Source organism: Phaenicophaeus curvirostris, chromosome 1 (assembly GCF_032191515.1).
Source record: "Phaenicophaeus curvirostris isolate KB17595 chromosome 1, BPBGC_Pcur_1.0, whole genome shotgun sequence".
In the NCBI taxonomy this organism is placed as follows: domain Eukaryota; kingdom Metazoa; phylum Chordata; class Aves; order Cuculiformes; family Cuculidae; genus Phaenicophaeus; species Phaenicophaeus curvirostris.
The window spans coordinates 61022519-61157871 of NC_091392.1; the positions used below are offsets into that span (position 1 = coordinate 61022519).

General features: G+C 40.9%; 2 protein-coding genes across 2 annotated transcripts; one reads left to right on the forward strand and one right to left on the reverse strand.

Annotated features, from left to right (window-relative positions):
- Positions 1–8192: 8192 nt before the first annotated feature.
- On the forward strand, positions 8193–92978 carry STAB2 (stabilin 2). The gene is given in 69 exon segments (XM_069859875.1): positions 8193–8651; positions 12888–13021; positions 14059–14174; positions 18322–18407; positions 19227–19296; positions 21722–21817; positions 22119–22244; positions 24246–24442; positions 25474–25607; positions 30558–30691; positions 32503–32585; positions 33183–33332; positions 34620–34763; positions 35549–35611; positions 35704–35823; positions 36314–36367; positions 37560–37640; positions 38297–38449; positions 41441–41503; positions 42357–42440; positions 43633–43719; positions 44293–44404; positions 45665–45845; positions 46861–46954; positions 47174–47332; positions 47709–47804; positions 48572–48667; positions 49645–49692; positions 52099–52235; positions 52593–52707; positions 53662–53739; positions 53916–54008; positions 54119–54226; positions 55582–55713; positions 57168–57293; positions 58632–58688; positions 59909–60004; positions 60503–60698; positions 61218–61313; positions 62311–62356; positions 63856–63932; positions 65388–65513; positions 66029–66102; positions 67817–67888; positions 70562–70681; positions 71105–71152; positions 72236–72319; positions 72421–72567; positions 72951–73076; positions 73374–73433; positions 73920–74096; positions 74179–74268; positions 75043–75189; positions 76381–76437; positions 76909–77032; positions 78009–78158; positions 79926–80030; positions 80414–80521; positions 81054–81247; positions 82292–82433; positions 82780–82913; positions 84048–84213; positions 84660–84766; positions 85410–85529; positions 86292–86450; positions 88634–88741; positions 90817–90945; positions 92004–92123; positions 92710–92978. Coding segments are annotated over 69 exon segments (7680 nt in total). The 5' UTR covers positions 8193–8534; the 3' UTR covers positions 92761–92978.
- A 3970-nt stretch (positions 92979–96948) lies between these two features.
- On the reverse strand, positions 96949–117936 carry NT5DC3 (5'-nucleotidase domain containing 3). The gene is made up of 14 exons (XM_069859485.1): positions 117753–117936; positions 112671–112855; positions 109052–109126; positions 108509–108564; positions 105746–105836; positions 103861–103998; positions 102358–102418; positions 102018–102120; positions 101775–101876; positions 100561–100642; positions 100111–100197; positions 98790–98930; positions 98359–98423; positions 96949–97234 (listed from the first exon to the last, which is right to left on the reverse strand). Exons 1-14 carry the CDS (start codon positions 117901–117903, stop codon positions 96973–96975), a joined length of 1599 nt encoding a protein of 532 aa, XP_069715586.1. The 5' UTR covers positions 117904–117936; the 3' UTR covers positions 96949–96972.
- Positions 117937–135353: the final 17417 nt, after the last annotated feature.

Below are 135353 nucleotides of genomic sequence, written 5' to 3' on the forward strand. Positions count from 1 at the left end.
GCTTTTTTGATATATTTTGAACATAACCAAAACTATCTACGTTTGTAGATGAGGTCTTCGCACAGTACTTCACAAGTACCTCCCTATTTCCATACAGAGCTTCACTACATGCATGTGAGCCCTTGAGGGGGGTTTCCTGAATATACATGCTCATCCTAATCTTATTGCCAGTAACACTGACTTTACGTTTTTATGCTTATTTACACTTTCCAGTGTGTTTAACATAAACCGTAGTTATTTTTCCACATCTTTGTATAATTGAAAAAGATCTCTGTATGTTTATTTCATTACAACAAGGAAACAGTAAACTTTCTAATGGTATTTCGTCTTCAGCATACAAGGAACAAAGCAGATTCTTTAAGATTGAATTTCAATAGGTGCTCATGTGTTTTTAAAATCACACAGATTTTTTTAATTGTAGTGTATATACAACACTTGGTACCGGATGGGAGACAGAGGAAAGGGAAGAGTTCCCTGGATGCTTAGGTTTTGAGATGCAGCGTATTTTTGCAGGTATCTGGATGTACCCTCTCCCCTCTACCTCATGTCCTATGTACTTTCTGCAACTAGATGATTGCTTCCAAACTTCTCCTTCATATAAAAACCATGCATTATGGAATCCTCAGCGTAAGAAGGATATGGAGCTGTTGGAACTGGTCCAGAGGAGGGCTACCAAGATGACCAGAGGGCTGGAGCACCTCCCATGGAAGGACTGGCTGAGAGAGTTAGGGTTGTTCAGCCTGGAGAAGAGAAGGCTCCAAGGAAACCTTATAGCGACCTTCCAGTACCTGAAGGGGCTACAGGAAAGCTGGGGAGGGGCTGTTCACAAAGGCTTGTGGTGATAGGATGAGGGGCAACGGGTATAAATTGGAGAGGGGCAGATTTAGACTAGACATGAGGAGGAATTTCTTCACTCTGAGAGTGGTGAGGCACTGGCACAGGTTGCCCAGGGAAGCTGTGGCTGCCCCATCCCTGCAGGTGTTCAAGGCCAGGTTGGATGGGGCCTTGGGCAGCCTGGGCTGGTGGGAGGTGTCCCTGCCCTTGGCAAGGGGGTTGGAACTGGGTGGGCTTTGAGATCCCTTCTAACCCAAACTATTGTATGATTCTATGATTATTTTAATATTGCCATGATTGCATTTCTACATATTTGTTTTATATACATTAATAGACTTAATTAATATATTTTTATATTTTATTTTCTACATTGGGGATTTTAATAGATTTTATATATATATATATATACACTCTCATGTGCTCAAACTAATTTTGGGAAACGAGGACACCTCAGTGTTCTCACACGTGTGCTCACACTTTCACACCCTGGCGTGTCTCTGCTGCGTTACCCACGCAGGGAGCCGGCTCTCTCAGGGCACCGTGGGGACCCAGGAACCCCTTTCCCTGCGGGTTGAGGGGGGATCGAAGCCGTGGCTTGGGCTCTGCTGCCCTCCGGTGGTCCAGCGGGGCGGGATCGGCGCCTGGAGCCAGGCGGGTGTCCCGGGAGGAAGCATCTGCCTGGTGCCCTGTCTCCGAGCTGGCTGCAAAACCAAGAGATGGAGATGCCAGGTAGAAAGCCCGCTCTTGTCACTAGTCTCCCCAGCAGGCTGCAGTAGGAAGATTTAAGAAAAAAAAAATCAGTGCACTTAGCTGAAGAGGGATGGAGGATGCAGGTGGAGAAACTGCATTTTATTCTTGCATTGGAGCCATCCTCGCCCTCGGTGTCACTTTTGGAGGTGCTGACACACACCCATAGTGGAAAAAGACAAACTATAGAAAGGAGAGAAGATGTAGCCAAGGCAAAACAGAGGGTGGCTTGTCCACATCTTTAAGCAATGGAGTCAAAAAGGCAGTCTGGGATTCCTTATCCCAAGTCCAGCTCTGTTTCTTAGGGCAGTGGCTTGCAACCTTTGCTGGCCTGCAGCCAGCTAACATGCATCTGGCAACACCACACTTGGCTCTCCCCAGCAATATCAGATATCCTCATAGGCAACTAGTTGCCCTTGGGTCATAGCTTAGGGATTACCACACACCGTTACCCATCTAGTACAGCACATAACAGATCCCTGTAGTCTGGTCTAAACCAAGGCAAGTTTATATATCGTAAGGATGAAGACAATGGAAGAATACATCGTGTTGTTCTATTTGTGGAAAGTATGCTAGCTTGTCTTCTCCATTATTTTCTTTCTCAAACAAATATTGAGACGGCTTCTCCTAGACAAGATAATTGGCTGAAACCAATTCACTATAGCCATAAACATGCACATTCAGATAATGTTATAAAGGCTGCATTTAAAAGAAAGAAAAAAAATAAATGAGCAAAGGTTATGTACAATTCAGTTCTACTACTAGTAAATTATTAACTATATTAAGGTAACTTTGTTTAAGTCTGACTAGTCAAAACAAAGGTATTACTATGAAAGCATACAAGCTCTATGTAGGCCAAAATTACAGCAAACTGTGTTATACAAAGCAAGGAAGGAAGTCAGCAAGTAATAACACCGCACTACTAACATAGCCTCTGCTGCTTCCCTCAGCTCCACAAACTCCCTTACCTTAGGGTGACTGGGGTTTCCAGGTGTCCCCCAGTTCTACTACGGCCAGTTGCTAAGATCTGTAATGTATATTCTGCCCTCTGCCCTGCTTCTCTATGATGAGGCTGAAGAAACCAATGTAACATTTACAGCACCAGAAATCCATGCTCCGTCCAACCCAAATAATGGAATCTCAGGGGTTTCCTGGTATTTCGGTCTTACATTCTGCCATCTTAACAGAAATGCGTAAGTACAAGATATATGTACAAATGACTTTAGCCTCCTTCCTGCCTAGATGTTTATAAACTCCAAAATATGTTTGCTTGGGAATTGCCTTCAAGATCCACTTTCAGGCCCCTTCTCATCTTTTGTAAGCCCATTATTCATCCCTATTTTTCAGTATCTTTTTATTGCATCTTAAAGCTGAAGATTCTTAATGTCAACATTACACAAGCAAGCAGATGTGAAATCAAACTACATGTTTATTTTAGTGTATTTATCCAGCAGTTTATAACTGTGAATCATTTTATCCCAAATCTGTGCAGGGAATATGTGTTACATTTTTATTCCATTAAATATTAGATGTAGTGATTCTGAAGAGTGTTATAACAATCGCCAGGAAGAGCCACGGCATGCAAAAAAAGTCAAGAATTGGTACCGGGGCAGTACCTTCTGCATTTACCATGCCATTATCTGCCAGCACCGTGGGACCAGAGTCTATGCATTATCTATAAAGAACTGCAATGCAAGAGAGAGAGAGTAGACACAAGGACACAAAGGTGACTTTCATATTTCTCTACACCATCAGCACTTCCAGGTCCAAGTTACTAAGTCCTTCCCTTTACCTCCATGCTATTGCCATCCAACAGTCCTGTAGCTTCATCCTCCTGTACATCTTGGCCTGAATGTCACATAGCTGAACATTGGGAAAGCTTCCAACAAGTCAGGGACTTACTTGTTAGTCCTGTATCCTGCTGGACCTGCAGAGGATGGGGCCTTACCTATGCCTAGAGCTTAACTCTCATTTGTTTTAAGCAACATGTTATGTTGCGTGCATGAAAAGCGCGGTAGAGGTACCCATGAGCACACCCTGGTTTTGTGGTCATTCCCTTTAGAGCATGGTGCTGATTATAAGCTCAGTCTTACAGCTTCTCTGCCTAACACCCCCTTAAAATTTGTAGTAAATAACATTGTCCAAGTTAGCATCGCATACGCTACTCTCCTCATGTCTCCCTAGCAAAGCCCTCTCTGCCATGACCTCAGCTCGAATGGCTTTTGTTTACAATTTCACCAGCTGAAAGACTCCTTTGAGAACAAAAAAAAAAAAAAAAAAGAGGGGAAAGAAAGAAAGCTGAAGAGGCCACTATGAGGATCTAATCTATGGCTAAGACCACCCCTTGACTGGCAGTCTGCATTGCCATCAGCTGTATGCATCATGAACGCATTCGAGTTTAGATCAGCTGTCTGTGCCTTCTCCCTCATTAACATTGATAAAAGCGATGGCCTCTGCCGGGCGCACAGCATTCCTCAGCATACCAGCTGCAGCTCTATCTTAATGCATCCTAAGGGCTTGGAGAATTAATTAGTTCTGATAGTCACCATGTTTCAAAATGATGGCTGTCATAACCCCACAGATAAAATTACACACCCCTAGAATTTTCCACATTGCCCATTCAGACTCTCCATAGGCCACCGTTGGCTTCCTCAGATGTATGGCACTGGAAAGACTTAACTTGCCAAACCTTTTTTTTTAACCTCTTTGTTACGTTCCAATTAAGTCTGTGTTAATCAAAGGCAGTATTTCCCAAATATTCCCCCCTCCTCTTTCCCCAAGCCTCCTCCTAGGCAACTTGATGGTTTGAGCCCCCCTTCCTTCCACCTACAATTAGCATTCAGACATTTCTCTTGGCAGAGCTAAAGCCTCTCTCTCCCTAGGAAGCTTTCTTCTTCTAAACACATTTTATCTTTTCCTACTCCTCTGCAAGGTGCTTTAGCCAGTTTCCAAACAAAGAGCTAAGTGACTTTCCTCAGACATGTGGAGCCTCCAACAGTATTCAAAAACCCCTGGGACAGATATCCTGCTGTGACCGGCTCTAAAACAGAAGCCACATACAGTAAAAAACAGTAATTCATTTATTTGCTGCTGCTTACTTTCAAATTACTAAGTAAGAATATTAAATTTAGCTCAAGACTGCCCTCACTCTTGGCATCCTCTGAGACCTCACTAACAAGGCTGCTCCGCTGGGGGAGGACCTGAGCTGCAAGTAAGGTGGGACATTCCAGAAAAGAAATACCACCTTTCAGTACGCAGAGCTAATGCATGTTAAGGCGGAAATGAGTACTCTGCTTCAAAATGATCATATTTCTGTTTTATTTCTTCCACTAAAATGGTGCTTTTGTCATTTAACTGTTTATGAAATGGCTGAGATGTGTTCTCTGAGAGCCCATCATACGCTGCTCAGCTATCTCTGGTTGAGGGCATTTCATCTTCAGAAAGTTCAAGGGAATGATACAAAATGCAAATCAGGTAGGCAAAAATCAATTTTTTTATTCTCTTGCTCATTGACATTTTCAGCACAGAAATAGGAGGAGTAACTTCGAGAGATGTAGTAAGTGGATGAAGAAAGTAAAGAGAGAACCAACAAGAATCTACTTAAAGCAGGAGCATCTAGTCCAGGAATGCAACAGCAGAGCAGCAGGATGCTGTGATACACACAAGTTTATGCCACAGCACATGGTATCTGTACTCATATTGACTCTTGTTAATATTTTTCACTGGGGTACCTGCAACCTGAAAGTTTTCAGAGGTACAAAGGTGTCTAGTAGCTGAGACAGGGAGCATCTGAGTAGCTAGTATATCCCCAAAGAGGCTTAGCTGGGCCCTTCCATGTCAAACTGATCCCAGCCACCAGTCGTGTCCCTGCCCACGGCCACTGTCACATAGGCATTCCTCACTCTCACTTCCCTCGCCTGCATCAATATTAATTAATTAAAATAATCCAAGGGGACCAACTCCACAGACACATTTGTATTTTGGTATTTGGCATCTAAGGCTTCCAAGATTTTGAGTTTCTTGTAGGAACTAAAGAGATTCAAGACCTTACCACCACTACAGCTGGACACAGAAAGAGGCAAACAGAAAGCTAAAATAAAAGGTCCTGCTAAAGCCAGGAAAAAGTAAGAGTAGGAAATGCAAGAGAACAAAAGTTGCAGCTGAGCTGTGTAAGCAGCAGGATAATGGGAATGTGATATCTTGCCATCACAAACCTGGAAGAGGACAGCACCAGAAATAAACAGGCTGGACAGCCAGGACAGGCACTGGAGGACAGCCAAGACAAAAGTCAGTACAGGCAGAGACAGGTCAAGGCAGCACATTGGCAGGTGAAATCCTAACTTGGGGATCCCAGAGGTGTGCAGACCCCTCAGCACTCTGTGGCCCTAGCACCAGCAGGGAAAGGGGAGGAAGGATGCAGATCCCAGTCTGCAGAGATCATGACCACGATGTTTCTAGAAGGAAAGGGTAAATCCTGGCAGAAAGGGCTTCCTGCCCATGCCAGCAGCGTGCCAGCACTCAGTACAAGCACAGACAACAGTGCTGGAGCTGGTTGCTGCCCAGTACTTCAGGCACTGGCCAGACCACTAAGGCAGTTTCATCCCAAGAAAGACAGTAGCCAGTTCCCTGGCTGGCTAGTGCGGATGCTGCCATCAACAGCGGTGCCACAGTGCACAGGCTGCTTTGAGCATCAGGGTGCTGCCTTCCCACCCTGTAAGTCCCCAGGAGCATCATCCTGTGTGCCAGGTGATGTATTAGCCTGTATTTTTGCCCAGAGCAGGGCAGGAGCAAGCCAGGCAGCATGGGAGCACAGCACAGTCTGTCTTTAACCCTCAAAAAAGAAAATCCCTATTACCAACACAAGGAAAGGGTGGCTTGTCCCTCCAGGATAGGGAAAGCAGTCTCCATGGCAGTTAGCAGGGAGGCCATGCTGGGACACAAAGGGAAAGGAAGGAAAGGGAAGAAGGGTTTAATTCACACAAATGCCTATACAGGAGGTAAGAGCAGATAACAAGAGAGCTGATGTGTGTTCCTTTTTATCTCAATCTACAGGACAGGAAAGGGACGTGCTTTATTTACAGCTCCTTTCATCACTGTGCTATCTGAAGTGGCAACAAGCAAAAAAATCAGCTGACCTCAAGCTGCTGCAGAAGCTGTCAGCTCCTGCCATCACACTCATGGGGACCAGTTAAATATGTTTTGCTGAGGTAGCACAGACCCTGCCCAGATAGCCACCCTGCCCACACTCCAACAAGGCTCCAACCCTTTTCACGGAAAGAGTCATTGGGCACTGGAACAGGCTGCCCAGGGAGGTGGTTGAGTCACCTTCCCTGGAGGTGTTTAAGGCACGGGTGGACGAGGCACTGAGGGGCATGGTTTAGTGTTTGATAGGAATGGTTGGACTTGACGATCCGGTGGATCTTTTCCAACCTGGTGATTCTACGATTCTATGATTCTAAGGCAAAGCTGCAGAAGGTGGAGGGAAAGTTTTATTCCCAAACATTTCACTGAGGAAGGGATGTAGCCACAGCCTATCATCACATGGGAGAAAAGATCCTCCAGGTCTCTGCTCTTTTGGAGAAAAACCTTCCACCAGGCCAGACTGTACATTGTACGCAAAACCAAAGTCACATGAAAGGCCTTGACCTCAGAAAAGAGAAATGGCACTTCTCAGGGACATATGTACCATCAGCACGTACAACACAACCCCTAGCTGTTATCTTGTCTGCATAAACAAGAAATTATGTACTTTCCTCATTGTATAGCAGAAAGGAACAGAATCTGATGAGTGTGCAGGAAACAACTTGCCCTGCCATCTCCTGCCAGTAATTTTGAAGTGTTCAGTTAAAGTATGTAACAAAAGTAGATGAAGTTGTGTATTATTTGTGCATCACCACTGGGTCCTTTGGGAAAACAGTACAGAATTCAAGATAACAGGTTACAACTGCATTTGTCATCAGAAGGTGAATACAGCATCTAACCATGACTACAAACATGAATTTGTGAGAAAGCATTATGCTTGCAGCTACTGTGGATTTTTTAAAACTTAAGTGAGCTTCAAAGCACAAGTTATTAAGGCATCCTTATAGAGTGCCTTCAAATAACTGAAAAATTATAATTTGAGGGGCACAAAGCACAACTGGCAGACTGAAGGCAGCCAAATTATTAGGTATTTAACATGAAAGATTGCCCTAACAAGGCTGACCAGAATAGCAGCAAAGAGCAACGTTACAAAAGAGCTAAGAAAGCAGAGGAGCAGTCTTGCCTTCAGCAAATCAAAATGTCTGTCTACTCATCCCTCCTATTCATATGAATGTAACATAGCTGAGTTATTACAATTTTCCTCTGCTTAGCTCCAGGAAATCAGTCAAAATAATTTAACAAAAACAAAAAAAAAAAGAAAAAGAAAATCCTCCTTTTTATCTGGCTAACCAGAGCTGGAAGATGTTCTTTTGTCCTCCTGAGATTAAGTCAGCAGTATTTCTCCCAGAACCACATTTAGAAGACCCACCTTCACATTATTAAGGCTGATAAGCCAACTTCCAGAGATCCTTTGCTCTGCATTATTTCAGTTGAACAAATGTAGTGATAACAAATGCAGCAGTTGCTCCCATCTCCTGTCCATACCCATCTAAATGAATAACATATCTTCTGTTGTAACAGCTCAATGTGCTTGGGTTTGTGCTGTCAACAGCTTCAGAGAGAGGGATAAATGAACCCGTCAGGATATCCTGTCATTCAGTTAGGAAGGGTTTATTCAGCTCTGCAGTGAAAACTTTCAGCAAATACCTCGTGTTTTGGAATTTTTACTGACTGCAAGCAAGCTTCACGTGCTGTGTCCTTCACTTATTTTCCTTCAAGAAGACAAGAGTCTTGTTAAACTATTTGCCAACAAATGCAGAAGAAATATCACTTCTAATAAGCAATCACTTCATACTAGAATTTTAGTTCCCATGTCTGGAGGGCTCTGAAGGAGGAAAATCAAATTCTTCACAATGGAAAAATATCTAATTGTTTTATTCTTTTTGGCTGCAGTGAAATCATGTTTGACCTCACAAGTCCCCGATGAGGTAAGAAACAGCATTTTATTGAAGTAATGAATTGTAATATGTCTGTATTACACTATAGGGATGAAGATTGTTCCACTGTTATAGACAAAATATTTATCAGATACTGTATTTTATAGAGGAAAAATGGACTTTAACAGTCATTGATGTACGCGACACTGAACTATAAACTAAGAATTCCGTAATTCAGTCCTCTGAAATAACAGAAATTCATGTTTATTTCATACGAGAATTTTGCTTAAAGGATATGTCATGAGCACACTGAAAAAATGTCTAAAAAATGGCAAATCTGGCAAAAGACTAGCTGACACATTTGTCAAAAGCGGCGAAAGACTAGCTGACGCTTTTATCAAAAGCAACAAAAGAAAAGCTTTAGAATTTCTGATAAGTCAGAACATAAAAGCAGAAGTTTTGCCATAGCGAAAATTATACACTCTACTACAACAAGGAGGAAAAGCTATTTCAGACAGACAGGTGGGGGAAAAAATGTAAGGAATTAAGCTATTGTAAGTAATTGTACAAAGTTATAAATGTAAGCTTTGTAGACTTGTGGGGAATTGGTGCATTTGTCATGTACAAATCCTAGAGAACCGTGGAATTTGACAAAATCTCTTTTCAACACCCCTGTAGAGAGGCAGAAAGTGTTGGGTTACAAATCTGAAACAGGAGTTCAACAGCAAGATATTCACTAAATGGTCTCACAACACGAAGCTTTAAATTACTGCGTTCTAGAGAAAAAAAAATCTTACAGAAGAGGAAACAAAATGACAGGGGAAATTTGGGGGATGAGGAAGGAAGCCAATCAGGGTTTTTTGCTCGTGGTTGGATTTTTTTAATGGAAAAGTATTATGAAAAGTATAAACAAGTACTAGGAAATGTGTCAAACTTGTTCTGTCTCTAAAAAAAAAAGCTACTAACAAAACAACTTTCTTCCATTTTCCCTAACAGTCAAAAGGGAAAAATAGGAAATGGGAGAAAGCGGTAGTAGCCTCACCATTCCAAAACAAATATTGGTATATAGCTGATGGCAGGAAAAGGCTATAACTTATTTTTATTTAGCATTTACATTTTCAAAACCTCTTTGAATTTTCTTCTTCCAAAAATGAAATTTTTTATTGTGTCTTTTTGATGACAACTTTTGCAACGAGACAATTTCAGCCTCTCCTACCAACATCTTTTTCCCTTCTGAACCTGAATATCCTACAAGCTACCACTTTGTCCTTCCTCAGACTCTTAATGACTTACACAAAGCACCCATGATGAGCAGGGCGTCAGTAGCATCCTTGGTTAAACAGTCAGAAAAAATCAGCCAACACTCAGCGTTTATGATTCTTCAACACTAACAATACTGATTTAACTCAGTGGAAACGTTCATAGGAGTTAAGCTGCCCAGACTGCGCATTTGTGCTGTAGTGGTTCTCGCTCTGATGCATGAGTCATATTTCATTAAGGATGGGCTGTTAAGGTGGGTGCGCTGTTGCTGAGCACTATAGTTACTAAAGGCTTGAAGCATTCAATCCCCCTTGTGTTGGTGCCTCATGAGGTGGTTTTGGATGGGAAGCAAGGTGCAGAGACGCTCTGGTTTAGGTTGTAGGAAACACCTCAGACCTGAAGCCCAAAGAGCCAGGTAAGTCCAGGGTCCCACCACCACCAGGGTCTGCCAAGAGTGTAGGGAGGCTGCTCAGTCCTCCCAGCACAGCACTTCTCGCTGCTGCTTTGCCAAGTGGATGATTAAGCTGTATCCACATTTTACTCACATCCAGAAAAAAGGTCTAATTTTTATTTGAAAGGTGCCTGAAATGCATTTAGGCAACAGTAAGAGGTTTCGCTAACCAAATACTTGAACACTATCCAAATCAGATTTCAACAGTATATTTATAAAGACTAGAATTTGACAACTAAATAGATATTTAAATGTACTTACAGCTGACTGATAACTACCAAGTGGAGTCCCTCAGAGCTCATGAAACTTTATCTCCTTATCAGTGTCTGTGACATATCCTCCCAAACTTCAGTACTGAAATGTGCTGCTATCACAAACATTAAAGGAAAGATAACTAACAAGGGGAGAAACTGCTGGAAAGAGAGCTTCATCCAGGACTATTAGGCTATGGCACATGTAGAAATCCTGCTCAAGGTTCCAGCATACCCACCTAGGCCAGCCATGAACTTCTAGAAAGAGGTTACAGCATCCCACACGTGCCCAGAAGGTCCTGTACCTGGACAGCACAGGGTTGCATTTGCACATATATTATTTGGGAATCCCTGAACAGAAGTAGCAGAGGAACACTGAGGAACATCTAACAGCCCCCCTGTGATGGGCTTCATTCTTGGAAGTGGTGGCTTGGAATACACCCTGCACAGAAAACAATCTGAAGCTCCTGCTGAGATTTTTCTACACAAAGGGTTAATGGTTTATTTGCTAATGCAGGGGACTGAGAAGACTTTGCAGGGAGAGTGTGTAGGTCCCATTCATGCACTCAGGAAACGCCCAGACAGATGCCCGGACAGGCTGGGTCTGATGCTCCCCATCCGGGTGGGGTATTGGTAAACTGGGCAAGCTCCAAAGGAGAGCTGGGGAATTACTCAAGAGCTGGGGAACAGGTGTCATAACAAGGAATTCTAGAAATGCTGATTATCTGGGTGCACAAAGAAAATGTACCTTGATCTCACACTGTAAGTATTCACAGGAAGTGAGTAGTAAAATCTGTAACAGAACAGATTCCCACCTGTGTCTTGCACAACAGCAGAGGAATTACTAGAGACTGAAGCAAAACCGTCACAGACAAATTATGACAGAAGCTACATGCCACCATCTATTTCTCCATAGCTGACCATTTCCAAATCAAATGCATGCTTTCTAAAAGATCTTCCTGTTCAAGCTAAATTTCATGCAAGATTCTCCATTATCCTGTATAATGCTCCACTGCTATAATTATCCTGCTGGATCTGTAATCTGGGAAACTACTTAAAACGCCCACATACAACTACTAATATAGATAAGAATTTTGAAATGGATGATGGAGCTAGAACTGGTGTATTCATACATACAGACACGCACACACACATTGGGCAGGTACAGTTCTTTAAGATAAACATTAAGCATTTCCTCATGTTGCTCTGATAATGATTCAGACAGTGCCTTACTTGACTACTTGACTGCCTAATTGAAATCCCATTCAGAGAGTTAATTTCAGTTCTATTGTGTCAGATAGGAAGTCTTTCATGGTCAATATTGCTTGAGTGAGTTAAGACCACCTAAGTGAGTCCATTCTTAGAGAACAGTTTATAAATGATTATCTTGGAATAGAAAATAGAGCACTTCAAAGTACTTGCTCTCCAAAAATTATGATTTATTTTACTATTTTTTGTTTGGTTTTAAAGATCATAGTTTCCATTAGATCATTTGTCACCATTTGTGAATTATGAAGTTACTTCTACAAATACTCACCTGGAAGAAAGAAAATGAATCCAATAGTAAAGACTTTTTGCTTTAAAATAGGTTGATTGCTTTAGTAGTAGGCAACTGACAATGTTTTTGATATACAGACATTTCCAATTTCTTTTTTCTCTAGGTGAAAAAAGAGAAGGCTGTTCTTCTCAGTGTGCTCTGGTGGGGTCAGGCCCATAGCTTCTGCTTTGAATGTAAAGCTAAACAGAATTCTTACATCAATTTGATAACACCAGCCATAGTCCTTTAGTTCAATACGGTATTGCTAGTAATGTGAAATCTGCACCTGAGAGGAGTATAGGCTTGTGCTGCGCTCTCTGTGCATGGAGCCACAAGCAAATTCCTCCACACCTTATGCTTACCTTTTACATTGAATGGAGAAGACCCTTATCAATACTTGTCTTTCTCGATCCTGCTTTGGGATAGCAAGGCACCTTCAGAACTAATGCTTTGTGTGCTGATGCTGTCCCAGTAACCTGGCTTTTAACTCTGCAGAATTTAGCACTTGTTGATAAAGCATTCTTACAAGAAAGATGACACTTAGAAGTGTTTATTCATCAGTGGTTGGACATATTTTGTTCAGACAACACTACTGCAAAACCCTAATATGTGGTCTATTGCCTAGCTTAACTCCAGAGTAGGTATTGCCTGTTGACCAGGATAGAGCTTGTGGCTGTGGGTGAGAATAAAGCTGAGTCAATTTTGTGATTTTTTCAGTAATGTTACTGGGGACAGAGTTAAACTAAGAGTACTTTTTCCTTCTTTTTATTAATTTTCTCCTATTACAGATGAAGAAGCGATGTGACCAGAAGCTGCTCATTCGAATGAAAACTGAATGTGCACCTTGCTCTTTGAATCTCAAAACCGAATGCCCTGCTGGTTACACCAAAGTTAGCAATGGGACTGGGATAGCAGACTGCAGGTATCACATCTGTCAGAGCTTTTCACTGTGTATATTCATAGAATCATAGAATCATAGAATAACCAGGTTGGAAGAGACCCACCGGATCATCGAGTCCAACCATTCCTATCAAACACTAAACCATGCCCCTTAGCACCTCGTCCACCCGTGCCTTAAACACCTCCAGGGAAGGTGAATCAACCACCTCCCTGGGCAGCCTGTTCCAGTGCGCAACCTCTCAATGAATTAGAAAATATTAATTTATATTACAAATGTTCTAATAGAATGCAATTTTCTTAAAGAACATTTATCATTGGCATCACTAACTCCAAAACTCAAGCTTCACTCAGTTTGAGTACTGAGGCTAAGGCTTAAAGTACTTCACTCAGTACTTTAAGCCTTAGGTTAATCAGTAAATGATATAAGAGGAAAATAAGCATTACTATTGATAGCTTAACGCGTTTTCTTTTGAGTGATTCCATAAAATCACTTCATTGTTTATTATGCATACTTCTCTGAATTATATCTGAATATCATTTGATAAATACATATTATCATATAAACAAAATTTATATATAATTTTTATCAGATATTATCATATATGTAACAGATTTTTCAAACTGCCAGACTGGGGAGATGTTGGGAGTGAAGGGCAGGAAGAAATATCTCAAAAGAAATTTGAAAACTTGCTTTCAGTTTTAAAAAAACCCACAGTATTTTAGGGGAAATTAACTATTTTGAGCCTCCTTAGGATTTAGAAGAAACATGATAATAAATAATTGTAAATGCTATTTCAAAACAAAACTTAGAGAAAATTGATGTGTTTAGGTTGCAGAAATAAAAAAGGTAAATATACTATGCAAAAGAAACAGCTCCAAGGATCTTTTCAGACCTTGAATTGCAATGTAAATTTTAATGAAGAAAAAAAGGCAAATCAATACAATTAAGCTTAAAATGCTCTTATCTGAAAGTAAAAAAGTGAAGAGGAGGTTAAGAATTTCATTTTTCCCACAGGAGGCTTTATGTACTTTAAAATAGTTTCAACTTCTTTTCCTCAGATATTATCTCGAAATCAAAACACACACACTTTCTTTCCCGGGATGTCGCCATCATTGTATGAAGGAATTTGAACAACCTGAGTGCTGCCAGGGACACTGGGGCTCAGACTGCATGGGTAAGCTCTTTTTTTCTGTTGTGACCGAATTTGAGTAGAAACAAATCAATGACATTTTTTGTTTTCAGGAAGTATTTTCATGAGAATTTTGTTTCATAGCGTTTATTACCGGGGTAGAAATAACCAGCAGTTTTCAGCCAAAACTTAGAGGATTTGGAGAAAACATGTATTCAAAGCTTCACTTAAAAAGAAAAAATCATACGAAAAGGTCTAGAAAACTCAGGGAAACTCTTTGGGTTTGAGATTTTCAAAGCAAATAATTTCAGTCAAAGCCTGCAAATGTACTTTTCACCTGGGAATATGCCCTGAATAGATTTTAAAAATTAAAGTTTTCAAACTACAAGTTTAAAGGTTTCATTTTAGGTCAAAAATACCCTCAAATGCATCCAAAATGTTTCCAGATCTCTTTAGTTCTTACTTTTTGATGTAAGGAGGTTCTTCTCTTTCAGCTTAACTTGGAACAGTTTTTCCCTTCAAATTTATTGAACTGCCAACAAATGCTAAAGGCCATTACTGAAGTAATCATCAGTGCCTGTTCTCCTGCTCCCTCTTCATTAGGAAAAGCCTTCCAGCACCTCCACAAGTGCATTAAACCTCAGACTACTGAAATCGGGATCAAGACTCGCAGAGGAAATTTCCCTACCCAAACAGAGCATTTCCTCCTTTAGTTAGTGGGGTCAAGGTCTGGTTCGGAGTCTGTGAAGTCTTTTTGTCCACAAAATAGATAAACAAATACATTTCAGCCCAAGCAACAGTTTAAATACCAATAACTTATCTACAAAAGCAAAATAGTCAGACCCTAACTTATAAATACTTCTATTAAAAAGACAGGCAAATAGGCAAATACATAGTGTGTGGCCATGTCTTCTTCTGAAGCTAAACACTTATGTGGTGATTTACCCATTTTCCGCCAAATGCAGCCTAAGTAACTGGTAGGAGGAAGGCAAGGCTACATGTGACCATTGTCCCATACTTTAGAGTGCTCTGGGTGACCACACAAGGGGCATTGGTAGTTATAGAGAGGCACAGAGCGTGCTGCCCCTGAGCCACAGCCCTGCCTGCAAAGGCAAGGAAGCCCTCTCTTCCTTTGGACAAACTTCCCGGCCATAAAAAGGAAACAATCAAGGTCTGAGCATTGTTTCTGCTCTGCTGTCATTTGGAGGAAGAAAATAGCTCTTTGCATTATCACAATCTCTCTAAGACAATATGGCACGCCTTGAAATGTTTGGAGGAAAGCTGGTCCTTCCTGAGGCCAGAGAAAAATCCCTGACTAGGGGTTTACTTCACATTTAGCATCTGATGGCAATGACAAAATTAGGTCTTAAATAGCTCTATGACTTCCTTAAATGATAGTATATGCTGAAACCCACAATGTGGAATAAAGATGTTTTGTCCCCTTCCCTCTCCACAAAGCACCGCAAGTCAACCAGACACACACCCCACCCCTCTGTTAAAAAGAAGCAAAGCAAAAGGAAAAAGTGTGTGTAAGGATAGGTCCAGAGGAAAAGAGCACAGCCTATCAACACTGCCAATATCATCCAACCACAGATACCACACCGCCGGTGGAGCTCAGATGCTCTGCATGTGTAACTGATGGGGCTTCAGCAGGAGCTACTCCCTACACCAGCTCAGGTTCCCACTCAGGGCAAATATTTGCATGGCTCCGAAACAAAACCTGGTTACCAATTGAAAGATGCGTGGCATGAGCAACTGAGTAAAAAGCTCTATAAGAATAAAGAAAAAAGTGGGGGAAAAAAGGCCAAGAGGAAACATAATAAACCAAATCATATCCAATTATATTGTCTAAAATACATCTTTACCAGCTCTAACCACTGCCTGTGCCTGTAGGGAGTCAGGTGGAGAGAAGTAATACAAGAAGCTGCAACTGAAAATATTTTAGAAATGCTGAATCAAAATCTATGAGTTGAAAAAGCTGGTAGATCTACTCTTTTCTGGACTAGGTATAAAGCTTCACCCTTTGGTCTTTGTCAGCTGTAACAGCTAAGCAGAAATATCTCTTTCTTACAACTTTTTGAAAAACACCCTTAACGCAAAGGCCTCGTTTCTCCTAAACATGAGTGGTGGCAGGTGACTGCAACAGCACTGCTCCTGTGTCCTAGTGCTGCCTCCTGTGGCCTCTCTGGCTGGGAGAAGTAATTTATCTGCCTAACCAAATTTGTACGACAATATGGTAATTTGTTATGTTTCTGAAAGAACTGTCCCTTGGTGATAGTATCAAAACAAGAGACGAGGTAATGAAGACAAAGGGAAGAGTAATGAATATCAGCTGCAAAAAAACACTATTTGGCAGCAATTTTAAAGCATTTTTTCCTAAAATTTATACCATAAATAGAGTTTTTCATGGTTTCTGTACCTTTGCATATTCAATGCAATTATCAGTGCAGGTAAAAAAAAACAGTTTGAATCTGTGTCAATCTTAAAGTTAAGATTTAGCTGTCATATGATAGCCAGAAAAAAAAAATACTAAAAACCACTTTAAAGATTAATGTATATGTATTTATTACTTCACCTCCTTTCTGGTTGTTTCATCTCAGTTCTTAATAAATCTTTTTATTTCAGAACTCATGCAATACACTGCACTGAATTCTTTGTCCTTAAATTTATTGGGTTTTCATGAGAAACTTATTCAGATCCAACAGACTTCAAAGATTCTTTATTAAGGAATAAATTAAGAAATATTAACCTATTGGTATAAGGCCCAAGCCTTCACTAAAATTAGGTGTATATATATTCGCATCAACTTACTTGCTTGTCACTGTCCAAATCAAATTAATTTTCATGAAAACTTCCATGTTACTTAAACACTTTAAATCAGGGTTAAGTTACTTAGTGCAAGCACAAATCCAGTGCTGTCCATCTCCAGCCACACAGAACAGATTGAGGCTTTTTATAAGCAATAAACCTACCAGTACAGTATAGGAGAGAACATGTGAGGGCAGTAGGAGTTTGATACAACTAGATACCGCCTGCATTAGGATCATGGTACCTATAGGAACTCCACTTATGGGAAAGAAGGGCTTGTGGAAGGGAGTTAATAAATCATTTCCACTGAGAGAGTGTACAATTACAAAAAATAAGGATTTTCCTACAGGTGGAAAAAAACCAACAGTACGATCTGACTAAAAAATGACCATAATGTGATTTTCCTATGGTCAACCTTTCAATAAAAATTGAAGTACTGAAAAATTTCAACCAAAATTTAAATTATTTTGATTTAGAAATACCATCATTATTACTTATTCTCTCCTGCTGGCTTGGGTTTTTGCTCATACTCTCTCACCTGGTATATCACTGCCTATAATCATGGTTTTAGCACCAGAAGCTCTGAAGACCATAAGACATCTTGGGCAAACGACTTTTATTAGTGACCACAGCAAATTGGAAAGAAGTAGTTAATGAGATATGCAAATTCCAGTTTCCAAGATCATTTGAATCAAATATCCGAGTCTTATAGGATGCAGCAGGGAAAAGCAAAATATTTCACATGAAGCCAATGCAATTTGTAGGGAAAGAAAAAGGCTTACTTAAGCTCTGACTTAGCATCAAGTATAATCCTCTGACTTAGCATCAAGTTCCACTGGAACAGGCTTCTCAGCTGGGTGGTTGAGTCACCTTCCCTAGAGGTGTTTAAGGGACGGGTGGACGAGGCACCGAGGGGTATGGTTTAGTGTTTGATAGGAATGGTTGGATCTGGTGGGTCTTTTCCGACCCGGTGATTCTATGATTCTGACAGGAAATTTTCAATCATAGTTGTACTAACATACAAAAGAAGTTGTCAGGCAATCTCCACTTGTATCAAAAAAAGCTAACAGTTTAAAGCATCTGCATATAAAGATGGATCAGCAGGAGCAAAATCAATATGGTACTTAAGAAAATGAAAACTATTTTTTGTGCAATCCTTTGATTACGGTCACTACCTTAAGTTCCCATAACAGACAGGGTGATGGTTTCTGCTCAAGCTGAGATTCTAGTGAAATGATGTGGGCAGCTGCAAAACAGCAGCTGTCACTCAAGGTCCCTGCCTGGCCCAAAACCCTGCATATTCTGAGGCTGCCACCTCTCGTGGGCAAGAGGAGCATACGGGTCAGAGTGAGCTGGTTGGTGGCTTAAAGATTGTCCTTTCTAGCCTGTCCAGGAGGAGCTGCATCACCATGCAATGGGAGAGGACGCTGCTCCCAGGGTATAAATGGGGATGGAACATGCACTTGTCAGGTATGTCCTTTCCTTTAATGGGAAAAAAATACAACATCATGCAAGATCTGCTAAGAAGTAATGTGTATTACATTGTATAAATACATTAAAGGAAAGTATTTCAGAAACAGTACAGATAATCCACTTGGAGTTCAATTTTTTGTATGATTTGAACTAGTTGTCACACTATTATTTCTACAGACCTGAGCATGTTCAGATGAAATTATTACAGCTCTTGCATCTTGTCTTCCTGAAACAGGTGGCATGAGCTCCTCTGTTTTGTGAGTGTACTGTTACTTATGACTTTTTTTGCCCTAATCAGAAGGTGCTTATACTTGGGACTACTCTCAATACAATGTTCTTTTGCTGAGAGTGCAGTGTGCAGTGCTTCATAACTTCAGCAAAAATTTTTTTTACAAAAACGACTCAACTGAATCCTTTCTACCTCCCCCCCTACTGGTTAATCTTTCCATTACATCTGAAGCACATCTCGGCATAGGCAAAAAAAGAAACAGAGTGAGAAATAGTCAGAAAACACAAAATTAAAAATGTAAAAAACATTTGGACATTAGGCTTTATTACTATTCTTTACTGTTAACTTGATATTCAGAACGTCTGATTCAAAGTGTAAGAACTAAACATTTAAAATAAAAAAAGAAAGACCAAGAAAAAAAAATCATTCAAAAGACAATGTTTTCTAGATTGTAGTAGTCGTCTCTGATTTGCTGATTGAATTTTTTCTTTTGGCAGCTAAAGATGGTGTTTTCAGGCTGCTATATATCTGTCAATACAGAGATAGATGAGAGAATTAAGTTTTGATTTCCATTCTGTAATTCACAGAAAGGATTTAGTGGGACAGCCTGTGAAAAATGTGCTGAAGATAATTTATTTGGTCCTTACTGCAAATCAGGTAAGTTTGTGCCTTTTTCATTGAAGAAGGGGGAAAAAGGTGAGTGAAAGCTGTAGTCAGACACGAAGAAATCAGAGTAAAAAGGGTAGGGGTCTAAAAGTTTCCCATCAAGAGCTGCTGCCTGCTTCAGGGAACACAACAGGTAAAGAAAATAGTCATCTACTCAATTCCTCATTCACAGTGGGGCTGTATTCAGCTCAGGACTGCACAGACAACACTTATTGTAGTGCTACAAAAATATCTTAATCTTATCTTGAATATCTTTGCTATAGTCAACAGTCAAAGAAATTAGGTACTAGAGTAATCTGTGTGTTCCTGCAGACATGCCTTTCTTTTAGCCAGTTATTGTGTTATCCACTCTTCACCCTCAATTATGGATTTGCATTTATTTGATCTAAATACAGGATGGTTTTACTGGACTTAAGCTATTGTGCAAGAACATATCAAATCTATAATTTTTAGTGGCTTACAGTGTTTTTGTATGGTTTTTAAATACATCTACAAACCAGAGCATCTGTATAAAGGCCTAAAATATTCATGTGGTATTGGAATCAGTACATCTGGCTCAAAAAAATGCCATTTTTAATTAGGCCAAAAGTTCTTCTAGCCTGGTACCCCATATTGAAGGCCAGTAGTCAATATCTAGGGGAAGAGTATAGCAGCCAGGGATTGCACTCAAATCCTAGTGTTTAAAAGCTCCTGCTGGATAGACCTTCTGTAAATTACCTACCTTGCTTCCGAGTCCAATTCTGGTTTTGCTCTCTGAAATATTCTTTACCAAGGAGCTCCATATTTTATTCAAAAGTGTGAAAAAGGATGAATTTGGTTCCATTTTGGATTTTAGCCACTAGATCATTCTGTTGGTTGGCCATACTTCTCATAGGAGATGCAGGACATCAAAGGATGGATCAAAGATATGTGTACTATTTAAAACATATATGTATCACAAGTGTATATATTTTTCCAGTTTTTTGTGTTTCTTAATGATTTCTATTATTTTATTTACCTTCCTGACCCTTGCTAAGCATTAAACAGACACATCACAGAATCACAGAAACACAGAATCACAGAAAACTGCCTGAAAAGAAATACTAAGAAATGTCTCTTTCTTATGTGGTAATAGCTGTTTATCTCTATTTTGTTTCTGGAAGATCTGTATAAAGTTATTTCTAAAAAGAGTCACAAATGGCCTCACTTTAAACTCTCTCTATTGGACTTCCTACACTCATCCTACACCCCTGCTGACTCAGAGGCACCTTTTCCACCAGCTGTCCACTGGATGCCACTGTTGATACACAGAAATGTGACTGAGCCAACATTTTTCATGAAAATGTGATACTTGAGTGAATTCAATATTGAAAATGTAATTATTTTCCAAGAAGCTACTGGAGGATTCAACTACATATTAATTTAAGCAACATTTTACAAATTAGCTTTCAAATATTCAAGCTCTGCAAGTTTTCTAAGCACCTATAAATACTGTCCATTTGTGACTAATTGCTTTTCAGCAATACCTTAGGCATTCCTGTTCTTTATATTAGGACTATTAACATAGGTAGAATATTACTAATTAATTAGTGTAGGTGTTTTGCATGAACACAGGATATGTTTGTAAAGGGAAAAGGAGACATTACGTTACTGTAGGTTAAACATGAAGTCACCAATACAACTCTTAGAGTTGTACATCTTAGAGGCTTTTCTAAGTGTAACTGCACAGGGTCTTTTTAAAAAGCATCATTACCATAATTGAAACAGTTATAGCTACAAAGGTTTTTAAGTATGCATAAGGCATCAGAAACTATTTATAAAGGTTTTCATAGTTGCCTGGACTGTGCATATGGAGTTTTGTGTGCATATTTTCTCAAGATTTATAACCAGAAATGGCAGAATATAGGAACAGGACCTGAAAAAAGCCTGAGACCTACACAGCGATTCTTTTAACTAAATACATTCTGTCTGGGGCTGTGGGAGGATATCACAAAACCCATCTCTCCTGAAGGTGTTTAAGAGAGAAGCAAACAGAATTGATGCAAAAAATGAGCAATTTTTTAAGTTACAAAACTGGCATCTGTTACACATTATATCCAATTTTGGCCCAATACATGTCAAATGTAAGTTTTATGGTACTAGCAACTGGTCAGTGTGGTGTTTATAGCATGTGTCATGAAGATTTTCAGGTCCTCAGGCTATTATTAGCCTGCAAATTTAGCATGTTACGTACTGATGCATGCAACTGTGAGCATTGATCTTTTCATTAATGGAATCCTATAGATTCAGGAACTCAGGTAAGAGCTTGGTTTTGAAAAATCACGTTGAGTAATACTTAACAGTTGTTAGACAGGACACTGTTTGCTATGGCAACCACTAATGATGACTTTCCAAACATCGTTACTATACAGTAAAGCCTATCCATCTCTCCATGTAGTCTGCAACTGTGTTCATGGAGTATGCAACAGTGGAATTAGAGGGGATGGAAGATGTACTTGCTTGTCTGGATACAAAGGTCTAAACTGTGATCAGCGTAAGTAGATTGCTTCCTATATAAGATACATTCAACAGCTCTGATACAGTTAGTATTGCTGAGGATGAAAGTAAAACTGGTCCCAGATTAGTCACTCTAGAGCAACCAAACATACATCAAACCTTAAACCATGCATGTGAGCTCCCATAACCATCATCACCACTTCAGCCAGCTGACTAATGAGAGTGACGGGATCAATGGTTCCTATATCAGGTGTACTTTGAACTAATATCCTGCAGGATGCAAGATCTCATGGCACAGTTTGCAGATACAGCTTAACCTGTCACCCTCTGTCCATTAGCAATAGCTGAATGTGAGGCCTTGCAATGCCCTGCAAACTCCAGATGCGCTGCCTCAGGTGAGGATGGAAAACAACTACAATGCATGTGTCTGCCCAACTACCACGGGGATGGCACACAATGTGAACGTGAGTAATTTTCATACCCACCAAGTTCTTTAAATACAATTTCACAACATCATAAGTATTATTAGATACTGAGTGCGCTCTTGAAACAAACCTCGCTATTGTCTTGACTTAATCATACTTGAGTTCATACCACAAAGCCGTTTCAGGTGCATAAACTAGATTCCTTGTGGATGAAACTAAACCCTCAAATGTGCCCATTAAACACATCAGTCCAGCTGCTAGCAGCCTTCAGTCCATGCAACAAGACTAAAGCTAGTAAACCCCCTTGAAACGTGTAGTGAGGAAAATTCATTGCCATTGCTTTCCAATCCACTCCTATCACATCACTATACTTGCTAAAGTTCAACCCCATAGTTTCCTTCCATAAAAATCTATGACAGCAACCAAAGACTTATATTTATTAAATATCCACCATGTGGGGGCTTAGCTTCCTCATTAAACATAAACTCTACACACAAGATCATTTTAGCTTTCCTATTTTTTCTTATGAAACAAAGGTAATAGCATCTCAGCTAGTGGTAAGAGTCTATCTTAAAGTTGTCTTTATATAGTCCTCAACTTGCCATTGAATGTTCAAACTAACTGTATTATGAGAGTTTCTACTTACATTATGTCTTACAGCATCCATTCTTCCTTCTAAAATGATTGCAATGAAGAAAAATTGTTGTCTCTTTTGCTGAAAGCACTATTTAGTAAATGTTGGCTTGGATCAGGCCAGAAACGCAATACTTCTTAGCCTCTCTGGAAATGTTTACATTATATAATCTAACCTTCTTGGTCATAACCATGGAGTAATCCTCTCTGAGTAGACTTGAACAACATCCAAGAGCAAGTCATTAGAAAGTCACTCCTCAGGTAATGTGAGGTTCTTCTAGTAGGCAGCATAGACAAGTGAGAGACAAAGAAATTGCAGGCACCAGCAGAGAAGGAAGGTGGTAGTATCCCTACTTCTCTTGAGTTTTGCACTGATGCAGCCTGCACTAATGTAGCTCTTCTGTCCCAGTGCTTTTAGATATTGGGGCCAGCTGTCTTTTACACTTGACCGATTGTGAAGCAAAAAGCAAGCAGCTAAACACATAAGTGAGGATACTAGTGGCTGCACCAGACTCATCTTGGGGCGGCATTGCTTAAGGGCAATTCAAGCATGTGAATGAGTGAATGTGTGTGATTTCTCAGTGGAAGAGAAGGCTTGAAAGAGTGGATCTGAGCATTGCCAACTCTTTCAAGTTCCCACTGAGGGGGAAGAAAGGGAAGAGGTGAGGGGAAGACAATGAGCAGCACCACTGCAGCTCATTTATGTGAGCCTGGACCCTAGCACCTTCTAGCTACAATGTGTGCTTGACCATATCTTAAACTGGACACAAAGGCGTGAGAAGATCCTCTCTAAGCACTGCTGGACTATGAACAAGGACAAAACATGCCCTTGCCTCAAAAAGAAATAAAGGCTCAGAAATAACCAGTGAGCTTCCAGTCCAGTCCTGAAACTACAACAATATGGAAGATATGACTAAAGTACTTGTTGGCCAGTTTTCCATACAGCTGAATGAATGACATTATATTGTTTAATTACTGGAAAGAAAACAGTGAAAGCCTATTGTATTGTGAAGGTATTGAGAAATATTTTCCAACTGATCTAACACGTGCTTAAACCCTGTACGGACCTTGTATCACCTACCTGACCCTCTCTGGTTAGAATCTACCACAGAACAGGAAAATAGTTGTGATATTTTAATGAGTATATTATATGTTTTAATCTCTTCATAACTCCACTTGCCAAGTTAAGAGGTCATTTCTGTCCAAAAGCAAACTGTGGGTTGTTATGTTAGTATAAACACATTCCAACCTTCTGTCTTCATGTCGCCATGATGCTTCAAACTTGGCTGTTATGAGACGTTTATTCTACCCAGGTTTTGTTTGGCATGGAGGTGCTCTGGCAAATACTTGTCTTCAATTCAAGAACTGCAGGCAATAACTCATTTACTACACTTTTTATTTCAAAAGCTATCAACCCATGCTCCAAAAACGTCTGCGATCCTAATGCTGACTGCATTTACCTCGGACCAAATCGGCACAAATGTACCTGTCAAGAAGGTTACAGGGGAGATGGTCAAGTGTGCTTACCCATAGATCCTTGCCAAGCAACATATGGGAATTGCCCTGCACAGTCCACTATTTGCATATATGATGGTCCAGGAAAGGTTAGTGATGAATGAGTGCCCCAGAAGTTTCCTACATCAACTACCTAAGAAAAAATAACCCTTTCTCTCCAAAAAGCAGAGGGAGGCCTCAGGGACACCAAGTTCTACTCCTAGCTTTGGCATAAGCCCTAGTATTGACCATGAGTGAGTCCCTTTACCTCTCTTCTCCATGTCTGTACATCATGTTTCTCCTTTTGAAAATGGGAATGGCAATAATGTTATTTATCCTAGAATATTTTGGCTCAGATTTGCCTCCCCAAAATGAAGGTACTGAAATAAAGCTTCTCCCAGTTAAATTTTGTCTCTTTGACCACAGGGTCTTGTAGGACCAAAGATGATACTTACAAAAGCAACACAGACACATGACTGAATTTGCTGTATTTATGAAAGAAGTAACCTGGTCTCTGAGGACAATTGATGAAAAACAATGTATAAAGGCTGCATATTATTCATGCTGTTAGGAACTGGCTCATATTTTTGTGTGTGAAACTGCTACCCTTAAGAAAGTGAGACTTCAGAGGACCATTTCTGGACACCCTGAAGAGCCAAAAAGGGACTTGGTCATTCAGGGTCATCTTGCTGTTTACAGTCATACAAGTTGCTCCTCTCATGGGTGTCTCAATGAGCTTCATGTGGCTAGCACACACAGAACGGTGTGTACAGCAGCAGTGCTGATACGCCTCGCTCATTAATAGTATGTTTTAGCACTCATCTTTGGAAGCATAAGGCTGTAGGAATAGAAGTAAAAAAATTGACACACCCACACTGATCTTAAATGATCCTTCTTCACAGAAGTGAATCTACAGGGGTTTATCTGAAGGAAATTGATCTGAGAGTCGGTAGCTTTCTGGAGTGAATAAAACCGAGAAGGGAGTTGTATAAATTTGGATAAGCTTTACACTTGCATCTGAACTCACAAGGTGATTAACTAAGGCTCACTGTCTTTAAAGCCTGCTTCCAGAAAGTGTGCTGAAATGCACAATATATGCATGTCTCACTTTTCTTTCCATCCTCCTATCCCTCTGATTTAGTCCCACTGTGAATGCAAGAAGCATTATACAAACTTTGTACCTGGGAAAGGATGCAGCATGAAGGACATCTGTGAAACACACAACACCTGCCATAAAAAAGCTAAATGCGCAACGGTTGCACCGGGACAGATTACGTGAGTCTTTTTTCTTATTAAAGCTTTTATCTAGTTTCTCCTTCCTCCCCCTAGTAAACAGGTTGCTAAAACAAATCCAGTGGGTGAATGTCTCCTGAAGTTATCATTAATGGTTTTTTTTATCAAGGACTAAACTCAAGATTTATTGGGGTTAGGGTCAGCCAATTAGAATACTGTTTGATTTCACCAGACCAATTATTAATACCTATTAATCAGGTTTGGGTTTTTTATAGCACACAGAGGTCCTTTCTACACTAGTAAATAAAAAGGACTTATACCTCTTTCTGCTCTTCAGGGCAAGCAGCAGCATATAGCTTACAGCTAAATTCTCTCCTTCTTCCAAAGCAGAATAACTACCTCTTGGCAGCAGTCCCTGGCACACATCCCTTCAACTGTGCCCGGGCACTGCATGGGAAAATGCTGCTTGGTGTGGGCCAAAAACATGCCAGGCAGCATGCTAAAAATTAATCAGCATTAATTATCTTGGGACAGCGCTGGAACCCTGGCCCTTTTACTATACTAATACAGATACAACTAGGGAATCTGACCCCCATGCTGTGAAAGCAACACTAGCTTCAGCAGATTCCTCAAAGCCTCCAGTCAAGCACATGGGAAACTGCAAAACCTCTGGCAGAGTTTGTCGTAGCACGGAAGTTTGCTACGCAAATGTTAGGCGGAAAGTCAGTTTTAATAATAAACTTCAGAAAGATATCTTAAATCAAAGAATTTGGATTACATATTTCTGCAGCCCAGTGGTAGCTCAAGAGTTGTGCCTGTAACATTAGTTTTCAGCAGGTGAAGTTTTGAATGTGAAAGATGAGACAGGCTGTTAGGCGTAAGTTGAGAACAAATTGCATATTGTATAGATCTACAGACAGAAAGTGCTCACTCAGGAGAGTATTCTTATTGCCAGTTCTTGCTTCATCATGCAGCTTTCTCTTACAGTGTAACATCAATATCACTTTTGTGTAAGCTATTGCGCATTTCAGAAAAGTTTGTCTAGAATATCTACTAGGTCATTTTTAGAGCATAGTACACTACTCAAACTACACTCAGTAAATATCTATACCATACTTAGAATAATATACTACTGTACTGCACAACCAGAGTTGAAAATTTAAAATAAAATTCCACATCACATAAATCAGGACCTTGCTTTCCTAACTTTTTAGTTTTAGCATCGCAACTCAATTTTCTACAGCTGAGGAAATTTTGAGAATTGTAGAATGGGAAAATTTATGACTGAGGAGGGGAACAAGCAATCTAAATGCTTTGCACATAATTTGTTCAATGACCCTTAATGGCAAAATAACAAATACAGAAGAAAGGAGTGGGATTCAAATCAAACTAAAACTATCTATTTGGCAAAAAAAAATTGAAACCATACTGAATAGTTTCCAAGTAAGAAAAATTCCTTTATGAAAGAGGAGTTTTGCAAAGAAAAACATTAACTGGTAAATGCGGGCAAAGTAAATAGTTTCTGATAAGTGATAGTTTCTTACACTATTTTGCCTGCAGCTTAGATTTTAAATGTATTTGGGAGGGCTTGTTTTGGTAGGGTTTTGTACTCCTTCTAAGACACAAATCTGTGATAGAGGCTGCAAACCTGCATTCCTTCCTTTCTTCTGTTTTTGTTTGGTTTTCGTTAAACACACAGTTGTGCTGTAAGCTTCCTCTATATGGAGTCACATCTACTTTCTCCAGAATTAAATTATTTGGACATGAATAAATCTCTTATACAGACAGAGATGTAGAAAAGGCAAACATTTAGTCTGTGAACATAACACAGCAACCTGCTGGAATATGAAGATTGTCTCTGTTTTCTGTTCCCATGTACATCTTATCCTGAGTGAGTGCTGACACCTCCTATGGTGTTGCTTCAGCACAGTTAAGTAGGTTCATCATTGCCCAGAAGCTACGAAGCTTCAGCTGGTGCAGAATTATATTCAATATCAAACCATAACCTCTTCTGTTTCCAAGAAAAAACAGGCTTACCCTCAACTAAACTGAATTATTTTCTCTTTTACTTTCTTGTTTTCACTTTGACTGTGTCTTCTATGTTAGAAATTAGAAGCTTCCTAAAATCAAACACTATTATACAAGTTTCAGGTCAAATGGAGACGAAAACCTGAGCTCTCCTTTTCCAGAAAGGTACAATTCTGTTCCCCCTCCTGAGTAAGCTGAAGTATTGACAGTTCCTGTCTTTTCCAGTCCTTTCTATATTGTCTATGCAGTATGTCATGAAAATATCCAACAATTAAATTTAAATAGTCCAGCAAGGTTTGTTGTAAAGCTTTCATCTTTAGAGGTACTTGGCCCTTACAGTATACAGTGCATTCAAAGAGAAACTTATACAGCCAACAGCAGTATGAGTTGCAAACCAGACCCTCCAGACAAAGCTAAGACAAAACTGATCTAGTCAGTTCCAGATGGTCCTTCCCAAGCCCAGCCACATAGGGTAAATTACTCCATCAGAAGGGGCGAGGGGATAGACAGGTTGAGGAGTTCAATCCTATGGAAGGAGTGATAATCTTTGAGTGCTGCATGCTTTTCTTTGGCAGCAAACCTCAAACCATGTTGCTAGACACCCACTCAGTTATAAGCAATATTGTTCTAAGAAAAGAAATTTCAAACTACATAGGTATTTCTGTAGTTCACACTGTCCCTGGAAATGATAGACAAAAATATTACTCTGCTTAACCACCTGCTTCTTTATGACAATTTACTGAAAAGGGAGAGAGGTTTATTTTGAAACTTTGATCTGATTTGTGCAATATTTCAAGGGTAGTTTCTTTTCTCTTGGAAACTATTCCTCTGCTGCTTTGAAGCCTTAGTTTTCTTCTCCTCTGCTCAGAAGCAAGGGGGACTACATACATCAATTCAACAATATCTATCCCATCAGAAGGAAGAGGAAGAGGTCAGCCCCTAATAAGGAGCTGGTCCTTTCTCCCAGTCCTAAACTCTTTATCTGCCTCCACTGTTGTACCCTCTACCCAAGAGATCTGCTTAAAAAAGGAGAGGGCTCTCCATCACAGTTGCATCCTAAAAATCAAAGATGCTTTTATACTTTTATTTTTACCCAGAACCAAGAGTCAAAGCTTGATCCTCTTGGCTGAAAACCCAGCACCTCCCTGGGTCTATATGCAGCCCTCCATACTGCAGGGACTGTGGGGATTTTCAAATAAGATTGCTATGACCAGAAAAACAGCTACAGCAGGGAGTGCATGTGGGAAACAGGAGATACTCTGGCATCAGCTTGATACTGCTGTGGGGTGTGAGAAGCCGATGCATGTTTGTAACCACCAGCACAGGCAAATGATTAGGTCATTAGTTATATAAAGAACAATTTTTGCTTGCGTGGAGAAATGTTCTTTCTCTAATGATGCCTTTAGAAAAAATATCCAGCGAGAAGAATCATTATGAATAGGGCTTATACGAATACCGGACATGCTGGAGACTTAATTAGGAAAGGCACTATTAAAAGCCAATGTTTGGCAGCACGTAGTCATTTGGCCTCCTAAATATAGTTAGCATTTCTTTCAGTGCACACTACATGTTGACAAGTACCTTCTTTAATTTTAGCACTGAAGATGAGTAAATGACTGAGCTGACACCACCAGCCAGTCTCCCAGAAGCAGCCAAGTAGAGGCTGATTTTCTGAAGAGTGAAACAGAAATAGCTGAGATTGGCAAAACCAGCAGGTATTGATGGCCCCTAATGTGGAGATAGGATTAAAGATACATATATTTTAGAAAGTACTAACTACCTCTCCCGGTGAACAGTCGAGCTTACACAAGGCCAAGGTGAACACAAATCCTAGTTGTTCTTTAAAATCCACAACCATTGTACATGTCAGCACCAAATAGCAAGCATGTGTCAATTATGCTGACAACAAAAATTTTATCCCCCACATCACTTGCAGTTATGAGGTCTTTCATAGCCGTAAGATTACATTTTCATGAGGCATGTTCCCTCCCTCATACAAAAAAAAATGTCAAACAGACATTAGATTACCTTTAGATTTTACCTTAGCTGTAACATGCTGCTGCAAATGGAGCCTATCCCAAGGCAGTGAGGACACCGAGCCATCTTGGGGCATTGACTGTCACTCTCATAGGCACCACAATATGACCCTGCTTCGGATGTCGATAGGATTGGGTCAAACATTCAGCACTGACACCTGTCACGGGCTGGAGTCCCCAGGAGACAGCCAGTGTGTTATAACTGAGATGCTATTTCTAGTGCACAGGCAGCAAAAGCATAAAGTATACATCTGCAAAAAAACAAGAGATCTTGTGCTTCGGCAGCTTCAGGGGGGGAAAAATATTATAATGTTAAAGTACCGATATCATTGCCTGAAACTGTTATGTTACTTAAAGGGCAGCGTAACAACCAACTACCTTACTTTGTTGATAGGACTGCCACCCTTGCCTGCCTTTTTGTACCAGTCCCATACAGCTCTCACAAGGATTGATGAGCTGACATCACCCCCTTCATACAGAACTATCACTAATCCTGTCAAATCAAATGTAGCAAACTGGGGCTTCACACCACTGCCTTTCCATCACAAGGGTGGCACTCCACACATTTATGCTGTAGCCTTTCCTTGACCACAAGCAGGCAAGCTCAGTGGCTTTCTGGGCTTTAGCAACCACAACATTTGGGAACCAGCCTGCACCACAGACAGAGGCGTCACGTAGTGTTTAATCAAAGAGGTCCTGCAAGGCAGACACCGCTGCCTCCTAGCCTGGCTGACAGGTGGACAGTGCATTGGGCAAGCAGCCATCAGGCTGCCTCATACACTGACATACTTTACAGCATATAGAAGCAAAGATTAAGATAAAATGTATTGGTACTTCCTGAAAATGTATTCAGAGAAACACTAGGTAACAACTAGAGCAGGTTTAGTGAAAGCCTCAGTACACAACTAAAACAACAATCCTGTCACAGGTGCACATGCCAGGGTGGCTTCGTGGGCAACGGGTTTGTGTGCTACGGAAACATCATGGAGCGCCTCCAAGACCTGAATGCAGAAGTGGGAGGACGGTGGCAAGGCAAGCTGACATCTGCCTTATCCCTCATGGGTAAGTGACCACATGCAAGCAGAGTCAGCTCAGGCTGGGTGGATTGATCTTGCCCTGCCTTCCTCCAACACGCCCCACTGCAGGAACGTACTGTTAATGGCATCATGTGCAGTGAATGCTACTCACTGCAGACTCCAGCTAACCACCTGAAGCTGCATTTGCTCAGCATGCTGTGCAATCTACAAGAATCTCCAAGCTAAACAAGTTCGCTCAACTCCTTACACATCATTTGGTGTCACCAGTGGGTTTTGTCCAATAGAAGGATAAGTGAGCTTATGCTGTCTCTTCTTCCTCCCTGCTCTCATTGATTTGGATAATTGAGATTTGATCTAGATCAATGCACAGAAGTCTACCAAAAACATGAGGATTCCTAACTGGGTCCCTCTTCCCCAGTCCTCAGCCATCAGCAGTGGCATTGCTTTCACCAGAAAGAGGAGAGAGGCAAGGGGAAGATAGAGACCCACCTGTGGTCTCTACCTCCCTCAGAACACCCCACCAGAGCCACAGCTTGGGGGGTCTCCAGATTTCCAAATTGCCTGCAGAGGTGATGTGGAGCCCTTGTCAGGACTCACAGCTTCCAGACTTTCACAGTTACTGCAGCCACCTCATGAAGAAAGCAGCATAACTCTCTTCATCATCTTCTGTTGCAATGCCACAAATGCGACCTACAAACAAACACTTCTAGAACTGAGCTGGATCTTCAAATTAAGTTTGTAAATATGAAAAATTTCCTCCTGTTTAATATAATTCACTTGGTCCTTTTCACTGAGCCCAGCAATTAAAGTAAAGATCTTGAATTCCTCACCAGAACAAAGTAAGAATCCCCTATAGGGATTCTGCTAAGGACAAAGCCTAGCAGTGACCTTCACATTCAGCACTGATTCAGACTGAATCATCCATTTCCTCAGGGCCAGGAGCTCAGTAGCAGTTTCTCTGTGCATTTCTCCTTGTGTATGTGAAAAGTGACCAACGTGCTAGGCACCACTTGTTAAAAACAATCTGAGTTTTATATTCTTTGGTTGTGTTTTGGACATAAATGTGCCATTTGATTTACTAGCCATAAGCTATGAACATGCATTAACAGCACAAGTTATCACTCCATATTGATGTCTTTCAAAAGCTAAGAATATACAGCAGAATAGCTCACATTTTCTGGAAAAATATATTAATTTTCAGACATATTCTCTAGTTAGACCTACCTTTAATAACTGTAAAGATTTTTTTAGTTATGATTTTAAGCATCTGGGAAAAGAGCTGAATATTAGAAATATTTAATGCCTTCATCTGCAGAATCATAGGACTCATATTGCTGTCTGGCAAATAGAAATACCATCTGGGTAGCAAACAAACTTTAATTAACTTTCAGTGAATCAGCTTTTATTATCAGCTATGTATTTGCTGATGTTTGCACTACCAGCAGGTTGTCACCAGCACATCCCTCAGCCCATGAAAACTGAATTGATTTAAGGCAGCAGACCATCTTCCTGTAAAGATACGTGTCCAAAAAAATGCTGTTTTCACGTCCATCGCTTTGGTCTTTATGCCATAAAATCCAAGCTGCCAGAAGCATTCTGAATGTTTTGCCTCATCCTGTGTCAAAAATGCAGCACCACCTGCATTTCATATCCCCTTTGCCTCTCATCTTTTCAACAATTTAGATTTCAGAATCTTAAAATAACGTTTAATAATCACAGTGTTGCTCTTTCTCATTCTGCCCTTGCATACCTGACACGGAGCATATGCTTCCTTCCTCCAATAAGCTTTTCAATACACATTTAAACTTCTATTTTTTTTCTCTCTCTCTTTAAAAGAAAATGTCTATGAATGGCCACTGAGTACTCTGGGACCATTTACTGTACTTGTACCAACGAACAAGGGGCTCAAAGGTACAAATGTAAGTAAACAACAGAGAGGGTTTAAAATTGTAGGGGGAGGGAGAGAAAATTAGATCCTTAAGAAATTTAATCTGTGTTAGAAGTGTTTTGATTCAACAGACTCAGAAGAACTTTTTGCTCCAGTACACTTCAGGATATATTTAAATCTAGGGACGATAGATTGTCTTTTTTCTGCTTGAAAGAAAAGCAAAATAATTCGGCAAGTCAGGGACTTAGTTGAGACAGAGGCTGAACTAAGATTCAGCAAGAAGGTCCTACAGGTCACCTTTCAACTAAAGGAAAAAAAAATAAGGGTTTAGCTTTAAAGTAAAAAAAAAGAAAGTGATCTGACATGCAGGTGGCCAGCATCAATTATCTTCCACTGAAGCAGGGAAAACTCTGGAGGCACCTACTGCTCGTGCAGGGTACAATCTGACCTGAACTGAAACCAAGGGAGGCCTCCACATGGTTCAGATATATCACCTCACATCAAAAGAAAACATATACTTTCAGAATGTAACAACTGGAGTGAAATAAGCATTCATCACGAGACGTTTGGTGGGTTTTTTGGGATGAAGCCTATATTGAAATAAATCTCTGTTCTTCTGCTCTTCTAGATAGAGGATCTTCTGAATAACAAACAGAAAGCACAGTACTTTGTGAAACTCCATGTAATTGCTGGTCAACTGAATACCAGTAGCTTGAATAATACTAATGTAATATACACTTTGACTGGCAAGTCAGGAGAGATATCAAAAGGAGAAAAGGTGAGTGACCTTCCAGCCTACTTCAGCAAGAATAATACTACTCTCTGTTCACTCAACAAGGAGCAGGAAAGGTCTTTCCACAGCAAGATACCAGGTTGCAGATAGCTCCTGGGTTATGAAACACCACAGCTGTAGCTATGCATTACAAGGAGTTCAAGTGAAACTATTAAGGTTCCCATTAAAATCAGTGAAAACAAAAATTACATTTAGGAATGCATCATCACGAGGTGACACAGTGATCTAACACAGATGGCTCTAAAAATATTTGCTAAAATATAACTTGTCTTAAATCTGCAGGCACACCAAGAGAGCTGCAGGGAGGCATTAAGAGAGCCTAGGTGAAGTAAGAGGGAGTATGGGGAGGGAAAAACCTAGAGCTTGTGCTGGAAACTTCTGTGTACTGATCACACAGAGCAAGTGCCTACTGACTGCAGATTCCACCTCCCATTGAGCTTCAGCATCCTTTGAATGATGCAGCAAATAGAAGTCTACGACATAAATAAAATGCATATGGCTATTTATCATTAAAATCATGGAGTAAAGTTTATCACTAGCCCAGTGTATTTGATGTCAGTAAACATCAGGCAGTCTGATCCCACAGTTTAAAAAAATTGTTCTCTATAGCAGATATACTAGATTTTATAATGTAGAGTTATTGCTTTTGGTCCTTTAAATGTCTGTTAATGACTTCAGCTTATCTGAAGGCTGAAATCAAGTACTTCTGATGTTTTTAAGTAGATCAGGGACATCTGAGAAGAGAGATCTATTTCATTTCTTTAACAAGTATGCAATCTATTTGTAACAGGAAAATATCACTGCTGCCTGAGACCTGTTAGTTTCCTGCAGGCTTCAGTACAGTGCAGAATCAGCAACATTTTGTTGCTTTAAATATACATATAATATAAGGAAATAGGTTGTAATCCCTTAAGATTACACGAGTTGACCCTTTCAGTACAATCACATTTTAAATCATTTCCTGGCAGATTTTTATTACTGGCAGTCATCAGAGCTCTTTTAGGTACACTGCTCTCCCCATAGGCCCTGCCCCTGCTTCTCTTCTGAACTTGCTGTCCGGGAACAAAATAACACTGTCCTGATCCAAAGTCAAAGGAATTTCTTTTCCATTTCCTCAATAAGCATTGGAAGCAACCTTTAGCCTCCCTAGATTTAAATGTTACAGGTGTTGGCAATGGAAGGGAGTTTTAGACTTTATTCAACACTAATACTCTCTCTCTCTGTTTCATTCCATAATAAAGAGTTCACTATCCATTGCCTGACTTCTTTCAGGATAATCAATTAAGGATTAGAATCCAAGGAGGAAGGAAAAAAGGAAAACTGTTGCAAGGAAATATTATTGCTTCCAATGGGATTTTGCATATTATTGACAAAGCCATGGACAATATGGATCCAACCTTTGAAAGCAGCAAAGAGGTGAGCCATCAGCTATATATATGTGATGTCTGTCTGTCTATAAAATAATATATTTATTGAATGCAAATGAGAGTGACTGACAGCAGCGAGACAAACTTTACTGAGCCATTGTGTATCAATTCAGAGAAGCAACATTTCAAGTGAACGGTAATGATGCAGTTTCCACAGCGAATATCTACGCTTTTCTGCCAAGCTGGTCAATGGAAGATTTGGTTAAACTCACTGCATTCCAGAGGTTTCTTGGGACACTGGCAGTTATAATCAGTGCATCTCACTGAATTCCAGATCAACATACTAAAAGGAGGGACATCTGGACAAATACTAGGCAAGATTTGCATTCAAAGCAGCAATTCTTCACCCGTGGAAGCTAATGCTATAAAAACTGACAATTTTGGATTGGGGTTTTTTGGAGCCTGCCTTAGCATAGTTCCTTGAAAATTCCCTTCTTTATAAGATGTTTTTGCAAATATTTTATTTCTTTGCCCTTTCTCACTGGGGATGAAGAAATAATAACACTTTCCCAATACACATAATGTTTGTATGTTCTGTGACTGCACAGTATTTCATGGCAGTAACAAACGCTAACTATAAGCCAGTATAGCACCAGGACAAGAGTGCTACCATCTCAGCCATTTCCAGATATTACCAGCCACACAAACAATAATGAAACTCTACTCAATCTGTAATAACTAAGATTCTTATAGTAATTCAAGAAGTGTCTTATAAGAAATAGTATATTTTCCATATTCCAAACTAAAATAAATCTTACTTTCATCTTGCTTCAGGAAACCATAATGTCATTACTTCAAGGAAATGAAAGATATAGCAAATTTACATCTTTGATAGAGGTAAGGAACCAGAAAAGCAATGCTATGGGGATATTTTCAGTTATTCTTCATTATTAATATGTAATTTCCCTTTGATTTTTAAAACAAAACAGAAAACTGGCCTGGGAATGGATTTGCGGCAGGACAACAGACCTTACACAATCTTTGTTCCAAGTAATGAGGCTCTGAATAATATGAAAACCGAAGCTCTGGATTACCTGCTTTCTGCAGAGGTATTGTCTTTCTATAATGTAAATCTTTCTTAGGCAGAAGATATGTATGTAGTTATACAGTAGAAGCACACTTCATTTTCCTCTTTACTGTTCATCCAAACTAAGTTCCTATGATCAAGACTTAAGCCATCTCTAACACTTAAAGATCAATGTAACACCTAGAGAGGACTGGGATTTGGGATCTCCCACCCCACAAAGAGACACCAATCCCACACACAGGTCCTCACTCCCCTGCTCTTGCTCTGTCAGCACTGCCCAGACTGCCACGTGGCAAAGCCACAGACCCTTTCCTGGGAGGTGTCAGCCTTGGCAGGGACAGACTCAGGGAGCAGACACCACAGGGTAGGTTGTGTGCCATGACCTGAGTACCACTGCTGACCCAAGAGGCAACAGCCATTGACGTCATTCCCATCTCCATGCCATCTCACAGGCCAGGTTGGGTTTGTGTGACTTGATTTGGGCTAAAATGGCCTCTTTTCTGCCTTGTCAGGGTTCATGGAAGCTCCTGGAGCTGGTTCGATACCACGTGGTCTCCAATACCGAGGTGAGACACTGCACAGCACTGCTTTACTGACCTGAGGGTGTGACAGCACATTCAAACCCTTCACCACTCTGAAGGCGGAAGTTTTAGAAGAATGACCTCCACTCACTATTGCCCAGCAAGGGTGCAAAGGACAGTTATGCCTCTGCCTTTCTGAAAGTTGTCAAACCTGAGGATCACTAACAGAGAACACAAACGTTTCACCTCAGTGTCACAAATCAAAATTAAACCCTGCTAGGAGGTATGGGGTAATCCTTGAATCATGGCAAACTAAAACTGCGTCATGTCACACTTGTGTGTTACATGCAAGTAACTATTTCCACTTTAAAATATCACTTTTGATCATGGGGACTTAGCACAAGTGGGGGGGAGTGGAAAATATACATATATATAATCCTGAACTTGAGACCCACTGCCTTAGCCTGCTGCAGAGCAAGAACAACTGTCGGGGTTGGGGTAGGGTACTGTCGACTTGGCAGGGCTGCAGGAAGGAGTAGCATGAAAAATGCTTGCTGCTTTCAAAATCAAGCTCTCCCTGAGCCAATTCTGCTAAAATTAGTATTCTGTTTATCAGAAGGGTGTGGTTTTGTCATCCTTTAAACAAATCCCCTGTTTTTCACTCATTTTTCTACTTGAAACAAAAAACAGAATCCAGCAATACCACCAGTGATGAAGGCTGGAAGAGACTGAGGTTCATCCCCACCCAGTTCCTGCTTCAGGAAAGGAAGGATGTACTCGTATACTTAGCAAAAGGCCTCACTCACAGCATCCAAGGGAGAGGTCACACCTGGCACATCATGGGATTACGGGAAGCAGGGGCATGTGATTAACATGTCCCTTCACAGGACATCAGCACTGCCATTTCCACAGTGGTCTAAGGAGGCAAACAGGGCTATTTTTAGGAAGAGGTGATAATTTTCTCGGACTAGTTGCTGTAATTAAGAGAAAAATTAATTTCTTTTGGGGCAACGATCTCTTCAGATGCAGCAACCAGCAAGCTTAGTCAAAGTTTATTGACTCTAACTTCACTAAACAAGCAGGTTACTCACTGCAAGGCTGGCCATGTAGCTAGAGAAAAGCTGATTGGTCGTTCTCCCACCTTAAAGAAAAAAGTGCTCTTCCTTGTGAAATCCATCTGGATTTGGAAAAAAATAATGACATTACATTTCTGTTAATTAATTTTTATTCATTTCAGCTAGAAGTTGCCAGCCTCGTCTCAATAGAGTACATCAGAAGTATGGCAAAGCAGTTCATTTACTTTAATACGACCAGCACTGTGAGTAAAAGGGAGCTGTCACCTATGAATAGATCTCTCTGATCTAGGCAACTGTTTGCATGCAGGGGGAATAAAAGAGGGAGGAGGAGGAACATTATCAGAGGAATTTCTTGCAATAATGAAGCAGAAATTTTCAACTTGTCACTCCCATCTACTATTAGAAATTAGTATTATAAAGGATGCAGAGCAAATGACTGATATGTAAGGACAGCCTGAAGTTTCTTTTTTCTTATGATTAGCCCCAGTCCAGGAATTACCCTCAGCTGTGTTTTGCCTAGCTTAGGGGGAAAAGAATCTATTTTAAATACTTTAAATCATTCTGTTACACATTTTTGTTATTTTAAACACTTCTCAGTGCACACGGATATTCTTTCATTCCCTTTAACACTATAGTCTCTGATCCTGATGAACCTACTAAACGCTTTTAGCCATCAGTTCCACAGACTAATAGCGCATATTAAGAGGAAAATTTTAGGTACTGCTGTGGTAGACCAATATCCAAGAAAATGAGAAACATATGCATGCTTCTTGCATAAAGTAAGCAAAACAAAAAATAGATAGCAACTAAAAAGAAGTATGAGTAGTGGTTCTTGAAGTTTAATTATTAGAAATTGAGAAGCTACGAAAATTTATTAATAAAAATTATTATTTTATAGGGACAAGTCTTGGTGAGTGGAGAAGTAATGGAAGAAACGGATATTGTTGCAAAAAATGGTCGCATTTATACTCTTGCAGGAGTCCTTATCCCACCCACAATTATTCCAATTCTACCACATCGATGTGATAAGACAAGAAGTCAAATCACAATGGTAAGAGAATCACAACAAATCAATAGCTCTTAATTCTTCCATATAATGTGCTCCAGATTCCTTTTTACTTCTTTCTCTTTGTAGCGTCAATAAGAAGGGGGTTATTTTTGGAAATTAATATTTTGATGACATACAACCATCTGGCTAGTGGTACTGCACAGATACAAATAATTTGCAAACAGGGTACTCATATGAGCACATCCTATACCACTTCAACACATCTAGTTCTTGCACTAGACCTTTTAAATAAGTTGTCTGCAGTTAAATGTTTTCTTCCAATTCCTGAATCTCACATGTGCATACAAGTACATGGTAAGCACGGTCAAGCTCACAGGGAAAGTACTTCAGAGCAGTATTTTAATTTCTACCAAACATGCAGAGAAAGGAGCCAGCAAGTTAAAATATTAACATAACAATTAATTTTATATTAATATATTAGAAATATGTTCTTTTCAGAAGTCACAATTTCACCTAGCTCTGTTTTCTTGCAGTTTTCTTCATATTAGGAATTACAGAATTGTTTCATATTTCAAAGGGTAGATTTTGACATACTTTGTTCAGTTTGGTAACATGGTACAGGCCTTCACACTTCGTAGCATTTAGATACTATTTCTGGTAAGAAGAAAAATTATAAGATCAAGCTTTTAGTTTGCAGCAAGCGTGACGCCAATGAGCTGCTACTGGACCGTGTTCAAGCACGTGCCTGGGCCAGAAACTGTTCCGGTACTGTAATGCAAAATATTTACTGTCTTAACTTATGACAGTCCAGAACCACAGCCTTGAACGAGGTTCCCAACAGAGCTGGACAGTATCAAAATTTAATGGAGAAAACACAAGAGCTGGCAGTAAAGAACTATTACCTCTGGCAGTAACTAGAAAGTGCTGTATGTGCAATATAATCATAAACCAGGCAGACTGCCAAGCTGCAATGTTTAATACAAAAAGTGATCAAAACCTTACACATTCAAATTACACTCCAGTAATTTGAATTCCTTACCAGGAACCTACCTACAATCTATGTCTGACATCAGCCAGTCCTAAGGCAACACTATGAAAAATTATTTAAAGACAAAACAAATAGCATCTGTCACAAAAGTCATTCCTCAAACTGAAGTCAGGCACTTTTGTCTACTCTGAAATCTTTGTGCATAGTTTAAAATATAGGTAAATATACAAGGCTTTAAGCAGAGTAGTGTTACCAAGGAGAATACCGGAGGGAGCAGTGGTTTTGCTGTTTTCACCTTGCATCATCTTCTCTCTCAGAAAACAAGAACAATGCAGCATTGTAAATTCTGTTTCTGGCACCAGTGAAAAGTAAAAAAACAGGCAGGAACAGGCAGTTGGACATACTTAAAAGAACTGTATATCCCTAAAGATGAAACCATGATGCTAACATATACAAAACCATGTAACTGAACTCGAGTAATAACCGCAGGACTCAATACCTTGCTCCACCTTCTCCCAGAGGTCTTCACTCTGATAGCAGACTTGGTAGATGAGAATATGTATCTGTGCTTGTGACACTTCGGTGCAAAGACAATCTTAATCTACTGCTGAAAATGGCCAGATTGGACCTTGTGTGGTAGGGCAGACGGGTTTCACTGTCCTCATTCTGTGGTGTAGCAGAGAGGAGAGACAGGACTCCCTCGGGAAAAGGAGATGTCAATGGCTGAGACCATCTCAGGTGGAGAAAGATAGTAAATACTACGTGACACTACTAATTTACTGGTAGTAAATACTACTAGTAGACACTACGTGGCACTGAGCAGCATGGAGAGCAAAGCCAATGGCATGAAACACTTCCCACAGCAATAAGCCATATTTCTAAGTTCTAAAGGAGCAAGAAAGCACTTGCAATATTTTCAGAAATGCAAAGAAAGCTAAGTCTGTGAGTCAACTTCAGCCATGACTACACAGCTTATCAAAGAGCTTTTGCAATGCCAAAATATATTTCCCAAAATACTTCTGATCCACAGACATTTAGAACAGTAGTGGAATTGGTACTTCAACTATTTGATGCCCAAATTCTTTTGTAAGTCTGGTTCTTTAGTCCTTTAAGTGCTGTACAACATGAGGAACTACTAAATCCAAACCAGTATCTAATTCTTTCCCCACAGCTCCAGCAATAAATCAGCAGGGAAAATGCCATAATTCAGGTTCATGGTCACTTGTCCACTGATTATGAAACATAGTGAAGAAACACATCAGATTCTAGCTCTAGGATGTGTTCTAACTTGGTTGAAATGCAAGACATTAGCAGTCACCAGCATGACAAACACACACACTGAAAGGCTCAACCTCTCTGAAGCTATTCCATGTTGAGCCTGTCTGAGGACTCGCCTTTAAAACTGCCACAGTTGATATCTCCTCAGTGCTGTAATTGCCAGTCTCTATCACCACCACATGGTGATAAATTAGCTAGTAGGTAACAGCAACCAAAAGATGAAGACATAAAAATGGTTATACAGTGTGGGCTCATAGTGGAGTACAGGATCTATGGCATAGGAGCAAAGAATATTTTTCTCTCCACTGCCTGTACACAAGACAAATTTCTGTTCATACTGTCTATATGTAAAGTTTGATTAATTTGTGGTCTTCCTAGGAAGAAATAAAAAAAAAATCTCATAGAAGTGTACAGACTGCATCAGATCCACAAACAATTTTAGTAAATATATTATACCAAGTTAAGCAAACTTTACCAGTGCATTTATGCCCATGCTTATCTTCTTTTAGGAAGCTGCCATTTCTTTAAAAGAAGGGATGAAGGAAGGACAAAGGAAGATAAAAGGGGAAGATAGAAATTAACAACCGTTCTGAAAAAATCAGAACCAGTAGATATAGTCCTGGTGGCTGCTATTGGGCTCCAGATCTATGCTGTAACAATTAAAATCACAGAACAAACGTATTTAAAATTTATACAATCCATAAGTATGCAACTCAGTGGTTAGTATAATGCCTTTTTAACTGACTGTCCCTACTATTTTTATCTAGGGTGTTTGTGCAAGTTGTTTATCGCATGTATCAGCTACTTGTCCGCAGGATTCAAAGCCCATCGTAAGTTATGTTCCCTGACAGATTTGCCAGCTGTACAAAATGCATAGAGAGAAGGGGTCCTTGTTGGTTAATTACTGCTCTCCAAATAAAGTGGCCGAAAGATCCAGATACAAACACAGTAGACCACTTAAAAATACAAATATAGGTGGTACTTTACTCTCTTTTTGGCAATGACTGAAGCATCAGGTAGTTTCAGCATTATTTTGTTTGCTGTTGCAAGATCCCTCTTAGACTTCACAAGTTCTGACTCTCTTCTCAGGTAAAGTCTATTTTGGATAGGCTTTGGCAGAAAAGAGAAGTGAGGAATGAGAATTGCTACAATTATGCTTTCAGAGTTAGTGGGGAAAAAAATTAGAAAAGGAGTACATTTAAAATAGACCTTACAACTGCTAAAAATTTCCTTTTGATTAAGCACCTTCCCAGAAGTAATTGTCTGCAGAAGCAGCTTCAGAAAGGGTTGAAAATCTTCCTTCTGCTTTACATCTAAGAGATTAAATTACATCTAAGAGATGTAAAGCTGGCTGCATGTTTGTCCACATACAAAACTCGATTCTATCTAGCACAGGAATTTTATTCCTCATGTTAGAAAAATTCACTGGTAGTTAGTCCTATATTTCATATTGAGTAATAACCTGTATGCCATTTTTCAGCAATAATTAAAAGTTCATATTAAGAAAAAAACACATAATTTGAGAATTTTTTAAAATGCAACACTACAGAAAGTTTCTTTCTGTTCCCCAGTTAAATTATGTTGTGATAGTAATACTGTATCACAGAACTTAGAAATTGTTAGACATGTTGCTTAGAAATGCTGCTTAGAAATATTAATGCTGCCACTTTGCGAATGTTCCAGCCTTTCTCAAAACGGAGATGCATTATTGAAGGCCTAGCCTTTCCAAAAATTGGCTGTGCTAGATCCTGCAACATAACAATAAAGGTACAAATTTATGATTCCTTACAGTGAAATGTCTATAAAAGTTTTCCAAAATATTTTCTTTGGCATTATGAGATGTTTGGAGGCATCTATGTAGTTTCCATCCTCTACTACACAGGGCTGAGTGGAATTACTCTAAATCTCAGATCAAAGTACCGGGCAAATTCCAGTAAGGTTTTTATAGCAGCCGTACATTACTGACAACAACATTCTCATACTCCATAATCCAGGAGTTTTCACATAAGACTCCAAGTCCAAATGTTGTCCTTGTCCCATACAGCTTCACCAATGAAGAACAGGAAAGCTTGATTCCCCCTGATCCCAACACCTCGTGTCCCAGGCCTTAACAGAATATTGGATAACAATGAATGGGAAATGGTTCTGAGAACCACAGCCCACTCCCTCTGCTTGGCAAACCTAGTCCTCACAGAAGTCATTAGTCCCTGAGGAGTAATTTCACCTTTCTGGCTCCTGGGGGTCCTAAATAGGCTCCTGCATTTCATGATAATGATTAAATAACAAGAAGAGAAGTCTATAAATCCTAAGCTTTGAGAGCCTTTTGCTAATTTCTCTTTCTCTTGAATCACACACATAAGTGAGGATTTTTTGTTTTTCTAATACATTTTCTGTGCTCTTGATAAATAAATAGATCAAGCAGCCAATTCATGAATAAAGCAACAGATGCAGCGAGAAAAACATTTAGAGCTTTGTAGTGGCTAAATCCCACACTAGTGCAAAGGGGAAGGATGATGATCAAAGCAGCATGTCTAGTTTTCACCGTGCCTCTGCCTCCCTCGGGTAAAACATATCTTCCAATTCCTGATCTTGGATGCAAAGGAGGCTGCCTTGCCTCTGAATTGCATTTCACTCCCACAGGCAAATAGAAGAGTGCACACAATATGAGCAGTCACACACAGGCATGTTCGAAACTGGTGACCAAACAAGGATTTCTAGCACTGATGAGTCAGATAAGAACAAGGGAAGGATCTTGCGGTCTGCACATCCCCATCTTGGGATGTCAACAGGCCTCCTGGTTCTTACGAGACCATTACAGAGTCAGCGCTGCTTCAACACAAGCCTTTCAAGAGCCAGCTACAGGCCTTTGCCAGAGGGCCAAACATGACAGAGAGTTGTCTTTTGTGTACCACTTCCTTGCCAAGATGCTGGAAAAGAGGGTGTTTGCTTTATTTCACAGGAACCAAAGTGTTGCAGTGGTTTCTTTGGCCCTGACTGCAGTCCATGCCCGGGAGGTTTCTCCAAACCCTGCTCAGGAAATGGGCAGGTAAGCAGAGCACCTGACAGCATCCTGCACTCCCATGGTGGGGAAGGACAGGCTGTGTCCCAAAAGTCCCTGAAGCACTTCTGCACAACAGCAGGGACAGGAGTGGGACTCAACGATCCTTATGGGTCCCTTCCAACTCAGGATGTTCTGTGATTCTATGATAATATCAGGCTCCACAGAGCTGTACCTGCTGTCTGTGTGCAGTGATGCCTGTAAATGTCAGGTCCAGTTTTATGGAGGAGGGAGAATGAATTGTTCTTCTCTCAGATGTCCAAATTGCAGGTTTCTATGGTTTCAACACACAGGCAAGGTTTGGGTGAAGTGACTTGCACAGCACAGGGTGATGACCCAGCTCACTGTGCTCATTTTAACACTGAAAAGAAAGGTGTAATACATAAAAGTACAAGCAGTAGGAAAGATTTTGCTTTGAAACACATTTTTCATAAAAGCTGTGGTTCTTCCTGGTAATCTATCACAGTCATAAAATAGACAGTCATATAGTCTCTTCTCTGGGGGAAGGAAAAATATTTATTTCAATTTATACATAAATAGCACCTCTCTTGCATATCACAGTGCATGGATGGCCTGGATGGAAATGGGACCTGTGTTTGTGCTGAGGCTTTTCAAGGCTCACGCTGTCAGTTCTGCGCAGATCCTAATAAATATGGACCTCAATGCGACAAAGGTAAGTACAGTCATAATTTTTCAGCTCAAAAGTGTGGGATATTTCTTTTGGATCCTAGTAACAGTAAGGTAGGATTTAACTGCTAGCTAAACATTCTCTACAGTGGATGAGCAAGATGTCTCTGGGGTACTTTCACTTATTATTTCAAATGGATACACCATAAGCCCAGAGTCAGTGAAAATTTTCTCACTGACATAATTCGCCTTTACGCAGCAGCCATAGCTTGCTTTATTTAATTAATTGTTCTTTTCATTTCTATCTCCCTCACATAAGTAATTGAAAAGAAAATCTTTGCTACACCATTCCCATCTAGTATGGCCCACAAAGAACAGATTCTAAATGCAATGACAAACTTATGTAATCTAAGAACAACTAGATCTATAAACAGATTGTATTTAGGGCCGCTTAATGATCATCTTTATGAATAATTTCTGATCTACTGAATAGTTTGTAGTTCTAGCAATCATCTTCTATATACTGACAGATTCAACCCTGCTATGTCACTGTACTACATTTGAGAGTCTACAGATTACACAGCATCAAATATAGATCTATTCCCCTTGTACAAAATCATTTTCAGTCATCTTTGCTATGAAACAGCCGGTCATCCGTGAAGCACAGTTCACTCAAAGGTTCAGAGGCACACAGGAAAAAAACCTGAAAGACGAAATCCATAAGAAAGCGTAGTATTGCCTAAGCTCCAGTCCCATCAAATCGGTGCATGTTGGCTTAACTAGTCACTACCAGTACTTGCTGGGGTTGCAGAAGGCTTACCTACTACATCCTTTGGGCACATTGCTGTGCCTCCCAGAAGCACTGGGCAGCACAGTCACAGCAAAACACTGGTAGATCTGTGCTGCTTCTCCACGTACCATCCAGCACTGTGCAATTTGTAGGATGTGGAGTCAGTATTATAATATCACATATCACTGAAAGTACATCAAAAGTTGTGCAATGGAGTCACTTTAACATTAGTAGCCTCAGACAGAGTATTTTGGTTGTACTTCTCTGAAGTACTTTGAAATTCATTGATAGATTAGTATGCTATAAAGACACAACAGACTTTAAATAGTTATCCATAGAACACACCTGAAAAGACATGGATATGCTAAAGAAACAACAAGTCCCGCAACAAAGTAAGACTTTAAAAATACAAAAGTTTAGACTCTAGAAAAACAGGAGAACCCAATTCATAAGAAATGCTATGTATGTACGTCTTTTGTCACTATGGGATTGCACATTGTAATTTCTCTCTGGTAGACTGCCTCTGCATTCATGGGAAGTGTGATAACCGAATAGACAGCAATGGCATCTGTCTTCCTGGATCATGCAGGAGTGGATACACGGGGAAACTCTGTGATAAGCAGATTGTTCCCTGTGAGCCCTCCCTACAGCTCTGTCATGAACATGCAGACTGTCAGATTAATGATGGTGCTGTGAGGTAAGTCAGTAACTTGCATCTAAATAATATTAACTATGATGAAGCGCTTTCCTATTTGCTTAATCGAAACAGAGCCTTGTAACAGTACACAAGCCTCAGCCACTGAAATGCCACTATGGAGCAAATAAGCAGAAATATGCATCACATCAACCTTGAATTGCAAGATAGTACTTAAGTTCTCAATGCTTTATCCTGTACCTTATAATTAACACTGATAGGACAGATACATAAGGATCAGACCCTTGTCAGAAGGCTGCCTTCCCACTGACATCTACAAAGGCTCCTAAGAACCTCTCATTACTAACAGTCCCTTAGTGAACTAGGAGTTTGAGCCTTGCTGGAAAACAATGAAACTCTGAAGCAGTCTGGGGACAGATAGCTCACTCCAGTTTTGCACAGACACAGATTTGCACACCACAACACTGTAGACTTCAGCACAGGCTCTCCAGTCGTGACAGAACTGGTCACAAAACTTTGGTACTGCTACTGCTGCCTCACACTTGCCTCACTCACCTTCACATGCAGCAGGTTTGCTTCTTAACACAGTGAGTCACCACAGAAAGAAGTATGTGGGATGTTGCATTAACTTGAATCAAATATCCTCTAGTATGGTTTATTCTTGAGTGAAGGGTGTGAGGATAGAAGGAGGTTCCTTGTCTTTCATGCATTTCAGGGGAAAAGCTATTTTCTGTGTCACTGAAAGAAACAGTAACCTCAGCTCATAATTAATTTAGAGCTATTAGCTTACCTTTGCAATGATCCCATTAGTGCAGATTTTTTTCTAATTTCACTCCCCTTCTGATACACAAAGAATGGATCCCTGATTTTCTTTAATCAACTCTGTCACTATTTTGGGAAAAAGACATAATGTATGCACTTAAGCTATTTGCATCACGAATCCAAGGCTACCAATTTTAAGCAGCCTATAAATAGCAGGTTACAGTGGAAAACAATTGCTTCACTTTACAGCTGTCCTGCCACATTTAATGCCTCCCTGCTCCTCTTGTCTCTATAGCTGTGTTTGCAAACCTGGCTATGAGGGAGATGGCATGAGCTGCAGCAAAGTTGATCCTTGTGCTGCTTTAAACCCAGGCGGCTGTAATATCAATGTAAGTACGTGCTTTTCCCACAGAGACTGACACCATAGAAAAGTAAGTGGTAAGGAGGGTTTGGCCAGAAGCTTTTGCAGAAGGAGCCATCACAGTTTCCACTGCAGTTTCAAGCTTTTTCCCCCCAGGAGTGGCATTGCTATTGCTTAGACAAGCCTTACACCTAAAGCCAGGTACCGCGTAACTATCCTGAACAGATGCCTCTGCCACCCCTCCCAGGCTGAGTGCATTCAGATAAGCCCAGGAGAGCACACGTGCGTTTGCCAGGCAGGATGGACGGGTGATGGAAGGGACTGCTCAGCCATCAATAACTGCCTGCTGTCCTCTGCAGCAGGATGCCATGAAAATGCCACTTGCATATATGTTGGGCCAGGTCAGGTAAGTCCTCTCAACATTCATTGCCACCTTCAGCACTAGTCCTCACCCAGTTTGCTCTGCCAGTGCTTCTTACCCTGTTTCTTCCCCAAATTCTCCTCTCCCTCCCAGCCATGAGGTTATTTCCACACGGTGCACTCTACCCAAGTAGTCCTCTTCAGTTCTTATCCCAGTGTTCACTCCTTCCTATGTGGTGACATTCTGGCAGCAAATACCTTTTACTAAGTATGTTAGTAGATGTCAGGTGACATTAATCAGTGTCATTCCACTGAAGTCAGCGGAACTATGGAGAAACACTGACACACTAATCCCCCTCATCTAGAATACGCATACTATTTTAATCATTTTAATTAATTGCCGTGTTTTATTGAAACGATAGAATGACTGCAAGTGTAAGGATGGATTTCATGGTAATGGAATTGAGTGCACACCCGTAAACTCATGCCTGGAACAAAATGGAAAATGTCATCATCTGGTGAGTAATAAATCATTCTCTGAACAAAGTGTTCAGATACATATCACACCTTGCCTTCTGCGCACACCATAGAACTACCTTGCCATTTCAAGCCTGCAATTTCTGTTTGAGTCAGAACAAAACTTTCCAAGCAGTGCTACAAGCACCAAAAATGCTGTGTGAACTACATCAGTATGGTACACGTGCTGAGGACAGACTGCAAACACTGCTCCCAGTTCAAGGTGTATCTCAAGACTGAAGCAAATAAATGTTCCTTCTCTACCAGCAACTAAAATGTGGATGCTGTAGTCTGTTGAGACGTTCACCTGAGACAGGCATCTCTACACAGGCATCTATCAGCTTTATCAGTAGCTGCATGTGTTTAGCAGACCTGCAGGTTCTGCTGTGCTCTGCAGTGCCTGCAAGAGCCACACCAGACTCAGGAGAGGATGCAGGAACAGAATTAAAGGACACTGGGGAGCAAAGAATGGATCTGCTGTAGTTGGGTGGTGGGACACAACTTATTTAGGGAGGAAGTAAGAAAGGGCAGAGCAAGGATTCAGACTCCTAGACTCAGCGTATGGTGGGCAGGTGAGGGAGTTAGGACCCTCAGATGGTGGAATTTGTCCTATAGAAGAGAGAGAAAGTCCATGGAAGACGGTACAAAGACCCCTTGTTAAAGTTATATCTCTATATGAATGTGTATCAGGAGGAGGGTTTACAGACCATCCTTGCTCTTGAGTAGTTTCCTGAGTATTTGATAGTTTTTCTCTCTTTCTGTTTCAAAGGCAAACTGTTATTTTGAGTCTTCTCGTGGCTGGGAGTGTGTGTGCCCAAAAGGCTATGAAGGAGATGGTAGAATATGCTATGGAAATGCTGCAGATGTAAGTAAGATGGTCATCTTCTCTGAGCAGATGACCTGCTGCACAGTTTTCACACAGGATCTCAACCAGAAAGTTAGCAAAGCTAATATAAACAGTAAGATAAATATGATGCTCACAGTGCTATCTACAGACAGTGTTTCTGCTGGAGACTCTTCCCTGATGCAAAAATGATCTATTATGTTTTAAAACGTAGCTTGGAAAAAGTCCTAAGGGATCCAAGCATATTTCTTTAAGATAAATTAAAAACTGTCAGCCCCAGAGGCCTAAAGTGCAGAAGTGCTAAGCACTCGCCTCCCAGCTGGGAACAGTGAGCACCCAGCTCTTCTGAACTTCTGCCTTGAGGCGTCTCTCAGTGGAAATCATCAATTTATCATGTTAAAACAAATCTTGCTGCCCAGGTGGCAAATAAAACAAAAGGAAGTAAATTGGTGAATTAAATACACATTTAACAGCAGAGGAAAAATGAAAGTGTCAGCTTTCCCAGCCATTGGCAATAATCTTATATGGCTCTTAGCACTTTCTGCCATCCCTGCTCATCTCATCACCATCTATCTCTGTTCAAAGTATTGTGGCAGAATAAAGGTTCTTCACTTGCAAGATGATATGTAAGAAGCTGTACAAATGCCAAGCGAAACAATATGCCTTTTTAAAATTAATTTTGCATTGAAGATTGCATAGTTAGGGTTACATTCTCAGGAAATTAATGCTTAGCTTGATGTCAATATTTGTTACGTATCAAGGTCAAGTACACCTAATACTCCTAAGCAATAGGTAGCCTGGTTTTCAAAAGAGTTAGTAACTCACCATTCCCATTTCCAGAAAAACATGAATGTCCTCCTTTTTCACACATACTAAACACCTCCTTCTCCATGTCACATAAGCCAGGCCAGACACAACAGGTTACACCACAGTTTACTTTGGAACAGCTAATTACAACTTACACATTCATTGCTCTCTCTTTCTCTATTCTTAATCAGGAGTTATCTACTCTATCAGAAGCAGCTGCATTTAACCAATGGGTTAATGTAAGTACAGTTCAAGGCTGAATTTGGGGGTTTTTAGTATGTTCAAGTTGCATAAAAACATGAGCCTTTTAGACTTTAGAAATGGAGACCAATATTCTCAGCAATATTCTCATCACACAGCAGAGGCCCAAGGTCCGTAGAGACAGTAGAGTGCCTCTCTCACCAGTCACTGTGGGGCTGATTACCTGATTCCCTACTTTTGCCTGAAAATAAAATTCTGATCCCAAATTCAGACAAGTGAGGAAGTGCCAGAAACAAAGACCGTTTCACAAGACCATTCACTGAGGCAGGGGTCTACATAAACCATGACACACTCTGTACATAAATACACCATAGCCCAGATGACAAGCAGCAGGGTATAAGCAGAGCCTGAACGTGCCCCCAGGTGGCTTCTCCTAGCTTCTCTCATGCAATAAAACTACAAGTGGAGGGGGAAGGCAATGACTTGCATTGAACCCCATGCCAGGAAAACACAGCTGTATGGCTGGTCAGTGTGCTGCTGTCACAGCAAGCAAGAAGGAAAAACACTCGGTCTGCGTAGGCTTGACTGAGATGAATGAAAAGAAAGAACAGATTAGCTTGTTTAACTTCAAATTAAGGAAGAAACACTAATTTAGATGAAGGGGGGGAGAAAGAGTTTTAGATAGATATATTATAACTATCTACTTTTTATTTTCAAGTGCTACCACACCACAGTAACAAACAACAGTGGGGTAGGACTATAATGTTACTGCTGCCCTAGTGGTTTGCACTGTGGATAAAGATCAAAACCATTTTTTCCCCACAAATTGCTTAAAATCTTAATGTAAGAACATATAGCAAATCTGCGGGAAACAGAAAGAAGCAGGGGTACGTTAATGAATAGCATCCGAAGCAGAAGTCCCACATTAACTGCTTTTATGAGGTTTTTTTTTCTTTAGATGGCTTGGAGATCCTTATAGCTCTTGATTGCAAGAGGAACCTCAGGAAGCCCCTTAAAAGCAAGAGCACTTTGGCTAACTTAAATCAGTTCTCTGCTTGGCCCCAGGCTAAGGCTGCAGCACTGCGTGATGTAAAGAGAAAATGAAGTTAAAGAGATGAGAAGTACAGGAAAGGCTGTTCACCTGCTAAAGTGCTCTTTAGATCATAAAGCGATGTGGGGGTTGGAAATCAGGGAGCAGATTCTGTATAATCTATTGAAACAGGGATATGGAAACCTCTGCTGCGTTTCTGTGAAATGGTATCCCTTAAATTAAATAATGCTAGGTACAAATATAAGCATAATAGGAATGCATATCCATCTGTCGAGTTTTTAAATTCATACTTGAGCAGGAACATGATGTTTACCACTCTTCATACTCAAACATTTTTCTTACTGGCCAGGAAGGATGAGAAAGGGAAGTCTGTTGCTATTTCTATATTCAAATATTTGGAAGGTGGCAGTGATGATGTCTAGGAAGAAAGATGATCTTAACAGAGACAAAATTCCCGACTATTTAGGGGAGCCAATTTCCTTCTTGAATTAAAACCCAGTATGGATTATGGAAGAGTATCCAAAACAAGCCAGCTTCCAGGCAGCATACCAGCTGCAAAAACATAGAACCTAAGGTCATACTGTTCCCTGAAGTTTTGCAGTGTCAAAAAAGGCAAGTTGTGGAGCCCGTGTGTGGAGTACCACGTCTTCAGCAAGATCACATTCAAATCTTTAGTTCTCCTTTTTCTACACCCAAAAAAAAAAAAAAATCAATGTAACTGGAAAAATCCTCTCCAGTAGAGTCTTTCTCCATCCATAAAGCACATACAAACATATGGAAAACTAATCAGTCCATGCACACTACAGAGCCCACATCCCCAACCTAAAATCAGAGCTGTCAGCAGCAAGCCCCACTGCAGTGCTAGTGGGCACAGATATCCCTTGGACTTCTTGAAAAATCCCAACAATCTTAAATAGTCCTATTCCAAAAGGGAACACTGTGTCACGTGGGTTTCTTATTTCATGGTTCGTAACCCTTCTATCTATTAAATTGCATGGAGTGGTCTCTAAGAGCAGGTTACTTGAAGACATCAGTAACCAGTAGTATTTATTGCCATGATTTTTTTTAACATTCGAGTGCATTAAATAGAATCCATGAGAAAAACTTTTGTGGGAGACAACTTGTGTGTTTTGTAATAAAAAACAGTTCTGACCTAAACATTGCTTCTGCTCCTTAAATGCTGGCAATCTATTCTGTAAAAAAATAGGCACTCATTTACCATTCTTGTACAGCTCTAAGTACTTTCGTTCAAGTCATTGCTCAGTATAATAGTTTTTCCTCTCCAGGCAGGTCACAAAGTACGTCACATAGTCCACCTTGCTAAAAAGTCACCGGCTGCTCTTTATGGGTTGTCCTCAGGATGAATTATTTTACACTCTTTACTTTCTTACAGGAGGCTGAGATAAACTCGGTGTTGTCCACCACCTCAAACCTAACTGTCCTCGTGCCTTCTCTTCAAGCAATTGAAAACATGGATGAAGATGAGAAAGCCTTTTGGATGTCAAAGAGTAACATCCCAATTCTACTGAAGTAAGTTAAAGGTTTGGGGGTTGGGTTTATTTTTTTAATAAATTGTTTTCCATTCCAAACAAGATTTTCGTTTGAAGTCTCTAAAGCAAGGCAGCTCTTAGATTTTTAAGGGAGGTACATAGGATTCTCCTTCTAGTTACAGCGCTATAAATCTGTGTAGCAACTTCACTGAAAACAAAGATGTTATTTGTATTGTATCAGAAACGTTTCAAGACCAAGCTAAGATAAGAACCTAGCTGAACTAGGTATTGTACAAATAATCCCTGCTTTAATCCATAGTTTTACACATACTAAGTATGTTTTTCTGGAATAAATGAGAAAATACAAAAACCTTCACATCCAGTTAATTTCCTTTAGGTATCATGTATTGACAGGAGCTTACAGCTTCGCTGATTTCCAGAATTTATCATCCTCTGACATGCTGCCAACATCTCTGCAGAGCAACTTCCTACACTTGTCTAAAGAAAATGGGGTGAGATGACCTGCAACCCACTGTGGTATCATACACCAGACCCTGACCATCACTGCTACCAACTATCTTGTATTACAAAACCACACAGTCATTATATACCTGTACTTAAAAAGAGATCATGTCATAAAATTTAAGGAATGGATCAATTATATTGGGCCCTCTGGGAGAAACATCAACTTGATTTTCTCCACCACTCTATCTAGCTGAAATTTATACACAATACTATTTGTTACTAATATCCCAGTAGCTGCTGCAAACACTGGACAGCCTCATAGCCAAGCAGAAGTGCAGTCTCTGCCTGTAACAGCCCGTGCGAACTAATTTAAGACAAAAAGCATCAAGGAAACCTACTAACTTATTTTAGGGAACTGGGAATGTGCAAGGAAGCAGTGATACCATGCACATGCCCATATGCAAAACTCGATAGTCCCAAACCATAAAAAAGTACCTTTTAATGGCAAATAACTGACAGTCCTCCCCCCCTCATCATTTTTATTTAGTACTCCATGGTATGAGGAGGATTTTTCTGGACATACAGATGGCACATTTAAGCACTTCATCCCATTAAGGGAGGGAAAGGTTCCTTTGGCCTCCCTTCCCCAAGCCAAATACCATGAACGGGGTCCTTCAAAGCTGCACGGGCATGGGAGTGTGTTAACCAACACAGAAGCTCATCCTGCCATAGGGTGGAGGTGAGCACACATACTCCAAGTAATCACCCAGCACAAGTGCCTCCGTGGCTTTGCCAGTCTGCACATGGGGCGCAGATATCCTAGCAGCGTCCCAGAGTCACCTCTCCTGTTCCCTAAGGGCAGGTGCACACTGGCATGAGTGAAGCTGTGGGGGAGCCCCAGGCAAGCATTTGATAAAGCATGGAAATCCACAGCACAGGCCACCAGGAAAACGCTGTTACTGCAATTCAAAGGCAAACACTTTATCTTTTCCTTCTTTCAGAACCTCACCCTCGAGGGTGCTCACATCGTGGCTGGTGACATCGCATCCACGAATGGGATCATACATGTTATTGATAAGGTATGTGGCCTTATAGGGAGGTTTTGTCCCTCTGCACCATAACTAGTGGAAAATAGTTAACACCTCTTGGAAAAATGTGTTTGTGCAGGGTAACATACTCTCCTGCACCCGATCCTTGCAGATGCAACCACAGCATGTGCACATGTGTTGATGTGGGATATCTGCTCCCTTTTCAGGTTTTGACTCCCCTCCGCAGCACCACCATGCCAAGGCTGCTGGCCCGCCTGGAGCAAATGCCCGATTACTCCATTTTCAGGGGCTACGTTATTGTAAGCTCTCACACCATTTCAAGAATAGAAGTGGTTCTCTTTGTATGAATTTGAACTGGTATCAAGTTATTAGTGGTCACTCTGATTCGTTTTTCTGCGTTCCACAACAGCAATACAGCCTGGCAAATGAAATAGAAGCTGCAAACACATACACGGTCTTTGCCCCAAATAATGATGCCATAGAAAGTTACCTAAAGGATAAAAAGTCTGTTACTCTGGTACGTATTACTGACAAGACATGTCATAACTGTGCCTCATCAAGTGGATGGAATGAGAAGCCATAGAAATGGGAAGAGTGTATTTGTTTTCTAGAAAGCCAGAGTTTGATTTTGCTTTTAACACTAGAGGAGTTGAGTTGGGATGGATCCACCTATATTTTCCTGGCACACTTGAAGATCCTAGCTATTTGTTCTGGGTGTTCTCCTTCTTTCCATTAAACCCATGCTAATAATATCCAAGGCATTTCATCAGTAGACTTCCCCACCACCACCACCCCTCCAAAGATCAGTACAGGAATCACCAAGAATAACACTGAAACGTGTTTCCTAGGTGAACAAGTCCAGTCCCTTGTCATCATTAAAAATGCCACAAAACAGTCCAACTGTTTCTTTAGACTATCCAGATGTTTGGCCCCATCACTCCTGCAGGAATGCTATCCCCTAGCTGCTTTCCATTTCTAATCCCAGTTTATAAATTCTGTTGCCCAGTCCCAGGGCTCAGAAAAATTTCCTCAGACCAACCCCGTTGTTGCTGCTTTCTCCCAGGAGCCCCATGCCCAACCTGGCCACCATATCCTCCCACCGGTGGAGACGCGTCCATCTCACCTCCCCTGCTGACCTTAGTTTGTGTGCCCAGAGCCAGTTTATATAATTTTGACAGCACATCCTGGCCGTTTTATAGACCCTTATTCTTATGCCAGGAAAACGCTTTAGCTGAAACAACTTCTCTCTCTGGCATTTGTGCGCTGACATATTTACAAGACTAAGCATCCTTCTCAATCTGTTGGTAGTCTCCCCCCAAGATAAGCTATCCATTTCCTGCACCATTCCAGCACCTTTCTTCACATTTGCTCCAGATTGAAACAGCTTTACCTGACAAGAATATCAAGAGAGACACCTTGCAAAGGAAGCTTTGCCCATGACACACTCAATGACATTTATACTTCTCTGCCTCTTCCATAAATATTTACCCAGCCTCACTCTGTCCCTACATTCATGGTCTCCATTTACAGCCAAGAAGCTGAGGAACAGAGTTCAAATTACTTTTCCCAAAACATATACCACCAATAAGCAGACTCACAGCAAAAATCCTGTTTGCTGCCTCCCTGGAAGAATTCACTTATCAGTCCAGCCAGTTCAATAATCTGCAGGATCCCTATGATCAATAAAGGTTTCATTATGACAGGAATGTAGACTCTACAGTAAGAAATATGAAATAACGCGCCAGGTGGAGAAGCTTCTTCTTAAATTCAGAATTAAATCTATGTTTGGTTTATAACCTGCGGGGGAAAAAAGTATCTCAAAGAACTTTCCATGCTTCTTACATAAGTCTGAATTTTATCGTGTGTTTGCAGGATAAAGACCATATCCGCTATCACATTGTGCTGGATGAGAAGCTCCTGAAGAATGACCTGCATAATGGCATGCACAGGGACACCATGCTGGGATTCTCCTACCAAGTTGGATTCTTCCTCCACAACAACCAGGTACTCCTGTCTGCACATGCTTAGAGAAACGCGTTTTTGCTTCTTATTAATCCAGCTTCAACTTTAAACTAACAAATGGTCAAAAAGATCTGTGCACCCACATTAGCTTCTGGGACTTAACAGCACAAAAGTTGTCACAGAAATGCAGTGTCAATCCCAGACCTGCTGAATTCAAAGTCACCCGTGAAGGGATCTTTGACAGTGTTGACGGGAGCATCACGGAATCAAACGCAGAGATCAATATTATCAGCGAATGTTCATTTTATTACTGCCTGCACGAAGCTTTTATAGAAAAGGCAATAGTACACGCAACCGGTATGTAAATCTTTTCTTTAGCATTGGTTAATATCATGTGTACACGCGAATACACTGATTGTTTGATTGGTTATTATCCTCAACAAGAATAATTGCTAGCTGAACAGCTTTGCACGTACACCACTTACACACAGGCCCAAAGTTCCTCTTCGCAACATCAGGGAGTTGTTCGTTCTTGTACTCCCTTATTTCTCACAGGTACCGCTCTTCAGTTGTCCTTGGTTTGTTACTCTTTAGTCTATCGACTTGTAGGCCGGATTGTTCACATGCCTGTTCTCCATGAGAAAGTCCTTCAATATTCCAACATGACAGAATTTGATTTAGTTATGATGTTCGAATCTAGCATTGCATTTTAGAAGATATTGTGGTTGACATGCGACTCTACCAGATACAAGTCTGCGTCACAAAGCAGTCATTAACCTGACTTCCATGAGCTTTTAGAAATCTGCCTTCAACTACAGGACATTAATTCTATTTTCTGTGAATTTACTCCACTTTCAATCCTAAGAGCACAAATTACTTGGCAACAAATGTGATTTCTTCCAACACCACTCACAGGAAAATCGGGTACAGCAAGATTAAGCTACACACCTAATTCTGTGGCACAGATTGGTTCTCCTTCTCCATCCCAGCACTCCCTTTGGGCATAGGCAACGGAGGACAGAAAGCTTTTCACCAAAGTAGTTGCACTCCTGCCCTTTGCTCTACCCACAGCAGAGCCTTGGAAGAAATGACTGCTTATAAATCTGCTGCTGGTGAGGGGTAGGAGATGGGAGTGTGGAGTAGCAGTGAGATGATAAAAGTCATCTTGAATAACCAGCTACTGGGAGGTCTTCCCTAAAGCCCATCATCTCCCACAGACAGCAAACCCAGGTCTTAGCTTGCTTTAGGCTTCTCCTTCCAAACCTCTACAAGACACAGTGGAAAAATCTGCTCTGCCAAACCCTATTGCTTAGAAACTTCAATGCTCTTAAATGCAGCAACTGGGATATGAACAAGCGCTTGAAGCTAGCTACATTCTTTGGTTTTCCTGAAGTGAAGTCCGTACATTGCTCCTCCTTTCACCTGTTATGGCTCTGATTGCCATATAGCTACGAAATAACTCTGTTCCTTTTTAACTGATTGCATTTCTTTTGCAGGTGTTCATAAACGATGCACCTATAAGCTATGCAAACGTTGCAACAGACAAAGGAATTATTCATGGATTGGGAAAAGTTCTGGAAATCAAGAAGAACAGATGTGATATTAATGACACTGTAACCACCGTAAGTGGGTTTTTTCATATAGATGTTTAAAGGCCCATCAAAGACATCTATAGCCAAACACAGCTAAAATCTACAGGATACTTGACACTATTTCCTAATAAGGATTGCATGCATTTTGCACAAAGGGTATTCCTACCAGTTTTAGCGTGTATTAAGTCTGCTTTGACGCTGTGACCAGTGTACTGATGGCCTGGGTAGAATACAGTTAGAATAATACTGGAATAAGCAATTTCTGAGCTTTAATTTTCAGGAAATAATATCAATGCACTATTCTAATACATCTTCTTAGTCAGACCACTTGTTTATAAAGCAAAAAACTATTTTTAGTAAGGGAAAATTTTTCTTTCGACTCCAGGTATAGATTACCGCTGCTCATACACACTAACTCCTCATGTCCTCTGAGCAAAGCATTCTCTCCATTTTGTTCCTCTCACATATGAAATACAAGTAGGTTTACATTCTTTTAAAGAATATGATGCTGCTTCCTCAAACTGACAGCAGAATGTTCCCTTCGTGTTTTCTTTTGCATGAGTCAAACAGGACAGCAAACAGGCAGCTTACATTCCTTTATATGGAGCATGCAATGAACTAGTCAAGGAAGAAAAAGTGAGGCTTGTGCTGCAGTTAAAGCATATTTACAGGCTTGAACTTTTGTTGAGTGCAGTCCCATATTTCAGTATATTTGACTCAAGGCTTTTCCCCAGCTTTTCCTCATCAGGCCCTTTGCATGTAGTCCTTTGTTTTCCCATAGCAAACTATTTTCCCTGCTATGTTCAAATGCAGCATCATACTTTAACATTCATTTAAGCCTTGCTAAAAGTAAGGATGTAGTTAGCTGAACAAGAATAATATTAAGCATTGTGTGTTAGGTACAACATATCTAAGCATTTTGTAGAAACCAAACTTAAATGTTCAAGTGATTCACATGCACACAGGGCATAGGACATACACGCAGTATGAGTTTTCCATTTCCAAGCCAATGCCCCAAAGGCAACCTGTGTCCAAGTTCAAGATTTGCCTCTTATTGTGCTTTCAATGGAGAGGACTTTAGGAAGCACTGCTTTAGAAGAGCGAAGAGAAATATCCAAAACATCTTTCCTTCTCCTTCCCATTGGGAAAAGGCTTCCCATGGGGTGCCCCTACAGACCCACAGGTAGGGATGTTCTTCCTTGCTGGGCAGTCCAGCTACCCTTACCACCTATAGTAAAGGAGTTATTCCAATTATGCACAAAGAGGTTTAGGTTTAGAAATATAGCTGGAAATTATGCATTTTCTATTAAAAACCCTATCTGCAGGTCTTTCCAGTCTGTTAACTACCTCCCGTTTGTATTGCTTAAGGAAATGTGCAGAATTTGTTCGCAGTCATCAAGATGTCCCCCAGGAACAAAAGAGATAGTAAGTAATTTATCATTAATATTACTTTTTTTTAAATCAAAACTGAACATAGATGCATTCAATCCTGTTTTTAATGCCCCTCTTTCAACAAAAGTTATCATAGTTACTTCAGCCTGCTACATACACTACTTACAGTCAATAGACTCAATCCACCCTGCATGAGTGAGGGAGAAAGCAGAGTCAAGACCAGCTTAAACATAGTTTTATCCTGAAAGACCAGTTTCTAGTATGTATTGGGACAACTGAAGCCTCCTCTAACTGCAAATGTTACCTCCACCACACAAAACTGAGGGAGTGGAGCATGGCCTGGAATACGCTTGCTACAGGAGGAACTGTAGAAGCAGCTGTAGCCCTTCAAAGCAGGGATGTACAGAAGGGTGAACTCAATGTGGACCCAGCAATATGCTCTCATTTCTGGTCACAAGGAGACTTGGAGACTAGAGAGACTTTGGATGCCCAAGTCCAACACTTGAGACCTGCAGATATTTAGCAGATCCCTGTCAACCATGATAAGACCTAGCACTTCTTGGCATCTAAATTTCTCTAGGAAAGCTCCACTGTTGGGATTATAGAAGCACATTTTCCTTTATACCAGTTTATTTTTTCAATTAATCATGTCAGTAACAGGATTCCAAAGCAGAGGAAGTCCCATCCCCCTCTTTTAAACAGCTGGCTGGCAAAGCCCAGCCGAAGTTCTTGTGCTTAAAATTCAAAAAACGTTAACATATCCTTGACAATGAGCAGTGGGGGTGCTTACATCAATCCTCTGACAAGTGTAGAACAAAAACAACAAGTTTTCAGCAAGCAATCTTTCCCAACTACATCCAGACCTGGAAGATAATGTTTCAGCAGCTGTTTTTGCAGAACTTTGTCTCTCTGTTTTCCAGGAGGAATTAGGAAGAACAAGAAATGTGTCAGGAAAAAAAGAAATACACGTTTGCAAACTTCAGAAAAAAAATTTTGTTCAGTTCTGAGCAAAGGCAGTATTATTACACATCTTTAAAATACCACAAGACGCTAAGTAAAATTGATCACATGCTGACTAGCAAAAATCACTTAGTTAATGCTTTTTATTTCTAGATGTATTTCCTTCACTTTCATTGTGAATATGCAAGTCAATGCACAGCGTGAATAAACTTACTGTCCCATTTTAAAAAACATTTTAAACTAGTTGATCAATACTACAAGGAATTGCAGCCATTTCTCCAATTTTTCTTCAGGCAGGGGAGAGGAAACACTGCATTCTCACAGGAAACAACATGAGAATGTACACCATCCAGATCGGGTGCCGGTTAACGTGTGCTAAAACAATTATTGTGAGTACCTAATTTCTGTTGCATTAAAAGCCAGGAACCTGCATGCCTGAACTTCACCCCACTCGTAGTGCCCAATGAACACTCACAGCCCCTGACACTATATTTATAGGCCTTTTATTCTGGGTACAGCAGAGATTGGAAGGTTAAAAGCTGCTGATGGTTGCAGCATAGGAAGGGCTGAGAGACTGATAGAGTGCAGAAGGAGCACAGGTTTGGGAAAGGTAACATCACGCTGTCTCTAGCAATGCCATCCACCTTTCCCTCGGGTGGTGGTGGGCACCTGAGTCCCACCAAGGACTTGGGTTTGCAACTTGAGCCCTGGTACAGTAAGGATCATGGCCAGAGACCAGCAGAGCTGAAGTGCTGCTAAAAATCCAGATCTATAATTCACCTCCACCCAGCAACTGTCCCAAGAGACTATAACCAGCAGCCACATGCTTGCTGCCATACTTGCTATCCTGGATCATGACCCTCAGCATGGCATTTCTTGGTTTCCAGGCCAGAGATTGCTGTGCGGGTTTCTTTGGTCAGCAGTGCCAGCCCTGCCCAGGAAAAGCAGGGAACGCCTGCTTTGGAAATGGCTTCTGTGTGGATGGCATCAACGGCACAGGCGTCTGCAAGTGCGAAGACAGGTTTGTCGGTACAGCCTGTGAAAACTGCATTGAAGGCAAATACGGTCGCAACTGTGATCAAGGTACTGAGCATCCCCAACCACACTGGCACTTTCACCAGTCTCGTCAGACATGAAACCCTTCCCCTTAGATCTTCTAACAGTGTCCGTTCTAGATCCTGGAAAGGTGCATCACTTTCAGGGTAACAGGCCAATCTTAGAAATGTCATTAACCCATTTTCTTTCCCTTTTATGTTATATTCTCTCTAATCCCTTATTTGGAGTACAGTGCCTCTTACTCTGGCACATTGCAGGCTTAGAACAGCATCCAGCAAGAATAATCCTCTCTAGCTCTGCTTTTTCACCAATGCTTTCCTACTAAAATACAGTTTCAGCCTCCGAATTTGGGAATAGATAAGCATATTTTGAATTCAGAATTATTCTAGCCAATAGGCACAAGCTAGAGTATTTCTTGAAATAGGCTAAAGGAGAAGGTGCCATCATCAGAAGACATCTGGATGATCCCTCCTGCCCTTCCTTCCCCTTGCTGCACAAACTGCTAGCTGGCCCAAGGACAGTGATTTCCTCCCATCTCTCCCACAGCATGCACTTGTGTCCATGGGAAATGTAGCAGCGGGATCGATGGGGATGGCTCCTGTGAATGTGATGTTGGCTGGAAAGGGGTGAGGTGCGAGACTGGTGAGTGTCCTCTCCTTTTTTTTTTTTTTTTCTGGGACAAGAAGTGACCATTTCAGGAAATGCCAGAAATACAGAAATACAGCCATGATCAGACCCCAGTACACTACCAGATATCCAGCAGCTTCCTACATACAGTGAAATATGGGTGACACTCCTGGGCTACGGCAACTACCTCCCTTATTAATAGAGAGCCAGCTGAGAGTTCATGAGATTTAAATGCCTCACCTAGCTAATTCTCTGTAGTTAAGGTCACCCAGAATCTGTCCCAAAAGAATATCCCATTTGTCAAAGGTATATATTTCGCAAAGGAGTTACAAAACACATTCTGATCCTCAGATCAAAAGCCTCTCAAGTGCTTCAGTAAGTTGATTTAGCTACAAAACACTAGATATTAAATTATATTCTTGCTAAAACAACAAAAATTAATTAACAAATCGTTTTGTGTTGGTTCAACACAACTTGTAAAGCCAATAAAATTATATTTTGGTTAGACATAATTAAAACATATTAAATAACTATTTTGGAACTCTACATATAACAGCACAAAATGAAAAACGCGTAAGCACATTAATAACAGTATTCAATATCTGTTTTAAGATTGTTTAGGGAAAACAATATTAATTAAATTAACTCTAACTCTAGTTAGAGTTGATATAGCGGCTATGTCTGAGTAGATTTCAGTTCCTTGGGAAAACCTACACTTATATAATTAAATTAATGATGTGCAAAACTCACCAGAATAAACACAGATAAATGACAATGGGTGAAAACTTTTCCTGGTGATACGTCAAAATGCCTCCTCCTTGCAACTGAATTTAAGTGGTACCCACTGATCACTATGGACAGTCTCTCTATACAGACTGAGAAAGCAGTTGTCTGGCACAGAACTCATAATAGACTCCAGCTCTGGAAGATGGGAGCAAAAGACTGGAAAACTAGAAGGATGTTGATACAAAAGTTCTGATCCCTGTTCCTTGTTTTTTCCCCCTTCATGCAGAAATCGAAGATGATGCGTGTAACACTTCATGCCATGCCAGTGCCAAGTATGTATGACATCCACTTATTCAGAAAAGGGAGGAGAACAAGGGGATCTCTTGCAAGCAAAGGGCATAGTCAGTCTTCCTTTTAATGAAGTCTTCTCAGCAGCATAGATAACACTCATTTTTTCCTCCACAGAGATAAGGAGTGATATTAAAGTAACACAGTCAGTGACTGGGCAAAAAAGTTCAAAATATACATGTTAAAAGTGGGAACAAATGAGATTTTGTGGGGAGGAAAATAAGAATACCCGTGAAATATCCTACCATGTAGTACACAAAGAAACAGAGCCTGCAGGATTACAGAGAAAGAGAGGGCGGGGGAAGGCTAATCGCAATGGCAAGTTTCTCAGGTGGGCTTTATCTTTCCCTCATATTTCATCACCACATTTACAATTGAGAAATGCCACTGGCACCGAGCACTTCACCAAAGCAAGCAGCATTTGACAAGAAGCAGTTCTTCTCTTCATATTAAGATATAGAAAACACACTGTTGGTGATCCAGTACCAATATTGGGACACTAACCAGTTGTCAAAGGAGCACTTCACCCCCATTAAGCCATTTACTGAAGTGCACCTAGCCCCAGTCATTCACCAGACAGCAAGATTTACAATGCCCAAGACATTTTAAAAAACAAAGAATGGTGGCTGGAAAGACTCCTCATTTTCTGCAACAGCTCTTCTGTAGGAGCAGAGAAATCAGAGGGGCAAACCCCCTTTTTCCCAGACGTAGATCATTCTCTCCGCCACGTATTTGTGAACTGCAGTCCACAGCAGTGGTACTTCACCAGACTTTTGGGGCAAAATTCCACTCACAAATTTTCTCAGGAGGATCCCACGCATGCTGGGATCAAGACTGTGTTTCTTGACAGATGAACACGTCTTCTCTTGAGACATGTTCATCCACTGCTGTACCTGTGTAGGTACGAGAATAGATGCAGGCATGGCAGGAGTTGGAAGGAAAGAGGGAATTGTGCTGGCTGTGTTACGACATTGTCTCTGGGTGACAGGAGGGAGCAGTCTATGTATTATACAGAGTTCATGGGGCAGTAAACCCACACTTGCATACAGATGGCCAGACTCCAGAAAGACAAACTCGAACACAGTGGACTTGGATTCCTGGCTCCCACCCCTGCATATAATTTCTGCTGCATCCCTCGGTAAATTGCCTGCACACAAATTAAAATAATATGCACAGTTTTTGGGTGAGCAGACACACAACTTCTGGAGTTCTGCATGAACAAAATAGGATACTTGATGAACAAATTGTGCATTTTTAATACCTAAAATAATACATCTAAAAGACATTTGGAAAACTTCATCTGACTAGTTTCATTTTTATGGTTCTTACATGCATACATCATACTGTATGGTTAAATGTCTTGCCATGCAACATTACCTTCAGAACAATGCACGCAAACAAGGGCTGTGCAGAAGTCCTGACTACTTTTTTCCTTTCCTTTTTTTCTTTTTTAAATGTCATCTCTCTGCTTTTACTTATTTAGCTGCCTCTTGCTGCCAAATGGCACTGCCTATTGCCAGTGTGCAGCTGGGTTTGAGGGGAACGGGACATTCTGCACAGGCAAGTGGACTTTATTTCTTACTGAGCTCATGAGAGATGAGCACTTCCCTATGCACTAGTTCAAAAACAGGAATTGCTGCCAGTTTGCTCAAAATGAATGAGAGTCCAACAGGTGCAGATTCATAGCAAACAAAGGATTCAAAATCTCCGGGTTGCAAGGCATTGTGCTAAAGGAGACCAGAGAAAAGGGAACATGCTGTGCAGAAGCCAGGCCCCATTGTCTGCAGAGCAATGAAACCTGCATTACGACTTTTACTCCTTTTCCCAACAAAGCCAGGTCAATTCAGTGTACAATAGCACTTCCAGCTATTGGAAGCTGTATAGCCCTACCATTTCCTTAGCTTTCTGAACTTTCACGGGTTTCTGAGGTGGTAAAATAAACTTCTTTAGACCAGGGAGATTCTAGAGACCCTCAAAAAGAGGCAACAGCAGCTTATCCTAGGTGTCCCTATGAAAGTCTGGGATATCCAGACTTACAAAATAAACAGCTTCCAGCTATGTAGATTGTAATTAATTTTACAGTTGTTTTACTTAACGGATTACTAATAGTAATTCTCCTGGGAACAGAAGCATATTAGCCTATTGACAATGGCTAGCAGGTTCCTAACCCAAGATTTTAGCACTCTTACTCTGGCTGCTTTCATTTTCTCATCTGGCACAAATCAAACAAAACCATTATAGTCCGCTGGTGGGAAATGCCCCATGTTCACAAAGAGCTGAGTGACAGAGGTCACTCACTGTACATCTGCACTCACCCTTACATCCCTACACAGGGTTCCCTGGCAAAACCAGTTGGAAGACAAGTCATCTCTCCAGTTTAGCTGTTACAGCTGCTGAACAGTAATTCAGGGTCATGTGAGGCAAAAACTAAAGCAATGTTTTGGCTTATTTGAATCACACTGAAAGTCAGAAAAGGGTCCCTCCTTGCTCTCAGGGTAACCCAAGCAAACTCAATTTGTAAGCTTCTGACTCATCCAGAGTTGGAGAAACAGCACAAGTTTCCATCTGAACAACAAACAGGACTTTCATTTCAATGGAGTACTGGGTGGTATTACAATCTAGACCTCATGCAAGAGAATGTCTATGACCTGTGTGAAGAAAATGGCAAGCTAAGGGAAAGCCCAAAACAACCATTCAACCTAGGGAAGGACGCAAAGGTCCCTTTTTTGGTGCTTGGTTGGAATGGTCAGAATCAGAAGATAATAAATTACTTGAAGTCAGTCCTGGATGAATTCTTATCTTCCAGACTAGAGGCATCTTCTCAGCTTTCCCTCTTGTAATCGGTAAGATGTATAAAATATCTGGTACTAATGAAGTCTATGGCCTCTTTAATCAGAAAGGCTCTGCATTCAGAAAATGTTAGCAAATCCCTTTAATAGATAGAGACAGCTTAACCTGAAAAACAAAAAGCCATTTCAGCACATTATTTTAATTTGGGTTGTTGTCACTGTTCAGCTATCGATGCTTGCAAGACCAACAACGGTGGCTGTTCTGCCAAAGCAGAGTGCAGAAGAACAACACCTGGCAACAGAGTATGTGTCTGCAACGCCGGGTACACTGGAGATGGAATAGTCTGCATTGGTAAGTGTTCACGATGTCTCATATATTACAAGGAGGAAAATTACAGGAGTGAATTTTCCTGTAGATGGAACATCCTTCTTCCACTATGCCCCAGAAGTGCTATTTCCTGACACATGGTTGATAGTATCTGGCAAACCATGCAACTACAGCAGTGTGATGTGACACCAAAACTTATTTTAAAAGATTTACCTCTCAACAAGGATAGTCTCATCTTCAGCTGCTTGATATAATCACACCTCTCTGACCATTGCAAACTTAAAGACTTTTAGATGCTGTTTTGCCATATTTCTCCTGGTATGGTTTTACAAACGCTGATAGCAGAGTTTTAGCCTTCACTAGGACAACTAAGACCTAGACTGAGGTATTAAATAGCTCAGGGAATGAGTTTCATTGATTGACACATTGTCATAAACATGCACTGCTAGTATGCTTTTTTTAAAATTCTCCCTTCCTAGGTTTTCAGAGTCGCTTTATTATTATTGTTGTTGTTATTATACTATTTCTGTTTTCTAAAGAAATCAACCCTTGTCTGGAGAACAATGGTGGATGTGATAAGAATGCAGAATGCACACAGACTGGACCCAACCAGGTAGGTGCTTTGTCAGTGTAGAAAAATAAGACTGGCCAACTGTTTACATTTGAGTAAAGAAAGATTTCCCCATCTCAAGTTTGTTTTAAATACAAGAGTAGATTTCATAACAAAAATTCTGAAAAGTATATGCTTCCTTCAGAAAGGTATTTGAAAGGGAGTATGAAAAAACATGAAAAAAATTAATTGCTGTAGAAGAAATCCAAAACTGCAGAGGAAATCAATGTTTTACTGTTTCAAGTGGTTGGTTTTCTTCTTTGGAAGGTTTCGATGTGAAAACCTGTCAGTCTGAAGGTACTTTTCTTTTATTGTTTTAGAAATTGTCCATGGAAAAAATGCACTTAAGACTAGTCCATCTCCCAGCATAGCTCAAACGTACTTACAATGAGATAAAACAGGCTGAATCATAGGTTCTAAATAGGGATTACAGCATACTGGCATCCCCTTGCTTCTCTGCTGTTCTGCATCTCCCATGCAGAAGTATCACATTCCCCGCAAAGAAAAAGAAGTGTAAAAGGGCCAGGGAAGTAAATGAGAAAAAAAAGTCACTCAGGCAATCAAATGACACATATTAGTGTTTCTATTCTTATAACCATTTCAGAAGAAGCTGTATACCCTGATTGAAGCACTTTTTACCATCCCAACAATGCAGGAAACAGTGACCAGGAGTCAGAAGCCACCTAACCTCCAGTTGTCCAGAGATAGCAGGGTCAACAACCCCATCAGCCCTTTTTGCCAGTACCAATAAATTCATTTTTTGCCTTGACTGGTAGTGCATTTCTGATGGGAAACACAGAGCCACTCAACTCCTTCCCCATCCCTCTAGACAAAACAGGTAATGGCTATTTTCTTCCATAGACCCTCACTGGGAATAGAAGTAGTAGCTACAATATTATTATTTATACTTTCTTACCCATGAGAACATAGCTAACATCAGAGCAATAACTATTTCCATTACGAAACCCCACTGCGGCAAAGCTGAACTTATAGGACAGAAATGAGTCTGCTTTCTGTAGGGCTTTCAGTCATGCAGACACACAAAATATCACTGTTACACTACCTACCAGTTGTTTCTGCTGCAGAAATCTCCTTGAATTTTTCATCTCCTACATATTAAATGTGAATTCTAAATTGAGAACCATTAAGCAGAGAATAGGAGAGGAAGATATTCTTTTCAGCTATGTTTATTCTTCATTTTTGTGATAAATGCAAGTGCAAAACGGAGTAATTGTGACAGAAGAGTCAAACGTGTTACGGCTGCATGGAAAACAGTCAGTAACATCAGGAAACAATTCTACGTGTTTTGAAGATATGTTTCATCACTTAAAAAAATAAGGGAAGAGAAGGGAAGAGAAGAGAGGGGACTGCCAATTTATGCAAATACAATGAGTGAAAAAACTAGGGGGTTAGTATAGACGATAATCTGGAGTTGTCAAAGGGGTCATTTCAAATGGCCAGCACAGCAGAGGAGAGATGGATAGGCATGAAAAGGGCAGACAGAGCCTCTTAGAAATTATTATTTCCCAGTATCATTCTACGGTTGCTCATACTGGCTAAGAAATTTCTGCAGAAGAGATTGTGTACTTTTAGCTCAATAACTCTTACACTGCACCACTATGAAATAGTCTGGCAGAAAAGTAGATTAAATACAAGTATACTGAAAAAAATTCAAATATCTTTCCATGCATGCATGTTTTCTGATTTTGCTTTGTAGGCAGTATGTAATTGCTTGAAGGGATACTCTGGAGATGGTAAAAGATGCACATATATCAGTCTGTGTTCACAAGTAAGTATCTATTTAATGAGAGTTTTTAAGGTCTTGCTATAATCATTACAATTTTGGGGCTTGTGCATTCAAAACTAAGTGAAATAGGCCCAGAATTAACTTAACTAATTTTTAAATGTGCTTGGCTCGGTACATGTTTTAGTGCTGTCGCTGCTTTAGAAACTACGCAGTAAAGCCTTTTATGGACCACAACCTGGTCATAACACAAGCAAGGGCTTGGACTCATCACTGAGTCTTAAAAAAACACTTCAAATCACATCTAGAGAAACAGACCCCAGATTGCAGTGGTAAAATGTAGGTCGTATCCTCTCAGCAAAATTTTTGTCATTGCTAGAGCTCATTTACCACCATCTAAATTTCTGTCTGGGACACTCAGAAGGCTTACCAACATTTAAATCAACATGTATATTTCTTAAAAGCAATTTCTAGGCAAGTCAAATAAAGAGCTTGGTTCAAACTATAAGAAAGAGAAGCATGATCTACTACAGGTCACCTGTAATGACAAAAAAGTAATAAAAAAAACACAGTTCAGGTTGTTGATGCTCAGGGCCTGGTTCTAGCTGTTCTAGGAGGTAGGTGATTGGGAACCAAAGAGGATAGTCTACAGCATATCAAAATGCCTATTTATATTTAATATTTTTCTCTCATTAAGTACTCTGGTGTCATTTGGGATCAGGTCTTTGCAGCCTGAACAAAAGAAATTATTCGGTGTTAGCAGACACATCCCCTTCTCAGTCCAGAATTTTTCTAGCCTGATCAGATTAATTCCTTACATAGCTGTTTCATTACCAGTGAAGTCCATTTTGGGACAAAGAGGTGGTCAAGGACTTGGACTCCCTGGTGCAGATGTTTCCAGTAGAAGTCCCAGCCTGCAGGCTCACCTTGGGCAGAGGTCTAATGGGGCAAGTCAAAAGAGCAGAACCCCACAGCCCCTATGGCCATGCACAGGCTGCATCCTGAATGCATCCCTGTGGATGCATAGTAAAGGATAGCAACACTGTGAGCTGCAGCAGAGGCAGCTCAGTAAATAGTGAAACAAAGGAGGTAGGATGGTAGATGGAAAAAAGGAAGCCTATCTTGATGGGGAGGTCAAAAGAAAGAAAAAAAAGCGTTCACCACACCAACTGTTTCCCATCTTTCCTTCCACAACATGCAACCCAGGGCTTCCCGTGGCATTCCTTACTTCGTCCTTAACTTATCACTACAGGCTGAGAATTAGCCACATTTATTTCACACAACTGCAAGACACATTTGCAAGCAAAGTAGTTCTCTGCATGAGTCGTACTGCTCTGTTTTGTGCAAGCTGCAGCACAGATGCACGGACACATCCAAATCTCTCATGCACATTAATCCTTTGTGTTCTGAGTGCAGGGACAATAATTCTCACCCTCCCAGTCTGGTCCATCAGCAGAGTTTCTCTGACCTCAAAAGGTGGCGGAGATGAAAGCGCAAGGGCAAAACCAGAAGCTGGAGTGAGGAGAATTCCAAGTTAGGATGCACTGCTTCCTGCAATTAAGTAGGCTGTTGCCTTTTCCTATGCTTTGTTCCAGCAACTTTTCTTTCAAACAGCTAATTATGCCAGGCTAATTTTATGTATATATATATATAAAAATATATAAAAGATAAGTCTTGAGAAGTATCACTGTCAGACGAGAGGCTAAACTGGCTTCATTTTGGCAAACCCCTGTGTAGCAAAGCTTTGTGGGAAATGATGATCAACCCCAGATTGCCAACAGCCCACTCAAATCTAGCCAAATAAATAGCAAGGGCACACAAACCCACCACTTAGAGCCAGTACTCACTAGAGGCTGTCAAGTCAAGCCACACTTGTAGCTTCCAAAGGAGCTTCTGCTCCTAGTCATGGGAAAGGATCCCCAAGATGATTGGCCAAATAAAGGACACCATGAAACAAGTACACGGAAAGAAAACAGGATGGCATCTCAGTTTTTCCTGATATGTCCTCAAGTCCAGACTAGAAGCTTATTTGCACGCTGAGGTATTGACTGGGGAGCATGCCCTTGTGACTGTAAGGAGCTCTGCACGGTGTTCCTGAATGAGAAACGTCTCCCCTTAGTACAGAGATCTTCCTGGAGGCAGGTGGATGGTTGAGGTGCATCATTGCTGCTCCAAGCCTTAGGGTGCACTAGTGGGGCACTCTTAGGGCAGACAGGAGACGTTTTAGATGAGAGTGCATGCGCTAGCTCCTCATTACAGCTGGCCTGGGCCATCAGGCCAAGGAAAAACAATAGAAAGTCTTATGCTAATGCTTCTGCAGAAATACAGGCTTACAGCACCATAGAAGTGAATTACCACTGTAAATAGTTCCCTTCAGAGCAAGTCAATGCTGCCTCAGCAGAGCATCCCAAAATCCAGAATGAAACCTCACTAGAAATCTTTTGGATCCTTATAACACAATGAACTGAAGAAATAAGGAGGGGATAAGAAACTACGTCCTCTGCATAAAAGAAGGGTTAGTTCTTATGGACTTTAAATGCTCTTTATTGTTTGCAAGAAAGTACATACTGTCAGAAGTTCCAGTAAGGTCCAGTTACAAAAAGCTGTTGTGATTGTCTTTTTAAGTAACATATTGGGGGGGAAAAAAGTGATGAACTAGAATTGTTCTGTACACCTAATAATGAAGGAATTAAATATCTTAAAATTTGATCTTGCAAGAATAATGGAGGCTGCAGTGAATTTGCCATCTGCAATGACACTGAGCTGACAGAAAGAACCTGCACCTGCAAACCTAACTACATTGGGGATGGAGTTATATGCCGAGGCAACGTCTTCCAGGTAAAGCGCTGCACATATTTTACTTCAGGTAGTTATTTAATACAATGGTTGTCTCTTGAAACATCCCAGTCTTTTCCTTGAAAAAATTGGTAAATCTACCCCAGAAATTAAAGTAATCCCAATCCAAGAAACTGGGAATAGGAACAGGATGCTGTAAAATAACCTTACTTGCCTCAAAAAACCCACACAACTCGTGGGCAACTGTTATGACTGCAGTATTAAGGAGTTAGCACTGATATTTTGGGGTTTCAAAGCCTGTTCTTTGACAGAGCAAGGTAAGAAAAGAACAGGAGCAATGCGGATGAGCAGTATTTATTCCAAGCCAGAATTTCTCTTTCTTTTCCAAGTGCTACATTTGTTTGTACTCCACAGAAGCTGCCCTAGGTTTGCAGCACTGTTACAAAGCTGTCTTCTTGATTGCAGGAACTTCTCAGGGACTCCAACACATCTAGGTTTTACTCCCTTTTAGAGGTAAGGAAAGGTCAAGTACTTTTTCTTGGAGGGGTGGAAAAGGTGGGGTGTTCCTCTCTCTTCTTTTTTTACCTTAAGAAGGGGGCAAGGAGCAGGCATGAAGCTGGCATGTACCAATATCCTTCAACTTAATTGGATTTGGATCACCAGCCACTAATATTCAAGATGCTATAATTTAAAGTATTAACTGTCATTAAAACAGAGAGAACTAACAATAGAGACAGATCTCAAGGAAATGTAGGGCCCCCTCAGACCAGGAATAAAACTGAGTTTTCACCCATTCACAGTCTGAGATCTTCCAGCACAGCTCATGAATTCTGATGCGAGCAAATAAGCACTCTTCTACCCATCCTGCATTTCCAGACTGACATGCTGGTTTTGGTTCCCCCTCAGAAATGTCACAGGATGCTGCTGTGTGTTGCTAGACAGCCAGTTCTCACTGCTTTTTAGAGGTTGGCAGTAGCAATTCTCCATTTACCCCAAGGCTCAGGGCAGTACAAATCCTTATACCGGTCTGCTAGTCCAAGGACCCATATTCTAGCTTCAGCTGGGCTATCGTGATAAACTGATCCCCTCCTCTAACTTCAGCAGAGCTCTCTTATTTTTGGGTTGCCTGCAATACCCCAGGTCCATTTGTCCCTCCAACTGTAATTAACCTACTCCTAGGTACAAACAACCGCGTATAAGATAAATGCTTGTACAATCCACTCTTGACTAACTGAGGATGAAAGGGTTTAATCTTCCCTTGCCCAGGATGGAACAGCCCTTCTCCATCCTCCTTGTGCTTAGTGTTGGTTGAGAGTTTTTCCTCTTCTCCTTTTAGTTACTGCAAAGGAAACAGACTTGGTTCTAAGCCAAAATCTTGCATTTAATACCTATGGGCAGCAGTGACAGACAGGGCTGGGAAAGAAAGTCCACACTGTACAAGACCTTCTCTTGCCCTTGCATTACAGGGAAGGGAGCCAAGTGCAATAGTAATGGGGCTGTGGGTACCACTTCCCACTGATCAGTGCTGCTCCCATCACTGTGTGACACCATTTGCATTAATTACACATTACTGCTTTGTCCTCTTAAATTCTGCAGGCCTCTTCTATCAGAGATATCACAGGCCCTGGCCCGTTCACGCTCTTCGTGCCTCGCTCAGACATACTAAACAGTGACCCACAGGTAAGTAAGAAGGCCAGAAGTTTTTGGTGAGCTGGCCATGAGGTTTTTTATTCGGGTGCCTTACTCAACTGCTTCTCAACTCCTTCAACTTTTGGCTGCAGGTTAAGGATTGGACTGCCAAAGGCATGATGGCTCAAGTCCTCCGGTACCATATAGTGGGTTGTGCCAGCCTGTTGTACAATGACCTGACAAAAATCACCAACATCACCTCTCTCCATGGGGACCTGATACACATCAGCTACTCTCAGGTAACAGAGCATGAAGGCGCAGGGGATAGAATGAAGCAGTCTGCTCTCATTCAGCTTTTTGTAAAGCCTGATGCATGCAAATAAATAAATAAATAAATAGCATTAAAAGAAGGTTGTCCATTCAGATGAAGTGTTCGGCACTTATCTGCTATGCAAAGAGCGGAGTTGTACAAACCTTCCTTTGTCACAAGGTATTTTATCCTCAGCCTCTGGCTTTATGAGCATGATAAGAGTTTGAAAAAGTGAAGAGCGTTTTATTAAAACTGAAGCTACCACTTACTGCAAAGAAAGGATGGTCTGGGCTCACTGTATCAAAGAAATCTGGCACCAGCTTCACTCTCCCACAAGATTCCATAGAAAACATGTTTTTGTTGCCTTTCCAGAACTCCCTGATTTTGAACAACAAAGCTGAAATTATACTCAGTGATGCTGTTGGCACAAATGGTATGATCCATGTGATAAACCAAATTCTGGTCCCATCACGTATGCAGGATTTCCCCCTTAAAAAGGTACGTGCAGCTCACCACCTTCAACCCAGGGGCTTTTCTACAATAACAGTAATACTCAAAAGACCTTATATAAACATTGTTTGACATTGGTGAGTAAATTAAATAAATAATTAAAATTCATCCAGGAATTGAAGTTATAATAAGAACAGTATGAGAGGACTTCTGAGCAGGGCTTTTACAGTGGCTTTAATTTCATAACAAGTAGTGACTTACAGGAGAAAAAAAGGTAATACCAGCTTTTTAAATAGCCATATAGTATATTTGTTAGATCCATTACCAAAATTCCTTTCTTTGTAGGAAAGCCTCCAAATGGTTGCAGCCAAACATGGATACAACCTGTTCAGCAGTTTGTTAGAGGTAAGGAAACGAGAGGTTGCAGCCATTGGGCAATGGTTTTAAACCTTTTTTTTAAGGACAAATGCACAGATGTGGCACATGCCATCACTGGCAGGATAGTTTTCAGTGCAGCCAAGGGGTCACAACACAGTACACGACAAACCTGGCCACCACATGGTCCCTCACCCACAAAGGTGGGGGGAATGTCACACGGACCCATAGACACCTTTTCCCTCACCACCCAGCTCTGTCCTGCCATACTTCTTGACTAACTTGTGGCCAAGGTTTGACCTAAGCATGACTTAAGATCAAAGTTGATCCCTCAGTCTGGTTTTCAGTGGGCAGCTCTGGGTGAAGAAGCACTTCTGAAAAGTCAGTCATGTAACTCAATTTGTGCAGCTCAACTCAGGCATCTCGTTTTTAAAGTCATGGAGTTTGCAGCCTACAAGGTCAATGCCATTTTAGACGGAGCATTAATCCTCTATCCTGGTTTCTGGTATGTTGCAGAAAAACAATCTGCTTGGGCTGATCAACGATCCTATTCACAAACCCGTCACGCTTTTCTGGCCCACAGACATAGCTATCCGTGGGCTGCAACAGGAGCAGCAGGACTTCCTCTTCAAGAAATCCAACACGGACAAACTGGTGCAGTACCTCAAATACCACATTGTCCGTGATGCTGCGGTAGGTCTTTGCTTTCTAGGAACATCGCCAAGGCCAAGACATGAAAGCCCAGACACATGTGTCTCCTTTCTTTCCTTCCCAGGTGTTGGCCTACCAGCTCCCGAGCTCCACCTCACTGAAGACCATGCAGGGCTCCAACCTCAGCATTAGCTGTGGGGATAACACGGAGATTGTAAGTGTTTGCTCTGCCAGCACATTCACCCCTTGCCTCAACTGTAGGATTCACTCATGCAGACCATACAGTGCCTGTGCACAACCCCCAGGAAGGGTCAGTGACACCAAAACTTAATCGGTCTTCACCAGTCACAGGGAAAAGCCACAAAAATGGGGCAGCCACACAAATGGCTTAGCAGGTTAGATGGTCTGTAAGACTCTTTGGAACTGTTTTGGAGCTCTTTGTTTCTCTGTTGTATGAAACAATACGTACAAAACAGCCCTCAATTACCTGAAAAATGAACTGCCAGCACATTTTAACTACTACAATGAAATACACAACAGAAAACTATCAAGATGAACCTGGCTTTGGCAGAAGCCCCATGAATGCAGCGTCTGAATGCTAATCCTTCTTTGTGAGCACTTAGAAGCTAAGATTGCAGGCATGTACACAGCCTGTTAAATCAGAACATCAGCATGTTTTTCTTTGCAAATGTATCAGATCATACTCACATATTCCCTGGCAAGCATCTGTCTCTGAAAACACGATCTTAAACGCACATAAGGTAAACCTGAGGACATAGGGTTGGAGTACTCTGTCCCCTTCAGGTAAGGATAAAGATCTGCTCATCTGTGATGTTGTAACATTCAGCTATAGGAAGAGGTCCACAGACTGGTTTACAGCAGAGGGAGGATTATCCTTAACTCTCATTTAGGCCCTGAATTCAGCCTGGCCTCAAGGAAGACTGTCTCACAACTTGTCACACCCCACTCTCCCCATCCCATTTCTCAGGGCGCACTTTTCCTGAACGACAGACATTGCAAGATAGTGCAGCGGCAGCTGGAGTTCGACGGGGGCATCGCTTATGGCATTGACTGCCTGCTGACAGACCCCAGCCTGGGGGGCCGTTGCGACAGCTTCTTCACTGTGGATTTCATGGTCAGTCCCCTTTTTTTGTTCCCCCACCCCAGCAAAGACACAGCCCAAGAGCCAAACCCTGTCCTCGTAGAGATCAGAGTAACACTTGCAGCAGCTCTGGCACTACTGAGATCAAGTCCCACCACTTTGGGTTGACTAAATCTGACTTAATCATTGGTTAGAGCTAAGGTTAACAAGCGCAGCACAATGCCCGAAAGATACACAAGAGACAACCTGCATGCACACTAAGCAACACACAGGACAAGTCGTTTCAGTTAAGACCAGCTTAGCAAACCCTGCCCTGTTTTCAATGAGAACTGTACATTACGAAGCCAAGCATAAATTTGAGCAAGGACAGATCTTCCTATCATGCTTTCAAATACAAATACAAATGCACACTATAGATTTGGTTATATTGTAGATTGTATTTACAAAGGTCCCAATTACAAAGGGACCTGCTGTCCCAGCTGCACAGGGTAATAACACAAGACCAAAAATTGCCTGATCTGTTAGACAAGCTCTCAGTCTCTTACGTTCACAGAAATATCCTTTAGCACACCTGAATAAGCACTGTTGGCACAGAGGAAGTTTCCTCCAGGAACTTTGATGCATCCCACAAACAAGAAGTTTTAAAGCCCATTTTTAAATGGTTTCTGTGAAAATATTACCTAGAAGTAAAAGCAATTTGACCTAGTCAGTCTTTAAAAAACAATTATTGGAATTTATGTTTCAGTTATATCACCAACATTTGTGTGTATCTCATCTACTCAAGTTACCTTTTATTTCATGGCTTTGTTAAATTAAATAGACATAACTTCCTCAGATACAGTCATCTCTTCCCTAGAAGTAACCATTTACTTTACTCCAAACTTGACATCCAGATCTGATGCAGTCCACGTCAATACTTGGTTAAAGAATATCCATCATCTTTTCCCTGTTTGTTTAAATCCATAAAAACTTTCTTTTTTCAGAATTTTTATTCTGGTATCAAAACTAATTTCTTGCATTTCACGGCACTAAATTAATGCAACTATTTAGTTGTCATTCTCCTCTCTTCTTTCTCCAAAGCTCTTATAATCTGCTTCAAGCATACTAAACCTAAGCTCTTCTCTGCTCATATTTGCTGCCTTCATAAAAGAGATATTTTGTCTATCTTAAATAGCTTTCCATTGTCATTATTGTAATGCACTTTTTTTCCATTTTGTACAACAGGGGCATTGTGTTAGCTGTTTCAGTAGTTCAAAGTGCCCTCCAGGGACAAAACCAAAGGTAATACACTAAAATCTTGCATTTAAGTGGCCTAACCTGCTCTTCTCTGTACTTCACACAAGCAAACTAGAATAAGTTGCTTTGAAAAAAAAGAAAAGAAAAAAAACACCTCAACATGAAACCACACTGTTAAGAGATGCCATAAAGCCTCCGGGACAAAGCTACCCCCGGGCAAACACCCAGATGCTGTTGGTGGGGGACATTTGTTGGTCTCACACAGCACCCACTGTAGTAAGTGCTTCTGCTGACTTTGGAGCAACCCCTCCAACCTCACTCATGGTGCCTGGCAACTCAGGAATCAAAGAAAGAGTGGGGGCCTCACACCTGCAGCCTTTACATATCACATTTTGATTCAGCGTACGTCAGAAACTGCAATTTAAAAAGAAAAAAAAAAACCAACAAATTTCACATGGCACTCATCTTCCTGTCTTTTTTTCACCTTCTCTCTGTGCTGGCACACGCAATGCCCAGGAAGGGATCCACCGGTGCACGTATGATTCCTATGGGCTGCGGAGGGGTGGTTGCCGTAGGAACTGCTCCATGGTCATCCACACGGCCAAGTGCTGCAAGGGCTACTTCGGGCCAGACTGCCAAGGTAGGAGCCCTCCCTCCCTGCCACCAGGCCATGCCCTGCCCTGAACACGGCTACCTAACACCCAGCAAGCTCAGCTGTGGGAGCTGGGATAGGATGCATGAGGAGGGAACAGCTGCAAAACATGGAAACTCTGTTGCAAGAGCTGAAACAAACAAATTATTGCTTTTCCACTCCAAATACTCTCTTTTTCATATTTACAGCAAGTTTAAGCTCCAAACTAGTAGCAAACTAAGTGAATACTACAGAGTAAAGACTCATTGCTGTAACCAAACCTAATGAGTCTCAATCAGTCACCAGCTGAAAGCCCTTTCAATACAAAAACAGTTATCAGGTTTGTGGCAGCAATACCTGGATGCACCTGAGACAGGTTGGGAAGCTTTTTCTCCAGCTGTTTGGCAGCAGACACCAACGAACTACGTGCTCCTTCACCTGCCAGCCCTGTAAGGGAGTGATGCTGAGGATCTCACCAGAACCTGTAGGGTCAGGATCTGGGTTAGGATCTCTGCTGGCAAACAGGTCCTGGGACACGTAGCCCTGCTGGCTCACTCTGTCCAGATTTCCCAAACAGACACATTGGGGTCTCAAGCAATTTTGGGCAGCCCAGCCTGAGCTGCCCTTTGAGCTTATCCCAGCACCACCCAGACAGATGGAGGTGCACAAGCAAAGCTGGATTTGGGCAGGGGCTGGGCAGCGTCACTCGCTGATGGGTCTGAATGAGCAGGCAGTCAAGTAACAGCACACAGATCCAGGGCTAGAGGAGTCCACATCATGTTTCTGATGGGAGCTGTAAAACTGGAGCATGAGGCTTGCAGTTACAAGTGTCACATCTGATTTTACACAACCCAGCAGAGATCCATGTACAGGCCTTTCCCTGTTCAAGGATTTTTACAGAACAATAAATAATGAACTGTGACAATGAATAAACATATAGTTGAGCTAAAAATCCTTTTTCTTAAGAAAAAACCAAACCTTTCAGCTTGCCCAGGGGGCCCAGAGAACCCATGCAACGGCCATGGCTCCTGTGACGATGGGTATACGGGAACAGGAGAGTGCCACTGCAACAGTGGCTTCAACGGGACTTCGTGTGAGCTGTGCTTGCCAGGCAGATACGGCTACAACTGCAAGCGTATGTATAAGTTTCCTTTCTATGCTATCACCCATGTGACACCTAAACTGTTTTGTCAGTGATGGGTTAAGTAAATCAAGAAATGCATCCCCCCTTTCAATATCAACATCTTTCCCTAGTCCCTTCTCACAGGATGGACTGATGGCACCAGTTTTCAGAAGGGAGGAGGAGAAAGCAGGGGATGCAGAAGTACACAAGTAACAGGGAATGGAGACAGAGCCTTCATGAGCTGCAGCCTTCTCCCACACCCCCATAAAAGCCAAGACCACATTGTAGCAATATGGTCCGTCAAGAATTGCAGGAGAACAAGGCTACACACTACTTTTGCAGAACAGAAGAAAAAGGACACTGAGATGAATGCAGTTTGTGAAGAGGGACAGTAGCCAACAAACTGCTCACATAATCCATTTCACTGGGGTTTTAAATGTAAGAAGGTAGAACCAGGATCAATATCATCCTTTAAAAATGTTTTTCCAATACAAAGCTTTCAGAGGGGAAGCTACAACATTAACCTTTCCACCCTAACCTTGTGCACCTGTAATGCTCATGATGCACATACATTGGGGTTTATAAGCTAGATATCTTTAGAGCAGAGGCAAAACACTAGGCTTTGAATACCAAGGCTCAAGAGTATGCTTACCTGCAATTTATCGACTTTATAGCACAATATAGCATAAACTGTACGAGCTAGTAGTCTGACCCAGACTGTTGTACCTAACAGAACAATGTTTTATAGCTTCTTCTCTTTAATGCATACTTATGTCAAAAACTAGATAACCATAGGGCAAAACTCCTTCTCACCAGGACAAGACTTTCACAGAATCAGTTTCCTCAGATCAACATAATTTTCCTCTTAAAACAACAATATTTCAGGAAGAAGGATAAGGCAAGAAAGGATGCTACTTCATTACTTTATAAAACAGAAAGCCACCAATAATTCCTTAAGAAGGACTCAGTCCGTAAGTTATTGTAGGGCCCAAAAAGTGGGGAAAAAACATCAGCTATAGTTTAAATTAGTCCCTCAAGCTTCAGTTTGCAGAGCACAAGAGGTGACACCTCACATATAAAAGGAACAGAAGGAATTCAGAAGCTTTTAGTTATAAAAATACCTGAAACCTTAAAAAAATTACAGCTAATTTGCCCATGTTTTACAGCAAAGGTCACTAACCTTGTATTTGGTTTCCTCAGACAGACTTCCCAAACAGCAATTAAACACACTGACACACAGTGTCTCTCTCTTTCTCTCTGCCTGCAGCTTGCTTCCCCACAACCACCATCTGCTTCACATTAGGGAGAATCAGGCTGGGTCTTCAGCCCAGCCATTAACTCCTTCCTGTCACAGTTCTTTGTGAAGTCTGCTACTTTACCACAATGCAGATCAATACTAATTTTCATTTTTAGAGGGACAGTGAACAAATCACAGTTATGAAATCATAGGATCACAGCATAATTCAGATTGGAAGGGACCCCAGGAGATATCTAGTCCAAGCTCCTGCAGAATCAGCTTTGAGCTCACACCAGGTTGTTCTTGGACAGTCCTTTTGGGGCTTGCAAACCTCCAAGGATGCAAACTGCCCGACTGCTCTGAATACTATGGCCTGCTGTTTGAATGGCCTTGCAGTGAAAAACCATGAGCTTAAATTCATCTAAAGAGTTGCTAAATAAATTGTATCGAACCTGACAGTCTAGGTGATGTCTCTCTAGGGAAAGATTTTCCACATTCCCACAGGCAGCTCTGTAAGTGATCCCTCTGCTTTCCTTTTGCAGCCTGTGAATGCAAGAACAATGGGCAGTGTGACGAAGGATATTCAGGAACGGGACGATGTTTCTGTGAAATAGGATGGACTGGCCGGCTATGTGAAACCAAGCTAGGTCTCTGCCTTCTCTCATCAGACTCGGTCACATGGAGCCATGGGTTGAAAGCACTTACAATTCAACAGTTGGTTTGCACAGAGAAAAGATCAGCAACATCAGAAGCCCTCAAAGGAGACTAAGGGACTGCTCTAAACTGAGAAAAAGTCCCTTCACCCATTTGTCTCCTCCTTTGTGAAATGGGAACATAAGTGCCTGCCTCCTCTGTAGAGGGTCTTTGGGCTACATGAGGGAAGGGATCACCCAAGAGCTAAGCACTGAAAAAAAAGTCTTACGGGTTTTTTGAGTTAGCAAATTTGTGTGAAGGCTTTTCTTTCTGCATTAAACAAGGACATCACAATATAAGTAATATTTTCATCCCAGCCGTTCTGTCTTTCCCACAGCTCTACAGCCAGTGTGTTCCCCTAACTGCTCCACCAATGCTGTCTGCATGGAGAATAACACATGTCAGTGCAAGCCATTTTACGATGGGGACGGGCTCACATGCATAGGTAAGCTCCCTGTCCCATTCATAGCATGCTACAAGAAAACAGGCTGCCCGCTCTTGCTCATCCACTTGCATGCAGTTACCATCTGCTATGAAATGTTGGCTATCAAACATAACAACTTCCACAGTGCAGCAAGTGAAACAAATTTAAGATACATACAGATCAGGTGTTCCCCAAAGCAAGCGGCTGGCTTCACCAGGCTTTGCTAAGCAGAAGTATGAACAAGAAGCCTGCTTCGGTCAGGTTTTGAACTCACCCAGGCCAGACCAAAGTCCCCAAAAAAAAGCAGCTGTCTTGGGCAACCAAAAGGTGAAGCAGAATCTCGGGGATGAGCATGTATGTCTTAAACAGAGGACATATTGACAAGGACTTCAGAGCCCTTCACACAAGTTCAGGAATGCCTCTGGAAGCTCCAACAGGTTTTTCCCCCACACAAGTGTTCCATCTTCTTAAAAACCTGGAGGTGGTTTGTCTTTGTGAAGAATATCCTCTTTAAAAGCAAACTTTACTCATATGTTTTCTTTTCCCCGTGCAGCTGCAGACCTTTGCAAGCAAAATAATGGTGGGTGCCACAAGGCAGCTGAATGCACACAACTTGGGGTGAAAGTCTTCTGTAGCTGCCAGAAAGGATACAAAGGTGATGGCTTTACATGCCTTCCAATAAATCCTTGTGCTGATGGGTACAACGGAGGCTGCCACGAGCACGCCATTTGCAACGTCATAGGACCCGTAAGTTGAATGATTTCAGTCACAAGTAGGGAAGTCTGAGGTATTTCTTACTGATGCCAGCAGGTGTCTTTTTTCTAGCTGGATCACACCCCGTACCATCCAAAGTCTATGTTTTCCAAAACAACCTTTACATAGCTTCAGCCTGCTTTCCATATCAGTTGGGTATCCCTTCAGCTGAGGGATGAAAAAGTTTGATAACTTTTCTCTAGAGAAAGAGATACTAAAGCAGATGGGATATTTTGTATGTGTAATTTTTCTGTCCTCCTCTTAGCTCTCTCTGACTGGATATCCCTATGTGCCATAACAGTTTATTGGATTGAAACTGAATCTATTTTGGTAGCTAAGCCTAGGGACATCTGGGAGAAGAGTGACCCTTGTTAGCTGAACAGACTGAGCTTAAAAAGCTCTGTAGCCACATGATACAAATTCCTTGGCCCACACGGTCAATGTTATTGAGGAAAATTTGTGCTGGTGACATGATCTAGCTATTGTCCTGGTGCTTTCAGGATCACCTGTCCCATTTTGGTGGTTTGCCTGGTGTGTCTTCCAGGAGCTACCTAGAAAAGCCTCGCCACTATTTCATTCCAGCTGCCAACCATCACAATCGCTGGATGTCACCAGCTCCTTCTTGGCTTAGAGTTATCAATTTATTACTATCAGTGGGCTACTGAATTTCTTTCATGCTCCCATGCCCAGTCATTTAAATATCATTTTGACAGGTTTTCCATCACTTTTTGTTAATTCTGTGTCATATAATTTTCCAATGGATGTTATTAGCTTTGTGGATGGAATTATGCTTTGGTACTAATTTAACAAAGCACCCAAGTGCATGTGTAAATGTTTTGCTCAGAAGAATAAACGTCAGCATCAGAGTTTCTGGTCTGTTGAACCTTTGTTTTCAGTAGCAACTTTCCTGTTTGTCCATTCCTGGATATAATAAGTGAAATTTTTCTGACAGTTAAGAATGGTACTTGAAATACCACTTTTATTGTAAGTAAGTAACAAGTATTCGACCTGGCCTTTTTTTCTTCTTTCTCTGACCAGGACAAACGCAGATGTGAATGTAAAAATAATTACATTGGTGATGGGCTGAACTGCTCAGTAATGCAGCTTCCTCTTGACCGCTGCTTGCAAGACAATGGGCAGTGCCACCCCGATGCCGACTGTGCCGATCTACATTTCCAAGGTGAGGATGGCACACCATGCACACCACAGGACAGGGGTATCCTTGCCCCTGTGCCTCTGCACTGAAGCCAGTGGCCATGATCCTTCTGTCTGTAAGCTCATTCAGTCCCCTATGTCCCCTCCAAACAACGACAAGATCGAAGTTAGCGTGTGTGCTTACATACTTTGCAATACCAGATTTATAAAGCAACAGATGAGGGCATTTCAGGTAGGAGTGTTACCCTTAAGGAATCAACCTGTCCCAAATACAGTTCACAAAATTCATGGGTATTTGTATAGCACAGTTGAATCTGCATCCAGGCATGGAACCCCGCACAGGAAAAGCTGGTTCTTGTTTCTCTTTGTAGATACCACGGTTGGGGTTTTCCACTTGCGGTCCCCACAAGGGCAGTACAAAATGACTTATGAGAAGGCAAAGGAGGCCTGCGCCAATGAGTCAGCCACCATCGCAACATATAACCAGCTGATGTATGCTCAGAAGGTGAAGTAGACCCTCTGCGGGAGGAGATTCCTGGGGAGGACCTAGCCACAGCGTAAACAGGGAGGGAGGAGAGATGGGGGCTGCTCTGTGCTGATAAGCTTCATTTTCCTTCTTTTCCTTCCCCTGTGCACCATGGTATATTTGGTTGGGAGAGGTTTTCAGACTGCTTGTTTGTTTCACACCTGCTCATACAACACTGAAACCAGTTACCAAGTTCTTGTTTCCAGTGATACTGAGGTTAGATGGTAGAGTCAGACTTATAGTGTTTTCAAGGGGGTTTTAATTAGGACTTGTGAAATAAATGTACACTTCAGAACTGTGTTTAGATTTATATTTTTTATAGAGCAAGGCTCTTTTCCCCAAGTGCTGTTCAGTTAGCAGACCTGCTTCCACATTCATTTCCTTGAGTGTGTTATAAACAGTGCATGGCTCACGTGAGTGAGATAAGCATTACACCTCATGTTTGTAAAACTTGTTTTAGAAGACTGAGTCAGACTGTGCTTTTCTGGTTCCTTCCAGTCTGTGGAAGGAAGAAAGATGCTTGCTGTTTACAGACACCTTTAGCAAAATGTGAAGCTGGACCTCTGCCAGCACATAAACCTCCTCCTGCTGCCTCACAAGATTCATACTGCAGCCAGAGCTGCATGTTTCCTGTGGTCTATAGTCTAAATGTTACATTCAAAGCTGCAGAGTTAGCAACAGGTCTGGCTCCAGTGGCCCAGGGGATGTATTTTCTGTGTTGAGCCGGTTTGTCGGCTCTTCCCATGCTGATAAATAGTAGGCTGGTGTACAATGGGATTGCACATCCCCTTTGGCTTTCACACCTACCTCTGATCCTGCCTAGCTTTAGCCTTCGGAAAGCTTTTCCCAGGAAAGGCTCCCTTGGCCCATGCGTGGAGCCACTGTCTTTCAGAAGGTCCCGTTCTCTGCAGCCCCTTAGCATAGACCTCAACACACGGCAGGCTGCAGGAAAGACAGAGGGACAGAGCTGTCTCAGACCCTCAGAAAGAGGACTGGTGGGTCACGTAATGCCTGAGCGCCCTGGGGGGAACATCCATTGCATCCACAGCACCCCAGCCTCACCTCCCAGCTCTTTCCCTTGTGTTTTTTCCCTTACGGCTGTGCTGGCTGCAGGCAAGGTACCACCTATGTGCTGCTGGCTGGCTTGATGGCAATAGAGTTGGCTACCCAACCGCCTTCTCCTCTCCAAACTGCGGGTTAGGGTACGTCGGCATCGTGGACTATGGGAGAAGAGCCAACCTGAGTGAAACTTGGGATGTCTTCTGCTACAGGGAGAAGGGTAAGAGGGTCCTTTGCTGCATTCCTCTGCACAAAGGGAAGCAGCAGCCCACATTCTAGTTCCTTTGGTTGGCCACAGGATACTAGATAACACTGCAAAGAGACGCTGCCTCTTTCTAATTTAAACAAGAAATAAATAAATTATCTGCTGGCTGCAAGTTGGTTTTCAGGCACAGGGTGACCTAAAGCCTTCTCAAAAGGGAAAAATTTTTAACAATGAGGGTGGTGAAACACTGCAACAGGTTGCTCAGGGAGGTAGTGGAGGCCCTGTCCCTGGAAACATTCAAGGTCAGGTTGGATGGGGCTCTGAGGAACCTGATCTAATTGAAGATGTCCCTGCTTCTGCAAGGGGGTTGGACTAGATGGCTTTTAAAAGTCCTTTCGAACCCAAAGCGTTCTATGAAAAGGGTGTTTGCCCACGTGGCTATCTGCGTTTGTACCTTCCAGAGGTGAACTGCACCTGCAAGCCAGGCTACGTGGGGGACGGCTTCTTCTGCAGTGGGAACTTGCTGCAAGTGCTGACATCTTTCCCAACACTGAAAAACTTCTTATCGGTATGTCCCACAGCTGGTGTGCTGCTCAGTTCGGTGAGCAGAGCGAAGCAGGATCTGCCACTGGGTTGTATCTTAGTGTTTGCCTTACTAGAAGGTAACACCACTACACCAGCAAACCAAGGGGGAGTGGTCTAAATCTGCACTGTGAGAATCAGAACTTAGGGACTATTTTTTAATTACTTGCATCAAAGAGATTTTGGATTTTTTAAAACTTACTTGGAAATTAAATGCTGAAGCAGCTTTAGCTGAAAGAAGATTCTGTGCACAAGTGTTTCTGGCTTTCTAAGCATTACAAGGAGTGTGCTGCTTTTTTTAGTAATAAATTGTATTGAATTGTTGCTGGGGAAAGGCAAAGCATTAAAAGGGTTCTCTTCTAACTGTTACTCAGACGTATTCAAGGAGCCTTACAGACAACAAGGGCCAAATTCCTTCCCAGCTCCCTCCAAGCTTAAGATGCGCTTGGAAAATCGGCAGCTAAAACTGTGCTTTAATAGAAACTTCCTCTATAATGTCTCTCCAGATCTGCTTCATGGCTAATAACAGAAAGTTTCTTTGTTGTTATTTATACGGTCTCATCTTTTCAGCTCCCCATGCAGGAGCTCACAATTATTCTTTAGTAATGCTGGATTTTGTTTTTGCCTAGGACATCATGGTTTACTCCAACAGCTCTAGGAAGGGGAGAGAGTTCCTGCGGTACCTCACAGATCTGTCAGTGCGTGCCACCCTCTTTGCTCCAAATGATAATGGGTTAAGGGAAAATGAGGTCAGAGCTTTTTTCTTTTTTTTCCTTCTTCACTTTAATAACACTTTTTAAACAGCTATTATGGGTTTTAGTGTCATGGTGAAATTTAAGTTTAAGAAAAAAATAACCCTAGTATGACATGTCTTCTGTGTAACCCAACATAGTTTAAACTGTGCTTCTGAAAAGGTGAGTTCATCATTTCCATTTGTCTTCCACAGTTAGGAGCGTAAGGTTATTGAGTATCTGAGTCTCTACAGGGAACCAGCAGTTTCAGTTACCCAGTTATAAAGGAGTCTGCTGAGATTAAGTCTTCTCTGGCTTATTAACGTCAAGCAGTTATTTGAAGAAAACAGTGCACAGCTTTGGTATTTCCCACAAATACATGAAAGACTATCTGTTCCTAGCTTCATTTCTAAGCTTTTCCCTTTTTTACTTCCTTCTTTCAGTCAAACCTTGTCTCAAACAATTCACATGGTTTTATGCCCTAGCTCACATCTTCAGGCTGTTTAGAATTTCCCTAAGGCTCATCACTTCTGGTTATCATGCAAAAGAGTTAAATCCTTTGTCCCACCAGAATCAAGGTACAGCTTGCTGAGGGAGCTAAGAGGCCAGCAGGGACAGAATATCCCACGGTGTGCATCCAGATTTCCCAATAGCCTCTGCCTCATAATGCACTTGCTGCAGTACTAATAGCAAAAAGGTCACAGGTGCTCTAGTCTAAGGGTAAATCCAGTGGATTAATCAGATCAGTTAACGGTCCTTGTATTTTGCTCTCATTTGCAGACTCTTTCTGGGCGAGACATTGAGTATCATTTATCTAATGCCAACATAATGTTTTATGAAGACTTGACTAATGGGACCACACTTTTAACTCACCTAGGGGAAAAACTCCTGATTACAAACACCGGGGGTCAGGAACATCCAACCCCCTCCACTGAACAGGTACTTTTCTAATAAATTTCCCATCTTCACACTTTTTCCCCTCCTTGCGCTATACCCTGTAACCAGGTGATACACTGACCCAGAGAACAATTCAGTAAGATTATAGGGTCAGCAACGAGAGGCTGACTTCAGAAGGCTCTTTCCTGCCTGGAGATAGAAGCTAATAAACTGTAGCTTTACAAGTTTGTAAAGGGCCAATTTCTGACCCACAAAACTCAAAGGATGCTGTTAGCTGGCCTGCAGGAATTGCAGGATGTGGATATGAGATTGATTAAACCCTTCTCTTAGCCTGGCAGGATTATGGGAGGTGGCAGTGTGATCAGAGGAGAGATGAGAGTAGCAGTTTATCATTAAAAAAGGTGTTTGCATTTGTAAAGCTAATTTTAAAGGTAACTTTCTGGAAGAGAGGAGATCTCAGCATAGCCTTGCTCAGAGCCAAAGCAGAGTTTACCTTATTTATTACTATTTGGGATGAGGGTGTTAATTGCAAAAATGTATGTCCTTTTTGCAAACGGAAAGCATCCTCTGACATTTTAGGAAAACATACCCTTTGAAAACACATGAAATGTCTCACTTTTTATTAAGAAAACACTTGCTACGCAGGCATTTTAAATCATGTCTGTGAGAGAAGCCTCTTGAGAGCAAGGCTGGGACTCTTCTGTGAGTGATGCAGTATAGTTGAATGTGAAAATAAGAAGCCCAGCACCCATAGGCTTGCAGTTAAAACGTGCTCTAGAGGATGGCACTGGACCCACAGAAAGTTGAGTGCCCAATATGCCAACTGCAGTGGAGGATTTTCATGGACAGTAACAGGAAAGAAATAGGTGCTCCCGGAAGAGATGCATGTCCCACCTGCTGCCTATGCTCCCTTCCTCCTTTGCTTTTCAGAGAAACTCCTTGAGCATGATAATTACTATGTACTTAAAACCACCATATACTGCAAACCCAGTAATCACATTAATAAAATACACCCTCATGACAGACAGGGTGCACCAGCACAGGGCTTGCCACTTCACTCATTAGCACGCCAGAAGCTGTTTTGGATCACTTTGATCTGATATTTGAGATAGAAGAGTTTATCCTTTAAAAAAAAAAATCCTCTTGTCTTCAAAAGCTACCAAGGGGAGGCTCTGAGCCCATTAACACAAATCTTGCTCCTGCCCTTCGAAGCTGGTTGGAAATTTGTAGCTTTTCTTCCTCTCTGGAGGATTTGAGCAAGCCTCTGGCTTTCCCAGTTGCAATAATCTTCAGCAGGGTGGCCAGAGTAGGAAAGAGAGGTGGCAGCCACTTTGCACACATGCTACAGGCAACCAAACAGCCACCCGTCCCAGCACATCAGGTCAGAGTCCATGAGCTTTGCCCCAGGATCCAGCAAGGGGTGAAGGAGAGGGAGGAGGACACACGTTGTGACAACCACATTGCTCTGTGGTGCCACCAAGGCTGAATGCCTTCCTCCATGAGCAAAGAAAGTCACTGTGTGATTCAGCAGCAGCAAACAACCCTGTGCTGGGGCAACAGCAGGCAGCAGCTCCTGGTTCTGCTCACTGCAGAGAAACCTCTTTGCTGTTTCAATTTAAAGCACATCCAAAACAAGATGGAGAGACTCAGGACCGACCCAACGCAGTCAAGGACTCCCACCATCCTTTGAGAAGCTTTAGAGTGGCTGCTTCCAATTCCATTCCTCTCCCTTCCTGATGAGCTGCCAAACTCTCCAGCGCACAGATGCTCGGCCACCAACTAAACTGCAGGCAGCAGGTCCCCACTAGTGCAGACTCAGCTCTTTTAAGCCAGCAAACTTGGTGCAAGTGGCATCCTAAGCGCAGAAATCAGCTGTAACAGAGGCAGGTTGCAGACTGCCTGGCACACAGGAGTAACAGCTCTCCTAGGCAGAGCTTGGCAATTGCACAAACATCACAATAACCTTTCTTTTTTCCTTTCTTTTTGAAAAAAAAAGAAGGACAAAGGCATGTGTGAAGGCAATATGGAGGTAATGATGATGGCTACTTCATGCACAGGAGAGCTACGACCAGTCTGGGACCATCCCAGGCTGCTGTCATTGGAGGGCAGAGCTTTAAGCCCCCATGTGACTTTCCTCTGTGCGTGGGGAATTAGTGTCAAGGTTTATTTCAGTCCCAAAGGGAGAGGGGTCAAAGTTCAGCTCTCTTTGCTTGTTTTCCTGGCAGAGTGAGATCAGATACGTGGACAAAAGTGCTATTGTTGAATGGGATATTATCGCATCCAACGGGATAATCCATGTCATTTCAGAGCCTTTAAAGGCTCCACCAGCACCTGTAAGTACATAGTGATTTATTTTTTGGGGGGTGGTGGGGGGTGGCTGTTGTTTATGTCAATACAAACTCATTCAAATATTCCTATTTTCCTGTATATGCAGTTTCAGTCTAAAAGGTTAAATTGAAAGAAAATCGGAGAACAAGGGGGCTGTGAAACTTATTCAGAATTTTTCTGTCTGAACAAGTTCTTCCCACATTTATTTTATATAAATAAAATTAAAGCTCCATTTTATAATGGAGCTTTTTTTTTAATGGAGATTTTATAAAGATCCATTTCATTTCTTCTAGAAAGAACTTTCAAGCTTCTAAGAAAAGTATTTTAACTTTGTGTTCATTCCTATCAAAACCAACAAGGTGTTTCCAGTACAAAATATTTTTCTTAACAGAGTAAGTGTTTGGATGTGCAGTGTTAGCACTCCCCAGCATTGTTCCATGCCGGGTACCCTGTAATAGCCCAACACAGGGTGAAGTTCACCTTGCAAGAAAACCCACCATGTCTTTACTCTGAAGAGCTTCCCTTTCTTCAGGATTACTCATCCTCATCCTTCTCTCTAAACCCTAGAGGGGCCTCACTCACATTCACTGCCCATCCACCCCAGCTCTGAATTCAGGGGTGGCTTATCCAGACACCCCTGCAGTCCACAAGATTAATCCCAATGATATTCTCTTTCTTACCTTCATTTTGTTCTGAGCAACCCTTTCTCCTTTACAAACCAGCCTTCTTCCTAGAAGCTCAGCCATACACCTGCACAATCGTGGTTGACAAAAACCCCTTGCAGCCTACAATCCTCAGAAGTAGGAAATTACATACTTGGGTAAAAGTATAAATTACTGCCTGGAAATGATTCAGAATAATAGGCAATCTCTGTCAGTCTACAGCAGCCTGATATTACACTCTTTGGAATACCTTTCACATGCTAGAGGACAACTAAATGTTTTGTATTATTTAGCTGCCCAGCTACACCATGCAAGTTACTTAGTTTTCTAAAAAAATAAATGAAGAAAGCATATCTATTAAGACAACAATGTGATTATTTTTGCCAGGGTAAGTTTAATAATTAGTTTTCTAGGCAGGAGGAGACAGAGCTAAGGTGTCACAAGGAGTAAGAGCAGACAAATCTTCTACCCATTTCCAGGCCCCTCCTGGACTGCCAGCAAAGCCCCCACTGCTTTGTGGAGATTGCAGCCTGAGCAGATGCGTGTCCCAGGGTCCCTCAAACGTATCGTTACCCTAATGCTGCTGGTCATCCTCATGTCTATGAGGCTACAGAGCTGCAGAAGGACAACCAAAGTCAGGGTCTGCAGGAATTTCTCCCCTTTAGGTTAAATCCAAATTGTGTATAGATTTATTTCAGTCCTTCAACTACACATTTTCTAAAATAATTAAAATATTATATACAGTTACTTGGATCGACACTTTGCCTGCTATGACTGAAGAATGATTTCAAGTTAAAGGTACTACATGTTTGGGGCAAAATCACCTACAGAAGGCAGATGTTGAGTGGCTGGCAGAGCCCAGCCCTTCATACTCTCCACGCCAGCTGGCCATCCCTCTAACCAGCAGTGAGATAGGCCTCCTCTCAGGTGCAGTTTGCATGCTGGTAAGGAGGGCTCAGATGATGGTAAAGCTACCAATAGCTGGCAGTAACCAACACCTCCTCAGCGCACAGAGCAGTCAAGAATAAGGCTGAACCCAAACAGAGCCTTCTAGGGTTTGTAGCACAGGTTTCCAAGGATGCTTAAAAGGAATATGGTATCCACTTCTCCTCAAACCAGTGAGGTTTCAGGCTCATCAGACCAGAAAAAAAAAAAACACCTAGGCGTGCTCTGTATCTCCAAAACATAAACAAGATGAAGCTATCCTAGAGCCAATGTCCAGTAACTCTGAAAAATCTAGCATGTAATTACTATCAAAAGGCCATATTTAATTGTGTCTATGAAAGATGTACCAGGAAACTTCAGAACAAAAGTAGTTTGAGACTGGAGGGTATCTCAAAGGGACACTGCATGTGCTCAGGTACTAGAAGGTGACCAGTGCCCACCCATAGCTCACTAATCCTCTCTCTTGTTTACAGGCTCATCTTCATGCCAGTAGCGGGACAGGGATATTCTTTGGTATCTGCCTGGTTACTGGAATTGTGGCTTTTATTGGATATTCTTACCTCAGATTCAGGAAGAGAAACACAGGCTTCCAGCACTTCATGGTAGGCAGCAGACAAGAACACAAAAAAGGGGGGCAACACTACCCCAGATCCACCACACTTGCCAAACTCACAGCTTCTAATTTCTCCTTTCATTTTATTAAGCGGTAAACGTTCCCGATTGCTTCCCATTTGAACCATTCAGACTAAGATGTTGAGGAAATGGGAAAGGTTCACACACTTTTCTTGGGTACGAGCCTATTGCTCCCCCCGATATCTCCCTCCAGGGTGCCTGGCAGGAACACCTCCAACAACAAGGACTGGCCAAAACCTTATTTAACTGCACAGCACCAGTGCAGAAGTCTTTGCCTCACCAGAAAACTCACCCTTAGGGAAGCAGGCAATTACAACCACTGGAAGGGTACCTGTTCTTTTCCCCCTCCTCCGTGGCACTGCTAATAGTTTTCCTAGCTAGGAAGTTGAAACATTTGATAGGAAAAAGGCCACATTCAAAATACAGGCAAATTAAAATGATTGTCAGGATTGAAAAGTGCAAATTTTTGTAGTAATGGACTCTTGTGCTTGCTTTCTCTTCATAAAGTTGCTAGCCTTGCGTAGCATCACAATGCTGCTAAACCAGCCAGCAACAGTCAAGCTACTCATAGATAAGGGATGGCAAAAAAGTGTTACAAAAGACACAAAAAGCAATCCAAAAGAAAGTCTGCCTAGAAGTAACCACAAATCCCTTTTTATTCTTGGCCTTGCATAATGTGAATTATCTTCTAGAAACAAAACCAGGAGCCATGAGCTAAAGGAAATGCTTGTATTTTTATCTAGTTGCAATGAGAGCACTCAATATCAACCAGGTACTTTTAATCCTAGGCACAACGTCAGGGAAACACTGTCTCTCCCATTCTTTGCTGAGGCTTTAAAATAGTAATGGTGAGAAAAAAGGTACCAGTATTAAGTGACCTGAGATAATACCCTGGAGACACTGACTGAGATGATAAAGTCAGTTCAGTCCCAATACTGCACCAGTTGGTAGGGAAGCTTTAGTGCCCCATTTAACACACTGTTAGACAGAGGATGGATTCTAAGCAGGTTTGTGTGATTTTATGTAGTCAAAAGATGACAGTGACATAACATCGCTGGACAAATCACAGCCTTCAAATATCGCCAACCCCTTATATGAAAGTTCTTCTGAACTGGCTTCACCAGAACCTACTTACGATCTTTTCTCAGTAAGTGTTCATTTTTATTTGAGATACAACTACAATTACAGCAAGAAGGAATAACTTTATGAAAGGAAAATGTCTAGTCAGGGAAAAAAAGAACAATTAATTCAGGGAAACATCATTCAAGTTCCTGGCTTTCCTGCCTCACCACTGCTAGCAGCTGGGTTTGCGGTCTACAGCTACATCTTACATCTACCTTCAAGGAGAGCAGAATTAAATTGGACTTCAAATGCTGCTGGTTGCCACTGACACCTCTATACGCACTTAAAAAGACTTCCAATTTTGTTTTCCCTTTTCTTTTCTGCAAAGAATCTGAAATCTAAGGAGAAGGGGCTGGGAAACAAGGGAAGGAAAGATTGAGTAAAGCCAGAATACCTGAATAGTCTCGATGGTCCAATGTTGCAAAACTCTCATGTACACGCAGAGACTAAAAATCAAAAGAAACCTTTCTGCATCCAATAAAAATGCTTGTTTGGTGCAGAAGTGAAAGGTGCAAACTCTGCCTTCAGCATGGGCAAATCTGCCAAAAAGTGACATTAATTTCTTAAGGCAATGTTAAAGTCTGATTTTTTTTTTCTTCTTTTTTTTATAGGATTCGGATGACCAACAGCTTGTGATAAGTGGTCCTCATGATCAGAATTAAAGACTGAATTTGGCATTAGTCAACTATAAAACACATTTCTATTTACACTTACTGTGAAAAAACAGCACGTACACATTTCAGGGAGTAAAATATCATTACAAATTAAAAACCAGAAAAGCAGAGCTTTGTTTAAGATGCAGCCTATATAGTTCATGGAGTCACCAACCTCAGAAGTGTTGGCTGTAGCTCAGCAATGCAAAACTTGGTCTCAACTAACTATCCAGCAGCAAACAGGCGCTTCTCTGAAAAGCATGACTTTCACTAGACTGCAATTTAACTGCTTTTCTTCTTGGGAAGTTTTAAATGGCTTCAAACACGCTAACTTGGCAAATATCCTACATTTGCTAGTCCAGCTCTTATGCTTGCATTTTGACTCAGTTAAAACTACAAATGGCAAGCAGGAAACAGAACATGTGCTAAAGCTGTGTTCTTAAACTTCAGTGTTTTTTGCTACTACACTTTCTTGTTAAGAATTTCAGCAGCAGGAAATGAGCATCCTGTCTTCCCCACTTGCCTCCTCCTTCTGTCTTTCTTTGAATCTAGCTGTGTCTCATTTACATCTCACCTCACTGTACAAAGGGAAATAGTAATTGTAGAATCTTTAGCAAGGTAATGAGAGCATTCCATTTTTTACTTGAGCCATTTTTGTGAAGTGGACAATGAAGACTGAACGTACCTTTGCCACGTCACGTCCACATTCTGTTTTTTAAGGTGTAAGAGGAGCAGAAGCTACCTGCTTGTTCACGTCACGTTTTTACCAAGGGTGTTAACATTGCCTTTCAACCGATACAGAGCAATAAAAGCTGCAATTTTTACCATAGTATTAGAAGCAAATCAAACTTTCATATAGTTTGCTTTCATTTCCTTCTTTTAATAACCTTAACATCGTAGCAAACTCTGAGAACACTGTAGAAACCACAAAATAACAAGAAAAGGAAAAGTTCTTGCTGTCTGCAGTACTGTTTCCCTGTGATGTGCTTCCTACTAGTGATGGGGGCAGGAGGGAAGGTGTCACTGCAGGAAAGCATTAATTATATCTGAGACCATCCCCAGCATGCCTTCTATCATAACAAGGTGTGCAGGCAAATCCAGGGTTGTTGATGCATCTATCAAGCATAACACCAAGGAAATCTGATACATTAATACACCTAGATGAAAGAGACTTAAACTTAACTTCCCTAGCTCCTCCCCTTGCCCCCCTAGACATGTCTGCGTTTTTTTACCTATATTTAAAAAATTAGAACACACACACACTTAATCACACATACATAATTAGGGGAATTTTCCCCACAGAGTTTTGCAATTAATACAACTTGCATTCTTCCCTTCTCCTGAGTCACCCGAAATATAGAGGCTCCTAGGGACCAGACAAAGTCCAAGCATTTATTTTTTTAATAATCATTAAATATTTTTATCACAGAAAGAAGTTGTACAGTTCATTAAACTCTTCTTTTAGTGGCAGACTATTATCTTCTGTGTTTCTGACTGAACAGAATGGAAAATTTTTGCTCTGGTGTTCGAATGAATTATGCTGCCCAAGTGAATATAGAGATGCTGCCCTTTAAATATGCTAAAAAAAAAATCTCTCTGAAGTCAGTAACATAACAAGGTCAAAGTAAGTAATGCTGAGAGTGCCAAGGTGAAATCATTACAAAAATGCAAGACATTTTTAAAATGAAAGAGTGGCACTCTAGCAGTGAAAAATACATAATATGCTCTAAAATTCTTACTTAAATTCCTATTACATATAGTCTGGCTGTTTTGAATGAACATAACTCTGCCCCGTTTTTTTCATGCAATGCTGTTTTATTTCAAGAAGTCATGCAATATAAGCAAGATTTTACTTCAGCTGGCTGTTGTAAGATAGCATTGTACAGAAGTTTGATTTGCAAGTTAAGAGAAACGAAGGGAGACAGAAGGAAATCATCTTGAAACAAGATGTGTATTCTGTGGATAACATCATCCAAACCAATTAAACTGTTTCGGCTTAACACAGGAAAATTAGGCAAACAAACTGACCACTAGCCAGCTTTAGAAGAAGAAACATCACAGAACAACCAACAAAATATTAACAATTCAATAACGCAGAACTGAACAACATAATATTACCATTTGCTGGTAGGAAGATGAAGAATATATGGTGCTTTGGTTTTGGCTTGTGTTGAACAGCACATTAAAACCTCTGGAGCATGTAACACCAAGTTCTATCTGAGTATTAAGATAAAGAACTGAAGGCAAACAGGGGATATTTTCACCCCCACAATTCATTATCAAGTTATGCTAAATATTTCTCACACAGTCCCACCAACAAAACTCCTGATAAAGGCAAACTAGCTTCCTGCAAAATTTCTTTTTCATCCAGCAAAATATCAAGGCTGTCAGATGAACTTACTCATTTCAAGTATATCCATCTGTTTAAACACACACACATAAACTTCAGGAGTGCTGCACGTCAAGTTTGAAAAAGGAGCACAAGAAAATCATGAACATAAAATCTATAACCACCTCTGAAAATCTCAGACTGATTTCAAGCATACAGGAAAATTACTTATGAAATTGTGCAGGCTAGATTAGAACACATTCTTTACTTTGCAAACATGCTTTTAAAAATATGAAAGATACCGCATATGAAATTCAATATAGTTATTTGCACATAATATAGACAGAATAAAAAAAAAACAAGAAAACTTTTGGTCACCAAAAGTTTGTTTACCTGACAATCATGGTAGGAAGCAAGTGATATCCCAAAATGAAGAATACCAAATGCTATATATTTCTTTAGTTATGTTTTTAAAAATAGAGCCTTTAATAACTAATATTTTAAAAACATTTATCATATTATGCCTTTTAAAATGGCTGGGGTGGGAAGCACCAGTTTAAAAAAAAAAAGTTTCCTTTGGATGCAGGGAAAGGAAAGCATTCTTATTTAAATACTACTATACAGCAGTTTTATAAAGTGCCTATTTGAGGAAACACATCAACAGTGTTTTCCTTGTGCAAAATAGATATTTTTCAGCTCAAATCTTTAGAACATATACACTACCCAGAGTTTGTGTTCATGCTTACCTGCAATTTCAGTAATCCAATAAAACATCTAATTATTTTGCTTGACAAAAATCGTCTACCACCCCCAACTCAGCTTTCAGGGCCTGAGCTAAAAATATGTCGTGTGAAAACTCTGGGTTTCATTTTCTTATTTCCTAATTTTTCTTTCAACTCATATGCCCATTGTGCGTGTTTACTTTTAACTGTAAAAGTCCATTACTGAAGGCCATATGAAATACATTCTCTCCTAGGGAACAGCAAAACCACAGTGTATACCACTAAAAGACACTTAAAAGTTTAAAAAGCAGCATTTAGGATCCATCTAAAGCCTGACAGAGATCTGTCTCCACTTTGAAATGCAAAATGCAAAAGCTCTTGAAATGGCTTTATTATCAGAGAGCAGATATTCAAAGAGTTTTGAAACTTAAAACAAAAGGTGCCTACAAGTTAAAAAGGAAGCTGAAGTAGCCCAAGTTACTGCCACTTTTGGTTTTAGGCTCAGATCCACCCTATAGCCAAGCACAGACATTACAAGAACAGACACTGCATAGACAGAGGAGAAAAACCCCATCAGCCTAAGCCCACCTGTGCTGTAATCACTGCAATGCAGCAGAGCCAGGACAACACAACAGCAGTTACTTCAGTTACAGGTAAGGCTCTAGCTACAGCAGAAAGCAAAGTTAAAATTTGTATACCATCCCTCTCAGTCTCACCTTAAACTGGCTACTAACTGTGTCTCACTGAAATACTAATACTGGATTTAAGCTTTTCAGAGCAAACATCCAGCTGGAGTGCTGAACAGGGCCAGAAGGGAGTACAGGTATTTCTTTGTAAACCACAAGGCTGAAGATCAAAATTTCCAATGAACAAACAAAACCAAGCATGCCAGAACAGCACCAATCCTTCCCCTTAAATTCCTCCTTCCTCCAAGACCACTACTGTTTGGGCAGTCCACAATTTCTTCTGTGTGTAAGAGGAGTTTTCACATCTCCAAGCAGGAGAGGAGAAAATACATACAATGCTTATGAGAACAAATATGAATTACATCTACATCAAGATAACAGATTTAAGTAAATTAAATAAAACACATGTACATTCAAAAGAAAAAGATAAACCAAACAAAATAAGGGAAATATCTGCCCATTTTCGAGAAAAGTAGTCAAAAGTTTATTTGATCTGAATTCTCTCTTGTAGAAAAGGTATTCTGAATGTACCAGTGCATAGCTGGTCTGACCAGCTAGGAAGTTCATGCTGCAAAGGAGTCCTCCTTGGATAAAACGTGTAATCAGGGTCATAGTTCAAGAGACAACTCAGAGATGCCATGTAGATATCTGCAAATCTAGAAAGACGTCTTAGGAAATAAGTTGGATTCTCATCAGTTCTGAACAAGCTTCCAAACTGTGCATTGAAGAAATTCCGGTTCATCTCTCTGTACCACAAAAAAAAAAAAAAACAAAAAAAAAACCCCAAAGAGAATGAAGTGAACATACCTGCACACGACTCTTTACCAACTAGCATCCAAACCTGAAGTGTGCAGTTCCTATAACCTGTCCAATGTGTTATTCTCTTGCCACTGCACTTCAAAGCATTTAAGTGCATCACATAAGAATTTTTTGCACTTCTTATACATATGTAGCCCAGAACTAGCAATCACAGCAGTGAACAGAAGAGCTTCAAATTTCTCCCACTAAAATCAGTGATAAGTTGTTTCTGACTTCAGAAACGTGACACCTCAAGCTCTCCTTTCTAAAGGCCCTAAAATTTTTGCCTTCATCTAAATATTGACATCCACTTGTACCAAAGAGAAAATATATTTTTTTTAAATTATATAAAGATTTAGCTTAATGTACATAAAAAGCTTAAAGACAACTTGGAATTAACTTCTGTTATTAGTCACTGCCAAGTATCATTCCCATTTCAATTCCACATTTCCAGGGAAGGCTGCTGGTGGTACAGCCTTGCCATCTGTGTACTTCACACACCCTGCATTCAGGCATTGCTCCTTCATGATGGAAGGTTTTCAGGAGTTTTAGTCCTATTACTATTTTTGTGATGAGCCCACGGCTAAACCCAGTCTCATACAGAACGCAGATGCTGCACATTCTGTAACGTGCCGTATGTAATCTGAAAAAAGTCATCTAAAAAAAACCTGTAGAAGTGACCTAAGTCTCGATACAGAAACACATTTTTAAATCATGCAGATGTAAAGCTGTGTAATCAATAGCAATAGTGACAGCCAAACAAGAAGGACAAAACTGAGATGAGAAGGAACATTATTTGATGTGATGTTACCCCTTCATGGAGAAAGTAACAAGTGTTCCAAAGAAGAGGAACAGTGAAATGGGGTTCAGACACACAAAGGGCCATCAGGCAGAAGAGCTGTACCAAAGACAGGCAGAATATTGCTTTAAACACAATATTAGAACGTCTGTAACTACCAGGTACTAGAAATGAGGAACCGAGAGAAATTCTGAAGAAACCTGTGGAAAACAACATATAGAACACTTGGCTACCACGAAGCATATTGCAAATTCTTCATCTGCTGTGTCTTACCTCATTTCCTTTCTTTCCTTCTTCCATTCTTCTAAAATCATTTGTGAATCAGGATCACGGTGAACCTGGAATATAAAATACAGGTAACAGGTAACTAAGGATGACCTCGTAAATGAGCCTTTCCATTAATAAACCCTTATTACCTAAGAGGGCAAGAGCATGCTTCAGAGATCAGTGTACAGGAGTTATCCACATGCATTTTAAACAACCAAAAGCAGGAATGAATCCAGGCTGACTAGTGGAGGAAGGGGACAAGATTTTGAGAAAGCTCTTATTAACTAGCCATAAAAATAACTGCATTTACTTCTCTACAGTCAGACTGGTGAACTTCAGACAGAAAGGGCTTGCAACGTCAATGTCCAGCATTTAGAAACCTGGCTGGATCCCTTCTGCTATACAGAGCCGATTACACACACACACACAGAACAAACCTGCATGTGTTCCAGTAATCCTGTCAAGGTTTGCAGCCAGGTCATGGTTTGAATGTACTTCTCTGTATTCATTATTTTAATCTCTGATCGCAATTCTGGAATAATTGCACCAGTGCGCCAGCCGTGCTTCAGGGTCAAATCCTATTTACCAAGAATTACAAAATACAAGTATTAGTCTTAAAAAGAACTACTTATAAGAACTGAAGAATCTAACCACTGGTTATCCCCAAAAGGCACTAATTCAATTGCTTCTTATATATAAGCAGAAATATTAAACAGTGGGACTTAAATGTGACAACAGGCAATAGATTTTAGCCTCAGAGTAAGCTTGAAATCCTACGTTTTTCAAGTGAGAGAGATAAGAACACATAAGCACTACTTCATTCAGTTTAAAACAAATGGTACAAAATTCCACTTGTAGTTGAGACCTCTGCTGCTGTCAAGAGTACCTGGAGGAAAAAGTGTGTTGGGTTCGTGGTATTTAGCTGTACACTCAGCTGACAGAAGGGTCCCATCAGGACCCCCAGATATTCAAGCTCCTCCTGATAAGCACAGGAGGAAGCAGCTACCACCTGTGTTCTCTCCTCCATTGTGCCAGAGAAGAACAGAGCTGCTGCCTCCTTCCTTCAGCTCTCTGCCTTCTGAAGTGCTCAAACTAATTTTTCTTCTTAAAAGCAGATGGGGCAAAAATGCTAACATCTGCTGCTGCTGAAACATGCTAACATAGCTTGGCAGTGAAAGTCATATCCAGGCATTCACACACAATCAGTTACAAAAGAGTTAAGTGATAGTCACTTACTCTAAAGTAACAGTTAAGAGTACACTTGTTGGTAAGGTACTAAGAAAACGCCTGGATAGTGGGACTACAAATCATCGCAAAATCTTGGGAAGAAAGGAAGTTTCCTATTAGAGACAGGAAGATTGCCTCCTGCCATTCAAAACACAAGTTCATTCAGTTCTTATTACTTGATAGTAAATGTCATCCAAATCAGCCACATCCTGTACATTTGGATCCCTGTGTTCACCCTCTGTTACATCTGGCACAATCAGTATCTGGATCAGGAATATAAGCTCACACATTCCTGAGCTCAGTTTGTTATCAAGTTAAATGCTACAAGTCAGGTGGAAAATATGGTCAGCCTTTTACAGCACAGTTTTCTTCTCTGCAAGAAAAGCAATATGGCTTAACTACCATTTCCATTTTTGTTGTATTTAGAAATCTCCTATGAAAGTGTGTTATACTGAATAACTTAGGAGGGAGAGAGGAAAAGTAACAAAAAGCTTTGTCTCTTATCCTGTTTCATGAAAGTAAACTACTTACTGCCAAGTCACTGTAAATGTGATCACCAAAGTAGAGAACCTTAGAGCCTCTCCAGCCAGTAAGCTTCAGAAATTCATACAAGTTACCCTGCAGGAATAATAACACGTTGTAGCGGCACACAATTTGTACCTTCAGAGGCATAAAAAAGGAATTTAGGACTCTCCTGAAAATGTTTTCTTATCAAGAATCTTACGTTTACATTAGCTTACGTTTCATGAATCCCAAATTTTACAGGCAATTTCAGCAACACTACCATTTCAAAAGGCAAGTAAACTGCAGACATACATACCACCAATGAATTTGTACCACTTCATTTGTACCACAATCATTAAAGTAACTCTCTTAAAAAAACTTATCTACTTCTTAGAAGTCTTTATGATATCTAAAGAAGCTTGGGATTCTAGCAAATAGGTATTAAATCTGAACTGAAAGAATTTGCTGAAAACATACCTGTTTGTAAATCTGACCTTTCTGCAGCTTGTGAATTTTGTCCCACAGCAACACTCCCCTTTCATTCACTTTCCGAAACGGTCTAGAACAGCATTATGAACAACTGTTACATAGCTGTAAAAATTCTGCCACTTTTTAGGAAGAAATTAAAATTTTAATATTAAAACTATTCAACTTTCAAAAAGAAAACATGCTCTCCACCATCTGAATGTTTTGTAACAGACAGAAAAAACAAAGCTCCAAAATTTCAGCTTTAGCCAGTGAAATGCACTGTACCTATCTAGTATATCCATGACGTTTATAAGAGAGTTTGAGAACAACTGTTGAGAACTAAGGCAGGGATTCCAGACAGAGGGGAAGAAACAGTGTGAATTGTCTGCCCTTAAGAAGGAGTCAAGACAGAAGAAGTGAAGATGTGTAAAAATCTTGCCCAATACCTCACTGGAACAGGCTGCCCAGGGAAGTGGCTGAGTAAGATGTGTAGGTGTTACACTCAGGGACATGGTTTAGGGGTAGACTTGGCAGTGTTAGGTTTAAAGTTGGACTCAATGTTCTTAAAGGTATTTTCCAATCTAAATGAATCTATGATTTTGTAAGACCGAACAACTGAAGAAGAAGGGAGCAGGACTGTGGTCTAGATGCACAGTAGAGTTCTTTTTAAAATTAAATAGAAAAAGGTAAAGGAAAAAAAAATCCCATCTCCTTCTATTTCACTTTCAATCACAGTGCATATTAAGCAATAGGTCTTTTTCAACTGTAGGAGTAGTGCATACATGTTACAAATGTGTTTACTTAATTGAACAACTACTCTAAATACTCAGCACTCTAAATGTCATGTGTTAATTAAAAAAACAGATGCAATGGAAGATATTTCCAGATAAGGGGTTGATCCTGAAAGGCATCAGTATTTCTCAGGTTTACTAGGAAAGGAACACAATTCATCAACGTACAAGCTAAGATGTTAAAAATAGCTTCTGCGGCCCGGATTTGGTCCAGTGGACCTGAAATAGCTACTAGAACTTTATTTAGTAAGAAACAGTAAATATTTGGACTTTGGAACTGGGTGTTGCTGCATTCTGTAAAAACTTAAAACACAATTCCACCAAACATGATTTGATTTTATATTGCATCCAAATTAAAATATTTCATAACACGCTCTATAGCCTTGTATGGAATAAGCTGCTCAAATCATTCTTTACTGACTAAATACTCACCTTCGCTTATCATTGAAAAAGTTTGGTTTATCAGCCTGTACTATGACCACATCAAAGAGATCCCTCCAGTCCTTGCCAACTATGAACCTCATGCCTTTGTCCCTAAAAAGGACAGAGGGATATTAACAGTGATGTATAACAAAAGTGGAGTTATCTGTGCAATAAAATTAATTACATTTAAGAAACTTAACCTCCCCGTCCTTTAAGGACGTATAGTTGAACAGCAAATAATTGTTCACTTACACAAAACTGCTTGGACTGTTTGTGATGAGAAACATCTTCTTGCCATGGTCAGCCAGCTTTGCTAGCACTGCACGAGTTTGTTCAGCATAGCAGATGTACTTCTCTGTGAAGATTAGGGGAAATACAAGATTAATTGAAAAAGTTTTTCACAAGGATTTTCTCTGCATTCAACCAAGGTTTCAGAACATGAGGTTATACTTAACAAAGGCACCTCAGACAAATGGAAATAACGCTTTCAAGCTCTAAAATTTACAACTTGTAATCTTAAATAAGAAAGCCACAAAGATCATTATGCTAACAGTGAAAAAAAGCTTTGACACATGATCTCATTAGTACTTACCAATATCTGCTTCAATTGCTCTGTACATTATTCCTTTGATGTGGACATCTCTGATTGAGTCCTGTCAGGGAAGCAATGAAGCAATAAAGGACTGAAAAATCTTTTCAAGTATAAAACTCATGCTCGCTGCACAGCAGCAGTAATTTGTTTTTAAAACAATTCCTTTCTCTGAATTACACTTCCAACTTTACAGAAATGCCGTGTGATGTTCATTATGTATATGCCACCACCAGACAAAGAGTAAGCCTGTCCTCCAAGAAACTAACCTCATACATTTGGGAAGTACAAAACTGAGTAGCACAAGGGCTGCTTTACATGACAACTGTGAAAGGCTGCTCAGAAGGGTGAAGTAGGGTGAAAGCCCTGTGCAGAAGCAGAGCTATCACAGATTTCAAATAACCTTTGAAGCAGAACACATTCCTTTCCTCTTGTAAAAAAACAACCCAAAAGCTTTAAGCCAGATAGATTTTAGATTATCACCACTTCCAAATTCCCCGGCTATTTATAAAAGAAATACATTAACAGACGAAAGCAGCTAAATGCTTAAGTACAGTACCCATAAGGAGCTCTGAAGGCATTCAGCAGCTTTCCTGAGCCAACTCTGCACCAGACCGTTTTGCCTGGGACAGTAGCACTGCCATTTTGGTACTCACATGTGTTTATGTCCTAAAAATACTCAAAAAAAAAAAGCAACTATAAAGCTTCCAATATGTAGGTAAAGCTGAGCAGTAGAGAAGTTGCTGACTATGTGACCTCGGACAGAAGGGAAAGCTACTCTGGAGGTCAAATGTTTCTTAAAAACTACCTGATCTACTTAGGAACGTGAGAAATTCCACACTCGGGCACACCACACCTGCTGAAGAACTACACAATTTTAATACTTGTCAACAAGGTACCAGGAAAAGGTTTCACATGGAAAGCTTGCACAGACAAATACCATCAACTTGAGCATGACCTCTTCTCTTCTTAAATAACCATGACATATAATTATCACCTCTGCAGTATATATCCTAAGGAATGAAGATGGTCAAATTACTCTAATCATTATTAATAGATTTTTTTTGGAAGTGGGAGTGAGGAAAACAAGCAAATTGGACACATCAAAAGCAAGAGACAGCTAGCAAAAGCGCAGAGGCAGTATAACTGAAAACTCCAAACTGGAATTCCCTATAGCCTCTTACAATTCATGCTAGTGAGAGAATTGTGTCTTTAATAAAGAAGCTTTATTGACATACAAGAGCTCTTCCACAACTCCCTCATCCACTTCACAAAACTATGAAAATAGCAACAGCCCTAGAATTTAAAACAAATTTCAAATTATTCTGTTTCTTTTCCAAGCTCTGTATTCCATTTACTTATGTTTTTATGGCTGTATGGCAATAATATCTTTATACAAAATGTTGCCTATTTCACTGGAGCTGACAGAAAAGGTTGAAGCTTCCTGAAGCGCTCACAGAGAAGACACGCAAATGTAGAAGTTACCTAAATCTTCAAAGCTAGTACCTTGACATCTTTGTACAGATGAACAGGCTCATAGTCTATGTTGTTTTTCAGAAAATATTCATTCACACAAGAAAGGAGTGTCATTTCTGGCAAGGAAAATATATCCATGAATTGCTTCATTGTATTTCCTTGTGAGCTCTACAAGGGTGGGAAGAAAAAAGAAGATAAAAAAGGTCAAGCATTTCTCAGATTAGAAAACTTTAACTCATTCAGTATAAACACTTCAGCTTAGTTGCAGACATTCAGCTTTTGTCATCACTGTTAACATTGCTACACGTTCTTTTTGAACTAAAACTTTCAATAAAGCAACTCCAAAAGTGTTTGCTTTATTTTAAGAATTAATTATGACTCATAACTCTTAAGAGAAGTATTCTAATTCACAAACACATAAAAGACAGTGCCCAGCTAAAAGTAAAGAGAAGGACTTAGGGGCCTTTGCTGGAAGTCTGCACCTCTGTAAATAAAAGGCACTGGGTATTGAGATGGCAGGTGGAGATTTGGGATTTCTGGGGGGGGTTGATTTGGGGTAGGAGGGTAGGTGGTTGGGTTTTTTTGTTTGGGGTTCTGTAATAAGTAGAATACCGATTAGGACTGCAAAACAATTTACCTCCCTGAAAAAGGATAACAAAAAGCTGTACAAATCTACAATAACTCATGCAGGAACCAAGGAAAAGATTTCTAGTCTGCAAAAGCTGTAACTACGGTTAAGTTTCACAAAAGTAGCGAATCTTATTATATAAAAGCAAATACAAACCAAATATTTCTTAAGAGGAAGAAGGGTAAAGCAACCAGACATCTTTGCTGTAGACAGAACACTGGTTAGGACCTCAGAAACAGAACAGTTGAGGTTCCAAGGAACCTCTGGAGGTCACCTTATTTAACCCCCCTGCTCATGCATGGACACTTAGAGACAGTTGCCCAGGACATTGTCCAAATGACTTTTCAATATCACGAAGAATAGAAACTCCACAACCTCCCTGGACAACCAACACATGGTAGTGCTCAGTCACCCTCACAGAAAAGAATTTCCTGATGTTCAAAGGAAACCTCCTATGTTTCAGTTTGCATCCACGGCCTCTCTCCTGTCACTGTCCTTTCCAATGCCAAAGAAAGCACAGATCTGTGGGAACCAAGGTATTCCACAGGGAATGCCAGGCCAATATTCAGAACTGCTGCAGAGACCAGATTTTGGAATTCTAAATTCAGCTCTTTAAAATAAGAATAAATGTGACAACAACAAAATACTCCACAATAAAAAGAAGGGTCTCTTGTGTCAACACAGAATTAACACCCATAAGGAAAAGAAGTAAAGTAAATCTGGTTTTGACTAAAAAGACAGCACCATTCTTCATTTGGGAAAGAGAAAGGAACCTGCCACAAAGAAGATCAACTTTCCCAATAAAGTCAAATCTTGAATTGCAACCTTTAAAGTCTTATCTTTTATCATTCATCTTTTGCCAAATCCTCTCTCTGTCACTATGCCACCTTGTAAGCAAGAGATGCCTCCATACATTTACTTGCTGCTACACCAGCTAACCCATTAGACCACCTGGCAGAATAAGGCACCAGATATAGTTCACTTCCCAGCCTTTATCAGATTTGCTCTGCAACACTGAGCAAGTCACATGACTTTTTTTTTGGTTGGGTTTTTTTTTTATGTTCCACTTCTGTCTGTATAACTGGGCAAGGAAACAGTGAAAGAATAAATCATAGCAAGTGGAAGAAAGAAAATATATTTGTCACTTTAGAGGGCAAACTTCACAGCTAGCACTGTAAGTCAATCATGTATTGAGAAAATATAACTGCTAGCAAGAACAACATGCAAACACTACTACCCCCACCCAAAAAAATAAAATCACTTTTTAAGATTAGTTTGTGGGTTTACCTTTCCATAAAAGTCACTCATTTGTTCTAAAGGAACATGGGAACCATCATACATTGCAATGACTTCTTCATCTGGGACAACACTGAGGCCTCTGGAAAACAACTTCAGCTTTAGTTCAAAAGTCAGATTAAAATTTTCAAGTAATTACCAAATGAAAGTCTGACAGATCAACACTTAGATCTGCAGCTTACTAAAATATTAATAATGTCATAGGAACACTTTGGTCTGTAAATTAAAACAGCATCCTTCCTTAGAGAGCAAGTAACATTTTAACAGGCTGACGCACAGAGAACACATCCCATTTTAAGTCCTTTTTACTTTCTTACAGAAAAAGAACAAATTAGTCTCCATTGAAACTATGCCTCAAGGGTTTATAAGAAGTAGTTACAGCTTCCAGTTTCTTAACAAAAAGTAATTCTTCATTCTGTTTCATAGAGCACTGATGATGTGATAGTGTTTAAACCAGATTACTCTGCAGCATGACCTTGAAAATCGAAAGGAACGACAGACATACGCAACACTTTTAACTAAATGAGAATTTATTTTAAACTGTATCAACAGTTCAGTTTCCCAAAATTTAAGATTACTTGAAAGATTGTTGACAAGTAATTAAACAAATGGAGAAGGAGAAGACATCACCTCTCTCCAGCGTTAATCAAGAGATTAAAGGTTTTGGTTTGGTTTTGAATGTTTACAGTATCCAGCATCTTGGTCTAAAGCATCTAGAACACTGCAAGCATCCAAACCTCCTCACTAGAGGGGACAGAAGTGTTGAGGTTTTGCTTACAAATAAAGAACAGATCATTTGGTCCCTTTTTTTCCAAGCCTACTTATGTTTTTTTGCAGCCTTGTAAGACAGTTGATTTCAGTGCCTCCCTTTCTTGGTCTTACCCAGAAGGGTTGTGAGGCATTAAAAAAGTAATCGATTAATTAATAAGTCCAGTATTTTCAGTGTTTAGCATCCACACCAGCTTTGCAGTAGAAGAGCATGATACATGAACTTCCTCGCTGCTGATCTGGTAGCAGAGTCTCACGTTAACTAGCTGTGATTCTCAACGCTACATGGGCTTGTACAGACCTCCATGCTACTGCTGGTAGGATTCCAGCATTGAAGTTAATACTGTGCACAAACAGGGTAGATAATAATTTGGTTTTGTAACACACGGAGTTCAACATCACCCACTTCACAGCAGTAACACAAAGAAATGTAACCAAAATGGTAAACATCTATCAAATAACATGATCAGCATTGAGAATAACTGACTCATCTTCTAGTCTACAGACAGCTATGCCAAGTGGTATCCGAACAGTGCTAAAGAAAATGCTTGTGGATCAGGAGCTACTTAAGCACAAATAAAGAGAGGACAAAAATCATAAGTGAAATCCACAGAGGAGACAACAACTGTGTAGACAAAGCTGTAGATTAATTTTACCAGAATAACCATAGTCTTGACACAATTCATAGTTTAGCTGTGTAACTACAAAGTCTATTTTATTCTACTAACAGCATGGACCTATGGCACTAAAATCATCACAGTTTACCTACAACAGCGCTCCTACTGCTGCTCTTAGGGACACACATTGTTAGAGGGATCCCAGAACTGCTTACACCTCTCAGAGCAAATTAGGTTGTATGCTTGGGCATGTCCTGCTGCCTTCAGTGATATAAGGGATCTACAGACTAACGGAATGCATGGAAGGTTAAAACTAAGAACTGCAGATATGCAGCAACTGACAGCAAAGCTCAGTGCTGTTATAGAAAAGTAATCTTATTTTAAACAAAATTAAGAGTAAGTATTGAGTGAAATGGTAGCTTTCACTCCCTCCCACACACACACTCACATGTACCAAGAAGTGTCGCCTAGCAGTCTGTCCAGTACTACTTTTGGTGACATGGAGTACAAGGGACACCAGCGCTTCTTCAACAAAGAGTTTTCTTGATCGGTTATCATGTGCTGGCCTTGAACGTGACTTTTGTACTAGGAGTTAACAGCAACTGTGATCTTCTGCCTCTTCATTTTGCCCCACTGCGAGTCATAAAGCAACACTGGCAATGGACTCACTACCCATTCGTCTCCTCACATAGAGCACTACACAGTTCAAGTCACACCACTGCTCTTCCTGCCATCATCTCTCAAAGCCTTCAGCTTCTTTTTTGTTACCCCCACCTCCATACAGGTGTTTGGAGAAACAGCATGCAGGTGCGCCAATATCTTCATGACAGAGACTGCCAATTTTACATCAATTCAGTAAACTCAAAAGTGTCGGGCAGACACAAAGCAGGTGTGCTCTGTTCTGCAAGTATGATGTAGTTGACATGTCTGAACTTAAAACCTCTGTGCAAACACAGCAAGTGTCTCTACAACCACACCAAAGTCATAACAGGCACTCTGCAACAATTATTGACATAGAAAGCATCAGCGGAGAAGTCGTCAGTGTATTTTTAGACGTCTTTCAGCACAATTTAACAGCCGGAAACAAAGTGAGTCAGCACTATGTGACCAACCAGCTTGCCAACTTCCCCAGTTCAGAACTGGGGAATCAGCTGTACTCTATCAGTCAGTAAATGTGTGCATGTGTCTGCATGTACACAGAGATGCAAAGAAACCTCTTTCCAGTAAGACTGCAACGTTCATTCATTTCTGTGCTCTTCAGCGCACTGCACCTGACATGAGCCTAAGATGTACACTAATAAATGTAACTAAGAGATTCAAAAAACAAGAATAGACATTTTTATTATAAGCAGGAAATAATTTTACCTACCTGTAAACTGTTCCCAGCTGAATATAATGAAAAGCATCAATCTTCATTAATAATGCCTTCCAGGAGAAGGGAAAAAATAACAATTTTTATTACATCAACTATTTGACATGAAATTATAAAAATCAACACAATTTTGTCTACAATCTTTCCATCTCTAGAGCACCTAAGTACCTTTACTTCAACTTCTTCCATAAAATATTTTTATCAATGACTTCTACCTAGGACTTGACAAACCACTAAGGAAACATTGTCCAGTGACCTGAGCTAAGTCATGAAGAAAGAGCTTTTCCTACTGGCAGATGTCTGCTTAGGTTTATCCTGTTGCGTTCTAAGTTGTCTTCCTCCCCTTGCCCACCATAAGAACAAAACACCCATAACATTTTACACTTAAGAAATTAAGCTTACTATGAAAGAGAGAAACATGAAACAAAATCCTTACATATCAATGCCGAGTGAAGAGTTGGAAAATTTAAAAGCTCTGATTTTTTTCTTTTACTAGGTTCTCAGCCCTACTTAACTCATCACAAAGTTATTTATACATACCCGGTGCACATCATAATGAAGTCCTCGGATTGCAAAGTTGGGATCGTAATCGTATTTTCTTATTTCTGCAGGATACTAAGGAAGGAGAACAATTATTGTATTTTAAATCCATTACAAAAACAAACTGAAAAATGTTTCTGCAGAATTTTAAAAGCCTAAGTTTTAGTGCTTTCATTAGACTCACTAGAGGCTTTTTGATAGGTTGCTGAGATTTGCAGGAATATACATACAGTGCAGGACAAGACAAATGTTTTTTGCCAAAATCCAAAGTCACTGTTTTAAATCTAAATCAAGCACAGCATACAAAGATGGACAGTCAGGTACTCTGTAGTGATCATCTTTGAACTAGCCTCTCATTCAAAGAATTATTTTAATATATGTACCTTTGAAAACAAACTGAATTTTATTAACTTCCTAAAATCCGATAGCCGAGTTACCTTCTAGCTAGAAACCCAAGAACATGGCCTGATTTTCCTGACCTTTACTGCTCATTTCTACTGAAAGAAAAAGCAACACATCATCAATACTAACAGGGGCAAAAAAATCTTGGGAATTTTCAAAACGCAGAAGCAGCAGAGCTATCTATTTTAATTCCCTCAGTACAGATTATATCCCTGATTTTAAATTGTCAAGCTTGAAACGTAGGCCTCAGAGGTGTTTAAAGATCTGGTGTACTGCAAATAAACACAGATGGGGGCGAAGGGGAAGGCGGCCTGAATAGGGACTTTCCTCAGGGTACAGTGTGTCACAAAGATCAGATCCTGAAACCAAGTTTTGCATTGAACACCATCAGGGTGAGTCACTTCAGGAGAACATGACAGCATTTTGTAACACCTTGTTGTTTAGAGATGCACATGAATTGAATGCCTGTGCAAAGTACTATTTCCTCATGTTCTTTATAGATGTCATAGGTAGTTCGCATCACCTGTTATAGAGTTTTCTAATATTTTCCAGTACAAGCCCGCTTTCAGGAACAATTGTAATTTTGTCCTGCTTTAAGAACAGGTTAACTATAAAAAAAGTATATACGTTAGGTGCTTGCCTTGGGCTAAGGGGTTTGTTCATTTCGTTCAAAAGGTAAAACGCTTCAGTCATTTCTGACAAGGTTTGAGAAAACTATGACTTCTTCGATTAACCAACTAAAAGGTAAGCCTACATTTCCCTCCCACAGGCTAAAACAGTCTTGGAACTTGACATATGCATCTTAGGGACATTCGCCAGCTTCTCTACAACGGTCTCCAAACACCTATGGCTAATCAACAAGCCTTCATGGAAAAAAAAAACAAGAGATTATGCAGCTTCAACAGACGCCCTAGCTACCTTTTACAAAAAGAAGCCATAATTTCTCCATACAGCTTTTATCAGTGCTGAAGAGGACTTGCTCTGCAACTGCTGTAGATTGTGCTCATGCTGAGTGCAGGCATCTCCAGTTAAAGAAAATAGTCTTTTCTCCTAACTTCTAAACTATTATCCTTATCACCACTTCCAGAAAACAAGAGGGAGGCTTTCTGAATAAAGAACCGCATCAAAAGCCTACAGATGCATTGGGAAGATATACACATTTAGCAATGGAACATGAAGCAGAAAAGCTGACAAGGAAAAACATCTAGGAATATTACAGAATGTGATTAATTAAAAACTACAGTGTACTGCACATGTCCCAGAGCAGCCACACCAAGCATGAACCAGGGCAAATGTCTGTACGCTTGACCTTCCTACTTCAATTTCTTTTACTAGAAGGCTGTCTTTTTGCATGTGTGTCAGTTCCTATGAGAAAAAAACTGAGCCTACCTTGGCACACAAATCAAAGCTTCCTTACAAGCCAAACAAAATAAAACATGATAGAAACTGCACTGTTTGCTTACCCTACTCTTAACAGGGATACATATATCTGGACTGAAACAGCAGTCCAGATAAGGTGGCACAAGGCCTGTACATTAGGAAAGAAATAAACCCAGGAGCAAGAGGTTATATTCAACACCTGCTGCCACCTCCAAGGTAAGCACTAAATTGATGTTTATTCTCCTGAACACACTTCAAAATTCCTTGCTTCCTACACCGCATTTTGCAATTTCTGATTGTCTTACACTGCCATGAGTAAAACCGGACACCTTTTAGGTTTACTAGGACAGTCATAATGGGCAATGCTATCTACAAGTTTTTTCACAGAATCAACCTTTTGCCCCAGGTCAACAACAGAATGAGGAGCATTATGGTAATGAGGTATAAATTTAGGCTTCTTCCTAGCAACTTCTGGTCTTTGTACTGTGGCAACTCAGCAAGTTTTTAAGTCCAATTTTCTAAAGTTAACAGCAAGAAAAACAGTAACAGTATAAGCAGCTACAGAGACAGCATTAATAAAAAATGTTGTCCCTCAATAAATTCCAACAGGAGATAATATATTTCAATAAGCTGCCTCAAAAACTAATTACAATTTCAATTACTAGAACTCAAAATATTTTAATCAAGACAAACTGGAAGGTTATTATTACTGGAATTCATTCAAATAGTAAAGACAGTACTGTTTGAATTTTTGCTACAAGAATTAATCTTGACTCCTACAGCAACACTGGTTTTCAAGAACCACATAGCTTTAATAAAGTGTATTTACACATCCTAGAGAAATCGCTGCCAAGATATGCCAAAATCTTAGAGGAATCAAGTTGTGTATGCTTGTAGCACCCATGAAGTTTTGCTTGTTCTTCTAGGGATATTTATAGATGTTTATATATAGCTTCTAACCTTTAGATTCAAATATGAAAGCAGATGAACACCACTCATTCAAATTTAGGTTGTGTAAAATACACAAGCAGTTTTATTAACTGGGTTACTCTAAGTACTTTATGTCTTTTATTTTCCTGCAAGTTCTACAGTTCAATGAACTTTGCCTCTTTCAGTCCATGTTTTCTTCAAACTTTTTTTCTGCAATACCTTCAGTTTCCCAAGTCACTCCACCACTTCCTGACATACCGTAACTTCTCCCATTCCCAAAAAAACAGCTCTGAGTTGCTTGGATGTCAACTGGTCACCAATGCAAACATGCTGATTCGTGAGGCAACAGAGCAATGTCCATCTCAGGGGACTACTGAGCTGGACACTTACTTGGGTCTCTCTTGTATCAAAAGCCTCTGATTAAAGTGTCACTGCATACGCTGCCCCTTCAGCCAACTCAGCTGAAACACTGGCCACGTATAGAGCACCTCGCCAGCACACAGTGCAATCAAAGACCTCATATAAAGCCGGGCTAAAAATATTGCTAAATATGTTGCTGCACTCACGTAACAGAGTTAACAGTTATTTTTAAGCTTCTTATCTATTAGGGTGACCCCAATAACTGACAATCAGGAAAAAAACCAAACAAAACCAAACATGCTGCTACCACCACTAAATAAAAAAAATAAATAAAACTCTGTTCCTTAATAGCTGTCAGACTATGTGCTGCTTAGACCTGCAGCAGAGAATAAACCGTCATTCATATGTAGCTATGGTACAAAACGTGTTATAAGGGAGCCAAGCTTGCACTAAGGCACAAAAAGATGAGTTGCACCCCTCTCAGTTAGAAATTATTTACTACACTCTTTATTCATAAGCTTATTGTTATTTCATAAATTTTACTTACCCGATGCTCATTAACAAGAAGATCTCGAGCAGCATTGAAGATCAGCGTGTGCAGATGTTTAGAATAAAAGACCAACGTGTAGTCATAATCAAACCCATAAATTTCTATGTCCGACAGGCTCATTTCATTGTTTGAAAAAATAGCATCTGGATTCAGCATGTTACTCATAATTGAGGGAACCAACTCTGGGAACAGAGGAGAAAGAAAAAAAAAGAAGTTACACCAGCCTTACAGTTTCATTTAAATAAATATATAGAAATCCATTAGCAATTTCTAAGTATGGCTAAATAATGATGGAAACTATCAAACTAATTCACACTAGGCAGCTAATCCTTAACAATATGATGCTATTGAAGACAGTGTCCTTAGTTTGTCTTGGTGACCCATAGTTTTTATTTAAAGCTCACTTTTCTCTGTAAACTAGGAGAGAAAATTAATTTAAGCATCTTGCTCAGAGAAGTTCAGACTCAATTTTTTGCTGTCAATGCATTTCTGTTAACATATTTATTACTGCTTTTGAAAATAAAGTTTGAAGTTCAAGGAGGATGGTATTATAATAAAAATTAGGAGCCTCATCTTCCCTTTCCATTATTTGGTCTAGCTCCTTCCCCAGAAGCAGAACTGACATTGTTTTAATGTGACAGTGCTTTAATTTAATTTGCTTCACCTTTTTGCGGTTACATCACTCAATTTTTAACTCAAACAAGTAAAGCTGAAGTGATTGCTATACTTTCCAAATAAGTATATACAAGTTATATACACAGTGCTACACTTAACCTTCTAGTGAGTCAGGAAACCAAAAATATTTTGCTTATTCTCTACACACACGTACCAAGTGCACGTAAATCACTTCCATCTTTAACGGTGTACTTCTCTTGATGTTTGTTACGTACATGGAGAAGTTAAGACCACTCACAGAGTTACTTAATGTGAAGTGACTTTAGCACCAACATCAACATCAATATTAAGGATGTTTATATTTCTTGCTTAGAAAACCTGGAAGATCAATATTAGTAGGCTAAATGCTATCCTCCTGGAAGCATAAAACATGAGCATGTTTTCCTTCCTCTCCTTCCCATATACTATCTTTATAATCCAGCCTTCCTTACTAGTGGAAAAAAAAAGGGAACTTTCATCTTAAATCTGTACTTGGAAGGATGAGCTTAAAGGGAATACACTTCGTTTGGTTACATTCTACGTATAAGTTCAGAAGGAATTGGTCAAGCTTTCCTCAACATCTTCAGCTCTGAGGACAGATAACACTACATGCTCCACCATGGGAGGAAGCCATCTCAACAAGGCAGGTAGGTGTGGGGACTTCAGATCTGTTAGACAGCATTCCGTTTTGAAAACTCTGGCCAACTCATAGGAAGGGAAATAACATTTCTTTTGGAAAAGCAATGCCTCATACCACTTCACAGTTGATGGGCAGACACAATAAGAAACATACATGGATGCCCAATAACAGATGGTAATCTGGAACCGTTCAACTTTATCAGATGCAGATACCCAAGTCTCTTAATTTTTGAGAGAGACAGAGCAGCAGCTCAGTTTTATTCCAATTTTCAAATAGAAGTCCAGCATCTCTTTCACCAAATAAGATTCCTGGGAGTTCCCCATGTTTAAGCTGACTTGAAAAGCTATACCTTTCATTTCAGGGGATTTAACAACATAAGCCTCAACCAAAACATCAGCTCCTACTACCTCCAGTCATTGCTTATAGTAATACAGGAGATAAACGTAATGCTTAGTTGAAATAACAAAATAATCAAATGTAATTTGACGTGCTCCTATTAAAGGAAATACTTGTATTCTATAAAAAGGGCCATGAATCATTTAGTTAACTTGAAGCCATAACCACAGGTGTGAGTGAACTTCCAAAATCACGTTACAACACCCATTTCTGTATTTTAGTTGAAATAATTTTTCAAACGTCAATTGTGCATGTTGGTGACTCACCATTTGTTTTAAAAATAAGGGTATTTATATACCTAGTTATAAAGATATTTCAGAGAAAAATAAAAAAAAGCTTGACTAGCGCCTGCCTGGAAACAGACAGTATAAACCCTTTGTTGCTATTAGACATTCTGGCTGGCAGACAGCATCCCAAGTGCTATAAACCTTGGGTCAAAAATCAGGACAGCTTTGTCATCCTAATGCTGTAACTAAGTGAAACATTACATACTTGAAACCATTGGGCGATTTGAAACCATAATATTCCAAATTATTCTGGAATCACTTGCCTCATCTTTTGCCAACCCATGCCCATTTATTTTCTCTTAACACTAAACTACTCTCTAACCTCAGCTCTGAAACATTACTTGGGTGTGGTTTAGAATAAGAAAACACTCATTTCAAAGACAGGAAAAGAAATAAAGATTTAAAATAAAAGGCATTTCCTCTCTCCTCCTTATCCCACTCTCCAAAGTCCAGACTATGCTTCTAAGATCTCCAACATGGCATATTTCATTTGTGAAACGCTGACACTATTTCACGTTTGCAAATGGTATGTTTGCACCCAGCACAGTGAAACCCCTGTTCACGCACAGTATCTCACATGTAGGATAAACCAATACTTTTTGGGTTTTCTTAAAGAGCAAAACAGGCAAGACTAGAGCATTATCCATTGCCACTATAGGATAAGCTTTCCTACTTGATATTGTGAAACATGTGCTGCCTCTTTCTCTTTCCGTTCTCTAAAAGATCAAATATTCAAGCACTTTGGTAACACTATTCCCATCAGAGCAAAGGCAAAAGCAAGCAAGCTTCAAGCAAGTATTTGGCCCTTAACTTTCTGCCTAGCTGGGCTGAAGAACAGAGCTTCCCAGAGTCAAGAATGTAGCATTAGGATTTTACCCTGGCTTTGACACTTCACTGTATTTTAACAGCAACACAGGCAAAATGAACAAAAATCACCTAAAACTCTTGCAATATTTTAACTCTTGGGAAGAACAGCCTGTTGCAGAAAGCCTCTCCAATAGAGCACCAAATTCCTGTTTTTCATGGGTTTTAACTTTTCTCCACACACCTCTAAAGCCCAACACTTCACCTCGCCCAAGCTATGTCGTACAAAAAGACTTCTCCTCCAGCACATTTCCCGACAGCTACTGCCCCGGTGGGTCGGATGGGTGCTGGTCTGGATGGGTGCTGGTCTGACAGGCTCACACCCCCTTCACATCAAGGAAAAAGGGGCAGCCACCCCCGCCACCGCATAGCCCTGGGTGTCCAGCCCTGGGAAAGGGCTGGAGACCTCCAGAAGAGTGACACTGTGTAGTCCCCAGGTGTCCAGCCCTAGGAGAGCCCTGGAGACCTCCAGAAGGGTGGGTGACACTGCAGGGCCACTGGGTGCCCAGCCCTCATCACCAACCAAGGTGACGGCAGTCTGACCCACACTCCCCGCCTGACCCTGGGAGAGCCCTGCAGACCTCCAGAAGGGCAACATGCATGGTCCCCGGGTGTCCAGCCCCAGCAGAGCACTGGAGACCTCCAGAAGATGACACTGTGTGGCCCTCAGGTGTCCAGCCGTGGGAGAGCACTGGAAACCTCCCAAAGCTGACACTGTGTGGTCCTCGGGTGTCCAGCCTAGGGAAAACGCTGGAGACCTCCAGAAGGGTGGGTGAAACTCCATGACCATCGGGTGTCCAGAACCTATCAAGGTGATCACAGACTGACCCACACTCCCAACCTGACCCTGGGAGAGCACTGGAGATCTCCAGAAGGGTGACACTGCATGGTCCCTGGGTGTCCAGCCCTGGGAGAGCACTGGAGACCTCCAGAAGAGTGACACTGTGTTGTCCCTGGGTGTCCAGCCCTGGAAGAATACTGGAGACCTCCAGAAAGGTGACACTGTGTGGCCCCCAGGTGTCCAGCCCTGGGAGAGCCCTGGAGACCTCCAGAAGGGTGGGTGACACTCCATGACCCTCGGGTGTCCAGCACCTCAGCCCCTACCAAGGTGACCAGAGACTGACCCACACTCCCAGCCTGACCCTGGGAGAGCCCTGCAGACCTCCAGAAGGGTGACATGTATGGTCCCCAGGTGTCCAGCCTGACCCTGGGAGAGCACTGGAGACCTCCCAAAGCTGACACTGTGTGGTCCCCGAGAATCAAATCCTGGGAGAGCATTGGAGACCTCCAGAAGGGTGGGTGGAACTCCATGACCACCGGGTGTCCAGCCCCTATCAAGGTGACCATAGACTGACCCACACTCCCTGCCTGACCCTGGGAGGGCACTATAGATCTCCAGAAGGGTGACACTGCATGGTCCCTGGGTGTCCAGCCCTGGGAGAGCACTGGAGACCTCCAGAAGGGTGACATTGCATAGCTCCAAGGTGTCCAGCCCTGGAAGAATACTGGAGACCTCCAGAAAGGTGACACCGTGTGGCCCCCAGGTGTCCAGCCCTGGGAGAGCCCTGGAGACCTCCAGAAGGGTGGGTGACACTCCATGACCCTCGGGTGTCCAGCACCTCAGCCCCTACCAAGGTGACCAGAGACTGACCCACACTCCCAGCCTGACCCTGGGAGAGCCCTGCAGACCTCCAGAAGGGTGACATGTATGGTCCCCAGGTGTCCAGCCTGACCCTGGGAGAGCACTGGAGACCTCCCAAAGCTGACACTGTGTGGTCCCCGAGAATCAAACCCTGGGAGAGCATTGGAGACCTCCAGAAGGGTGGGTGGAACTCCTTGACCACCGGGTGTCCAGCCCCTATCAAGGTGACCATAGACTGACCCACACTCCCTGCCTGACCCTGGGAGGGCACTATAGATCTCCAGAAGGGTGACACTGCATGGTCCCTGGGTGTCCAGCCCTGGGAGAGCACTGGAGACCTCCAGAAAGGTGGGTTACACTCCATGACCGCCGAGTGTCCATCACCTCAGCCCCTATCAAGGTGATCAGAGACTGACCCACACTCCCAGCCTGACCCTGGGAGAGCCCTGCAGACCTCCCAGAGGCGACACGCACGGTCCCTGGCTGTCCAGCCCCGGGCGAGCCCCGCAGACAACCCCCCGAGAGCGACCCTGCGCGCCCCGACCCGCAACGGCGGCGGCTGGAGGCGGACGAGGGCGATGCCCGGCGCCGCTCACCCTTGGTGACTCTCTTGGCCTCCCTGTAGCGCGACCAGAGGTGGGTCCTCATGCCGGGGGGCGGCCGCCGCGGGGCCGCGGTGCAGAAGGGCGCGGGCAGAGCCCCGCAGCGCCGCCCGCCCGCCCGCAGGCTCCGCGCCGCCACCGCCATCCTCGCGCCGCGGCCGCCGCCGCCTGAAGTCACTTCCTCGGGCCCCGCCCCCGCCGGCCCCGCCCGGCCCGAGACCTCAGGCTCGCAGGCGCCGCAGTATCGAGAGTTTTGACTCTTGCGAAGCTCGTTGTAACGTTAAAATTATCCTCGGGACGGGACAGGAGAGACATAAGCTAGCTGGGAGAATTTATCCGTATGTACACAAGTGGGAAATGTGTCCCAGCCCTCGTCTCGCTGCACACGGCTGGCGGAGCTCGCTCCTGCTGTTGCCCAGGAGTGATAAAGGGCACTTGCTTGCTAAACCTGGCTAAGACTCGGTTTTGAGTTTATTTACCAGCATTTATCGAACGGTTGGAGCACCTCCCATATGAGGACAGGCTGAGAGAGTTGGGGTTGTTCAGCCTGGAGAAGAGAAGGCTCCGAGGAGACCTTATAGCGACCTTCCAGTGCCTGAAGGGGCTACAGGAAAGCTGGGGAGGGGCTTGTGGTGATAGGACAAGAGGCAATGGGTACAAACTGGAGAGAGGCAGATTTAGACTAGACATGAGGAGGACTTTCTTCACTCTGAGAGTGGTGAGGCAGTGGCACAGGTTGCCCAGGGAAGCTGTGGCTGCCCCATCCCTGGAGGTGTTCAAGGGCTGGTTGGATGGGGCCTTGGGCAGCCTGGACTAGTAGGACATGTCCCTATCCATGGCAGGGGGGTTGGAACTGGATGGGCTTTAAGGTCCCTTCCGACCCAAACCATTCTATGATTCTATTTTCAGTATCACCACAGTGCTGCATTATGGAGGGCACAGGGAGCCTGGCTGGTTGCCTTCACCGAGAATCATAGAATCACCAGGTTGGAAAAGACCCATTGGATCATCGAGTCCAACCATGCCACTCAGCAGCTCATCCACCCTTTCTTTAAACACCTCCAGGGAAAGTGACTCAACCACCTCCCTGGGCAGCCTGTTCCAGTGCCCAATGACCCTTTCTGTGAAAAATTTTATCCTAATGTCCAGCCTGAACCTCCCCTGGCAGAGTTTGAGGCCATTCCCTCTCATCCTGTCCCCTGTCACTTAGGAGAAGAGACCAGCACCCTCCTCTCCGCAACCTCCTTTCAGCTAATTGTAGAAAGCAATGAGGTCTGCCCTCAGCCTCCTCCAGGCTAAACAACCCCAGCTCTCTCAGCTGCTCCTCATAAGGCCTGTTCTCCAGCCCCTTCACCAGCTTTGTTGCTCTTCTCTGGACTCGCTCCAGAGCCTCAACATCCTTCTTGTGGTGAGGGTCCCAGAACCGAACACAGGATTCAAGGAGCAGCTCTCCAAGGAACTGACCCCAAGCACGGGGGATAACCCCAGGGGTGGTTGGGACCCTGGCCCTCAGCTCTGCCATCCCAACAAGGAAAAGCAACTTTCCTCCCATCTGTTCTATCTGCAACTGCTGAAGGTTTGTCACTCAATTCAAGGTCAAACAGACTTGCATAGAGAACATACCCCAACTTTTCACCTGTTACTCTTCTGATTTCTCACTGCCCTAGAAACTGCCTGGGATTCTTTCACACCAAACACAGCATCAACAGCAAATATTTACTTCCCCAGCCAGTGTGCACTTGAAAAGTGCTATATGGACCTGCTTGCATCCTTGAACAAAATAAGGTCAAAACATAAGCTGGATATAAAATGTGTAATACAAGGAATACCACAATATCCACAGAAGTTCCAGTTTCTATCTCCTTGTGAAGCTGTAGTCCCTGGCTGCCTGAGAATTCTAACCATATCTATTAATACCTGGGGGGGGAATTAATGATGATGCATGGATGAAGAACAAAAAAAGTACCATTTCCACAATGGAAAGGGTACAGTTTCACATACAGCATTCCCAATGTGTTGAGAAACTTTCTTTACAACAAAAGAAAAATTCTTTTTTCCAGTACAGTAAACATCAAACATAGGTTGGCCTCATACCAAAGAGATCCATGTAACCCATTGTCACTTAGATCTGGAAGTTACTCAGCCATCACCTCTCAAGCAGCAATCCATACAAATCTGAAGGATTTCAGACCAAATACTACTCTGAGTATTCTCTTTTTTACAAAGAATGACGCCGACCTTATTTTTACAGGCAAAACCACAACAAACTGAAAGAAAAACAATCAGTGTTGGATTTCACAGTGTTTGTCAGTGGGTAGATGCATGATCTATCCTTTCTACCAAGACTGAGTTCTTCGTTGACATTACAGTTCTGATTGCCAAAAGTCTGAGACCCTACAGAGCTTCTAGACTTGGTTACTTGTGGAAACCAGATGCAGCTTTCATCAAAGTTTCTACATTACCACTCATGTTACGTTGACATTTCATTATTGCACCATGTGATTCTGGCATACATTACTGGAAACCCATCATGATAAATTCTGGGAACAAGGGGAGAACAAGGTGATCAATATTTCGAAAATGGACAAAGCGAGAGGAAAACCAATTTCATGGAGAATTTCTTTTCTTGCTTTCTCTGATCTTTCTAATCTGAGAAGATTTTTACTGATCTCTTTCACTACAACACCCTGGGACAGAGAGAAAAAAAACTTCCATTTACCTTTCAGCATCAGACTTTCCATGTATGACAAAAATAATTAAGATATCTATGAAATTAGGAGACTCTGTGAAAATAATTCTGAACTCATGGCATAGTTCTAGGGCATTGTAGGTTTTCTTGTCACGGCAATTCCTAATTAATCAATCACCTTCAACAAAGCAAAAATGCATTAGAACTGGACAGCTTTTTCACTCCACCCAATGGGCTAATCAATCCCACGTGCAATTCAATTGAAATTAATACAAGAAGGCACATTGTTCTTCTCCTGAACACAACTTAGTCTGGTCTCCAAGTCCCAAGACTATAAATATTGTGAACAATAACCACATAGGCAGGTGAGGCATTCTCAAGGAAGAACTACAAGAACTGCTCCAAATAATACAAAAAGGAGCGGTAATAGAGATGCCATTTCCACCAGTCAGTGCAGGTGTTGCTGTTCTGCCATAAGCAGCAAGAGAATACCGCAGAGCCAGGGCTTTGTGTTCCCTTACATTATGTTCCCAGCATTAAGGTTGGAAAACTTACCTCTATTGGAAGCCTGGGAAAAGACAGTACAGTGCTCTACAGCACTGTCACTCATCTCTTGAGGCCTGCAGACTTTGAACCTTCACATTAATTTATTTTTTATACTATTGACTAGAATGATGGCACATCTGTATGTTCTGCTAACATGTGCAGGACGTGAGCCTTGAATGTGAAAACAACTATTGTGGGCAGACTCGTCTGGTTTTACTGCAGGCAGCGTGTGGTTACTCCTCAAGTAGCTAGGACTAACCTATTAAGAGAGATGCGTGCTTGAATGTCTGGTCTCAGTGCTTTCAAAGATCACTCTCCCTGCATTTCAGACTATATGCTTTTGTAATGCTAGCATATGCTTGACACGTGATACAAAGGAAAATAAAAGTAGTTTCCTTTATGTAATTGATAGCTAGAGTAACATTTATGAAGTGCTTACTTCTGTAAGACCACCTTTTTGGCCAGTGGCATATTCACAGAAATCAAAGTAATCCCTAAGTGTTAGCAGCGAAACTAGAGGCAGAACTAAAACATGAGGTAGTGGTGTTTAAAAATAAGTTGTTAAGCAACTCAACTTATCCTTTCTCTTGTCTGCAAGTCTCTGAGTAATGACTCAAATTCTTGAAAATATGTGGTAATGTAAACTGGCATGAGGAAGCACACATAGAAATTAATTTGTCTTTCTTTGGTGTCCATAGAAGACAGATGAACTTACATTCATCTTCCAAAATTTATATAAATTTTTATTTAAAGAGAATGGGATATATAGAAGTAGAAGAAGTCAACCTACAACATTTTTTCTGAAATTGCACTTAAAAAGAAATATAATCATATGGGCTAATGTAACTTTAGATGTCCTTTCTTAATCAGATCAGTCCAAGTGATTCTAGCTGCAAGATGACCAAAAGACACATACAATACTTTACAAAAGAACTCAGACTTTCCTTTATGATATTGTCAGAATTGACCAAACCCATGATAGTTATCTGGAACAAACTGGAACCAAAATGTGTTTAGGTATGGTTGGCAATTTAAAAACAAAACAAAAAAAGAAAAAAAAACAAACCCAAACCCACCAAAAAACAACTTAAATGAAATGTGAAAAACTTCAGAGAACAAATACCCTTCAAAGAAGAATATCAAAGGGCTCTTTTATTGCATGGATGGAGCAAGAGATAGCATGGACTTAGAACCCAAAAGGCATGCAGTTGCTTTAAGTACTTACCACATACCTTGATTTATATCAGGTATCCTACTACAGAGCCTGTGGGATTAACTACAGTCTGAGTAGGGATAATACACACAATTTCTTTTAAAATAAGCAGAACACTTACGAACTTAGTGGTTTACTTTTGGCTGAATTTTGTGACCAGGAGTAATTCAGAAAGGCTATATACTACCCTCAGTTCACAAAGAATAGCTCTATTAATACTGTTGAAGACATCATGACATAGATGCCACATGATCTCCATATGTGCATAGCATACATAAAACACCTTTGAGAACCCATTAAGCGTTTCAAGTATAGTATGTATGACAAATCAGACCTATAATTACACCACTGTCTAATTTCTTTGCTTTTCATGGTTTTGTTCACACAGGGGAACATGCAAATCTCCTGCTCAGCCCTGTCAGCTCTTCCTCATCTCTGATTACTGAGAGCACTCAACACCTCAAAAACCACTTGGCTAATAAAGACACTCCTGCACTTAAGTGACTGCAGGATGGATTTCCAATCAGCTAATGCAGCCTTCAAGTAAAGCCTAAGACTGGGATAACATATACTATTACACAATTCATCCTGTTGAATTAAATGTAAATAAAACACTACGAAAGCTGACAATGTCTTAGTGCAGCTCTTGCAGTACAGTGTTCCAGGAGGGAGAGGTAAGCAGTAAAACCATCTGACAGATTGTATCAGACAGTTGTTTATTACTGATAGGAATGACCTTGGACTGACAGAGAATGGGCAAAACCAACACAAAGAGTGTCTCAGGAAACAAGTCTTTCTTACTGCTTCAAAAGGTTCTAAGAAATGTTATTTTCTTCAACTTTAATGTATTGCCTGCTTACATAAACCTTCCTAAGTGCATCAGTAAAAATTGTTTTGCTTTGAAGGCCACAGAACCATCAGATTCTGGTAACAGTTTTCAGCCATTACTGACATTACTCAGTTACAGAGCCAGCAAATGTTTTTGTATGAAAAATTCTTGCACACATTTAATTCTTATGCATTTTTCATTTTGGTATAAGTATTTTAAAAAAGTGGAATTGCGTCAATATGCAGCTGTTTGAGAAAAGCATTTTTAACTCTTTGGAGAAAAAAAAACTTCTTTGAGCTGCTTACTTGCTTCCTTCACTTCTGTTGCAGTAATACTAACATGATTTGAAATGAATTTGCCACATCCAATGTGGAAAAGCAAGAATATAAGAACACACTACCTATGCATGTTAATATATGGTTAAAATGCAAGCAGAAAAAAGAAAGCAATTGAAATTAGAAACAATAGTCTCTGTACTGCTCCTTACAAACTCCAAAATAAACCAGAGCTGAATACACTTCCACAGTGGAGATTGGTAGAGAAGATTCTGACTATTTCATTCCGCCTGGTAAGCATTCGTCAGTTGTTCTTCCTTCCTCCCCAAAAAATGTTTATTCCAAACAAGATTTAATCCAAACGAGACTTCCTGGTAACACAATTTTACCATCCAAGCACTCTGCCATATGAACTCTGGTACATTATTTCAGACATCCTAAAATCTTGTATTAAAACACGTTTAGAAGTTTGGCAATTCAAAGTGGCACAAGAAATTTGTGCTTATGGGTACAGCCTTTAAGAAAACCGAGCAAAACAGACCCAGTGACACCAAGCAAACCTAAATAGGGATGCAACTTTTATAGTGGCTTTTGCCCAACTTCCTACCCTTGAAGCCTAGTCTTGTATTGAGAAGATTAAATGGCAATAAAAAAAAAAAAAACCAACCAACTTGCATTTTCCACAAAATACATATTGAACAATATATCTACTTAGGAACAAACTTACCAGAGGTGTTAGAAGCCCATCATTCTTCTCTGTTAATGTCATCCAGCATAGTATATGATACCTGTTATGTGACAGATGAGCACTTAACCAGCATCTGGTCCAAAGGGAAGTCCAAGTCTGCAAAGTAAAAAAAAACCAAGCAACCTTGAATTATTTTATACTCAAAATAATAATGCTGGTAAAGCAGACACAGCCAAGTGTGTCTCTATCTAAATTCATAGCAGACAGGAAATGCAAACAGAGTACAGAGACAGACAAATTATCTGGAAGGAGGATGTGTTACATCCTAGACATCTGCCTGGCACTGTGCTCAGCCTCTCCCACTAGCTCTTGCACAAGCTTGTTTAATCCTTACTGAAAAATGCCCAGAATGAAGTCCACCAGGCTCTAGCCTACCCCATGAAACTACATCTAATTCAATTTTGCATTGCAAACGTGTCATAAACACCTGGTCAAAGTAGTATAGATATATCCTCAATTTGACCAGAGCAGTCTCAAAATGCAGGTATCACTCCTGTAAGAGTCAGGACATAATTTCATCATGCCTCACACTAAGACAGAGGATTTTCTAGTCCCCCTTTCAGTATGTGGCCTGACAATCCATCCCCAACACAGCAGAAAGGTAAAAAAAAAAAAGGAAAAAAAACCCCAAACCTATCTAATTCAACAATTGCACCAGGTCACTCCTTAATGCGGGCATTCCCCCTCCTCCAGCAGGAGTTATTGGAGGGACATCTTTCTGGCTCTGTCACATGCTAAAGTCAGGGAGTGGTCAAATGACACTACTCAAGAAGCAGGACCCACCTAGATCTAGCAAAAAAAAAAAATTATTGCCATGGTCTTTTTGTTTGTTTGCCATGGCCTGCTTCCAAATCATCTGAAAACTAATCCAGCTGCAGCAGCCCAGAGTTCCCATGGGCTACTTTGTTCTGTTCCTAGCCAATAATTGAAGACATCTGCCTCCAGACAGAGTAAATTAACCTATACAAAACCTGGTGCTGTCATGCCAAACTGCTTCTGGTCCTGGCAGAAATACAGAAAAGGTAGCTCAGGCAATACTCTATTACACCAACCTTAATTAGAATAGCTTAAAGAGCAAAGAATATTTCTGGACTGCACAGATGAGGAGACATGGGCCAGAGTGTCTCCCAAATTACACCACTTGACGCTGCCCTTTCACTCATGAAAAGTGACTGCGCAGGAGTTAGGAAATTAATTCCCTGAGGCATGCCTCACCTTAGGGCTGCAGAAAGAGAAGACGTCATAGTGTTTGCTATCTTAGCTATCTTAGTCACTAGAACCCCCCTCAGCTACAACTGACTCAGTTACCAGCATAACATGTCACATTATGTCAGGAAACTAAGCTTGACTGTTCTGTTCCCCCTCGCCTCCTATACTCAACCAGAGCTCAGTAAACACACATCTTATTATCTTGTTTTCAGTGAGTTTATGAACAGGCAAGAAACAAGAGGCTGTAAACCATCAGCTGTCAGGATTTCCCTGAGGAACCTGAGGAACTGGGTTGTTTTCACTCACCCAGCTAGGCAGAAATAACACTGGGAATAAATTTGAAGAGCCTGGGGGGAATGGTGAACAGCTACCTATCTCTAAAGAGACTAATGAAACATGAATAAGATTTCAAATTCTTAACGTACCACAAAACATTATTTCCTCTGCAGGAAATCTAGGTGATTTGATCATATAATTGTATGTCACTACTTGCTCAGCACTTTATACACAGCCCTGACTTTTTTACTATTCATGAGATGACTTCAAAACCCTGCCAGCTGTCCTTGACCTCCAACTAGAAGTTTATTATTGCCAAGAAAAGTATAATTTGCATAGAAGCAAAAAGGAAAGTATCCTTCATCCCCCCAAAATAACCTCAACCCAAAAATCCTAGTAGTAAAGAAACCCCCACACACCACAAGAACTTAAATGCTAAAAACATTCTTTTTCCTGAACAGAAGCAAGTGAAAGAAAGTTTTGGCTCTAAAAAGGGGTTATTTTTGATTGAGAGTTTGTTTGCCTGAATAAAATTAACTGATTAAATAAAGTTACATTGAAACATTAGATGAGTACAAGCTTCTATGAATGTCATCCCATGGCCCACTGGACTCACTGTGGCTTCAAACAGTGGCATCTTCAGTGAGCTTTAGCCAAGTCCCTGTTGAAAACATACAAACTGCAGTTCTGGACAGACTGGCAACATAGCCACAGTCAAGCATGTTTTCAGATGGATATTTGTAGCACATAGGATGCAACCTCCCATTTCCAGTCCATGTTCCAAACCAGAATAGTTCAATTAACAACTTACACTTTTTCCTAGACAATCCTTACTTGAAATTACAAAACAAAGACAAAAAGCCTGTTGTAGCAACCTTCAAGTTTACATACTGAAACCTTCCCAAAGTCAAACCCAACTGAAAACAATTTTATTAAGATTTTGTGAATTTTCCTGTGACTAACAGCAGAGCCTATAATTCAAATAAGCCTTTTAAAAGAGGTGGATTTAGCTTCTCTTAAATTTCAACATCTCAAAGCCAAGAGACAATGTAAAGGTGTACAGTATTTCTTGAAACTGAATATATCACACATATGCTGTAAAAATACAATCTCTGTCCATACAAGTTTCCTTGAAAACAGACACTCTATTCAGAGAAAATAAATAGTAAAGTTTAATTTCTAATGCCAGACCTATTGGATTTGTCTATAACCATGCAGACCTATTAATTTGTCTGGTCTGGTGCATCTCCAAAGTTTGATTCGTATCAGAAAAGACTGGACAATGTTTCTATCTCCATTGCCCTTTCAATAATGGAGGGAAGAAAGCAAAACAAATAGATGTAAGCATCTTTTAACATATTTTACCACAAATTAAGCTGGAAGCCTCAGTCCTGCAACCAAACCAAATGGTTCTGTCCCCACAAAGCCTCACTAACATGAGTTGTGCTTTACGCTGGTAAAGGAGTCTGTTCACTGAGCACAAGGCTGTGGCAGACCTAGACACCCACATCATTGTCTGTCGGGTTTATAGCAAAAATAAATACTCTTGACCCATATACATCTCCAAGTTAAAACATACTCCTTCTCAATAAAACTAATCAATTCAGCAACAGCATGCTGATATGTGTATGTCTGTTTTGAAGATAAAGGTACTAAAAGAGAAATAGATATTGACGGAAGAAAATACGGGACAACACACACCGATCAATGTGATCCAAGTGAAGCCGTTTTATTTAGGGTTCGTTCTGCTTTTATAAACTTGTTTAACTTTAGCCCGCCTTCAACAGTTACCTTCCTAATTTGCATAACACAACAGAGTCGTTGTAACCTTTTATAACCTTGAGGACCCTGGCTATGGCTTCCTAGCTCCTCCCAGCCACAGTGCTTGGGTTGCTCATTGTGTGTTGCTACCCAACAAGATATGATATGTACTATCATATCAAACATACAGAGCTATTTTATTCTTGCTTCTGAAGGCTTTGGAAAACTATGATATAGATCAGTAACATTTTTTTTCCCACTCTAGTTTACAGCAACCTCCTCCAGCATCCATTGCTCTTGCTTTGGAAAATCTGTAATTACCAACCTGTTACACAAACATTTGCCTGAAAAGTATGACTATTCGCGCACTGCAATGTTAACAAGTAAGGAAGGAAAGAATGGTTTAATGTTATTAGCATAAACAAGATTTAAATAATAAAAAAAATAAAGAGGAAAATTTCTGCAAGGAAAACCAATGATGCCTTATACCATTGGGTAAGAATGCACAGACTTTAAAGCAAGCTTAATTGTACTTTACACATGTCAAATTACACCCTGGTACAAAAATGTACAGGTGATCTCAGGCCTCATTTACTTGGAAAAATTGCACTGGTTTAACTTCCTCCAGTTTTCAGATGCTGTAATTAAAGCCATATAATATTATTATGTTGGTTTAAGAATGTTTTATTGCAATTTACTCTATATCAAAGGATATCTTTTCTGCCCTAAAGCAAAACATGAACTCATATCAAAGTAAGCATCCACACTGCTTAGTTACACTTGCGCAACCTTTCCATAGCCTTAGTACAAATGCAAATGAGAAGGCACTCATCATACTGTGGACTCTTCTCTGATCCTTGTAACACACACCTCATTTGATTACAATAATCAAATTTTTTGCTCTATCCAAATCAAATTTACTCTTCGTGATGTCTTCTGCATAGAAAACTTTTGCCTAAGTTTATTCTCATCCACACAGTTAGGGAAAAGAGGCATTAAAAAAAAAACAACAAAAACCAGCTCAGTGCTTTGTACTTGATAGTCTGGTACAGCTGCATTCTTTTTATTGTTGGTTTAAGTTCAATCTAGTAATGTCACAGTAAGTTGTTGAGGTTTTTTTTAAACATGGTCTACTACTTTTGCCACAAATCAAATCATTAACAAATAATGACAGCTAGGTCAACACATATTACTTCAAAAATATGTCCTAAGATAGAACTCTCCATTTAAAATAAATTTTGGCATAAAAAACTTACATTGCTACCAATGAAAAATATACCTGTACCAACTTTAGGCAAAGAGAAAAAAAAACCAAAAAAACACATCACCCAAATGAAGCCTCTTCTTTAATATTCAGAAGGTTGTATTACAATTGTGTCCACACAATATTTTTTTTCTGAAATATAGCACATACATCTTTCATTTGGCTTATAATTTGCAGAGAACACTCAGGTATATGTGAATATTTTATCTTCCTCTTAAAAATCAGAATCACCTTCCTTCAGCAAGCTACTTTTCTTTCTGGAGATTCTACCAGTCTTCTGTAGTCTTCCAAGGATTCCCTCATCACAATATTTCACAGCATTAAGACTTGGCAAAAACAGGTTGCTGGTGTTCACTGGTTGAAAGACAATTTTTTTTTACCTCATTTGGACCTAGGTTTGAGAGCATGTGCATGGAACTTTTTTGTTCATTTCTATTATAATTTTTCTGTTGATAAACAGATCCTTTTGATAACATTACCACCTATAATCATAAGAATATGACAGCACAAATATTAAGGGAGGCAAAGGGGAAGATTCATGTAGCATATTCCTCAGGTTCCTTAAATATAATTATTATCTGTCACCTGCCTCCCCCTGCATGGCTCTCCCTTTTACGGGACAAGCCTGTGCATCCTCTCCACAAAATCCATTACATTACATTGCACTTGTAGCTAACTTTAGCATGACACCACCACCTTTGGAAGCTGTGAAGATTTATGGATACACACAATTTATAGTGGCTTTCATATTCTCTGCATTTTCTAATATGAAATTAAATATGTTTGCCTTTGTCCTCTGTTTTCCGATATATTAAGCAGCTGGTGCCCAGCCAAGAAATCTCAATATCCTGAAGAACTGAGCCATATGTTGTGGAACTTACTGCTCAGTTGCTGGGTTAATGGCAGCGGTCTCACAGAAGCACAGTAGAAATACCATCGGTGATGGTTATCACTGGCAGGTCATTCTGTCGTTAGGGGGGACTTGGCAAACAGTACCATGTCGTAATACCTCTGCTGACCAAACACAGCAAGGTGAGTTATAGACTGTAATCAGCACAGAGAAAGAGCACCATAAACCAATCACCCTCTTTATTCTGGGAACTTCTTACTAATAAGAATTGTACACTGAAGAAACAGCAGTACAGCCATCCAGTGTGTCACTGTGCCATCTGGCCAGCTCATAGTGTATATCTTGCATGAATTACACACTACAAACATATTATTTTTTTTTATAAGCCTGCCATGACTCTTCAAATCACTGATAATTCAGCCCACCTGAAGGACTTCACTTTCTAGTCTACTTTTAGTTTCTAGCACGTACAATTCAAGAATTTCTCAAGGAAATCCATTTTTGGCAAATAACTGAGGGTATCTCTGTGACTCCTTTAGATCAACCTTATGGAAACTGGAACGGAGATGAAACTTCTCGTGCGTTTCAGCGTACAGGAAAATTCAGGATGAACATGACAACAGTTGCAAAATAGCGTATTAAACAACGACAGATCTCTGTCATTGCAGTGTAACATACATGTTTGAGTAACAAAATGGGGCAAGCCAAGAGATAACTGATATAGGCAATGTTTACCAACCTGTTAAATGCTTAGCAGCTCTCACTTAATAACAGTAATAATGCTGGGCGCAGATTGAATTTGAAGTCTGGCTTAATAATTGCCTGTCATCTCCTGTTGAGCACCAATATCTTTTGAAAATCTGGATGTCTATTTACATATCTAAATTCAGAATTCTAAATGAGTTCCGTTGACATTATAGTCCAAGATGTACACTAAAACCTATTACAGCCTATTAACGTACAATTCTTAAAACATAAGCTACTCAGAAAAATCTAAAGTCATAGACACATTCACTCTTAAAAACCTACTGCAAATTCTTTCAGAGCCCATTAGCTTCATAAGATGGATAATCTCAGCACGTCATCCACTGCATTCTGCTGCTTGTTTATAACAATGGAATATATAGCATTGCTATCAAAAACTTCCAGCAAGAAGCATTCACTTATTTGAAAGTGTCTAGGTCTTGTAGCTGAAGAACTTCTGAATTATTTGATACAAAACTATTGCAATAGATTTCCTTATGTCTCTTGACTGTTCCTGTCTTTTGGGAGAATGTAGATTTACACCTCCTTTCTCCCCTGTAGCTTTAATGAGCTCAACTCAGGCATTACAGCAATTTATCTTACACAGCATCTGGTCAGATCCAAAGTCTATTTTTCTCTCCAGAATTTTATTAGTGTGCTTTCATTGCATAATCATTCCTACAGGTGTTTTCACAACCTGTTACTTGTTGGATATAAGCAGAATGAATAGCGAAAAAATAATTATTTTTCAAAATTCTCAAAACTACTGCTTTATATTCAGCTCTCCAAATCCATATCATAGCTCTAGATAAATAGCATAGAGGTAGAAGAGGCTTTACTGTAGCATCCATCAGTATCAAATTACTGACAGTTACTTGTGACTCTAAGAAAAACTGCAGTTTTTCCACCTGTTGTAGTAGTTCTCATGAACTCTAAAAGTCATTTTACTTTCAGAAGTAATGACTTACAACCACATCTACCTTGCTACCTTTCAGATAGAACTGACAGCTTACAAAAACAACCCCTTTGTAGACCTTTTTTTTACAACTTTTATTTAACACATAGCTGTATTCTAAGCAGCATTGTATCCTACAGCTAGGTTTGCACAGCCAGCTCATACCTAGCTGGGATACTCTCATCGTAGGAGAGTATTTATCTTAGGAGATGCACCCTTTCTTCTATTACATATCCCACCCCAGACTATTCAAGAGATAGACAGTCCTCAATTAGATCCGCAGAAGGACTCATATGTTGGCAAGAAAACAATCTTCAGCAACCACTAAATGAAACACACCTCCATCCACCTCCCAATACTTCATCTGCAAGTGTTCAAGCTATGTTCTGATATAGCACAGCTGTGCAACCTGGACCAGGGTCCTGGGAGAACTGCTTTAAGAAGCATTACCTGTGCCTCCACCCACACACCTTGTACCTTTTGGCTCTAGAGTTGCATTTAAGCTCAGGTCTGTGCCTTAGTCCTCATATAGCCTGTATTCTGGGTGTACCTAGTTTGGCCAAGGTGGCTTCCTAGCTAGACTTGGATCCACCTGGTCAATATGAACTATAGTAATTCAAAGTCTAGAAAGGAAAAAATGGCAATCTCATCCTTAAAATACGTTTCATAGTCCAATATACAATCATAGAATAGTTTGGGTTGGAAAAGACCTTAAAGATCATCCAGTTCCAACCCCCCTGTCATGGGCAGGGACACCTCCCACCAGATCAGGCTGCCCAAGGCCCCATCCAACCTGGCCTTGAACACCTCCAGGGATGGGGCAGCCACAGCTTCCCTGGGCAACCTGTGCCACTGCCTCACCACTCTCAGAGTGAAGAAAGTACTCCTCATGTCTAGTCTAAATCTTCCTCTCTCCAGTTCATACCCATTCCTCCTCATCCTAGCACTCCATGCCCTTGTAAAAAGTCCCTCTCCAGCTTTCCTGCAGCCCCTTCAGGTACTGGAAGGTCGCTATAAGGTCTCCTCAGAGCCTTCTCTTCTCCAAACTGAACAACCCCAACTCTCTCTTACGGGAGGTATATAAGGATCTTCCTTCTTTTTAAATGTATTTGGACACACATTTGGTACTCAGTTTTTACATTGATATAAACCTAGATTTCACAAAATTAATTGCAAAAGAAAATATTTTGCCTTATCCTAAGGAAGCTCAAAAATTTTTTTTTCTAATCAACTTTTTTTTACTATCTGCTTTCCAGGTATGTTAGGTTTGACCGAACTTATAAAAAGCAAAAGCCAGAGGTAACAAATGAATTATACTTCCCATTATTCACTGAGATCCTGGCACTTGATTCTGTACAGTTGACAGGCACAGAGTTCACAGGCTACTGCAGTGTACTTCTGCTGTCTTTGAATGGAGGAATAAGGACTCTCCTGATGTAAATGAATGTTGCTGAATGGTTGTCTTAACCTTCTGTGGCAGAACTGCAAGGAACGTCTTTCTGGGACACCAGAAGAGAGAAGCCATGACGTGTTTGCAAGGGGATGGCAATTTGTATAACCACAAAAAAAAAAAAATCCCTATTAAAATATTAGAGAAATACTTACCTTAAATACACGTATATGCGCATACGTGTGTGCAAATAGTTGAAATATTTCAGAAATTACTTTTTCGAGTCTTAACTTCTCTTTACGGGGATGAACATACAAAGGAAATGCAGGAGACTACAATGATTAAACAGTTCTTAAAAGGAGGAGGAGCAAGTAAACCGGCCGTTTGCATGTAGAGGCTTGGCAGGGGCATCTCCTGAAAGAACAACCTCCCTACGGGCCACCAGGGCGAGCTCTTGACCAGCAAACCCAGCCCCAAGCAAACCCAGATCAAGCAAACCCAGATCAAGCAAGCCCAGCCCCAGCAAACCTGCAGCTCTGCCACTTTGAGTCCTTCTCTCCTCCCGTGCTTTCGGGGAGGGGGGGGGAGGAGATGCCACGTCATTTAAAACCTAATACCTTCTTTTCAAAGCCTTTTTTGTACCTTCCTGCCTCGGTTCTCGATCAAAACATGAGTGCCAGTGTGCAGAAATGTGGTTTCCCAAGGATACGTTCAGCTCTAGGCAGCCAACTTTGTGGACACAGGGTCTATTCCGAAAACTTTCCACATCCACTGGAGCGATAAGAATCATAGAATCATAGAATAACCAGGTTGGAAGAGACCCACCGGATCATCGAGTCCAACCATTCAAGAGGGCAGGCTAACCCTGCAGGAAGCAGTTCTCTATGCTCCCTGAGTCCAGCTCGCTTCTGGTGACCTGCACCAGCAGAAGGTCCGACAACTCCTTTTCAACAACCCTTCTGCCAGCTGCCAGAACAAGTGATATTTTTTTACGCCATGGGTTTACTGGGCCCATCTCACTGCAGGTGTCGACAAGCTGCTCTTCAGTTAGTGGAGACGTGTCCTATTCCACAAATGGAGTATTTGATCATTTTGGCTTTTCCCTCCTTTTCCACACTAACACTTCAGCCTAGCATAGCTTAACTTCAAATATGTGAATGGTTTCCTTGATTTTTAATTGAAACGTGTTTTGCTAGTGCGGTGATGAAGGAGACACAGACCTCACAGTTTTCTCTGACTATATTCTTTTAATCAGCACAGCATGCAGGAGTCAAACTAAGAAAGTACTACTACTTCTTCTGGCTTCTCTCGTTTAGGCAGATCTTTATACAGTTCCTCAGTTTTCTGAGCTTCAGACAAACAGGATGGTTTTGGTTTTGTCCATTCTACACTCTCGTGACTGTTCTCAGCCATAACTCCAATTCACTTATTCCCAGGTGTTTTTTTTCCAGCCTGGCTTTCTCACACATTCAAGATTCATCATCCTGTGTATCTGGTTTGGAACACCTGGTCTTTTTAAAAATGTTTATTCTAATATGCTTGGTACCAGCTTCATGCTTTATCTTAGTCCCAATTAATCTTCCAACTACTTGGCGTTACTCCCACAGCCAGAGTTGTCTCCCTAAATCTAATCATGCACCACAAGGCAGAAGCTGCTGTGAAACCAAAGGGAGCTCATAGTGGAGGCCACTGCTTGGGAGCTCACTGTGGCAAACCATGTCAAGCTAAGACTTTTTTTGGCCATGGAGAATAACAATTACAGGTCAGAATAAGATTTAACTTTTTTGAGAACAGTGATATTCCCTGTGATATGTTTTTTTTATTCTTAGCCACAGAAATACGCTGCTGCAGGTGCAGTTTTCAAGTGATGCTGAAACTTACAGAGGTGTTAGTATTTAAGAGTTAAGAGTTTTTTTACAGTGATCAAAACACATTTTATCTTTACACAGATTCATCAAAACACATTTTATCTTTACACAGATTCTTCTAATTACAGTTCTTCACCTTAACAGATTTTGTACTATATGTTAGGCTCCTTAAAACCCATTCCCTTCTGTCAATTCCTCTATTATGACAATACAGAGCATTAAATTTTAAAGGGGGGGTAGAGCAGGGACAGATCACAAAGCCCACAGATGACTGGCTTTTCACTAACAGTGCCAGCTGCGGTGTGATCATCAGTCTCAGGAGGAACAGGATAAAGCCAGCCGAAGGCCAAATAATACCTGAAGAGCAAACACTTTATTTCAAACTTAAAGCAGAGCAGAAATAAAAATTCAAAATACTGGAAGTATGACACTTATTTTTAACTTGGTATTTAAATTTTAAGGGTTTATTACAAATATAAAAGAAAAATATGGCAGAAGATAGAGAAGAAAGCTTTTCATAATGTGATTTTAATGTCGAAAGAAACATTTATAACAAAAGTGCCTGCTGAAGGAACAACTTAGGCCCCAGTCCTTTATGTTTAAACATAGATATTTAACAAGATATTTAAACACCAGCTCTAGCCATGTGTGCAGCCTGCCTAACATCCGTGGATTTTTCATCACACTCCTGGGATGTGCACATGTTCTAATTCACTTCTAGTTCCCTCTTCAGAAATATGGGTCCAAAATTCTTGTCTCCAAAATGCTTCTCCAGCAGTTACCTATCCTTAAAAGCACCTAAGCTCTGTCAGCATCTCAGTTTTTGTTCTGAAGTTTTCCGTGACTGAAAGTCTCTTTTCTGGTACTGCAAATGTTTATTGTGGTAAGTAGCGATGAACCAAGCTCATTCTTGACCTTCACAAAGCAAACTTCCCTCCATCTTACATGCCGCAGTGATTTTGGTCCAGAAAGGAAGCC

Excerpts from the sequence above, each read along its gene's own strand:
- NT5DC3 (XM_069859485.1), bottom strand. The coding sequence starts at position 117,903 with ATGGCGGTGGCGGCGCGGAGCCTGCGGGCGGGCGGGCGGCGCTGCGGG. Across the intron at positions 105,837-108,508 it reads CAGCTGGGAACAGTTTACAG|AGGCCTCAGTGTTGTCCCAG; the intron begins GTAGGTAAAATT and ends GTTGTTTTCCAG. Across the intron at positions 98,424-98,789 it reads GATTACTGGAACACATGCAG|GTTCACCGTGATCCTGATTC; the intron begins GTTTGTTCTGTG and ends TTTATATTCCAG.